At 40.4% G+C, this 116,401-nt stretch overlaps 3 protein-coding genes across 3 annotated transcripts; all 3 read left to right on the top strand.

Annotated features, from left to right (window-relative positions):
- The first annotated feature begins 26,301 nt into the window (after nucleotides 1-26,301).
- On the top strand, nucleotides 26,302-27,332 carry LOC134635415 (tumor necrosis factor receptor superfamily member 6B-like). Its single transcript, XM_063484795.1, is given in 5 exon segments — nucleotides 26,302-26,368; nucleotides 26,461-26,656; nucleotides 26,659-26,844; nucleotides 26,985-27,164; nucleotides 27,247-27,332. Coding segments are annotated over 5 exon segments (666 nt in total). The 5' UTR covers nucleotides 26,302-26,350.
- Nucleotides 27,333-29,654: 2,322 nt separating this feature from the next.
- Nucleotides 29,655-101,660, top strand: LOC134637915 (F-actin-uncapping protein LRRC16A-like). Its single transcript, XM_063488477.1, has 38 exons — nucleotides 29,655-30,150; nucleotides 33,854-33,951; nucleotides 57,095-57,145; nucleotides 62,362-62,421; nucleotides 63,526-63,647; nucleotides 64,727-64,824; nucleotides 67,106-67,176; nucleotides 67,442-67,515; nucleotides 67,680-67,755; nucleotides 71,091-71,179; nucleotides 72,152-72,246; nucleotides 73,116-73,202; nucleotides 74,507-74,610; nucleotides 75,938-76,015; nucleotides 76,484-76,560; nucleotides 78,256-78,360; nucleotides 78,660-78,729; nucleotides 80,076-80,157; nucleotides 80,251-80,350; nucleotides 80,700-80,754; nucleotides 82,617-82,789; nucleotides 83,786-83,854; nucleotides 85,631-85,724; nucleotides 85,900-85,998; nucleotides 86,226-86,354; nucleotides 88,025-88,156; nucleotides 88,300-88,475; nucleotides 88,557-88,644; nucleotides 88,875-89,015; nucleotides 90,607-90,673; nucleotides 91,256-91,482; nucleotides 91,640-91,749; nucleotides 91,892-92,140; nucleotides 92,237-92,447; nucleotides 94,396-94,432; nucleotides 94,561-94,824; nucleotides 94,984-95,112; nucleotides 98,429-101,660. The coding sequence occupies exons 1-38, from the start codon at nucleotides 30,111-30,113 to the stop codon at nucleotides 98,599-98,601; spliced, it is 4,200 nt and encodes a 1,399-aa protein (XP_063344547.1). The 5' UTR covers nucleotides 29,655-30,110; the 3' UTR covers nucleotides 98,602-101,660.
- Nucleotides 101,661-101,822: 162 nt separating this feature from the next.
- LOC134637922 (secretagogin-like) lies at nucleotides 101,823-115,844 on the top strand. The gene is made up of 11 exons (XM_063488487.1): nucleotides 101,823-101,987; nucleotides 102,409-102,479; nucleotides 105,757-105,849; nucleotides 109,373-109,462; nucleotides 111,175-111,231; nucleotides 111,577-111,654; nucleotides 112,223-112,278; nucleotides 112,479-112,524; nucleotides 112,657-112,716; nucleotides 114,389-114,457; nucleotides 115,269-115,844. Exons 1-11 carry the CDS (start codon nucleotides 101,918-101,920, stop codon nucleotides 115,395-115,397), a joined length of 819 nt encoding a protein of 272 aa, XP_063344557.1. The 5' UTR covers nucleotides 101,823-101,917; the 3' UTR covers nucleotides 115,398-115,844.
- Nucleotides 115,845-116,401: the final 557 nt, after the last annotated feature.

The following is a 116,401-nucleotide window of genomic DNA, read 5'->3' as shown; positions in this document are numbered from 1 at the left end:
AAAAAAACTGAAGTATGAAAATATTTTGAACATGACATTGTGATGTTATTTAAAGTTTTAAATAAAAGGATTTTTATAAGATTGTGTGAATGTCATTCAAACTGAAATATTTTACCTGCCAAGTGTAAAAACCAAACAAAGTATCGCGCACGCTGTAACCTAAAGTCACAACCTCCTGTATCGCCTCCTCCCTTATGACCTTCCTATGAATGAACTAATCATTTCAAACAAGTAAAAATGTCGCCCGTCTTTCTTGTTATCATTATCCTGGATTAAAACACGTACTTTGTAATTGTATTACAAAGTACTACAGTTAGAGGGAGGAAGTGTTAGAGATCCCATAAGTATGAAGGACCAGGAGTCGTGGATATAACAATAGGACAATTTCATGAATTAATAATTGCATAAACACATTAGTAAACTCATTGTAATTATAACTGTATTAATTATTTGATCATTTACTTGACAATAAAATGAAGAATTGGTAGCGATTTCAGCCTAATGTCAAGAGAACTTAGAATGCACTGCTCATCAAAGTTTTGTTAAAGTATAATACTGTACTGTTTTAAAGGATCCTTTTAAACTTACAAAAATACAGTATTGTTTGAGTATTCGCCCCCTAACTGATTTCTATTCTTTTGCATTTTTGTCACAGTAATATTAGACAAAGATAACCTGAGTAAATTCAAAGTGCAGTATTCCAATGATCATTTCATTCACTAAGGGAGAAAAGCTATCCACACCTACCTGCACCACTGTGAAAAAGTAATTTCCCTCTAAAACTGCTTGTGCCACCCTTTGCAGCAAGTAGTGCAATCAAGCGTTTGTGATAATTGGCAGATGTGGGAGGTGTGTAGTCATAAACCCTGCAACTGTCCATCAAAACAAAGAGGCAGAAAACAAGAGTTCGTTCAGTGCTTGACTGCAGGATTTGTGCTGCAGCCCTGACCTGTAAGAGGGTTTACGTTCCTCCTTAGCGTTCTGCGCCATCTAATGGCAACTTTGAGTAAACACCTGATATAGTAACAAGTGGAGGCGGCAAAAGTAGAGACATTATGTCCTTCTGAATCAGAATCAGAATACTTTATTAATCCCTAAGGAAATGATGCTGTAAGTAAGTAGGTGTACTGATACCCTGTTTGTATTTCCGCCACCCAAAGCTTATTTCTTAATCAAGAGAAGGAAACAATGGCCACTTTGGACAAAATAACTCATCTCAGCTTAGGGACATCTGGTGTGTCAAATGCTCATTAGAAATTCATACAAGCCTTTCCATAAAGATATCTATTTATGTGCCCTTTATTAAACTGTAATCAAAGTAAATAAAGACTAATTTCTACTAAACATAAACTTTCCTCTAAACTTTACCGCATTTTCTCACAATAGACAGTAACTTTACAAGAAAAAAGGGAAGCTTCCACATTCAAACTGCACCTAGTCTTCACAGGAACAGTGTTGAGCTGTACGACCAACCCTTCCAGAGAACTGGCTCGTAGCCTGTTACTGCCAGTCTACTCACTTCTTGATAACTAAAAACCTTTTCCATGTTTCCAGGTGTCCTTCCACTTTTATTTTTTATAATTATATTCATTTGCATACATATGTCACTGTTGATGCGAGATGGTAAAGAGCACCACTAGGGCTGAGTGATTTGAGGAAAATCTAATATCGCAATATTTTTTGGCTATATCACGATACACAGTATATATCACGATATGTTTAAATAACCTCCCAAACTATATAGTACTTCAAATTGCACTGGTATACTCATTCAAATTGACCATTCAATATTTTTTTTCTACTTGGAATTCAAAAATCTGAATGAACTGAAATGTTTTGTTTGTTTGTTTTTTTATATAAGTTGCACACAGAGGTTTTTCCACAAATGATAACACTGTCACAGTAAGTCTCTTTCTGTGGTCAGTAGTAGACCTTTATCAAACAAAAGATCATAGCAACAAAAAAATCCATCAACAATTATCCATGAGACAAAAACAAACAAACAAACAAACAAACAAGCAACCAAGTGAAAGTAAAAATGTGCTTTTAACCCTTTAAAGTCCACACCAAGAAAAAAAGCAATGGAAAAATGTTTTGCTTGCATTTCTTATTGACTTGGGTAAGTAATAACAACAACCAATCTTTTATTTTTCCAATAGACCCTATAGGTTTTAAAATATTGATCTCTACTTCTTCCTCCCATATGCTAATTATATACAGGGATGAGTGATGGGCATGGAATGGTGATCTTTGCATTGGACTCTTTGCTCCACCATTTGACCGATGAAAGAGGCATGAACCCACAGGCATTGTTTAGAAGGTTGACACATTTGTTGTCAAACCATTTTACTGCAATCAGACCTTCATCAGACCTGTAATCACAGCTCCATGGCCCTTCTTCATCAGGTCTTTCTCTGCCATTATGGGAGCTCCACCAGTGCAGTTTGATCACACAGTACCAATGCACCTGAAACAAAGGAGGTGTGCAAGTTCTGGACCAAGCTGAAACTTGTGAAGAGCTGATGTTCTTTTATGCTTTTATTTCAAAAGTGTTTTTCACAACTTTGGCCTAGAGGTAGCTTCTGTTCCTTTTCACTGAGGGGAGCACTGAAGAATGTAGATCTCCGCTGATACAGCAGCAAGTCGTGGATGATGCCAGATGAACTTGGTTGGCAGAACAATTTAAAGCCCACTCATCTGGTTTGTTGGCAATATACTGGTGGAGAGTTCCAGCTCTGTTGGCTTCATATGAAACCATGACCTCAAACACACTGTGGTTGAAGGTGGATGGTATCATGAGACACCAGTCACAAATCTGCCACAGGACCATGTGATATTTAGCCATATAGTACTTGTTAAACATGAAATTATAATTTTGACAACTTAGTAATATTAATTTACCAGCTACTGTAAATTGGTTAAAAGGTTGTGATATTAATGATTTCCACACGTTACTCTTGATTACATGTTACTCAGAAAGTTACAAAAATTATTTACTGAGGAAATTATTTCAGCATATTCTTGCTGTGCTAACACTTAATGTGATTTACAGCAATTGATCACATACAAGTCACATACATCTGTTTAGTAAGTCCTTTAACACTATCATATATCAAAAAAATTATACCTTCCTACCTTAGTTTCATCAAAAACACTCAAAATATGTTGGATGGTTTTTTGTTTCTGACTTCCTGGTTGGGAGAGGGATAAGAAGAACCAACCGTTTGCATTCACAGTGCCTTCTGGTGGATTTTTTTTGGCATTACAGATGTAAACCAGTTGGTAGAAAAGACTAAATAAGTTAGGTCAATTTCAGTGAAAGCCTCAGTTAGACATAGGGCCTGAAAGTATACTCTACCAATTGGTTGAGCAGAACGCTAAAGGGTTAAAAAATATATATATATATAAAATTGTAAAATTTAAAAAATGTGATGAGCTTAAATTACAGAAGCAAAAGTCTAGATAGTGACTATAAAAACAACTGACCAAGAACAGTCACAGGTGTCACAGTTGGTTTATTCAACGTTTTCTGTGGGGAGGCGTTTAAAACATCCCTAATTTTGCAGCGGAATAAATTTGTTTGTTGCAATTTTTGCAAATGACCACATTTTATTCGACATCCTCTTTGTGAAATCCAAATGAGTACGTGTCTCATTACCTTGCTCGTCTGTTGCCATATTATTCCCTATCTGGTAGTATATAAACATGCTCAGCGCAGTGCGCCGGGTAGACAATTTTTTAGAATTGTCTACCCGGCGCACTACTGATGCACTTGTAGGGTGTAGGAGAAAAAAAAAAAAACCTCAGTTAATTTCATACAGACAGTTTAGTACTTCCATGGCAATTACTCGATGTATACTCGAATGTTACGATAAAGCCTTCTTAACCATCGTATGTGGAAAAACTTGCATTACATCAAGTATATTCAGCATATCGCAGACCCCTAAGCACCACTCAAGTTAAGTAACCCAACAAGTGTATATTTATTTTTCCTTATGTTAGTGTGGGTTCAATTTTCTATTTTCAAATGTAAGATCTTTACTCAAATAAAAGCGAAAAAGTACAGGCTCTGAAATGTACTTCGAAAAGTAATAAAGTAAAAACTAGCTCCTTGAAGAACCTTCTAACACCTATTTTTTTTTTCCAAACCTTACTGAACCTTGTGCTACATTAATGCAATAATAAAATAATCACTGTAGGAATACAAACTTTACTTCAGTCTAAATTTCAATTCTAACAAAGGAACTCAACTTGAACCAGGTAAGTAGAACATGAGCAGAGAAAAAGAAGGAAAATAAAAACTCTGTTTACATTATAGAGGGTGTTACGGGTTCGAAATTGGTGGAGAGTACAAAACCAAGACAGTCCAGAAGGTCTGAGTCAAAGCAATCTTTATTGAAGTTCACGCGCGGGAAGACAGTCACTGCATACATCAGCAAGGGTCTTCACCAAAATTATACTTCAGATTGCTTTTATAGCATCAGAGTATTATGACGCCCCCTCTTGCGTTTACAATCACATAATTTGCATGTACAGAACATTTATGTATTTTAAGAATTAACTGCAGACACAGAAGTTCCTCTTTTGGCATCTTCTTCCAAAGAAGGCAATAAACTCAGGCCTCTGTGGTCTCCAGGGGCTGGTCCTCTCCACTCGTCACCTGTTGTCAAGACAGAAGCTCCAGTGCAGTATGTTAACTGAGTGCCTTCAGGCCTCTACTTAAATCTGTTTCTAGGTTATATGTAATGTATATATGTGTTTTGTAAGCATGTGTGCAATCTTCCTTAAGCTCCCAGCTTTCTTACCTATGGATCACCCAGACATAGCGCTGAATGAAGCTTGTGACCTTTAATTACCTGGGAAAGCTTCAACTCTTTTAAGGCCATAGAGCTGCAATATGTGTGTAAAGATATAACAATATAAAAATGGTTATGACTGCACCTGTAATAAACATGTTAATATTTGATTATGATAACCCTTATAATATAACTTATAACATAATGCCAGCAGCTTCAATAAACACTTTGATGAAATGATAATTAATGTAATGTTAAGGATGATGGTTATATACAGTTCAGCAGTGACCTAATTTCTTTAAATATTACAATTCCCTCTCTTGATGTCTCTCCAGAGACATCACCACACCATTTCCTTGGGTCACTCCTCGACCCACTCTGTCACCTCTACATCCATTAATGGCATCATGGGCCCCGAAACCACCATTCCCAGGTCCACTGCCTTCGCTCTGACCCTCTCTAGGCGTCCTCTGACTCAGCAAATCAGAAAACCACCTCATGTCCTCTAGGTGGTCCAGTAATAAAACACCAGCTCCCACTTGAAAACACTTCATGCTTAAGTGGTCTCTGCTCCTTTTCTGGGTCCCTCTCTAGTGGAAATCTTCTCCTGTAAGGGATAAAAAACAAACAGCCTCTCTCTGCTACACCTTACTAACCTACTGTGTTCATCTAAGGTTCCTGTCATCATTCAAAGTTGGTTCACAACATCATGTTCTGGGCTCTATCCATTATATTAACTTTACCTAATCTCAATACTCTTTATGTGTGTGAGCAACGCTTTTAGTTCTATTTAAAAACACCCCGGGTAAAATATACACCATCCCTATGTCAGCCTAAATGTCCGCTAGAAAACACACTTCAAAATTTTCTATCATCATTTACGCCTCTTTTTGCTTCAAGCATATACATAACATGCAAAAGTTACTGTTCATACCAGTTAGACAAGTTTCTATTATCTACAACATTTTGTTTCACCCGACTCAGTAGTTGCTAAGCAGAAACAAAGCACCATGTATTCCACCTTTACCCTGTAAAACAAATCCATTTCATGATTGTGTCTGTAAGCATGTTTTACATTCATTCATTACACTCCACGCCATTCCTGCAAGTTAGGAGCTGTAAATTTAAAAGCTACATAAAGTCCAGGCCTTCGGCCTGGCCTATATTTAAATCATGTGTGTTTGTAAGCGTGCATGCAATTAACCTGCTATGTTCTCATCTTCCCTCAACATGTATCACCTGGACACTCTCACCCGTGAAGCTTAAAACCCTTTGGACGGAACATCAACTCTAAACAAGCACAGTTATGCATTGTGTCTTAACTCAACCTGCAAATAGAGACATCACTGTTATCACAAACATATTCAATACTATTAAAATTATACTGTACAACCTGTTATTAATGCAGTCATCATAAGGCACATTATATAGTAGCAATAAAAATCTCTAAATCCCCAATCCCAACAGGTCCTGTTTTTAAATCTTCCCTGACTTTCCCTTCAAGTTCTGCTTTCTTAGTACAATAATTAGGTCCTCCTAATCCCATTACATCTGCCATATTGATTCCTTCATGTGTAAGTGTCAGATTTCGAGCATCTAAAACTTTACTCAGTCTCTGTTGTGCTAATGATGCCATAATTAAAACCTGCAAATTCACATAAGCCACCACACTATGTTAGTCAGAACTTTTAGTGAGTGTTCTCTCCCTACATGTGCTGTTTCCTATATTATTTTGGCCACCCTTGCTGCATGCTGTGCACATTTGGGGTGCCTTGCTTCTGTTGGACTCCACCTTATGTTAACCTACATAAGTACCTGTCTTAAAAGCGACCTCTGCACAGCTCAGACGCCAGTTGCAAGAGCTCTCTAACATTAGAATCATCAGCTGTGACTTATATAGTGTTATTTCGGTACTTTATACTTCACTCATTTGAATGTTGTTTATATGGGGAGTTCCTCTTTTTGTGTCTATATTTATTAATATGCCTTGTGCACTAAAACTTCCTGTTTTTCAGTCTGGCTGAGCACTTGTTTGTGAGTAAAAGGTGGCCTTGCTCTACAAGCCAGCCTTCATTATTAAAGTACATAAAACAAGATAATGAGGAGATTCATATTAAAAATATAGCTTTTGTTCCTAACACCAGTCCCCGTTTTTTCATTTCTCCCCTGAGAAATGAACTAATTCCTAGTTTATAACATTTAAGTTTACTTCAATACATTCCCATTTAATTTTATTTATATAGCGCCAAATCACAACAAAAATTGCCTCAAGGTGCTTCATATATACAGAGAAAAACCCACCAATCTTGTGACCCCCTATTGAGCCAGCACTTTGGCAACAGTGTGAAGGAAAAACTCCCTTTTAACAGGAAGAAACCTCCGGCAGAACCATGCTCAGGTACGGGCAGCCATCTGCTGCGACCACTTGGCGTCAGCTAACAGAGACTTTTGAAGAGAAATACTTAATATTTAATAATCCACATTTCACTATTTTATTCTTCGGTTAAAATTTTTATTCTGTATTGTTCTTTATTTGTTATTATTTATGTTTAGATTGTTTATTGCTAGTCTTGGTTTGTTGTTGTCTGTTTGGGAGCTGACATAGTCTCTATGGATAAGCGTCTTTTGGTGGGGTAGCATCAGGAGAGAAGCTCCAGAGAGGCATCTTCCATGTTAAACACTAAAATATAACAAAAGAGATCTTCTCAACGTGTTGTATATTTTTAATGTTTCCTTATTATTTTGTCATAAAATAAATCAACCAAATAACTTAAGCTGTGCGACAGCACCGTGCGTTTACGCCAGGCTGTGAGCTGCCCTGAAGCTACACCCCCTTTTACCCCATTTAATTTCTCAATCTTACTTTAAACTATTCCTGACCTTCTCCTTCTCTCATCTGACCATCTCAAGTACGTCCTGTACCAAATTTGCTTCCTCTTTTCAAGTCCCACATTTAATTACAAGCTCTAATACACTCAGAGCTGAGGTTCCCCTTTCCTAAGTCTGTATGTTCTACAAGAGAGCAAGTCGGTAAACAAGTTTATCATCACAAAGGTTATTAGGTAAAGGTCACGTAGACATTTGCTTAGTAACCCTAAAAGAGCACATTTCATGTAGCTAATCACATATATACGACCCCCCTTTTTGTGACACATCTCATGTGTTACAAACTCAAAATCCTTCACTCAGGTTAGGGAATTAAAAGAAAAGGTTAATCATATCATATTAGGTATAGATGCTCCGGGCCTTCAAACCTGTGTTTAAGGAATGAAATCAAATTAATCATCATGTCAAAATCCCTTCTTGGCTCCATCCACAGCCTGCATCCTTGAAACGTCCTATAAACAAAAACCTGTGTGTTAACCAGAACATCACCTTTTATACTCACTTTCTCCACTTATGATCCAACCTGTGTTATAAAACAAAACTTAAAACATAACAATTATCAGTCATGTGTCCAACCTTAGTCCAGTCTTTCGTCAGTGTCCAGTCAGTCCAACCTATGGTCTGCCTGGTCGTCCATCCACCTGTCCATTCCCACACATTCACTCACACGCATTAACATCGGGTGTTGGTAGACTTCCACACAAATAATCAGATTTACCACCTTCATCAAACTCAGTTTATTTATATAATCATTTATTTTCTTTTTACTCGTTTCTTAAGAAGATAGTTCTTTATACTTTTAGACTGGATTGGCTCGCTGCAATCCTCTTAGACAGTAACCCACAATCTGACCCATTGTAATTCGGAAAAAGTCACCTTACTTTTTTTTTTTTTTTTCCTGAGACTATTGTCGGCGCCGTTATTCATTGTTTTCTTTTGCAGGCCTGCTTAGAACAAAAATGAGAAAAAAGAGAGCTGAGTATTAGCTCATCAAAGTACAAAACAAAATCACCTGACAGGTTTTTTCTTTATAAGTGCACTGTTACAAAACCCCTTAAACATGTCCATGTTTATTAAAACTCCCTCTTTAAAAAATAAAACAACAACCTCAAAAATCTTCAACAATCTTAAATTTCACCCATAGAACACACCCAAAACGTAAAAAGCTACACCGTTTTGTACACAATATCCCCCTTTAAGCACTTTACCAAACTCACATTCAACCTAACATATAAGCACGTTCTCACAATATGTCAACACTAATTTATAAACCTCTTGATCAAATTTGCACCTCTGAACTCTGTACTTCTCCTTAAAGGCCTTAATCACACACACACAGCAAGCTCCTCTGTCATCACTCACATTAGTTCTCCAACTAATTTTCATACTCAGTCACAAAATAAATACATGTTTAAACCTTATCACATTATTCAATTATTTTCATTTTCTTTCTATACTAATCCCTTGCTTTTATCAATCATTGCAACAGCACTCCTAAGTCACCCTTCTTAAACTACTTTAATCACTTCTCTTTTGTTTTTGTTTTTTCCATAACTCACTCCCTTGTCATACAGCTTCGTTTGAGTTATTCCACAACTCTATTTTATCCAAGTGTGTTTTAAGTGTATTTTCTTCAACATTCACACTAGTTTAACACTCATGAAATTAGCAAGCTCATTTAATTACATATGTTTGTGTTCTTAGGCAGGTTTTAATCACTATCTATCCATTACTCTTCATGAGCTTATCTCTGTAGGGTTAGTGCATTTTCTGTTAGTATGTGTAATTTTTATAAATGTTTATTCGTAATCTTTGTGATCTTGTAAATATTTCTTTTGCAGTGTTTCATACTCCTTTTGACAGGGTGTGTTTTCTCTCTCTGGCTCATCACTGGTCATTGTTAGTGGCATTTCCCCTTCGCCTGTACCCAGCGGCTTTACCCGTTGAAGTCCCGTCTCCTCCAGTGACTCCAAGGTCACTCCGGGACTTAGGTACAAGCAATCGTGACTGCGCCTTGCCTTAGGTCGTCCCAGGGTTTCGAGGTGGGATCTTACCCGTCATGGGCTGTCCAGCCTTCCATGCTCGCCTGATACAGGGGCCAACTGGGCAAGGGTGTTATCAGGTCTGGGGGACACACTGGTTCTGGAAATTAAAGGAGTGTAAACTGCTTTCTTTATTTCATGTGTGTATTAAACTTTCCAACAATAATTTCACATGTAACAGTTTGTGTACGTGCGTTTTCACTTCATTAATGTAATTGTTAGTTCATGTATTTATTTCTCTCGGTCTGTCTCTTTTCTAAAACCTGTAATTAATATAATTTTATTACTTTATTACTTTTCTTAAAACATGCATTCGCTTAATCTTCTTAGAATTTAAGGTCTGTCTATTTCTCTGGGTGCTCCCCTCACATCATCAATCACTCACACACCTTCCTCTCACACACACAGCAGCACAGTATTTCCTGTTTCTACAGCTTCTGCAGAGACTTCCTTTTAATTTCACAGTCTACAAATAATCAGTAATTCTACTAAATCTTTATCTAAAAACAATATGCCTTCATTTCACTCACACACATTTTCATAGCGCTCTTTCACAAATCAGGACAACTAACACTTCTCCACACACATCACCATTCTTTATGTCCGTTTTGTAGCATCAGTCACACAATGATTTCTTGAGTGGGTGTACTAAGTCCATATACTTATGTGTTTTTAAACAGAAAAATAAACTCAACCTCTCATAACATCACTCAAAGTCAAATATCTTCATAGACCCAAAAGTAAGCATATTATTTCCCTAGTCAAAAGTCAAACCGTTACTCACAGTAATTTTTTAATCTCACAGCCTTTATGTTTTGAGTCATGGTCAGTGGCCCCTATTTCACAGCAAACACGCACCTCTGTGTCCACCCACCATGTTTGACCGTCCGTCATTGGAGTCAACACAAGGCTGAAAGTAAATCCAGTCATATCTCTACTATATGGGCCCAAAACTGTATGTTGTATTTCATCCATTAAATATACATATGATCATCAATATGTGCAATACAATAGCCCACAAGCAGAAATGCAATGCAATCTATTCTGTCCACTTAAAGTCAATATCAAAATCCGGAAAGGCACAAACACAAAAGCCCGGAAAGGCACGAGGCCTATCAACTTCAACAGTTAGCACGTATTTCCGAGATGTGTAAAACAATAACCTTACTTCTAAATTACGTTTTTCATGTACTGAACATCTTAATCAACAACAATAATGCAAATATAATATAGACAAACACATTTCTTCCCTTAAAACACAGACGTAAGTCATCCAGAACCCAGTCCCTGCAGTCAGTCATTAGCCACTCATTAGTAAACAGGAAATGTCACTCTAAATAAGTCACAGGCATGTCATTTACATAGACACAGACACACACTCTCAAAATAACCAGCTTGCTGCAGTGCCCGTGGCAGACAGAAAATATGCACAAACATAAAGATTCTAACAGCAAATTATAACACAGAGACGTCTTATAAGATATACAAATATGTACAAGGCCTTAAAGCGAACAACCTACCGAATTTAGACAAATTTAACCTTAACGGTCCAACCGATAAACTCCCTGAGTTTTTTGTAATCAATTATAACCAGTCTCGGCCCCGGGCCGTGGTCAAATAACTAATACTCTAAGACAATTTAAAAGCGGCAACCAACTATACTTCCCCGAAGTTATAATTGTAGCGTTACACGCCCGAAACCCGGTTTCTATCGACCAAAAAAGTGCAAAGTACCGTCCCGGACGGTAAAGTGGTCCAACCACTAGCTATTTTGGAGGTTCCCAAGTTCTCCACGATCGCTAATCGGACTATCCCTTCCAAAGGAAAATCCCAAGCGTCCCCAGGAAATTTGGAGCGTCACCTCCGAGAAATGCACTTCTTAGAACTCCCAGAGTTCCGTTCTACAGAAATTTAATTACTTTTGAAGACACCCCACAAAACCACAAAACCAACCAAATCGGTGTCCAAGCCCGGCTTTATAATCAATGGAGACATTAATGTCACAAAATTCACTAATTCCCTGTCCTACTATATTCACTTACCACTGTAATTCCTTAACCTTATTTCAATTCACTTTTCCATACACTTATTACTTCTTCATATAATCCTTGTAAAATCCTTTAATTCTCTTTTCTGTTTTACTCAGTTCTATTCTATATAGAAACTTCTGAAATGATCACAACACAAACATTTACCAGTAATGAAATGAGTAGACATCAATTTCAATCATCCAATTCGGCACACTTCGGAATATTTCAACAGGTAGTGCCTACCTTTTGAGATGGGCTGCCCTTTGTCCACTCAGATCGATCACTGCTTCCTGATTGTGCGACCCCCTTGGACGTCCACAACGCCACTCTCTCCTTAACCAACACCGGCCAATGCACCAAATGTTACGGGTTCGAAATTGGTGGAGAGTACAAAACCAAGACAGTCCAGAAGGTCTGAGTCAAAGCAATCTTTATTGAAGTTCACGCGCGGGAAGACAGTCACTGCATACATCAGCAAGGGTCTTCACCAAAATTATACTTCAGATTGCTTTTATAGCATCAGAGTATTATGACGCCCCCTCTTGCGTTTACAATCACATAATTTGCATGTACAGAACATTTATGTATTTTAAGAATTAACTGCAGACACAGAAGTTCCTCTTTTGGCATCTTCTTCCAAAGAAGGCAATAAACTCAGGCCTCTGTGGTCTCCAGGGGCTGGTCCTCTCCACTCGTCACCTGTTGTCAAGACAGAAGCTCCAGTGCAGTATGTTAACTGAGTGCCTTCAGGCCTCTACTTAAATCTGTTTCTAGGTTATATGTAATGTATATATGTGTTTTGTAAGCATGTGTGCAATCTTCCTTAAGCTCCCAGCTTTCTTACCTATGGATCACCCAGACATAGCGCTGAATGAAGCTTGTGACCTTTAATTACCTGGGAAAGCTTCAACTCTTTTAAGGCCATAGAGCTGCAATATGTGTGTAAAGATATAACAATATAAAAATGGTTATGACTGCACCTGTAATAAACATGTTAATATTTGATTATGATAACCCTTATAATATAACTTATAACATAATGCCAGCAGCTTCAATAAACACTTTGATGAAATGATAATTAATGTAATGTTAAGGATGATGGTTATATACAGTTCAGCAGTGACCTAATTTCTTTAAATATTACAAGGGTTTCTTTGCCTCCAAACAGCAAAATAAGTAGGGAAGCAGTTAAGTTGTGCACCAGTCCAACACACTGCTCTTTAGTTTAAACTCATCACAGTAGTGCAAATTAACCTGTTTATCCTGCACTAACCTGCAGAGGAGTTCATGCAGCTTTTAAATAGGAGCTAGCCTACCTCAGCCCTTTTCACAATATGGCAAAAAATAATGTCACATGACTACCTTATTGTAAGCTAAGGGTTGGACTCATCAACAAGGAGAAGACCAAAATCCTTAAGATAAAGTCCAATAATAACAACAACCCAATCATCCTTAGTGGGAGTCCTCTGGAGGAAGAACACTCTTTTACCTACCTAGGCAGCATCATCGACCAGCAAGGTGGAAACGATGCAGATGTCAAGGCAAGGATTGGCAAACAAGCGTTGCCTTCATCCAGCTCAAGAGCATCCAGAGAGTTGACCCTGACTACCAAGATCCGACTGTTTAACTCCAACTTGAAGTCAGTACTGCTGTACGGGGCTGAAACCTGGAAGAGAAACAAAACCTCAAATCCAGACATTTTTCAACAGCTGTCTCAGAAGGATTCTCCACATTTGCTGGTCAGACACAATCAGTAACATCAAACTATGGGAAAGAACCTGTCAACTCCCAGTAGAGGAAGAAATCAGGAAGAGAAGATGGTGCTGGGTAGGGCACACTTTACGCAAACCAAGAACCAACATCACCAGGCAGGGTCTCAGGTGGAATCCCCAAGGCAAGCAAAAGGGAGGCCACGCAAGAAACACCTGGCGACAAGACCTCAAGGCAGAAGCAAAAATGATGGGCTACAACTGGACCCACCTAGAAAGAATGGCTCAGGACAGAAATCTCTGGAGATCTACCTTTGGCAGCCAATACCCTGGGAGGGGTGACAGGCAGTAGTAGTAGTAGTTACTGTAAGCTTTAAAGGACAGCGTCACTTCTTAAACGATGCCGGGGCCGGTGTGTCAGGCTGAAGAACCGATCCAGGCTGCCCCCCCCACTCGGCCAGCCTGGATCGGAGAGCGGAGGTGAAGGGTGTTGAGCAGGAAATCTGCCACAATCGGAAAAAGATTGTCCAACACCCAGGGAAAACAAGTCAGTGTTTCCTGCAACCGCTTCTCCACAGCGCAACGCAAATCCTCCGCGTGCGCTTCCAGCCACAGGTCACACAGACGATTGACTTTGTCTGTCACCTCCCTCCTGAACCTCTCCGAAAAGTCCGCTGGGTCCATCTGGCAGGATCGTTCTGTCACGGTCTGTGTGGCAGACCGTGGGGATGAGGGGAATGAGGACCCAAGATGCAGGACTTAGTGCAATGAACAGTGTGTTTATTTACAGTGAGGAAAAGTACACCACACAATAAATCTCCGGTGTGCTCCCTTAACTCCTGTGTTGTGCCTTCTCCAAAGTGCTGGTATTCCGTGCTCTCTGCTCTCGTCCCTACGCACACCCCGTGCGTCCTGCTGTCCTGTGTTCCGCTCTCCTCCTGAGGAAAAACCACAGACGCAGCCGTTACGGCACCAACTCCAGCAGGCATACACTTAACAGCACTTGAGACACTGACATGGAGTCTAACTCAACGATTCTGCGCCGGAGGAAGCTCCATCGTTCTGTTAAGAAGCTCCCCCGTCGAGCCTGATCAGTAGCAGGTGTGTGAGAAACTAGGCGTGACCAGCAGCTGGCAGGGCCACACCCACCAGACCTGGGAGTGTCACTGCTGCACTCACACACACATACACACACCAGCATGGAACACAAGAGCACAGTGCAGCAAACATACATCCAATACTACAATAATAATAATAATAATAATAATAATAATAACAATAAAGGTCCACACTGCTCACGGACCCCGAGTCCCAGGAACCGGGTCCGTGACACAAAACACTCACAAAAATAGAATACAAATACGCCAAGTCCAAAAACCAAAACCCAGGAGCAAAAGTCCAAGAACATGGTGAAAACAGTTCTGAAGGCTGGCCGTGATCTACGGAAACGGAGTCCAAAACAAAACCGTTCAGGTGGCTGGCCAAGTGACCAATGGAAGAGATGGAGCAGGTATGGAGGCCGACCGCGGGGCCAGCGGTGACGACAGAGCAGGTCTGGATGCTGACCACGGGGGTCCATAGTAAGTAGTGTATTTCAAATTATACCTTCCTAATGAATAGGAATAGGACTTTCCTAATGAAAAGTCACCAGACTAATTGTTGTTATTGTTTAATTATGAAGAATTATCTTATCTTATTATTTTCAAAACTTGAAAAGTCAATACCGAAATTTTAAAATATTCAATTAACAATCACTAATTAGTATGACTGAAAATATTATAGCTGAGAAACATTTTATAATTGCAAATTATTATCTATCTGTATTGTGTATGAAATGTTTTTCAGTTTTACATTTAATTTTTAAAGCCTGAAACTGCTGCTTTACAGCAAGTACATTGCATATTTTAATGATACCTAGCCTACATAATCAACTTCAAATGCTCAACTAACCTTGCCTGAATAAATCTAGGCACACATCTTTTTTAAAAAAAATTAAAAAATACTGTCACGTCAATTATTTGTAGCCTATAGCACATTTAACCAACAGATTGCAGGTCTGTAAAAAACAAAAAGAAAACAAAAAAAACAACAAGACAGAATCGATATATAGGAAAGCTGTATCAACTAATTATTATGGGTACTTAAAATTACAACAGTGTTGTGTTGGTGTTCATTAAAATGTGTTCAGAATTTGGCAAATGCCTGATGACTCAGCTCATAAATCATGACACACTCTCTTTATAGGTTCGGTGAAGTGTACTGTATACTGCTCTTAATTTACCTGGTATTGGATCATAGCAAAATTTGCCATATGGCACAGCCTTTAGTGAGCACATGTGAGGTGTGATGTATTTATACAGCGGTGTTTCGCATATAACTATGACAGGCGGAAGAAGAAGTAGTTCCTAGCAATCGACACAGTGGTCCTGTTAATCATAAATTACAAATGCAAATTTACCCTAAATTGATAAAATAAAGATATTTTAATATGAATATCAATTCCAGAGGATAAATATTTGTTATTGGAGGAATTCATATGTCAGTATCGATCCGCACACCACTACTGTTTTTCAACCACTTGTAGTCACGACATCAACTTTTGAAAAAGCAATTGCGCATCTACAGCGTTATGTACGGTTTAATATGCTGTCGCTATTCATGGTGCCTTTAAGTGCACCTCGTAAGTTCATCAATCTGTACACCCAAAGACATAAAGTTGTTTAATAGGCTGTTTTGGATTATTTTTCCTTTGTTTGGATAAACATACCTTTAATGACTTTGTTACTCTTTTTGATGCCGTGTTGCATATAATTTAAAACTTCTTAAAGTTTTATTTCAAAACAAGTCTATTTTTTAATTCAACAAATCCTATAATATTTTTTTATTTAACACATTACCAAGACCCCTGTGATAGTTTTCATGTTTCACTTTTAGAAGCTACCTTATTGTTACGATTTCAGCACTGAGTTATATAAAACGCGGCATCAAGAACAACAAAGTTATTAAAGACATGTGTTTATCCCAACAACGGAAAAATTGACCAGAAACAGCCTTTTAAACAGCCTTATGTCCTTGGGAGTGGAGATGGCTAAATTTACGAGGTGCACCTAAAGGCGAAATGCATAGTGACCGCATATCAAACGAATAGTTATGTCTATAACTTCTGTTCCCTGAAGGAGAGGAACGAGGTACAACACATAAGTATGGGATATCACGCCCTCGCGTGTCCTGGCTGAAGAAACCTTTATTCACGCCTTTAAGGCAGATGACGTGTGATGACACGCGCACGGCCCCGCCTGCACATATAGCCGCTATCATCACAGTCATCCCTCAGTTCGATAGCCGCTCTTCACCGAGCCAAACTGCTCAGTGGGGCCACCTTGTGTTGTACCTCGTTCCTCTCCTTCAGGGAACAGAAGTTATAGACATAACTATTCGTTCCCTTTCAGTCGATTCACTCGGTACAACACATAAGTATGGGACATATATACACGCACTGCAGAGCAGCCACCGAACCGGAATCGGGCCACTACTTCCTTAGTGAGTGGTAGACCCAGCAGAAAGGACAGTATGAGCCACCGAAGGGGCTGTAACGTCCAACCGATAAAACTGCACAAAAGTGTGCGGTGATGCCCAACTAGCTGCCGCACAAATATCAGCTACAGGCACCCCTTTAAAAAGAGCCCATGAGGTTGCCATCCCCCTGGTGGAATGAGCCCTCACCCCGTGGGGCAAAGCAAGACCTCTGATGCTGTATGCCAGTGAGATAGCTTCTATAATCCAGTGGGACAGCCTCTGTTTGGACAGAGATCTACCTCTATTTGGATTGGCGAAGCAGACAAACAGCTGGTCACATAAACGCACATTCTGAGTGCGCTCAATGTAGGTACGTAGCACACGCACTGGACAAAGAGAATGCATCCTCCTCTGCTCCTCAGATGCAAAAGGAGGGGAGCAAAAGCTCAGCAACTCAAACTCCATTGAGCTATAAGATGCAGGCATGATCTTGGGAAAATAGGCAGCATTTGGACGCAATACGACCTTGTGGCCATCAGGAGAAAACTGTGTGCAGGCGGGATGCACAGACAGCGCATGAAGGTCACCCACTTGCTTTGCCGAAGCCAAAGCGAGAAGTAATGCAGTCTTATATGAAAGAAATTTCATATCCACAGACTCAATAGGTTCAAACGGGGGGCTACAAAGGGCCTCCAGCACCAAAGACAAGTCCCAAGCAGGGACACTGGACTTAAGCACGGGTCTCAGCCGGCGAACTCCTTTCAGAAAACGTATGGCGAGGGGATGTGCACCTGGTGTCACCCCGTCAAAGCCAATATGACAAGCAGATATAGCTGCTAAATAAACCTTAATTGTCAAAAATGAAAGGCCCTTATCCAGCAGCTCCTGCAGGAATGACAAAACATCCACAATAGAGCACTGAAATGGGAGAGTGTGGCGGTCCTGGCACCATTGCTCGAAGGCTCGCCATTTGTAAGTGTACAAGCCTCTAGTAGATGAGGCCCTAGCGCTTTGAATTGTCGCTATCACACTAGGTGGCAAACCCTTAGCAATCAAGTTTAGCCTCTCAGCAGGTAAGCATGAAGGCGCCACAGATCTGGGCGCGGATGAAACACTTCTCCTCCCGCCTGAGAGAGGAGATCCCTGCGGAGAGGAAGCTGCCAAGAACTCGCTGCTAGCAGGCTGATTATTAAAGGGTGTAACCTCCATTCTCTCACCAGAGGACCCCCCCCCTGGAGAGAAGGTCCGGCCCCAGGTTCAGGTGGCCCGGGACATGGGTGGCTCTCAGAGACAGAAAATGAACACTGCACCATAACAGCAGAGAGCGAGACAGCCTCAACAGGGGAAGAGAGCGTGTTCCTCCCTGCCTGTTTATGTAAGACACCACTGTTGAATTGTCCGTCCTGACTAAGACATGCTGGCCCTCCAGGACTGGACGGAAATGCTTTAGAGCTAAGAACACTGCTAACAGCTCTAAGTGGTTGATGTGCAGCTGGCGCTGAGCTGCGGACCAGATCCCTCTCACTGATGCACCCTTGCACAGCGCTCCCCACCCTCTTAGGGAAGCATCTGTGGACACCACCTTGCGAAACAACACCCTCCCAATCCGAGAGCCCTGATGCAGCAGCCTGGGCTCCCTCCAAGGACGGAGAGCTAGCATGCAAGACGCGGTTAGCGGCAGCCTCCTCCGGGGATGACGCGATGCACACAGGCGGTGAGAGAGAGTCCAGCGTTGAAACGCTCTCATTTTTAACAGTCCAAGTGGCACTACGGCGATCATAGATGCCATCATGCCCAACAAGTGTAATATCGTCTGGAAACGCAGTACGGCGATCATAGATGCCATCATGCCCAACAAGTGTAATATCGTCTGGAAACGCAGTCTGCGTCCCAGCTGAAACTGAGCGAGGCAGCGATGAAACGCGGCCACTCTGTGATCCGACAAACTTGCGCGGCTGGAAAGCGAGCATATTTCCAAACCGAGGAAAGAAATCTGCTGACTCGGGATTAGCGAGCTCTTTTGAAAGTTCACAGAGAACCCCAGTGTCTGAAAGTGTGACAGAACCAGTGACAGCTGTGTCTCCGCCTGCTCTCTGGAACAAGCTGCGAGAGCCCAGTCGTCTAGATAGGCTAAGATGCAGATGCCTCTCTCTCTGAGGGGCGCTAGCGCTGCCTCGGCACATGTCGTAAAGGTGCGAGGAGCGAGCGACAGCCCGAACGGCAGCACTAGGTATTCGTAGGCTACGCCCTCGAATGCAAACCTCAGAAACTGCCTGTGTTTCGGGTGTATAGCCACATGAAAATAAGCATCTGTTAGATCGATTGTCGCAAACCAATCTCCCGGGCCGACTGCATTCAAGAGCTGTCTGAGTGTTAGCATCTTTAACCTGTACGTACGTAGATACGTGTTCAAGACTCGCAGGTCGAGGATGGGACGAAGCCCTCCCCCTCTTTTCGGAACAACAAAATAACGGCTGTACCAACCTTTGTTTGTCTCCGAAGTGGGGACCACTCGTATTGCTCTTTTCTGCAATAGCGCCTTTATTTCCTCTCTGAGTATCATGGCCGCCTTGGTGTTGACAGTCGTGTTTACGACTCCTTGGAAACGAGGCGGCTTGACCCAGAACTGCAACCGGTAACCCATGGCAACGGTTCGCAGCACCCACGGAGAGGGGGCGCAAGCGCGCCACTGAGGGAAGTGAGCAGCCAGCCGGATGACCTGCAGCACCGTAGACGGGGCGTTGTCGCCCCCCAGTGTGTCTGCAGGGGACTGCATCACCTGCCTGACCTGGCTCATTCTGCCTGCAGGCTGAGCATTTGTGACTGTTTGAGAATAAACAACGCTCTTTATTGATTGTAACATGGAAACATGTACATTCATACATTTTGTTGGAGGCACCTTTTCTGAAGCACAACAATGAAAAACAGCGGGAACACTCGATGTGGTCACCTGAACATTTAACACACCTGAACAGGGCGTTACCTGAGGCATTTTGTGTGCAGGGGTTTTGTGCTTGGGAGACAGTGTTAGGAAAGTGCAGCGCCTTCTGGGGCTGACAACCTGAACAGAACTTAAGCGGCACCTCTTGTGCAGCAACAGAGGGGTAAAAGCAGCGTCTCCCTGCTGCTGGACCCCTTCTCCACTCGAAACCACAGCTAGGAGGGCTGAGGCTTCTTCCTCCTGGGCGTCGGGTCCCGCCGGGGGCCCGAGGGTGGGCCTTTGCTCCAGGCCGACTGGCGTGGAGCTCGGGCCGGAGGATGTGCTCTCGCTGGCGGCACACCCACTTCAGCAGTGGGCGCCGATCTCTTGCCAGTCGGCAGAGGAGCGGCGTGCCTGTGAGAGCTAGCTGCGGGCTTAGGCTGACGTCTGGAGATGATGTCGCGCAGAGCTTCTGTCTGCTTCTTTCTCAGATCGAATCTAGCCTGAATGGCTTCAAGTGAACGTCCGAATAACCCAGCCGCAGACACTGGTGCGTCCAGATATACAGCTCTGTCCCTATCCGGGACGTCAGAGAGGGTCAGCCACACGTGCCTCTGCGCCACTACTGTCGAAGCCATCCCTCTGCCCAGGGAGAGCGCTGCACAGCGAGACGCACAGAGGATGTGATCTGTGGCGACTCTGACCTTGTTAAGAAGAGGTGCCAGCGGGCTGTCATCAGGAACCAGCGATCCGAGCTCCGCCAGGCACATTGCCTGGTACGTCTGGAGCATGGTGACGGAGCTCATGGCACGAGCAGTGCCGGCCTGAGCCCGATAAATCTTCTCCAGCTGCGAAGCAGAGAATCTGCAGTGCTTGGACGGCAGAGTTGCGGGACCGCCGACACCATGGTTATGGGACGGGGCCAGATAAGCAGCCAGAGACGGCTCCATAGGGGGTGGGTTAGCTAAGCCAGCCCCCTCGGCGCCGTCCAACTCCATGTACTGTCCATAGCCGGGCACAGTGACGCGGGTAGACAGAGGTTTGTCCCATGATGCTGTTAGCTCGCAGACAAAGTCTGGGAACATGGGATGGCAGTTTTTGGCCGTTGCGGGCTCCGGTGGGAGGAAAAAACCCGCGAACCGCGACGGCTTCTGAGCTGGCGGAGGAGAGGGCCAGTCCACCTGCAGCTTCTCAGCAGCACGGCGAAACAGGGAGAAAAGAGAGGTGTCATTGTGGCCGACCGGCGCAGCAGCGGCGGCACATTGGGCCGACAATGAGCTCTCCTGCTCATCCTCCGACAAACCATGGATGTCCAGGCCGATGTCCAGCACGTCATCGTCTTCCTGGCGGGATCTGGGTTGAAGCCCGCCAGCGCTCCTGCAAGGTTCTGGCTCGTCATCGGCTAACCCGTCAACATATTCCATGTGGTCAGCCCAGCTAATTGCGGGGACATCGACCGGAAAATCCTCGTCTTCGGACTCGGACGAAGCCGGGGCTCCAGACTCGGAAAGGAGAGGGTCATGCTGTGCGACAGCCGAGCATCCCAGCACTTTTTCCACAAACGTCACCCGTCTTTCCAGGGTCGAGCGCCGGAGCTGGCGGCAAAACACACAGGCTTCGGGCTCCGTCAACGCTCTCCTAGCGTGGACGATCCCCAGGCAGACAGGGCAGGCATCGTGCTGGTCGCTGTCGTGCAAAGAGAAACCGCATCCCTGAGGACAGGGGCGAACAGAAGATTTCTGTCAAGGCTCTGTGTGCGGGCAGGCGGAGAGGAGGATCCAAACGCAGGACTCTGACACTGAATTGTAACTTAAAACCTCAGCTTTATTGCTGGCACGAAAACAAAACATGAAGTGAACACTGAACATGGAGAACCAAAACACACAGGCATAAACTGATGGTACGACGCGACACCGGGTTGAGGAAAACACAGGGCTTAAATACACAGGGCAGTAATGAGGGAATGGGCAACAGAAGGGAGACACAGCTGGGAGAGATCAGGGCTAACGAGGACGGGGGAGCGAAGCTAGACACACTAACATAAGACAAAGACTTTCACAATAAAACAGGAAACAAGAAACACAACTCAAAGACACGGACTCAACACAGAGAGGCGGACAGAAAGTAATACATGAACCCCAAACAATAAGTGAGACCACAATTCCTAAAAACAATGATAAACAGAAACATGAAACTCTAATACTAGACATCATCATAATCATCAACACCAGCACAACAAGAAAACAATCCATCATTCAAATATAAACCCAAACATACTAAACTCAAAATACTGGGTCCAACGGACCCAGAACCGTGACAGTACCCCCCCTCTAAGGGCTGGCTCCCGACAGCCATAAACAAAAAAAAAAAGAAAAAAAAACCAGAACGAAACATGAGCACCAAACCAGGGCGGGCGGAGGGGGTCCAGGAAGGAGGGACAGAAACCAAACAAAAAACAAGGAGCACAAGAGTCCAAACAACACAGGAAAACACATCAAAACCAAAAACCAAACAAGAGCTCAACAAGAGTCCACAAACAGTTCAGGGGGTCGACCCGGAGGTCGGCCATACAGGAACCAAAACAGGTCAGGGGGTCGGCCATGCACACGGCAACGGGCAAACCGTTCAGGGGGCCGACCGTGCACACGGCAACGGCGGCGACGGGCAAACAGTTCTGGTGGCCGACCGTGCACACGGCAACGGCGGCGACGGGCAAACAGTTCTGGTGGCCGACCGTGCACACGGCAACGGCGGCGACGGGCAAACAGTTCTGGTGGCCGACCGTGCACACGGCAACGGCGGCGACGGGCAAACAGTTCTGGGGGCCGGCCACGTGGAAGGCAGTGGCGGCCACTGAGCAGATCCGGAGGTCGGCTGCGATGCCAGCAGCGGCGACGATCCCTCCCAGGAGGCCGACCACGATGGCCATGACGCCCAATTAGAGGCCTGGAAAGCGGCCAGCAGAGGCGAAGCGGAACAGGACGGACCGGGTCCCATGACGGTGCGGCAACCGCAGGGCCAGACGATGGCAGAGCAGAGGCCGGGCCAGGCGTGGACGAAGACACAGAGGCCGGGCCAGGCGTGGACGAAGACACAGAGGCCGGGCCAGGCGTGGACGAAGACACAGAGGCCGGGCCAGGCGTGGACGAAGACACAGAGGCCGGGCCAGGCGTGGACGAAGACACAGAGGCCGGGCCAGGCGTAGCAGAAGCAGAGGCTGAAGCTGGACCAGGCGTGGATGAAGCTGCGGCTGCTGCAGGCGTGGATGAAGCTGCGGCTGCTGCAGGCGTGGATGAAGCTGCGGCTGCTGCAGGCGTGGATGAAGCTGCGGCTGCTGCAGGCGTGGATGAAGCTGCGGCTGCTGCAGGCGTGGATGAAGCTGCGGCTGCTGCAGGCGTGGATGAAGCTGCGGCTGCTGCAGGCGTGGATGAAGCTGCGGCTGCTGCAGGCGGAGATGATGATGATGCTGCAGGCGGCGATGATGATGATGTGGGTGACGGCTGAACAGCCCTCCCCAGACCGCCAGCAGACGGGAGGATGTGCTGTCTGGGTCCTCCAGGACCCTCAGCTAAAGAGGTGTGGTGCTGGGTGGGCTCCTCGGACCCACCAGCAGATGTGGCATAAGGCTGGACGGGCGACTCCGGCCCTCCAGCTGACGACATTTGAGGCTGGCTGGGTTCTCCCGAACCCCCAGCTGACAACACTTGAGGCTGGCTGGGCTCCTCAGGCCCTCCAGCCGACGACACTTGAGGCCGGCTGGGTTCTCCCGAACCCCCAGCTGACAACACTTGAGGCTGGCTGGGTTCACCTGAACCCCCAGCTGACGACACTTGAGGCTGGCTGGGTTCTCCTGAACCCCCAGCTGACGACACTTGAGGCTGGACGGGCTCCTCGGACCCTCCAGCTAACGACACTTGAGGCTGGCTGGGTTCACCTGAACCCCCAGCTGACGACACTTGAAGCTGGACGGGCGACTCGGGCCCTCCAGCCGACGAGGCAGGATGCTGTCTGGGTTCACCTGAACCCCCAGCTAACGAAACTTCAGGCTGCACGGGCTCCTCGGGCCCTCCAGCTGGAGTAGACGCAGGGCCAGAGGCAATTGGGACCCCTGACTGAGGGTGAAGATGAGTGGCTGACTGAGCAGAAGACAAAGCTAACGATTCCTTTACTAACTGCGCTACTGACTGGGTTATGGACTGTAACAAAGTTTGTAGTAAGTCTGATTGTGGAAATGACTGAGCTATGGGTAACCGAGCTACGGGTGACTGAATTTGAGATGAAAACATTGGTGGAGGTGGAGACCGAGCAACCGGTGGCTGCTGAGCAGGGAACACTGGACACTGAGCTACGGGTGGCTGCTGAGCAGGGAACACTGGACACTGAGCTACGGGTGGCTGCTGAGCAGGGAACACTGGACACTGAGCTACGGGTGGCTGCTGAGCAGGGAACACTGGACACTGAGCTACGGGTGGCTGCAGTGAAGGTTGTAGTGATGGTGGTTGAGATGGTGACTGAGCTAATCCTCCTGAGCCTTCAGAACACGAGAAAAACGGCTGGAAGCGCTCACCTGAGCCTCCAGCTGACACAGAAATGGGTGCTGGCACCAGCTGAACACCAACCCCTCCCACCTGAGGAACTGAAACGGGTGGAGGGGAATGCTGGGCTCGAGCTACCCTAGGAGCAGGAACAAGAGGAGGGAGAAGCTCAGGAACGGTCTCAAAATGCCCAATATCACAAACTGGATCTCGGCATTTAGTCTTTGCAGAGTGGGCAACCTCAGAAACATGCAACTGGGACACAGAACAGTCCTTGGGGGAAACAGTCTGTTTATCCCTAGGCACGAAAGGTGACTGAAGGGAGACTCCGTCACTCACCCTAGGCGGTTGTTTGAGATGAATCCCAGGCTCCTGCTGGAGCTGTGAGTGCTGGCGGCGCGTTCGCGGCCTCCCTGTTGAAGAGGGAGTGGCGCTGGCGGAATGTGACGAGGAAAGACTCTGCTGTGGTTGCTCCTTCGGTGATGTGGAAACGCTGGGTGAGTCGGGTGGCACGATAATAATTCCTAACATTTTGTAGAACGCCTGTGCAGGCGTAAGCTGGTTGTTTGCAGGCTCGTAGTAATCCTCCCGGGACCGGCTGGAGCGTTTTCTGCGCGACCGGGGCGTCCGAGGGGAGGAAGCAGATGAGTGGGCCGAAGGGTAGGCTGCTAGTGAGGAACGGCAGCACGGAGGCCCTCCAAGCGCTAGCCGGGTCCCGTCAAAACGGGAGCTGCGCTTCCACAGTGAGTCCGCTGGATCCATTACTGGTCGCGTCGTTCTGTCAAGGCTCTGTGTGCGGGCAGGCGGAGAGGAGGATCCAAACGCAGGACTCTGACACTGAATTGTAACTTAAAACCTCAGCTTTATTGCTGGCACGAAAACAAAACATGAAGTGAACACTGAACATGGAGAACCAAAACACACAGGCATAAACTGATGGTACGACGCGACACCGGGTTGAGGAAAACACAGGGCTTAAATACACAGGGCAGTAATGAGGGAATGGGCAACAGAAGGGAGACACAGCTGGGAGAGATCAGGGCTAACGAGGACGGGGGAGCGAAGCTAGACACACTAACATAAGACAAAGACTTTCACAATAAAACAGGAAACAAGAAACACAACTCAAAGACACGGACTCAACACAGAGAGGCGGACAGAAAGTAATACATGAACCCCAAACAATAAGTGAGACCACAATTCCTAAAAACAATGATAAACAGAAACATGAAACTCTAATACTAGACATCATCATAATCATCAACACCAGCACAACAAGAAAACAATCCATCATTCAAATATAAACCCAAACATACTAAACTCAAAATACTGGGTCCAACGGACCCAGAACCATGACAATTTCTGCTTTGCTCGCTTCGGTTTGGAGTCCATTCCAAAACGCAAAGCGAAACGCTGCACAGGAAAACTTGAAATTAGCGCTCCGCGGGCAGCCTACACACCAACAGCGCGGTGGAGGCTAACACCAACAGGGGCAGTTAAGCTAAGTTCAAGTCGGCAGACAACGGAGCTAACTAGCAGCAGCTAGCTAGCCCAACTCAGCAGAGGTGTTCTCAGCGAGGTGAAGCGCGTAAGAACTGAGGGATGACGGTGATGACAGCGGCTATATGTGCAGGCGGGGCCGTGCGCGTGTCATCACACGTCATCTGCCTTAAAGGCGTGAATAAAGGTTTCTTCAGCCAGGACACGCGAGGGCGTGATATCCCATACTTATGTGTTGTACCAAGTGAATCGACTGAAAGGGAACCGTACCTTACGCCTGTACGTGCGCAAATGTTTTCCAAGCGTGGACAGCGTCATCGCCGTAAGAATGTGGGGAATTCCCGTGATTTAAACATCAACACATAAACCTAAGACTAGACATCAAGACCTCAAGACAACGCGGGTTCATCGTCGACATGTTTGTTGGGAACTCAGTATGTCTTATCTCTGGTGTAATATCGGGAGCGCACTTTTTTGTTGTTTTTTTTATTTTTCGCATAATGACACGTGTCATTTCTCTTCACAGCTTATCGCGCCAGCGCTGTTCCTGCTCTCTGGTTCACTCTGTGGTGCCTCAGTGGTGGATCCTGTTCCCACCTTTGACCACCGAGACCTGGTAACCGGAGAAATCCTCAAATGTCCCAAGTGTCCACCAGGCACGTTCATGTCTGCTTATTGCACTGCCACCACACCAACACAGTGTCTGCCGTGCAAAGATGGCCACTTCTGTGGAACTACCTGCCCAGGTGTCTGTACTGCAGCAACATTTGCACAGGTAACCAGGAGGTGGAAACAGAGTGCTCCCCAACAACCAACAGGATCTGTCGGTGCAAAGAAGGCTTTTACTTGGCTGATGACTTCTGTATCCGGCACACAGAGTGTGGCCCCAGATACGGGGTTCAAACTAAAGGTACAGTATTCATTTATTAAATATGAACTACTAAACCATCCATCCATCTTCTTCTGTTTATCCAAAACATCAGTATGTATAACTCATTTTACACTTCCACTGAATGTAGTGACCTGAAGTCCTCTGTTGTCCCGTCTTAGGTACACAGCAGACAAACACCGTTTGTGAAAAGTGTCCAGAGGGATATTTTTCCAGCTCATCTTCTGCTGTGGATTTGTGTGTAAAACATCAGGAGTGCACCAGCGGGCAGAGCGTACTCCTCACTGGCTCAGCCTATTCTGACACTGTGTGTGGCACCTGTGAGAGTCTTGCAAACGGAGGTATGTTATTAATGTTTTCTGCCAAAAACAAAATATTTTTTTAATGCAACCAAATTTACAAAGTTATTTCAAACTTTCTCAGGTGAGACTCTCAGGACATTCTTCTCAGGATTCTTCCATACACACAGGATGCGTGTAGGAAAAATCAGGAAATTTGTTTCCAAGTGAGCACACTCTTTGTCTGTTTGATTATTCTCCAGCACTCCTTCACCTCTAAATTCAAAAAAGATGCCCATTACACCAATGTCTCCCTGCAACAGATACATCATTACCTCGTCGGAACAGAGGCACAGTCTCCCCAAACAGAGAGAGCCTCTCATGGATCACATCATAGACTGGCTGGCAAAGGCTCCAGAGGAAAAGCTGAGGAAGATTCCCGACATGCTAAGAGCTTCAGATCTTAACTCCATGGCAGAAAAACTAAAGGCCTATCTCCCCCCACCATTTCCCCTGCCGGTGGCAGACGCCCTCAGACATCGATGCGTTGGTGGTTCTTTGTGTCCGGGGGTGGGCGTCCGGGTACACACCGGCTCACTCCTTGGTGGCTGCTTATCCGGGCCTGGAACCTGGGGCTCGCTCGGGCCACTTCGGGGGTGGGGTGCCCTCGGCCTCTCGGCCTGGGGCTCGGTCACTCAGGCACAGCTGGCTGCCGGCGGAGCTCACGGGCACGTCACTGCAACCCCCCTGGCTTCTGCTCCGCGGCTGCTGAGTGATCCCTCATCTGGGACTCTCCTCAGCTCTTTCTGGGACAGTGGCGCGGCTGCCCCTCTGTTGGTCTTCCTTGGTCTCTTGTGTTCTGGGGGCCTCTGGATGTCTGGAGTTTTGATCTCCTCCATACCTGCTTCATGCCCTGGAGGATGGGACTGTGGCCCCCCACACCCTCTAGCAGATCATTACATTAAGGAACCTTTTAAATACAAGCGCGCTCATGCTCACAGGTGTACACACAGGTGATCACACACACAAACTACACCCTTTTTGGCTCCTACCTCAAAGCACACTGTGCGCTGTCGATCTTACGTGCTGCACAATAATGTTTAATATTAAGTATTTAGTGTTATATTCCCATATATCATTGTGATGTTGTTTATTCTATTACTCTCGTTTTCTTCTGCTTGTTTTCTTCTTTCTTTCTCAACAGGTGATCCAGGTGATCGATATATGTATTTTTTGTCTGCTTATTTTGTTGGTTTTTGTTTTTTGCCCTTTATCCCCGTCCCTCTTCTCCGCTGTTTTTTTTTTGTTTTGTTTTGTTTTGTTTTTTCCCCCCTCTTTCTTTCTCCCTTTTCTTTTCCCCTGTCCCGTATCTAGCAAGTAAAAAAAAATAAAATAAAATAAAATAAACAATAAAAGGTAAATCAAATGGACAATTACGGCAAGGCTGGGATGGTCCATTTGGTAAAGTAAATCCGTTGGGCATCTTTCTTCGCCTTTAGACAATAATTCTGATGGCAAAAGAACCAAACGGGACAGGTTTAAAAAAAAAGAAAAAAAAGAAAAAAAGAAAAGAAAAAAAAGATATCGATTCTCCCGTGAGGGTATTATTTTCTTTCTCTCTCTCTCTCTCTCTCTCTCTCTCTCTCTCTCTCTCTCTCTCTCTCTCTCTCTCTCTCTCTCTATATATATATATATATATATATATATGTATATATATATGTATATATATATGTATATATATATGTATATATGTATATATATATGTATATATATATGTATATATATATGTATATATATATGTATATATATATGTATATATATATATATATATGTATATATATATGTATATATATATGTATATATATATGTATATATGTATATATATATGTATATATATATGTGTATATATATATATATGTATATATATATATATATGTATATATATATGTATATATATATGTATATATATGTGTATATATATATATGTATATATATATATGTATATATATGTATATGTATATATATATATATATATATGTATATATATATACACACACACACACACACACATATATATATACATATATATATATATATATATAAAAGAATCCAACATGGTGCAACCGCAACAACAACCTGTACTGTCAACGAGCTACCACATGGTGTCGCCCCCTCTCCGTTTATATCAGTGTTGGAAAAACCACTTCCTACAAATTAAGTCTTTATTTCAAACAATAAAATGTAGCCTGCCACTCTTGTCGTATGCTGTTGCTGTTTTTCCTCAAAAGACTCTAACAACTATCAAAAGCTTTAATATATTTTAATGTATTTCCAATCGATATATATACATAATCTTTAAAGCTAATGAAGCTGCGCGCTTTAGCTACTTCTGCATCGGGAGTCTTGTGTGTCAGGTGTTAAACATGGGGATTGGCACCGCTAGAGGTCCCAGCTTCCCAGGAGCTGGTGCTGTAGTCTGCTCATTAATATCGGTCTGACACCACCAGCGCCGCCGCCCCCTCCTGCCACGCCATGCCGGCTCGGCATCGCATCGGCTCCCAGGCTGTCGCATCACCGACCGGGGAGGGGCCCCGTTTCCCACCATTGGCTAGTAGCCTACTGTAGCCCATTACCGACAGCTTTACGGTAGAGTGTGTGTGTGAGAGCGTGTAAGCGGTGGTCTTTTTTATCTCGACCAGGCGCTCAGGCTGCCGGGTTTCAGCATGATTTTAAAAGGACTCTAGCTGATTTTCCCTCCCTAGCATCAGCCTTTGAAGCTCACCACTCTCCAAACTGAAAAGGGATGCGCCTAAACAGAAGCGGATACATTGTCCGGACACTGCGAGAGAAGAGGAGCATGTAACCGGGAGAATCCCAGCAGCAGCAGCGGCGCGGGGGAACCACCTGACTCTTTCCTCTTTTTCCGCTCACGATTTCCCCTCATAATTTAAGGCTTCTCGATGCGCTGAGCCAGTTCTTATCGTTGTTTTGGATATTATCTTCAGCAAAATGAGCGAGGAAGTGTCGGAGGTCCCAAAAGAGCTTCTGGGTAAGATACAAAAGCGGATTTGTGGCTGTGTGTCCAGGCTGGAACAATCACCGATACCCTCTCTATCATCTTCCTAACTCACAGCGTGCATGTGCTCCGTATGGTAACAAGTTTTAGTGATAGTATTGTAACCATAAAATCTATTGTGTTTATAATGCAGCCACACTTGGAGTGCAGTGCTAAGGCACAAATATCCAACCACAGTATAAAAATATGTATACAGGGTTATTATTATTTTTCTTTTAAATTCATTCATTTTAATATCATAGCAATACTAAACAGATCTCTCCCTAAAGCAGACTGCTATTAGTAAGAGACTGCAAATTCTTGAGCTCCAGTTAAGCTTGGAGATGTTTATACGTGGAGCACTGCCACAAGGTGCTTGTTCTGTTAATGTTTACATGGGAGAAGAGCCAGATAGTTGAGATGTGTGTGGTCAGCCTGTCAGTCCTCTGCACATAATTTTAACTCGCAGTCATCCTGGTCCACTTTAGCATCTCTAGCCTTCTTGGTAGCTGCTCTACTCTAACCCTTGTTTTCATGATCCTCTTTCCTCATTTGTGTTGAGTCTGGAAACCCCTTGGCTCAGGATCTCTGTTTAAGAAAGTAGTTCAGGTTTTGACACCCAGGTGTAATGTTGGATGAACACAAGCTTCATCTCCTTCATCTCAAGCAGGGTTCATTTTCTCATTGCCAGACACATGAGTAGTGGAGAATGTCAAGGAGGCTTTTAGGAAAATGCTGTCAGGTCATGTGTTAGCCGTGTATCATTTATACTATAGCTCCCTAACACAGCTTTTACATGTTATTTTCTGTGTACCCTGGCCTCCAGTTAGGACAGAAGCCAGAAAGAGTGTAATTTTACATTGCAGGAATTTCAGTGGAACTCTTGCATACTTGGATTTTTAACTAATTTGTGCCATTTTGTTTACATTTTCCCCGAACTTTTAAACATATATGTCTTTAACAGAGACTGGGAACCACTTGAATACTTTTAAATACAGTTTTTGCAGGTTTTTACAGTGTTTGGGTTTGTTATAGACGGTATTTTTCCTCCTCTTCCTAATGGGAAATTTCCCTGATGTTTGCTGACTAATTCACCCAACTCTGCACACTAAATATAAGGAATCTGTCTGCGTCTGGGTATAACCAGCCATTGTTTGTTGGTGGTGATGATTCAGTATCATGCAGCATTACTCTTGGCATCCTGCAAGGAGTTTCAGCATGATGCTGCAGATGGAAAAGTGTTGCATGAACTCAGACTGTTCTCTGCTGAGTAACAGGACATGTCATGTGCTTGTGCTCATGTTTTCCGTTTAACTTACTTGGTAGCGAGCAGATTAGGTCAGGACCGGGAAAACACTTTGAGTTTCAGCCTTTTGAGGATGGAATATTGAAGTGGACATATTCAGAATAAGCGAGCTCGTGCTCAAAATGTATTTTACTGAAACATGCTCAGACACATTCAAAGTTAGGGCAACATTTACTTCTCTGATTACACACCTAAAGTAACCAGACAGGCAAGGCTGCGTCAGCAAGGAGAGTTAGGAAACGGAAGGAGAAAGCTTACAGCGCAATGCTGATGCTGGTAGTAAACTTGACCTTCATCTCTATGATCTTTTTGGAGAGTGAGTTAAATATTTAAAATGCCCTTTCTTTCCATAAAATTGCTTTATGTTACTATTTTCTCACACACAGAAGTTTAAACATTTAGAAGAGAGGAAAAACAATTTTGCTCACTTTTGAAGCAAACTGGCTCTAAAATGACTTAAATGATTATTTGTCTCTATATTGATATATGATGTCTTCTTAATTCTTTATAGATGAAACAGTACAGTGCAGTAAAGGAGGGATTTTTGCCCACTCCTCTTCACAGAAACTTTAAGTCCTTTAGGTTTCTTGGCTGCTTCTTGTTAACTCCAAGCTTCAGCTCTCTTCAAAGATTTTCTATAGGACTGAGATCTGGAGACTGGCCAGGCCACTCGAGTATCTTAGTATTTATCTTCTTTAGCCACTCCTTTGTTTCTTTAGTGATATGTTTTGGGTCATTGTCATGCTGGAACACCCATCTGTTACCCCTCTTCAGTGTTTTGGCTAAGGGAAGGAGGACCTCGTTCAAGATTTTACAGTTCACGGCCCTGTCCATTGGCCCCTCAATGCTGTGAAGTCGTTGTGCACCCTTAGCAGAAAAGCAGCCTGAAAGCATGTTTTCACCTCCAGGCTAGACTGTGGGGATGATGTTCTTTGAGCCATACACAAAGAATCTGCCTGTACACATGCCTTCTTGAGATGAGGGACCTTGTAGGCTCTGAAAAATTTCAATCCATTACTTTTTTGTGTGTTACTAATGGTGTTCTTGGTAACTACAGCCCCACCTGCAGTCAGCTCCTCCCATGTAGTTTTGGTCCGATTCACCACCAGCATTCGATCAAATAATTATTTCCCCTACTGTGTCATGAGTGTATTTATTAGTGGCTTTGTGAAGCAACAAATCAGGTTTGACACTAAGTTAATAAATTAGCCAACTAATTTATGGAGCTCTCAGTAGTTTGTTTACGCTTTTGCAATGACATAGTTGTGTCATTTCCCCACCACCTCCAATTTAAACTGGTGTGACCTATAGCACACATGCTCTACCTACCAAATGCAAACACAGTTGCCTTGTAAAATAAGCAATCCTGTCACAGCTACATTAAATTGGCAGAAAAAAAAATTACATCCGAGTCCGACACGAGTGATTTGAGACCAAAATCTGCCCAGACCCATTAAAACATACAAGGCTTACCTTTGTGGCCTTTTGAGAGTCGCAGAGATTTTTCTGTGACTCTCAGATCTCTGCATTGAGGTTGCAAAAGTGCTGCAGCAGGAAATGGTGCACACTTGCAGTGAAGTTTATTTAGGAAGCTCAAGGCTGGCAGATGAACCGTTTTGCACCGTACCTAATTATTACTTTTCCTTTGATCTGATGATGGTGTGAGGAAGCCCGTAGGCGAGGATATGCGCAGCACAGATGTACATGCAGAATCCCCGTCTGTGTCAGACGCATGTGCGCAGACTGCGTTTGTGACTGTGTGTTAGGTGAATTAACGTGGAGAGGGGGCTGACCCAGTTCTCCTGTTTGAGCCTGTTCGCTGGTTGTTGACACTTCTGCTGGGTGTGAATAATCAGTCTGTAACGGGAAACATATACTCGGCATTAAGCCTCTGTGGGCCTGTGTTCAAACAGGTATGGATATACTCACATGCATAATTGAAATAATTAAAATTATTATATTATAAATTATGTTTTTTCTTTTCTTTTCTTTTCTTTTTAGAAAGAACATGTTAGAAAGTAGGCGTTAAACGTCTCAGTCGTCAGAAGAGGGATTCATGATCTGATAATTAAATGAAAACTAGAAGAAAGTCAATATTCTGTTATATTAAAATGGAACTTAAATATTTCATCTTTTTTTTTTTTCTAATCAGTAGATGTGATGGATTTTTCCCCTGTGGCAGATGTACACTGATCTTTCTCTGCTGCGTAAGCAAAGTTGGAAAGAGACTACAAATTAAAAAAAATATACATTAAAAGCCGCCTCTTCTCTTCTCTTCTCTTGTTGTAGGGACGGCATTTAACGGCATTTTCCCAAATTTCTCACTTTAGTCTGTGTCACTCTTTATTTATTTGACTCCTTATTTGACATCTTCTCTCCTCTTCTGTGTAGAGAGCGTGAGGGATGCGGTGGGAAGAAAAGTGAAGCTGTCACTGCGGAAGAGAGTCAAACTGGAGATCAAAGGAGACAAGATGGAGAACAGAGTATTGGTGAGTCAACTCCTGATGCTGCCAAACCATGCTGTTTCATTAAGGCTTGCATTTATCGAAATGTACTGATTTCTCCTAAGAATGTCAAAAATCTTCCTGCTTTTCCCACACTTGTCTTTAGCTGCACAGTTTGTCTTTTCAAGGTTCACTACTTTGATTTTTAGGCTGATTGCACAGCAGCCCTGAACTTTTCTAGACATGAAGGAGCGCTTCATTAAGAGTTCATGTGTAAAAACGGCTTGAGTGTGTGATCTGATTAGAAGGGGCAGTGGAGTGTGTGTGTAAAGCATCCAGCTGATAACATTTATCAGGTTTTATTAATAATTGCCAGTGCAGTGTCTGGCATTAACCCAATATGTGGGCTGTGTGATCTTCTCGGCAGGGTTTTGTAAAGGTTGCACAAGAGCTGAATTAATCAGACTTGGGGAGTTGCACTGTGATTGCTTTTCTTTTTTTTGGTAAGGATTTATTTACATTTTGGCTGAATTTCTGTTATTAAAAATATGCTGAGCTGAATGTTAGCAGTTCATATTGGCAGTGCCCTGCTGGCCCTTTTAGTAGGATTACTTTTATAATGAAGAAACATGTCACGATTGTCTGCCAAAAGGAAACACCTTTTTCCCTATAATTTCTAAGGATGTGTATTCCTGTTGCGTGTTGGCGATAAGGATATCCTCACAATGAATCTCCCATGCTGACTCTTAGCTTGTAAGTTTGGATACAGTTTGAGGGAGTCGAGCAATGGAGGTTTTAAAAGACGATTTTCAAGTTGCCTTATCTGTGTAGCTCCAAAGTGGCTGCTACTTTGCTGATAGTGTTGATCAGTGGCTCAATCTACAGCAACTAGCTTCCTTTGCTACTGGTCCGATACGTCATTCATTCATTCTTTCATTTATTCACTTATTTATCCATCCAGTGGTATCTCTGACTTTACACACCAGCCCTCAGTGTGTGCAGAAATCAAGTGGAAATAGCAGCTCAGACCATTAACTTTTGGCCGCAGATCAGTAAATCCACTAGCAGCTAAATAATTAATACCTGGTAGATCATTAAAAATGCACTTGGCTCTTTCTGTAATGAACAGGGACAAAAAGCTGATATAGTTAAGACAGAACAGTTGCCTTTGTAAATCAGCATCTAAGCAGGGCTCATACAGTTGGATAGTACTTTGTGAAAATGGCAGGAGTCTTTTAGTAACTCAGCTCTCAGTGGAACGTGGAGCTTTTTGTAATTCAGCTTTGTGTGGGGGAAAAAATGGTATATTTTAAAAGCTTTGTGAATAGGCCTGCACAAGATTTCTCACATTTCTTCCATCTATATGCTTGTGGTAATGCTAGCACTGCTAGTACTGTACAAGTCTCCTAGGGACACAAGCAGAAAGAGGTAAGAGACAAAAGTGATGAGCATCTCTTTAACATCTTCTGTACTTGCTAAATGGTCTGGGAGCACACTGTGGGGGGAGAAAGTAGGCCTTCCTCTACTAAATGAGATGAATTAGTACTGCTGGTTTCTGGAGCCATCAGAGTCAGCACAGTTGATGTGGAAGAGGTACAGATGTGTTATTTAAAGACTTCTGTTATTTGCTAGTGTTTTACTTGCTGCATAAAAGGACATTTCTGGTTTCATCCCTAATGTTAGCTGTAATTTTAATAAATCAACCTTTAATAACCCACAGTACTGCGCAAAAGCATCGAGCCATGTCTTATTTCTGTATATTTTGAATCCAAGGAAGCAGAATTTCTTGTAATGGGAGTGGTCTTAAGCAAGAGTTCTCCGGGCTTTCTGAAGGTATTTCAAAGTTTTTCTTTGGACGTTGGCTGCTTTTTAACTCATTTTCAGTCCAGTGCAATACCAAATGATCTTAAGAGTAATGACTTGAGTAATGAGGAAACTTCACAATTGGCAAGCCCAAAAAAGCCCTAAACAAAATCTGCAGCAGACGAACAGTATTGGAAGTCATGTCTTGTCAAAGTCATGTGCTTAAGAAATAGGAAAAGGGTCCAGCATAAACCTGACATAGAACGTGAGAGATGCATCTGGCCCTTCAGGTGATCCATTGACTATTCACTGAAGCCTCATCAGAAATGGTGTCAGTGGAAGGTTGACTGTCAAAAAGCTTGACAGTCACTTGAAACGTTTAAGGAAGGGAAACGGGGAGAAAAAGCTGAGGTATGCCAAATTACACAAAAACTTGATTGAAAATCAGTGGCAACAGGTCTTATGGAGAAGAGATTTATTGCAGAAGTAAAGTAGCCTCTTGTATAAGAATAATAAGATGAATACAGAGGGATGCACCTCCTGGGAACTTGGCTCTTTCACTTTAAGAACCTTGAGAATTGTTCACACACTGGTCTGCCTAAAATGGGTAAAAATGTGCTCTTGACAGTCCACCGTTAGCGTCCACAGGAATCATCTAATCTATTAATACAACATGGTCTCTGCAGAAGACCATACACGTGCAGACAGACATACACACACATCACATACACAATTGTAACTATCGCCCTGTCTCCTTGATGTCCACCAATTGCAATTTTCTCTATGTAACAAAGTATTTTATTCTATTTGTATAGTATTTATTCTGTTGTATATAGTATTCTTTCTACTTTGTATAGTATGTTTTTCAGTTTATCTCATTCTATTCTATTGTTTTTCCCTTTTTTAAACTTTTCATTAACACTCAAATGTAATTTAGTCCATTCTAGTGCTCGACTTGACGTGGCTATGACAACAATGTCGCTATGTAGGAGCTGGACACAGAGGCTATAGTAGTGCTCATACGCACATACGCACTAAACAAAAGAAAGAAGTGGGAGTCAGTACTGGGAAGTGAGGAATTCCAGTGGAGTGGCTCTAGTATTTCTTCCAGACGCGGAGCGTGACGTCGTATCGGCGCTCTGCTCGACTGAACAGAACAAGTACAGCGCTGTTTGTTGTTCTGCAGAAAAGCAGAGTTTGACAGACTGATTATGGAGGAAGTGGCTCAGAGGGAAAATAAACATGTCATGAAGTGTAACCTGTGAGTGTTATCTAGTGTTTGGCATGATGAAAGAACAATCTATTTATAGATTGCTTGGAGATTAAATGTTACTATCAAATATGAGCTTCAAGTGTTTTGGAAAAGTACAAACAGGAAGTAGAAACAGGATGAAGAAAAAGGGGTCGTTCAGCTAGTTTAAATGGAGGGTATAGCCAGTATATTATGGAAGTGTAGCATTCGCTGTTCAGTTTTTAAGGACCAAAAAAGGTGTAAAGTTTTCGAGTCCTTAAAGCTTGCATTATTATAGAATAGGTTAGCCATCAATACAAACTTAAGTCAGTTTAATACTATTGCAGTTTAGTACAGTTGGAAAAATTAACTTTATTAGGATTTGATTATGCAGTAAATGGAAAGTGTGAGGCTGAAATCTGTTCAAGTAACCTTGATGAGTAATGTGTTCTTACTGACACTGAGTAGAACTTACATCAGTGTTCTCCTCCTCCCAACGTTGTTAGGTGTTCAAATCATGGCAAGCAGCTCTCCTTTCTTTTTGTGGTTGTTTACTCTAATCTTGGTGGACAGCAGACACTAGGAAGTTTTTACATGATGTGATTTTTAAGTGACACCTTGCAGTTTTGCTGTTGGCTCTCTTTTACTTAAAAAGTACCCTATATCTATTTTCACAACAGTTTATCTGTTCTTTGCAAGTATTACTCAAAAACGTATGGATGCATGGAAAAGCTATCTAGAGGTGGAGCTTGGCTAAACTTTGAAATTGTGAACTTTAGAAGTTGATCTAGACCTGTATCTGAATTTAGGTAATTTCGGAAGCATGGATTGCCATTGTGGTTTAAGGGACAGTGGATCTTTCACATCATATGCATGTCACACATTATCTTCTTCCTAAGAAAGTTCAGACCAAGATGTCCTTCTTGATCCAAGGACATAATTCATGCATGGTATGGAAGGAATGTTTAGCCTTGGTGGAGATGCAGTCTCACAGTGCTCTTGTTCAGCTGTTTGCTCGTGTACTCATTCAAAGAGGGGTAAACACTCCCTTTCTTTACTTTTGAAATACTGAACCTTAGCCCTGTAACATTACAAATAAACTCCAACCTATATAGGATTTTTTTTTGTTGTTGTTGTTTTGTTTTTAGACAGATACCTGTCCTGATTTGTTGATTTACAAATCTGATATTCGAATGTGTCATGGAATATTTTTTCCTTGAGAAATGCAAAACATAAACAGGTCTCCTTAACATTTGTTTTTTGTGGTCATTTATTTACTTCTCTCGGTTTGCCGGACTCTGCTTGTATCAGCTAGTTGTCATGTTTGTGGCTTTCTAAGCACGTTGCTATAAAGGAAGTTGCAGAGAGTCCCTTGTGAACAAACCATGCAATGTCAACATTTTCAGTTATCGGCCATTATAATATGCTGAGGCCGATAGATCAGCAAAGAGCTAACACCAGCCTAACCCTAGTCTTATTTCCTTTTTAAAAAGAATCATCACTTCTTCTTTTTATTTTTAAAAAAAATAAAGTTTAAAATGAAGATCTTTATATTTAAAAATACACATTATTGTTTTGATATTTGATATACTGTCTCTGTATTATTTGTAATTTTCAGTGGGTTAAATGATCTGCAGATTGGTAAGTTTTATTGTTATGTACAGAAGACACAGACTTATAACCTTTTTGGTTATATCAAACAGGCACCCTCATGGGGTACATAGTAGAATAAGTGGAAACATTTTAAATGTAATACAATGAATATACTGTATAATGAACACTGTGCTTCGCTATTGCAGTTAATGCAATCTCTTCTTTGAAATGATACCTACATCAGTAGCGTAGTATTTTCAGAAGCCATCCGGCTGATGTTTTGTTTGATACATTTCTTTTACCTGACTACAGATGCCACATAAACTCGTAAACTTAATTTGCTTTAGAACATGCTCTCTCTCCACTGTGGCGTGTACAGATAATGAAGGGAGCAGTATTGTTATTTCCACTATCAATTAGGCTGTCTATTAAATACACACACTCCCAGCCTCGCTCAGGCTGGGAGTGTGCCTGAGGCATCTGTTAAGCGCACGAAGGCTTGATACATACAGCCAGCTCCCTGCTTTGAAGACGGGGATGAAGGGGATACAGATAATAACATCAGTCCATCAAACACACCCTGGAGTAGAAGCGAAGGGAGAGGGGAAGAGTAAAATGTAGTGTACAGGGCAGAGTGCATGGAGAATAATCAGTGGAGAAAAACCATCATAGCAAAGACCAAAGCTTCAAATCTTGTCCAACCTGTCACTGTTCTCTTTTCTTTAACCTCGAGGTCTGTCTTTATGGGAATTATGAAAATGGAAGTGACCCAGTTGTCTACTCCCAGATGATCACCTGTAATGTTCCCAAGTGGGAACCAGGAGTCCTCTAGTCTTTCTTTGACAGAAAAAGTACCCTCCACATTTTAAATTCTCTTTTTTTATGAGTGTTTTATTATTATTTTTTAATAGTGTGTCTACTTCCTATTAAGAAGTGTTTAAAAATGTCATAATCTAAAGTTATTATTGCATTTTAGGTGTCGCCATGACTGCTTTGTGAATTAGTGAACTAGTTTTTAAAGACGCACAGTTCAAAGGGAGAGCCCATCATCTCTATTGTGTCACAGTGTTACATGTGTTCAGGGCTGCCATTGGTCACTGAGCAATAATTTTGTGATATCCGGCAACTTCGTGAATCGTGACACAGCGGGATGTTCTCACTGGGAACTGGAGTGGGAGTTTAGGATGTGTGGTTAAAGCAGTCTGACAAAAACCACAGCGATCTTACAGGATCTTTCCTGTCCAAATACATCTATTTTTAGTTTGGTTATCATTCCTGTGGTTGGGAATCATTTTGGAACTTTGCATGGCTGTGTGCAAACGATTACTTTTTTTTTTCTCGCCTTCCCCTCTTTAACTTGAGATTCAGAGTTCAAACCGTTTTAATGATGTGAAGCACATCATGGCTGTGTGTATTAACTGCTTAATGCTCCTTCAAGTACCTCTGTGTTTTATCTCATTAGGATGTGATGATTATTAACATAATTAGGATGACATTTGGAGTTAACCAGGCAGAAAAAATGTGTCAAACAGGTCACAGGTTCCCTGCTGAGTATACTCTGAAGTTACTATAATACATTGTAGTGTTTAATCTACTATTTCAGATTTGCTCTTGGCTAGTACATGGGCTAAAAGCAAGAGACATATATGGTCCATACCAAAAAAGTGATTGTTTTAAAATTATGTTTTTTGAGTAACCTATGCATTAAACAGGTAATAAGTATATTATTTTCATAAGAAATAAATTGTTACATTTTATATTTTCTCTCTAAACTGTAGTAACTTATAGGATCAACTCTCAATGAAATAACTTTATTTCAAATAGCTACTGGCTGCTGGAAAAACATACAGATAATTGATGAAACTGAAACTGAGTTGCTGTAAACTGAGTTGCTTTTTCTCTTTTTCAGTTGTCTCCTTCATTTTCCTTGAATAGTTTTGATCCTTTGCTCATACCAAGGCTAGCTTGCTGTTGCTTATGAGCTCCGGCTAGCTTTAGCTTTAGCTATTTTGCCGTTGTTAGTGTCATTAAAATGTCAATGTTCAGCCAACTGAGGGTGATTTAAATGTCTGATTAGGTTTGTCATTAAATGTTATGCTGGCCCCCGTTTTACTTCAGGACATTGCTGAGCTTTAACTCTAACAGCATGTTAGCATGTGGCTGTAAGTGCAAGTGTGCGCTAGCAACTATTTTCCTGTCTTGCTGTTGCACATTCATGAAATGGACTGGTTTGTAATTAAACATATTGGTCTGGCTGGTCACTTGTCCAAGTCAAGAACTCTGAAGACTAATATTTTTCCAGTACTTAGAATTTTTATGTTTGTTTGTTTTTTAGCTTCCTGCTTTTATTTTTCCAAACACAAACACGGCTTTAGGCAATGTAAAATTTCAGGTTCATCTCCCTAACAGTGTGGTCAAGGATACACAGCAAAATGTTATCTCATTATTCATTTAAGTCAGTCAGAAAGGTCTCGACTGAATGCAGGATCTAGTTTAGTTTTGTCAGGGAGTCTAATTTTAGCACACCATGCATCCACACCATGCTATCAGAAACCTTTTTTTTCCCCAACCTCTTTCCAAGCAGTTTGGTTTCTGTAAAGTACTGGACCAGATTTAGCTGAATGAGCAGGGTTAATTAGGAGTCATTATGCATGGAGTTGGTTCTGTGTGTATGTGTGTGCGTGTGTGTGTGTGTGTGTGTGTGTGTGTGTGTGTGTGTGTGTGTGTGTTTTTGTGCATGAGAGAGAGTGTGGGTAATAGTATGGTGGGTCTAACTGTGTTATGATATAGCGATCAAAGACCCAGACAGTCTTTCATCTAATCAGCGCAGAGCAAATTGTAAAAAAACAAAGCATTAACATGGTCACTTTTGTATAATCGACTTTGATATTACAAGATAAATAAATGTTCACAAAGTACATCAATAAATCTCCACAGTAACAAAAATAGTCTCTAGAGTACACTTCAGCATTGCCTCAGTAGCTGAACACATATGCATGTTTAAAACAAATTAGTTTCATATATAGAAAAAAAAACCAAAAGAAGCCAAAGAGAAGCTAAAGAGGAAGTGTGGCTAACATGTATTTTTGGGGTTGTTTAAAAAGTGCTAAACTTCAGGTTAGTACCCAAAACATTATCCCACAGGGGTATGTTGTATCTACTAACACTAACAGCACATGGAAAAGCAGGCTATATGACACCAGAAGGTGTATGTGTATGTGTGAGAGAGTATTACCAGTATCACCATACTGCCTTTTCCATGAATAAGTTGGAAGGTTGCAGTTTTTTCCCTGTCATGCTTTAGTGGCTCAGTGTCTGTCACTCTGTGTTGTATTACCCATCACCAAGCTGAATAGTGATTGTGTTACAGCATTATCGAGCCCATTATGCCCTACAAAACCTCCCCGGAGAGACATTAACCTGTCACGTAGCGTGGCTCAATGCAAGTCCCGCCCACAGTCATTCATCTTTATTACTTCATAGGTCATGGGCATTGTCACTCGGAGTGTCTGAGTAATATAATTGACCCTGCCTAAGGTCGCTGATTTGATAGGTTTGGGTCATATAATTTCACACTATTGACTTCCAGTATGTCTGATTTCAACCTCACCTTTAATAGTCCTATCTTTTTTTTTCAAAATCTTCATAATGTGGTTCAATTGCTCTTGTCTGTGGTTTGGTGCTGATCTGCAGTGGCCTAGTATGGACAGCATCAGCTGGCTTTTATTGCGTGTAATTGAATGAGGTTTGTAGGTCACAGCAGCAGTCAGCATTGATTGGACAACAATGACATTTGTACACCATGTCATAGTAAACGGCCACAAAACAATGAAGGCTAATCAATGTAAGGTTTTGTGTCAAAAAAATGAACCCAGCGATCAAGTAAAGACAATCCTCTTATTGTTTCATTCCCAGACTGGCCTAATTCATGTTTTTTGCCTGTATGAATCCATATTTTAGGCTTGAAATTTAGATGTTGAGGCTTAAACCAACAACACAAGTCAGAACAGGATGGAAGCCCCAAACAGGCCACAAACATATTGGACACTTTGCTCTGTCACAGAGATTTTCACACATGCAAAATGACTGCAGTGACTTCTGAAAGCTTTTGCTGCATCAGGGCTCTAGAGTGCGACCAATTTGGTCGCAAATGCGACCAAATTTTTCAGTGGTGCGACTAAAAAAAATATTTGGTCGCACCGGTGCGACCAAATATTTTCGGGTAACAAAAAAAAAAAATCTCTGCAACTCTCCGTGTGGTCAACAACAGACACACATTATGCCCTATCGTGGACTAAATCAATCAGAGATGGTCAGGGGCGGGACCTCTCTGATTGGCCGTGGTTCAGTTGGAAGTGCAGGTAGAAGAGAGAGGTGAGTAGCTTGAATAAGGCGATATCAATTCATTAACGGATTCCACACAAAGACGTAAACACAGAGCGGACCCGACGCATCAGAATCAGCTTTGTCTTTCTCGGCTTTCTCACCCGACGGCCCGTAGACGGACACGCTGTCGGAGCTCACGGAGCCCACCGTCCGCGCTGTGTCATGCTGTGTTTTTGCGCTGATTCTGAGCTGCAGGTTTTGTCTCTCTCCAACCAAAATTCGCCGAGCCAGCAGCCAAAGAAGCAGCAAACTACGCTTCACATTTGATCAATGTCGTCATGAATTCCCTCTTACTTTTGCTGTTTTGCTTCCATCACGATAAAAATCACGCTTCATGCACAGCTCTCTCTCTCTCTCTCTCTCTCTCCCCCTCTCTCTGTACTTCAAGAACAGTTTCCCGTCTCAAATCTCTGTTTTCTGCATTATCCACTCGCTTATTACCCACCAGTCTACCGTTGTTTACAGCGCTGTCGGCCGCTGTCTTTTTCTTTTTTTCACTTAAATGACCTCGGACAAGAAAGCCTAGTTTCTGCTGTTCAATACTGAAGAAATGTAAACTTTTTTAAATTGTGCAAAATTACAGAATATTGCAGAATATTTTTAAGGTCATCTGCTATAAAAAGCCAGGCCAGAAAAATCTCCTTCATGTTTTTCTGTGTTTTATTCTCAGTTACTTTCACACAAAGGTATCTGCTGTGATGTTCACAATTCTGATGAAGTCTCACATGTATCAGTACTGATAAATGATCAGAATTATAATATTTCTGACTGTCTGAGGCTAAATTGAATCGAATCAGGACTTTGAGAACCGGAATCGAATGGATTATAGAAATCAGTGATGATACCCAGCCCTAGTGATCAGCCTAGGCCTGACAGAAGTTGATGTAGCTGTGGGTAATAAGAAAAGATGAAAAAAACTATTGATAACTTTTGTGTTAAGTTAAGGCCTGATCCGTCTGAAATTCATAGCCAGTGCTCTGACACAAAGCCATCAATCTTTGAATGCTGAAAAAGCACAGTGTATCCAGAAAACACATTATATGCTGTGATAAATGCACTGCCCAAGTGTCCCTTCTCCCCACTGCCTTTCAGCAGCATGCAACAGCAAACAGGTCGTCAGAGGAGGCCAAGATGATGATTAAGTTTAACATTTTCTACAATATTGACAAAGCACTTTAAGCACAAGTTTGTTAGTTAATAATTTAGAAATGAATATTGTCTGTATGGACATGTAAAACTGCGGTGTTAAGCGATGCAGTTGAAAAATTTGAGTGCGCCTAACTTTTGTGCCGGTACGCCTAAATTTTTAAAGTTAGGCGCACCGGTGCGCCCATGTCAAAATGTTAGTCTAGAGCCCTGTGCATGGTTGGTTTTTATAGTCTCGTTGCAGTTCCAGCTACATTATTATTTTTATTGTGGCCTTCTATAGACTAAATGCAGTTCTAGTGATTATTACTTTTTTTTTTTTTTTAAATACAGAATTAATGTTGGGCTCAAATCCCATATAGGAGACAATTGCACCCCTTTTATTAAGTGAGTTTTGGTCCTTGTATGAAGTCACATGTATCCATTTGTGTTAATGCTTAACTCCCAGTGTATTCCAGAGTTGGAAGCCAATTACCGCAGGACAAAGATGGGAATCAAGAACAAGCTGTATAATTAATGAGCTTTCAAGGCGCTGATAAACAGATTTTATTACCATTGAACAGCGTCAGGCTCAAGTCTTTATGCTAAACTAAGCTCAATAGCTGTTGGCTGTTTTCATGAATGTTAAAAATATGTTTTGTTTCGTTTTTTTTTTTATTTCACTTCCTATCAAGCATTTCACAAAATGTCTAAAAAATCTAAAATTGGAAGTCCTGCTGAAGGCTGTTGGTGTCCCAACATGATATGACCAATTTCCATTTTCCTTTAAAGGCACGGTCCCATTAAGGTACTATTGCTGTCACTGTAATGGTAGCTATGGATGTGAGGGATTTTTGTATGAAACAATAAATCTTTGCTGCCCTCACTGGTAGGCACCTATCACTACAAGGACTTGCATTCAATGCATTTATGTGGATGTTAAACTACAAGGAAAGAAGGCTGCTGGTAACAGCTAGCATTGCTAATGTTGGTCATGATGAGTGTTTTTGTTAATTTTAGATTAGTTGATTAGTATAATTTGTAAGGCATGATTAAAGCCACTAGATACTGTTTCAGTTAGGAAATTAGTGGCTAGGAATAATCCTCCAGTCTTTGACCTTTGGAGTACTCGACCCTCACACATTAGTGGTGCCTTCTTAATCGCATTTTACGGTCCCTCAAATGTGTCTGCCTGCGTATGTGTTTATGTTTGGACAGTGAACAGATGAGGGCTTTTATCCACCGCAAATGTCGGTCCAGTACATTCCTCCAGAATCCCGACTACATGTCGCTGAATGCAGATGACGCCGGTCGGATGCTGATTGGTTGGCAAGTGGGCTGGAAAAGGGAAGTGAACAACAGCAGAGTTCACAAGAAATGAGAGAAGCATGAAAAAATCAATAAATATACAATATGAAAATTACAGGCTGTGACTGCAGTGGACAATTCATTGTTTAACACTCAGTTTCACTTCAGCTCTTTGGATGTTAGAAGTTCGCTCTCCTGTGCCGCTGGCTGATGGCCCAGCAGCAGTACAAGCAAGAGTAACCCACAGACCGGTTGAACCACATATTTTATGCACTGGCTCAATCAACAACAAACACTCAGTTGGTTGGCTGACCTTTGTGAATGACAGTAACACTATTAAGACTTTGTTTAATGCTTGCAGTTGCCATGTTTCGCTGGTATGCACTTCCTTCTGATATTTTCGTGCAGTGCACAGCAATATGTGACCTCAATACATCACCTGTTTAATGGTTTCATAGAAAGAGCCACATCTGTTTTTCTTTCTTCCTTTTTTTGTATAATATATTTACTGATACTGTCTGGATTTCTAACCTGGCATCCCCTAATACTGTGATACAGCTTAAGCCTAGTGCCCAGCGCTGAGTTTGCGTGTGTTATTACTACCAGCTGATGTTATCTTGTCGCTCCAGAGGGAAACCACGGGTAATGCCAACCCCCTCCCTCCTCCCTTTGATTGCTCTGCCTTTGTCTGTGTCAGTCCTTACTGTATTACTGTTAGAGGTTTTCCACTCTGATTTTTTTTGTTACTTTGGTTGTAAAAATGGCACTCTCACCTCCTTTGCTGTCTCTTTCTTTTCATGTGATTCACTGTCTCACTCTTTAATCTCAGTGGTCTACAGTGATATCCGATTTGCCCACAAACTGGCTCACAGTCAAATAGCTACACACACGTTCACATGCACACATACACAAACACACACACCCCCACCCAACCTCCTCATTGTGTCTGGCTGGCATGCTGATGAATGAATGAGCCCCTGTGGTTCCTCCTTATCTCTGTAACCTAAACACGGACACAGCTCGTAGAGGATGGTGTGCAGGCTGTGGCACTGCTCTAAGGGGTGACCGGTGTTATTCCCATGTGTTAAGCTATAAAACCATGATACCTATCCTGGACCTGGAAATTAGAGTATAGTCCTAATCTGAAAGCACAGTCACTGGCCCTTTGAGTGCACAGATATTTTGTGTTAGGAGGTTAACAGCATTTTAAACTTGTTAGGGACAGAAGCAGCACGCAGAGATAATCTATGGTGCCTGATTCAATATGCAAAAATGTTTTTTGGGTTTAGTCTGGAGACTAATATGTCAACTGCTGCATGGATTTTTTTTTTTTTGCCTCTAAAGTGCTGTGATACATTTCCGTTGCTCAAGCTTACATTGTTTTCTATTCATTATTTAAGACCTTGTGCATATATGCTGACAGCTTCTATTCTGACTAAAAGAAGAAAAAAAAGCAGCAGTAACAATGAAAATAGAATAAAGCTTGAAATGTAACATAATCAGACACCACAGTTATTGATGCCTCGGCTCATTGCAGCTGTGGTCTGATGAGACCAGCCAATCAAATCTGTTCAGGGAAGTAGCACTGTCAGCCACCTTTGTTCCTCACTGCGCTCATCTCTCCAGCAGTAAAACGCAGAATGATGAACAGGCAGTGATAAAAGAAAATTGACGTCTCTCGTTCAGTTCTCTTCACGGCTGCTGGTGTAGTGTGGGAGGGATATGCACTGCAGGATGGTTTCATTCATAACTGGAACATGGTGCATTATTAGCCATTTGAGCTGTCTCCATTATTATTGTGCAGTGTTTGGCATGCTGGCATTTTTCTCAACTGGGGTTGCAGACAGAAGACTAAACTGTACATAATCATGTCTCCTATTTTATAACCCATGCTGTACTAGGAAAAGGTACTACATACTGGCGTTGTGCTGTGGTTTTGGCGTAGCGTGAGTCTGCAGACATTAGAGGAGCAGACCTCAGCTGCACCGTCAGCAGCTTATCTTAGCTGTGGAGAATCAATGTAAAATAAATGATTTCTCTGCCTGAATATAGAATGGTTAGGGGAGCCTTTTCTGGAGCCAATTTAGGTTCAACTCGACCTCTACGCAAATCCCACCGGTGATTACTTCTGTGTTAGTCCGACTGAGTCTTCCTACTCTATCAGTGGAGATAAGGGGTTATCTTTGGTACCAGAGACTTTTCCCACTGCAGGCATATGGCAGGAACACAGAAGAGCGCGTTTCCTCTGCAGACGAAAATTATGTGTTTGTTTTGTGGATGCTTTAAAATATATAAGTGAAGTGATTTATCAAAATGTGCAAACAAACATATAAATACAGTATTTAAGGCAAAAGCAGGTTGAAAGTCAACATTTAGTATAGCAACTTTTATACTTTAACACGACATGAGCTCTCTTAGACAACCTTTCTTTAACTCGTATTCAGGAATAGTTCTCCAGGATTTTATAAGGACATTCAAAGTTCTTCATTGGGTATTGGCTGCCTTTTCTTCCATTCTGCTTCCATAATGTTAAGTTCCAAGCTTTAGGGAGGTCAGTGCATGGCTTATGATGTTCTACTGAGTGGTAGTGTGTTTGAGATCATTGTCATGCTGACGAATGAAGCCATGCCAATCAGACACTTTCCAAATGGTATTGCATTCTTGAGCAAAGTCTAAAGGTACTCTAATGAGTTCCTAATGCCATCAAATTTTTGACAAGTTCCCCAACACTGCAGGTTGAAATGCAGCCCCAAGCCATGACAGAATTTCCACAATGGCTGTAGACACTAGTTGTTGTACCTCTCTCCTGACCTCCTCTTGTACATACTAACATCTAATTTTAACAAAAAATTTAAATTTTGGGTTCATCACTCCATCGGTCTTGTTGCCACTTATTTTTCAGTCCAGTTTTTGTGTAATTTGGTATACCTGCACCTTTTCTCCTTGTTTCCCTTCCTTAAGAATATCTTCTTGACAGCGATCTGTAATTAGTGTTATCCCAGTCTTGTTATGGAAGTCTTTCAGACCTAAAAAATTTGATCCATGTGGGATTACTTTTCTCTGAAACAAAAACTTTGCAAATAAGTGTAAATGCGAATTTTTTTTCTTTGTTAAATTTAATTTTAATTTTTTAAGCCAGCTGACAACCAACCAGCTGCTATCTCAGCACAGTTTTAGTATTTTAGTGCTGTAATGACCTTACATTAAAGTCATTTTAAAGAGAGAGCTGTTCTGAAGGAGATGTGGGATAATTACGCCTTTCCAAAAATGCAGACAGACTGAACAAACCCTAATAGAGAAAGAATCAATCAAGAAATTGTCATGGTTGAAGGAAGCACTATAGGAACATCCAAATGACGCACAGGAACAAGTCTGATGCATCAAGTCCCGATTCCTCAACCTACAGGACCAAAATTGGTCCTCTGTCAGCATCACTAGGCAGGTGGCTCTTCTGTTGTGGCTCACAAGTGTAATAATATTGGATCCATGAGCCACAATATTGCATTACTTTTTTTTTAAGGCAGTAAATAAAAACAAATTGAATTCAAGGAGCAGTTGGATAAGCGACCATAATAATAATTGACTATATTATTATTATTATTATTTTGTCTTTTTCATTAACAGTAAAAAGGGTGGCACACCATGCTATTGAGTAGGGCTGCACGATTTAGCAAAAAATGAGAATCACGATTTTTTTGCTTAGAATTGAGATCACGATTCTCTCACGATTTTCTTTTCCAATATAAATATTTATAGCACTTATTAACTGCACATCAACTTCGTAACAGTTGAAACTGAACATAAAAACAATAAATAAACATAAAAACAATAAATGCCTCACATTTTGTTGTTGCCGCAAAATGTTGTACTGCTTGAAATTCCGTCTCCACCGTTGCTCGACACTGCGTGTACAGAGCAGGTAGTGCAACAATAGAAAAATAGTTGCGGGACGGCACTGTGTAGCGTTTGTCTAGGGCAGGGAGCAGCAACCTTTAACACCCAAAGAGCCATTTGGACGCGATTTCCACACAAAAGAAAACTCTGGGAGCCGCAAATACTTTTTGACATCTAAAATGAACATAACACTGTATATATTGTTTTTTTTTTTTTACCTTTATGCTTTGTGTGAACAACTAAGGTGTGTTGCTTAAATGCATGAAGTGCTACAGAGAAAATTACATTTTAATTTTGTAATTAACACATTTTGAACTTGTTTACAATGGGACTTCCGCTCCTGAACCTCTGCGCACAGCGTCTGCTGTACGATCGGGGCTGTACGAAGTCACTTTCATCTATACGCACGACTGTAAGCTGCCGTCTGTGAGGGGTGAACGTGTTTGTTTTTGGAGAACAGCTGCTGACATAATGTGGATCCGAAGATCCATAATTGGCCTGCCTGGGGTTGAAAGTCTCGCACGGCGTTTCGGCGGCTATATCGGCTTCCGTAGGTGTCACGCTTATTTTGATCGATCAAAACCTAATAGAATATAATTTTATATTTATATTTCAATATCACAATAATCTTCCAATTTAGAACTACGAGTTAAAAAAAGAACTAATATAAATAAAATAGACTTTAGCTAATTACTTACAAAAAATTATTTATTTCCCCAAACCACGCGGAGCCGTAGAAGGACTAAAGATCCGCATGCGGCTCCGGAGCCGCAGGTTGCCGACCCCTGGTCTAGGGTGTTGATCATTTTCCTAAATCCCTCGTTTTGCACAGTGTTGATGGGAGCCATATCTTTGGTCAGGTGATAGGTAATAGCCTCCATAATTTCTTTGTGCCTGCGGGAGTTCGACGTGTATAGGGAAGCGCTGTATAAGGTTCCCGTTATTGATGTTTGGGTGGTTGACCGGGACAGATTTTCTCCTGTCACTTTCTCGTCATCCCTGACGTGTTCTCTGTTGTTTCTTTCCTGCCAATTTGAGCATCACGGCACAGCTTCTGTATCACGTGGTATAAGGCTCCGCCCTTGTCATTTGTTGAGCAGGAAGAGTGAGCGCTTGTTTTCATGCAGGTTATGTCCCGGATCAAAATGCGGTACAATCGTCGTCTTTTTTTTTTTTTTTTTTTTTTTTTTTTTTTAAATCATTGTCATTTGGAAATGAGATCGCACGTAAGTATGAATCGAGATCGCGATTTTCTAACGATTAATCGTGCAGCCCTACTATTGAGTATTCACTGATCTATTTAAATCCACTTCTATACTATTGACGCATTGAATCCAAAAACCCTGGCGACCCAACCCGCTCGGATTACGTATGAAGTAGACGTGGCACAGATTATATTGTAGTATTTTCCTTTTTATAATAGCTGCTCCAGTCCAGTGATCATCAGCCCTCTCTTACACTGAGTTACACCATCCCTGATCGCTCCAAGATATGAGCAGACAGTGGTTTGAGTCTCTTGGTATGCCTTCTCTTTACATACTCGCCACACATATACGTGCACACACACACTAGCATGAGCAATTATATGTGCTGTGCATGCAAGAGAGTTTTTCTGTTTATATTTCTTTATGATGGCATTCAGTTTGAGATAAAGGCTGAACAAGAAGGAAAAATAACCTGAGCATTCTCCTTCTTCCACAGCATGGGTTTTTCTGTGCCATGATTATTTTTTTTCTTTTTTAATATTCATACATTCCACGGCATAAAGACGAGCATACAAATCTCACATTTGTGCATAGTATTTAAAATACAGTGAGGCACAATGAGCCCACAGAAGAATGGGCACATTAAGAGATTATGGAATAAAAGAGAGGAAATGAGAGAAATTCACTACATTGGATCCACGGAGAGCTGACGGATTTCAGTGTAGTAACAGCAGAGAAGGTCATCACAGCAGCATTTGTTTTGACAGAGATAAAACAGCTTTGCAACACTTCCCTTCATTAAATGTCTTCCCGTGTGATTGGATTTACATCACGGCTTCTTATCAGCAAAATAGCACTTAAGCTCTATTAAGTTATTTCACTGGGTTTGGTCTACCACCGCCCTCGCTCGCCTTCACCCACAGTCTCCCTCTCTGTCTCAATGCCACTCTTTCTCTCTCTCTAGCTCTCTCCTCTTTACTTTTTGTGGTGCATAGCCTTAAAAAATACTCTTTTATTGTGCTGTGTTGACAGTTTCAGCCAGCACATCATGACTCGTTAATGTTAGACATAGTGAAGGACATGTCTGGCATTAGTTATGCAATAAAGAGTCTGTGTCAGCAGTGGATTGAGGGGATGTTGTGCTGGCTCTGTGCTATCCACTGACTGAAGATGTTTTGGCTTCAGCATAAAATGATTGAAACAATTAGTTAAACACTTTACCTCCCTGCTGCCAAAATTTCTGGTGAGTCATAGTTTGTCCAAGAAAAAAATGATAGGCTTACTTTTGGCTTTGGAGGGTAGAGTTTCAAGCTAATACCAGTGTGCTTGGTCAGAAGGTGTACCCACAGGCTCTATGAGTCCATTACATGGACATAAATACCTGCTAATTAGTACTAAGGCCTCAGAGCAGACTTCTTGGATGGTCTGTTAGTACAACCAGCCATACAGCAAGCCATATTATCTGGCAGATAGCTGCACTGAAAATGCTAGAGGAGGCAGCACACACAGTCTAACCTTATGACTCCATTTAGCACAAGTGAACCCTAACAGACAACCGCTGGCTACTCACATGACCTCTTATCCCCACACTGGTTTTGTTACTACAACCTCATGATAATGATGTTCATCCAGGATCAGCATTGCAGTTGACTACTGTCTGAGTATTCAGTTAGCATTAGCCAAGAAGTAAGCTAAACACGAGTAAACAAAATTTGGCTAACGACCAAACCCTAGCTTGATGGTATATTTGCTGGATAAGGAAAACATTTTAAAATGCCTACTATTTGTTCCAGAAGAGAGGTTTATATAAACAAAGGCATTTTATATATCTATAGATAGATTATTATGATGATGCAGGAACAACACCGGGACATCAGATACACCACCAGTGTATCAACCTGTGAGTCAAAGTAGCCATGCTCTTATCTTTAGGCCCTTTTGAAGTGTAAAAGGGTGAGGGTAAACCAAAATAAATAAATTTGCTTAAATAAATTTTAAGAGGTAAATTAGCTGAAGTAACTCATTCTGTTTTTAGCTTAGGGGTCTTATTCTTACGTGGAATGACTCTCTCCCGGAGCAAGCCTCAAGTCACCACTTCAGTTCTTGGCACTGCTACTCTGGGTTGATTTCTTTGCTCTGGGACACATAAGTATCTTTGACAGTGCCACAAATGTTGTTGCTTTTTTTTATTTTGTTTTTAGTTTTAATTTTGGACATTTCTCTCACCCACAACAAACCAAATGAAAAGGAATACATTTGAAACCGTGTGATTGATGGCTATAACTGAGTGTGAATGCACCCCAAGACATGATGGATGAATAAAGCATTTTTTGGTGGGGGGAAGATTTCCTGTGGTTGAGTGCTGCCACAGCTGAATGGCCGCAGATGAAACGCTGCTCTGTGCGGCTCCGGTTCCTACAGAGATTCAGACTAACTGTAGGCCAAAGTGAGAGTTGTTTTAAGGGTGTGAAAACTCATTGACATTCTCAGGCAAGACTTGGCACTGCAGTGTACGGCTTTCATGTGCGAGCGTCTTTTAGTGTATTCACAAATGTGTGTTTGCAGTATGGGGCAGCAGTTGCCATAGCAACGCAAAGTGTGTTTGTGTGGATAAATGGGTTGGCGGGCGGGAGATGGGAGGGGCGGGTGTTGACAATTTGACAGCCAAAAAATAATCTAGAAATGATAAAAGTATGAATGGACTACACAACAGAGACAAGACACACACACACACACACACACACACACACACACACACACACACACACACACTTTTACACTTTTCAGATCTGTGGATTTATTGCTAATCCTAAAAGTGGTTCGGTCTTCTTGGCCTGTACTTCTTTGTGTTTTAACTGCAAGTTTTTTTGGTTTGTTTTTGTGGGTTCTTTTACATGTGCACAAAGCAAAAATGATTTGTATCTAAAGCTCTGTGTCAGATGTTTGTGTATATGTGTGCGTATGTGTGTCTGTCTGCCGGTGGTATGTGTTTCAGGCCAAGAAGACAAATGGTGCTTTAGAGCTTGTGGCAGTTATCTTGCATGTGAGCCACCAGGATGTGTGTGAATGCTAGTGTGTCTCTGTGTGTATTACAGTGAGAGAGAGAGAGAAAGAGGGTGTGTGTAATAGCAGATGCTCTCTCTGGTCTTGCAGACATGCTTCAATGGTGCTGCCATCTGGTTGGCTGAGTGGAGCTGAACGTACGATGGTGGTCGCTGTGAAATCACTGGCTGATGGGAAGGCTCAAGGCTTAAATCCACTTAAGACAGATAGCAAAGACAGAGAGAGGTAGAGGGGACGTTGTAGAGGGGGGGTCATGGGTCGTTGTGCCTTTGTCCACTCTAAAGTGCAGATGGAGAAAGCGGTGCACTGAGAGAGTGCCGAGGGGCGATCATGCGTTGACAGGAGGAGGATGGCAGTAAGGAAAGCTAAAGGAAAAATTAAAGAGGCTGTGGCAGCTTAAAGTTTGTGAAACTCTTTGAATTTGTTATAAGGGGTGCTGAATTTATTTTGGCAGGAAGTAAACGTATCCTTTTCAAAGTATGTGACTGATCTGCATTACTTTAATTGATTTAATTTAAGTACTGGATTATTTACAGTTCTTTAAATTTGCAATTTACAAAGACTGGACATGTAAGACAAAACCTCAGTCACCTCAGCTATTTGTAATTACCATTTGCAAGAAGAAACTGCTTATAATAATATAACTGTATAAGGAATTGAGATCAAAATACAGCTTTTATTCCAGTAACTCAATGAAGAAATTGATTAAGTAAATAATAATCAAATATAGATATGTTGACCTTTAATCAGAATCAGGATACTAATCTCCCAGGGGGAAACTGCTTTAGCCACTATATTGGGACTAAAAAATAATTGTATTGACGTCAACAAGTATATATTTTTTTAACTTTGGAAACTTCCTCCAGAGCCACAGAAGATATTTTAGAGCAGTTTCCACTAGTTGAATACTGCCCCTTGTGATGACTAATCTCAACTGTGTAAAGCAGCTGGAGAGCCCCTTTAACAGTTCCCAAGGTTAAACAAACTCGTTGCAATATAAACTGTAAAGTTATTGCCCAAATTATGGATTATGTATATCCATCTCAGTTGCATCAGTTACAGTCTCTACACTTTCCTCAGATATTAAACTAAAGTGATCTTTAAATAAAATTTGTATCTTTATTTACCCCTTAAGGAGAAATGAAATGTATTCCATCACTAGTACACCTGCAGACACATTGTATCTAAATGAGTGCTACAGTGCAGAAATGATACTGAGACAATGAGAGGAGATTTGAGAGTAGCAGCAGTGACTGGTGCTCTTTAGAAGAGGTTATCTTTGGCCATACAGGCCTGCCTGTCTGTCTCCATCACATCAAACCATGCAAACCCTGCCAGTGAAGCTGAGCCACAGAGGGCTGGGAAGCACTGTCATTCCTTTAAACCGTGTCTTTCATCCCTCTGTTTCTCTTTTCACGTCTATAAAAAAAGATTTTGACAGTCTCTAGACTTGCTTCAGTGTTTTCTCTCTTCCTGTCCTGACCTTCAAATCAGTCATTGTTTCAAGAAACCTGTTATTCTCTCCTCCTTATGTTTTGTTTGTATTCTTTCACTTTGCTTTTCTGCTTCTAAACCTTCTGATCAGTTTTCTCTAACTTCTGTTCTCTTTTTTTCTGCTACCTCTTTTTTTTTGTAGTGTGCCAAGCTTAGCAGATGTAAGCTGTCTTTCTCTGTAGCCTGCATGTTAAGATTGAGAATGTTTTTGAGTTAATTCAATACTTGCGGCATTTGTGGCAGTTTTCCCCCCAAAATCTGATTGGCTTTACCAAAATTATTTAAACTGTAAGTATGACACAGATAAACAGTTTGGGCTATTTCAGCTCTGACAGAAGGAAGTTGATTAACCAACAACAAATATACTTTTTTTTTAAAGTAAACTGAGTGTATTAGGATTTCAGACTCTTCGTCAGACACATTAAATGGAGAACATGTTTGTTTGTTTTTTTTGGGCCCTATGCCTGTTAGATTTCATATTTTGGGTAAATAGAGCAGGGGAATGACATTCAGCAAAGGTCGGTGGCCAGAGGTTGATTTGGGGTTTTGGCTATTAAGGCATTTTAGTCCATGTGGTGTGAGCCCTGACTGCAGAAATCGTGAAATTTTAGAGGCTAGCCAATTTAACAGATCATCAAGAACGTAAAATGCCGATAAATGATTAGTGTAAAACAAATATCTCTTCCTGGTGTGTATCTTTGCTGACCAAGCAGGGTGTTTCCTTTGAAAAGGGTGGCAGTGTCCCTCTAACGGTTTAAAGGTCAATCTTTGCTGTGCTGTGATACTTTTTGGCAGGAGAAAAAGCAGTGTTATGATCCATGCCTTTGTCTTTAAAATGTTACATTATGTCTTTTTGATGTTAATCTTTTGTTACTTCTTAAAGGTTGAAACCTTTGTTCTCCTGTTCTTCTCGATTATTTTGTGGTGCCCGTATGATAAAGTTTGTTCACTTTACGCATCCAACTTCCTCCCTGAATTGATTTAGTGGAAAATGGATATGGACGGATAGCCTGCCTTCAGACGCAATATGTCTGCAAGTCGCTTTGCAACCCACATCAACCCTATTTTAGGGGTTGTCTGTTCTTTGGGTGTTATACTTTTGACATCTGTACGTATGTACAAATTAAAGCAGGGGAGGTCCCACAACATGACTGCAGATAAATAGCTTTTTTTGACTGTAGTAATCCTGACTGAAATTACATCGTTTTCACTGTTAATATTACGAGGAACATCTCCAAAACAACATTATACTCCTTGTGAGGCATCAAACCAGTTCAGCCAAATGACCTTTCAAAGCTGCTTGTCTGCTTGTGTTTGTGCATTAGAGATATGCCTGGTTGAGCCTTTCACAGACCAGCAACATAAGTAAGCTCTGCCCTCGCTGTGTTCCATCATAAACACACATGATAAAGACAGTTTATTCAGCAGGGAGATGCAACACAAACACAAAGTCATGAAAAACACGCTGACCTATTATGGCCTCACAATGAGAAGCTGTGCTGCCTGCCTAAACCATCTTTTAAACGTGAATTCTGGACATTGTTGGGCGACTTGAGGTGGGACATCATGCGAAAGTTGCCCTTTCTTATATGCAGACATCTTCTTACTGCTTTGGTTTAAGTAAGGGAGCTACCTCAGTAGAGTTTGCAGGAAACTGGATACATGAATACCACTTGCTCCTTGCAGATTCACTGGACCATTACCACCACTGTTCTTACATGGGTGCATTCAGGCCTCAAAAGGACTTTGTATTAGAGAGCTGGCAGATTAAAGACCATTTAATGTGTGCGTAAGCTCTGCTGGGTAGTGTCTAAAGAATGTTAGTGCAGCAGAGCATGTGTATCTTTAGTGAGCTGAGCTGATAAAGAGACTTTAACAAATGTTTCAATGTTATTAGTTCTATGTTTCAAGTGTCAATGAATCTTTCTCTTACACTCTTTTCACAGAGATGCTTCACAGTCACAAGTCTTTTCATCCTGATGAGTCACCAGAGCAGCTCTTTGTGTTCTTTGTCATTTCCTGGTTCTTGTTGTTCACAGTGTATATTTACAGCAACATACTCATTATTGTCTCCGTTCTCCCCTAGGCTCTCGCATCTTACCGAGCCTACCTCTTGACGGCACGCATTCCTACCAAGGTAAGCGCAGTTGAGAATAGTATACTTTACTAAATGAAGAGTGTAGTATTGTGTTAGAAAAGTACTTTTAGGGTTCATTTTTCCATTTAAATAAATCATATTAAACTGTTGAAATCACTTCAGAAGTTTTGGAACTTCTTGGAAAGTTTTCTGGAAACGGTTTCTGGGATTTTCCTTGCCAACTTGCTTCATTCTCCTCTTTCACTACTTGTTTGTTGTGAGAGAAAAACACAAACTTAAAAAATGTATATTAACATTTTTGTGTTTAATTTCAGAATATGAAGACTGAACCAAAAGGTTCATGACCATAAAACCAAAACAACAAGCTGCTTGTTGTCTGAATAATGATCAGTGTGTTGCAACTCTTTTATTACACACAGTAGCACTGTTTTCTCTTCATTATTAATGTTGTAATGCTTGTTGCAAGCAGCAGTGTGTGATATTTCCTTACAGCAGAGTTAGCGATTCATCATTTGTTCTCACTGGTGATACAGGGAGCAGTTTTGGATGTAAATAGTTACTTTTAAGTTTGTGTACCTGAAGCAGCTCTAAAGCTTGCTGGCAAATTCTGTTATACAGTGGTGCGATAATGCAGTGCAGATGGTAACTGTCACCAGCACTGAAATATCCCTCATCATCTTTACAAGCAAAGTCACCACTACCACATAAAAACCAGCAGTGCAGTAACACAACACAGATGTTCATGCAAAACTACTGTTACCATCACTACATGTATTATCAAGGTTAACAGCAGACTTGTGCTGCTGTTTTTGCACAATAAAAGTTGTTTAAAATAGTTTTGTCCAATCCTGCATCTGTAATATTCTGCTAAAGAAAAAAAATAAGCAGAATGTATTACAGGAGTGTGAAGTGGATGAGCCAGTGGCCAAGGGTTTACTGGCTTTTCTGGCCATCTTTGAGCTCATTTTTTTTAAAGCTTGATCTTCTATTTATACTTGTCAAGGTACACATGACACACACAGACCCACAAGGTGGATACAGTACCATCCATGCTGTTGCGGCTGCTAATGCTAATGAAACAAAAAAAAGTGATTAAGCACGTTTTCAGTGTCAGCAGTTTTCAGCAGTAGTAGTGACTCATTGTCAAAAATAGCCTCTAGCCTGACCACATGCATAACCAAAGCTTAGAGTCATAAACCTAAACAGGGATGTGGCTGTATATCGAAAACACCTACAAAATCTGGACTCGCCTGACAGGACAGGAAAGCTTTAACAGTCGCAATATTGCATGCCACCTTATTTTAAAAGAAAAAGCTGCCTGCTCTCCAGTGAATAAGGTGCCCTGGAGACAGTGCAGTTGGTTGATTGACTGAACACAGAAAATATCATAGTTCACTCTTTCACATAACATAATTTTCCACTTTGGAAAAGTTTCCAGTGTTATGAGCCACAAATTTAAAGTCTGTTTATTTAGCTGGTTCTGCATCTGTTTTTTATCTGTCTGCTGTCTTTTGACCAGAGGGATTAGACACCTGCTTTATAAAGAACTGCCCCCTCTTGGTAGCCCCCATATCTCATCCTGCATTCGGATCTTTTTCCACCTTTTTTTCTTTTCTTGGCTTAAACACCTCTTCTGTTGGGAGACAGTTCTTTCTCTTGTAGTGAAACCTCTGTCTTTCTTTGGTTAGCCAGATCACAGCCACAGATCACCTTTCCTCTCCTATTTCTTTTCTCACTCTTATCCTGCCAATCTTTTTCAATAATCCATTAGTTTATCCGTTTCTCTTACTCTGACACCTCCGTTTCCATCCCCCACTCACTACAATGCCAAAGGTCAATGGGATAACTAGTATCTTGTCTTCAGTGGATTGACTTTGTTTTAAATGAATTTATATTACATTAAGCTGACAGGCAGAAAATCTATTTTTTCGAACCAGAAGCTGGAATTTTTTTCTTTTTTTTGAGGAAAAATTACAGTTTTGCGATTCATTTTGTGATTGACTAATTTTTGCATCAACAAAAAGGTTTCAAATCCAAATTTGTTGTAGTTGGCAAATCTTTTTCCTCTAGTCTTTTTCCTTTTTTCATATAAAACTCATTAAAGATCCTTTATTATTGTTGTTGTTGTTATTATTATTATTATTATTATTATTATTATTAGTAGTAGTAGTAGTAGTAGTAGTAGTAGTAGTAGTATTCATTCACTAGTGCCAACTAATGCACTAATGTTATGGGTGGTTTCTTGGTGCCTGTTATTAAAAAATAAAACTAGAAAAAGTAAAAGATTGTTACCATATTTCTCTTAAATTTACTTTTCTAATGTAAAGTCTATTTCACAGCCAAGATCAATCAATCCTAAATAAAGTTTAGCTTCTCCTCACTCTGGATCCTCAGTACTCACCTTCTGTTGAAAGCTGTTTGTTTTTTTTTTAATAATACAACAGATGATTTTGTATTATTTTATGGTAAAAGGTAAATGCACAGATTCTTGTATAGTGTTTTTCTACTTGAGCACTCATCTATTATGCATAAAAAGTGGTAATACTTTAAAACCCTATAGGAGCACAAACTATAGGATGGGGATTTCATCCGTATTTTTTTCCTGAAGGCAGCTCAAGGCCTTAATGTTGAAGTGTTTTTAGTGTATAAAAGTAAAACCTCAGTTAAACATTAGACATTATATTTCTCCTCTTAGTTATAGCTGAAATCCCCCTCTAACTCTCTCATGTGCTTGTCAGTGGGTTTCTGTGTGTGTGCGCTGCTTCGATTGATGCTTTGGCTCCTCTTGAGAAGCTCCAGGGCCTCGCTGTCTGCCAGTGTCTTCCTAAAAGCATGCACACATGCTCACACACACATTCATTCAGATCTTCCTTCTTGCCTTTTGTCTCTGTTTATTTTTGTAGCCTCACCTGTGTGCTCTTCAGCTCGGTTGTCTTTTGTTTGATGTCAGAATAAATGGAGTTTATGTAATAAAAGATCACACTGAGCATACCTTTGATATACAAAACATAGTCAGTGTCCATTATCTCATTAAAAACTGAAATACAAATGGTCAGCAGCATCCTCAATATTAACAGTTATAATAAATATCTTTCAGATAAACTTAGGTATAGTGTGACCCGTTAGACTGACAGACGGGCAGTGAACGAATGAGTGAATGATGCAATTACTCAGGCATTTGGTTCCATACACCTCCCAGCATGGAGCTGGCCATCGCCAATGGCTGAAGCCCAGATTTCATCACCACACTGATTTAAGTCCTTTCAGATTAGAGCCACACCTTTTTACAGGCTGAAATAAATAAACTGATTGACCTATTTTGCATTATGGATACATATTGCAGCAAACAACACTTTGCAGTAACAAATGAGCATCAAAATCTTTAATAACTATTGATGTGGAATAGTTCAACACCTGTATATTCCTCTTTAAGATTAATTTAGTGTCTTACAGTTGGTAGCCTTCTACCCTGTTAAAACTTACCAAACCTCCCTATATAACAATAACAGCTAATGGAGTCTGTTGCTTTGTTTTATTTGAGAAACATGTCATTAACTGAGCTGATTTCTTCTGCTGTATTCACATTAGTTATGCTAATTTCTTCTTTAAAAGTCAGTTCACATTAAAGTAAGCGCTGAATATAAATTGGGGGGCGGGGTGTTTTTACACAGCACCTTGAATGAGAGAGTTGCTATTGTGTGTTTATTGTGGATTTAGTAACCACAAGCACTACGAAACCAAATGCACGCACACGCACGCACACACACACACACACACACACACACACACACACACACACACACACACACACACACACACACACACACACACACACACACAATGCATACTGTAGTCAGACAGTAGACAGACAGTCTGCTTATCCTCTCCCTCCTCTCATCTCTGAGCCAAGCCTCAGGAACACAGCGCCCACCTGGAATAGTCTGGCCCTGCTCTCTGGCCTACCCTCAGGCACTGTATGTGTTTGTGGGAGAGCAAGTAGCAGAGGAAAACTGCACTCGGTATAAAGCAGAAGGCATTTGTATGCACAGGTTTCCAATCTCATTTAAAAGAATCTCAGTTTCTGTCCTTTTAAGGTCTGTAAGGGCAAGTTGCTGCTTTTCTTTGTCTCCTCAGTCCTGCGTTGCTCTCTTGAAGCAGAAATAAAACATTCAGATGCAAGACTGCTTTAGGTTTCTCTAGCCTCATGTTTTGATAGACTGTCTTTTGAATGATGATTCAGTATATTTTGTGTTCTGTTTAAGCTGTAAGAGAGCCATACTCAGTTCAAACAGTTTAAAAAGTACATTTGAAATGGTGCAAAGGAGGGGAAAGCCACAAGAAGTTGAACAGCTTGCGTCATATGTAGTTGTTTTATTTTATTTCCACTGGACTTGACTAAAAACTGAGATGCAAGTATTTGTGATGGAAAAACAGCCAATTAGATGTAACACCAAATATGACTTTAAAACAAGTTTGTCTGTGTGAGTCGGTGTTGGAAGATTAAATTACTGCAACCTGACTTATTAACTGTGACACAGACACTTTTAAGCAGGACTCATTAGATAGAGAGTTAGTGCACTACACCAATTTATTCCTAATATTCTTCTTCTCTCTTTTCTTTTTCGGTTGTTATAATTGTTCTTCTTAATATCAACCAGCATATTCTTAAACAGTATGGTAGCACTAGAATGTAATAACTTGTAGTTCAGCGCGATCTGCACTAAAGCTAAACCAATGGATTTCAGAGCCCGATATTGCCCGATATCAGGTTGGTATATGGTAATCCATTGGTATCTGTATTTGTAACAGATGATAAATAAAAATTTATAAAGTGAAATAGGGAATGGCAAAACAAGCTTGACGATGTTTGAGTGTTAAAGTTGCATAGTTTATCCAGTGAAGGGTGTCTTGCAAATCCCTTTTTGGCAGCACACATATTTGGAAATCCACAAGTCCAACACCCAGCTGATCTGAGCAGCGTCAGACAGGGTGTGGGTTTAAAAAAACAACTATCTTAGCGAATTTTAGAGAAATCTGTTTATGCTTGTGTGTCTGGAAGAAAAAATATATTGGCTGATATATAGGATTATCCTCTATTTAAATAAAATATCTGTATTGTTTAAGAACGATGCCGATACAGATATTTAAAAATCCTGTATCTGCAGTATCTGTGTCGCTGTCACTTATCCTCAGTACAAGGTCGTGCCATTGGATGATATTAAAATTTTAATGGGACATCTGTTCTCTTCTTTTAGGTGGAACACTCCTTTAATTATCTGGAGATCCAGGGAATTGCTTGCAACAAGCCAACGCAGGTACAGAAAAATATTAAAGAAAAAAGCTTCACACTACAGTCCTTCATTCTCATGTTAAGAGTAAGAACAAAGTTGAAGCTGTCCAGCTATTCCTTTAAATTGTTCTTCCATTTTTACAAAAATTCATCTTTTGTTGTTAAAGTGCATCATCTGTGTTATAGCTGTAACCTGTCTAGATGCTGTTTAAAGCATTACGATTAAAAAATGAAGCATTAGATAGTCAGTGAGACAATAGGCACATAAACACACATGCCTAAACTTTTATATGTCAGGTTTTAATATTGTTTTGTTTCTGTGAGTGCTCATGATGTGTTAATCATCAGCATATATTGTACTAAAACACTAAATCTGGTGAAAAGTCTTTTTATCCTATTCAGGGACACTTCAGCAGGATGAAAAAATAAAATGGACAAATCTAAAACTATGTCAGGAAAACGTCTTAAATGCTGGTATGATCTGTAGAAACTCATTAATTCACGGCTAACCAGAACAGAACATCTGTGCCAAGCTGCCAGTCAGCAGGATTTATCCATAAAATATGATAATCCAACACTAACCACCCTGATCCTGGAGCTGAACCTCTGTCCCACTCGTCTGAGAGATGTCAGTCCTCTTAATATCTTGACCGATGGTCTCCCATGTATCAGCAAAGATTATGTAAATTTTGGCCGGTAGAAGAGGCTCTGATCTGCATTTGCATAATTGTAGTGAATGCTGAAATGGTCAGCCAGTCTTGGTTAATACTATTAAATCATTACATGCAGAGATGTGGGATAGAACTGTTGTTAAGTAGATAGATGGATTTTTACATTTTTTTTCACTTTAATTATTTTCAATAGATTCCAGAGAGGTGTTAAAAAAAAAAAAGTCAAATATGGATTAAAATGAACAGAATAAGACACATGCATGCAAAAACACACAATATATCAATGTTGAATCCTAACATTAACTGATCATCAGTCAGTTATATCTGATTAAACCAGACTGAAGGAGAAAATAAAAATGTGTTGCTCTCTTAACTAAATGGGTGCACTTGTGATTGACTTGCAGTGAAGGTGGAATCATTAATTGTTGTGATAACTAATTAAAATTATGTCCGTTAAGCTGTCCATAGAATATGAGCGCGGCTCATTTTCGTTGAAGTTGCCCTCCACAGACGAGGTAAATGAGGTGGTGGCTCACATAGGAAACTGTATGCAGAGGATATGTCCAGGTCTGCCCCCTAGGTGAGTTTGTCGCGTGTGTGTGTGTGTGTGTGTGTGTGTGTGTTCCGGTTCTTCCTGTCTTTGTGGTGACCAAAATGTGACATTTACTATACTTGTGGGGACCAACAGCCCTTGTGGGGACCAAAATCCTGGTCCCCACAAGTTTGAAGGCATTTTTCAGACTCAAAATGTGGTTTTAGTGTCAGTGTTACAATTGGGTTATGGTTAGGTTTAGGGTAAGGGTTAGGTTTAGGGTAAGGGTTAGGTTTAGGCATTCATTTTTGATGGTTAGGGTAAGGGGCTAGGGAAAGCATTATGTCAATGAGATGGCCCCACTAAGATAGCAACGTCCGGTGTGTGTGTGTGTGTGTGTGTGTGTGTGTGTGTGTGTGTGTGTGTGTGTGTGTGTGTGTGTGTGTGTGTGTGTGTAAAATGTATTCACCTGTCTCGTCACAGACTCCTTCCTAATAGGTACTGAGGTAATAGATTTCGGTTGTTATTTCAGTATAGGTATGTATTGCAGTGCAGATGTGAGTGTTTTTCAAAGATTTGTTGAACAGGAAGCAAGAATAGAAATGCAGAAATGAATATGAATGTAAAACCATAAACTTTTATAACCTTGTCCTATGATCAGTACAGTGTTTGAGCTCATCGAGAGGCTGACCATCATTAAATGTGATTGTATTTTATTTAACCGTTTAAAGCCTGAACTGTTGGCAGAAAATTCTATTTTTTTAGAAAATTGAGTAAGTTTGCATATGAGTTTTAATTTGTATCAATTCTGCTACAACTGTGTGTGTGTGTATCAAATAAAATACAACAGGCATTAAGGGGTTAATTTTGCCTTTTGTTATATTTTAAGCAATTAAATGTTAGTTGTTTTTTTTAATTTAAGCTAATATAGTTCATTTTTAAATTCCTGCAGTACCATGTAGTACATAACAGCTGCCTCATCGCTTGCTTGCAAAATGTCTGTAGAAAAGTAAGACTTTTCAAAAGCAGTTCAGTATTGCTTGTTTCAAAAAGAATGAAACTGTTAGTTTGAAACTCTCACTAGCTGCTTTTTTCATAATATATTTTCATCTGACTTCTTTTCTCAGTAAAGTGATGAAGAAGCTTTGCATGGAGCCTCCAGACAGGCTCTCTTCTCTGCAGACTCTGTGGGAGAACAATAAACCTGCTGAACCTGGACCCTGTGGTATGAACCTGTGACTACTGCGTGCATCTGCATACAGTACTGTGCAAAAATCTTGAGCCACCCGTAGAGCTGGGCGATATAAGATTTTTTTCATATCACGATATGTTTTTTTCATTTCAGGCGATAACGATATACATCACGATATAAGCCAAATAACTATATTTGTAAGATTTAAATGTGCCGTTGCTCACAAGTAAAATGTGAAATAATCAGCAGCTTGTTTTGATTTAAATATTTATTTCCCATAATAAGTTCAACAGGGTAGATGTACTTAAGGAACATGAGACTTTTTCAGATAAATAGGCAAATATTGCAAACTACACAAAAGGCAGCCGCTAAAGCGTTTAAGTTTCAAAATAGAACAAACAAAACAGACTACTAAATTGTCAATTCCACTTAAAAACACAATTTTAATTCTAAAAATAAATCTTAGTTTGTTTTACAGAAGAACAGACAAAATTGACTAACTTTTGTCAATATCAAATAAACTGAGAACTAAAAGGAAATTCTCAATCTCTCCTTGTTGTATAGCTTAGCCTTTCAAACAGTTTTAAAATAAAGATGCTAACAGAACATTCTTCAAATCCTAGGTGCAACTATATATTGCCGCCATTGCGTGCAATAGGTCGGCAGCCTTAACATGAAATTTCCCCTTGTGGGACTAATAAAGGTATATCAATCAAAATGTATATATATATATAAAATTTAGTCTGACAAAAGCCGAATGACGAATTAGCGCTTTCAGTCAGAGATTGAGCATGCACCGGTTTATTGTATTTCCAGACTTGCTTTCGGCACAATTTACAGTGCGCTCTACTCTGTTTTTTGTCAGACTTGAAATAGCCGAAATACCTTCACACTACGGAACTTCTATGGCCCTTCCGTTCGACAATCTCTCCGGCATTGGAACCATCATCTCTTTTCTATTCGGTAACCTTCGGTCACGCTCTCGGTTGATTTTTCTCTAGTCGGCAAACTCATTTCCTCCATTACCCGGGCGGCACGGCTGCTGGCTGCTTCCCAAACAAATACACATGTGCGGGTTGGCACTTGTGCTGTACGTAACAAGTCACGTGACGTGACGCTGCGGCTGTGATTGGTTAGGCTCTGCGCTACTTAATTTGGATTGGCTGTCCTTCTTTTTATTTTTAAGAGAGCAAGAGAGATGAGGTCTATCGCAATAGTTTAATTTTTCTATCGAGAAAAAGTTATTTCGCAATACATATCGTTATCGTTCTATCGCCCAGCTCTAGCCACCCGTTATTTCTTTATATTTTACTTCCGCTGAGCCAGACTTGCAGCCTGTCGCAGAAACCCACGTCTCTCCAGTTTTTTTATTAAATCTATGAAAAATGCCGAAGAGAACAATTTTACAGTCATAAAATAGCATTTCTTGACCAACAAGGTGATTCTTAAAGAGCTAACTTGGTGTATGTCAGTAATGTGAGCTCTAACAGTGTGCAGTGTGTCCTTAAAAACTGAGTAAACTGGAAAAGTGGAGGATAAAAGAAGTAGCAACGTAATTTCCTTAAGAAAAAAGGAAGATATCCCCCCCAAAAAACTTAACACAGGATTTGACAGATTTACCTGGCTCTTTAGATGATCTATCTACTGTTCACTGAAGCCTCACCAGCTCTTAGTGGAAGGTTGGATATCAAGGAGCCATTTTTAAGGAAGGAAAACTGTGAGAAAAAGCTGAGCTATGCCAAATTGCACAAGAACTGGACTAAAAATCAGTGGCAACAGGTCTGTTTGAGTGATTAATCCATATTTGACCATTTAGGGTTAAATCATCCTCAGTGTGTACAGAGTAGGTCAGGAGAGAGGTACAACAGTGTGTGTCTACAGGAATCTGTAAAACACGTTATGTTTTAATGTTTTGGGGATGCATTTCAACCAGTGGTGTTGGAGATCTGGTCAAAAATTGTTGGAATCATGAACACAGAAATGTGTCAACCGATTTTTATCCATCATGTAATGCTATCTGGAAAGCATCTAAATGCCTTATATACTGTATTTCCATGAATGTTTTCACAGGTTTCACTAAATCAATATCAATATAGCTACATTACATTTTGTTAACAAAAATAGGACACAAAGAATGGTTTAAGACTTTTCCAAATGGCTCTCTCTATATATTGTAAATGATGTGTTGCTGCTGTAGTAAGTTTATATGGTCTGAGCAATGTTGCAAATAATCATGTTTCCAAAATCCTCCTTTCACATGTCTACTTTGTTCTGTTTTCTCTTTTCGTATTTGATGGTCTCCGTCTCTGTGTAGGTGGGTTTTCTCAGATGTACCGATGTGTTTGTGACTGGTTGGGGATGCCTTACAGAGAAGAGGTGCAGTGGGTAAGCATTGTTTATATTCTTTTGTGCAGTTGCACAGATCACATTGACAGATTCTTCTTCATCTAAGCCTCACCGCTGTAGGCTGGATCCATAAACATGCAACAACTTTTGATAAGGCCCAACAGCATTGACACATATATAGAGCCTTATTTCTTGACGCCTTTGTGCTCTTGCTCTTTTTCTCCTAAATGAAACAAATCTTTTACTCTCCCAGTGCAATTGTTTTGTTTCTAGAGTCAAGTTTAATTACTCGTTTCCTTTCCAGGATGTAGACACTATATATTTAACGCAAGACACCAGAGAACTTAATTTGCAGGACTTCAGTCATCTGGAGAACAGGTGAGTGCCGGCAAAGATATTTAAATATTACCACCAGTGCAATTTAAAAACTACCATCAAAGTCACCACTGAGTCTGAGATGGTATTGAGGAGAGAGAGAAAAAAAGATTTCATGGCTGCTCTGACTTTTTCTCTTCTGCATTTGTCCTCCTCCTCCTCCTCAGGGATCTGGTAGCTATAATAGCAGTCCTGGAGTTTAACCAGTGGTTCACCAAGGTCTCTACTAAGGATTACAAGCTGGTTAGTACTTCTCATATTTGAAAATCTGACTACCACTATGCAAGCTAAAGTCTGAGCATGCCAAAGAAATTTTAATACTCAGTTCTTTGTTAACACTGTTTTAAGAGCTCTATGGTCATGTCAGAGGATGTAGTTTGCTGAGAGAGTGCTGCTCATCACCAAGCATATTAACAAAGGTAGATCTTATAGCAGCACTAGTTTCTTCCATTCTCATTTCTTTAGTTTGTATATGAATGTAGCTTATATCTTCATTGTGCTGGATAAAAGGTATGCGCTGTTAGTGTTTTCCCACAGAACAGCCAGATTTAATCCTATCCCAGGTGTAAGTAGGTAAGAAAGCCACCCTGCTCTATTTCTTTGGTTGGGTAAACCTGCTTCTCACCGCCTCGCCTCATTGCTGCAACTGCGGTACGTTAGTTTCTGCTTTGTATGAGACGGTATTTGTTGGTAAGGGCTTAGAGTTTGCCTCCATTTGTGATTTATGTCTCAAGTGATAACAGAAAGCGGCTAATTAGAGCAAAAGATGGAGATTTATTCTGTTTTATTGTGGGTCTAAAACTGTGTTGAGAGCGTTATCATGCCACATTTGGCATATTTTAAGTTATGCTAAAGAGCAGAGCTGATTTTCCTTACCATTTTGTGAAAGTTTAAAAAGAAGTGCCACCTAACACTGTTGTTGCATCACATAGATTTCAGTTGTGTAATGTCTGTCTCTTTCTATATTGCATATTTCGATTTTTCCTTCTCTTTGTAAATTTACTCTAATGTAAGCAGCTTTTCCTCTACCTTTTGCTTATGGTATATAGGGGTGTATGCACAGAATATTTTCCCCTTTGTTTCCTCCATCTCCCCCACCACTCTGTTGACTGACGATCAGTCCAATGTTTTCGTGTGATAAGACTCCTAATCCGTACTAGACAAAGGGGCTCAATGTCTTAGGCTGTTGCCCCCCTGCAGCACTCCATTACCAACTCTGCGTCTCGAGGCTTCGCTCAGTCTCACCAATTACCACACGCAGCTTCCTCAGTCCGAGCAATTATCTCACGCTTCCGTCATGGACAATTTCGTTCGTGCTGAATTTTAAAATCCAGTCCCTTGTGATGCCGTGTTTAAACTTGGGCACAAATGTTCACGCAGGTACATGTGCTGTCTAATGTTTGCCCTTCTATTTGAGATTAGTGTGTGGTTATGATGATACGTAAGGCTTTTGTCTTAGTGCTGTTCGATTGTGTGTGCTGCTTGAGTGTTGTTGTTTTTTTTGACAGTGTTTGAATTGTATTCTGTGGCTTTACAACCCAGTCCTCTGAGTGCTTTAAGGGAAAAAAATCCTCTTTTCCCAATGTGTGCATATTTGTATAGAGATACTGGGGAAGCTGGAGAAACAAGAGCTGCAAGGATGTGATCTGGAGCGTGATTATTTCTGAATCCCGTTCCAATGGAAATAATAGGAAGTCTGACAGAACAATAAGAGAGGAAGAGAGTGTGAGAGAAGGTGATGACAGCCAGCAGAGCAGTGGGACAGAAACATGAAGGTCGGGGGGGAAAGGTCAGTGGACAAAGTGAAAGTGAGAAATGCCAGATGAATAAGGAAATGAGGCAGAAAGCATCACAAGGAGTAATCGTGTTTAACAATTACACCAGAAAAGGGGAACTAAACATTTTAACTTGTGAAAGTAGACAGAATGGGGCCAGTTGATACACAAAAAGTTCAACTAGAGGTTGACACTCAAACTGGTCTGCTTTGTGTTTAACGTTGAGCCGTAGCGTTACTTTAAGAAATATCCTGTGGATCACCAGGAACAAAAACAGTTGATAAGGAGATGTAAAACATTAAATCCACGTGCCTCAGGCCTTAAACTTCAGTCTTGCATCTCTATCGTATAGATAAGGATAAGCAATATCAGTGCAGCAGACTGAGTAATAAAACAAATACAGGCACAAACACTCACAGGCAGCATCCTATCACAGTGAGGGATTTCGCTGCTCATCCTCAGTTCATTCAGGCTGTTTGTCTAGTGGTCTAATCAAGATGCTGAGCCCAGAAATGAGAGAGGAGAAGAGGAGAGGATGGCAGAAGGATAACCCTTTAATGAAGCCATGATAGCGCGGTGTGCATGCGTGCGCGCACATGTGTGAAAGCGTGGGATAATTTAGCAGAGTGTAGGGTGAGAACACCACAGCGTGACAAGGTTGTTATTTAATGAGTGGTAAATGGTACAATACACATGCTAACAGTGTCGCCCTGCTGTCCCCAACAGTGTTATTGTGGCTGCTGTGGAAAAGACAAGACTTCTTTGTGTGCCCTCTGCCTCTCTGCTCGCTCCCCTGTTTTTCTCCATTTCATCCATCACTACCCTGGTATTGCTCTTTTTTTTAAAAATATATCATGTGTCATCCCTCGGTGGCCTCCATTCTTCTTATTCTTTTCTTTAACACTCATAGTTTCGATGAGTAAACATGTGAACAACAGTCCCTTTCTTCCGAGTTTTCCTGATACTGTCTCCTTCTCTTTCCATCATCACTCTCTCCTTTCTCTCCTCCACACTCTAGAGACCCATGTTGGACAATACAGGCACTGTTTTGGCCACACTGAGGTTGCTGGCTAGCAGAAACAGCCCCTCACTGAAGAAATGTCAACTACTGTGATTAATAACAACATACTGGCCCTGCTATCGTAACAAAAGTTTTTGAGTTTTTCAGTGCAGATTATTGGAAGATATATCTGTAGCAATGCTAACTGAATATGTCTGGTGCATGATTTCTGTGTGTATGTATGACGCAGCACACAGTGAAGTGGGTCAGTGAGCATCTAGGTAGGGCATGGACATTCAGCTGTTGAATCTTTAATTTTGTCTAAATATGAGTGCTTTTCGTCCTTCTGCTATGTCTCCTGTGGTGTTCAGACCACAGAAGCGAGAACTATTTTTCTCCCTCTTAAGGTGTCCAGAGTCTGAACTCCCCAGTCTGTCCCTTGTCATGCCTAAATGGTCTTTAAGTAGAAGAATTCACTTGCATACTGTTGGGTTTTAATTAGCATAAATAGACTGCTTTCTGGAGAGAGCAGTTAAGAACAAGAACAGTTGGGGAAATAAATGCAAAAGTACATTTCTTTGTTTTTCCTGTGACCTTCAGTATCAAAGTTTTGCTGTTCCAGATAAATCATGTCCTAAACCTTGGAGCTTGTTCAGTTTATTAGTATATTTTTTATGCCGTGAATAAAAAGAGATGATGATTTGAACCAAAAATGTACTAACACTTGAAAATATAATGAAATGTGAGGCTCAAGACTTTTGCACAGCTGTTAAAGAAATATTCTGACGTATGTTTGTCTTCAGTCTGCAGATGTTTGCGAGCAGATCCTTCGGGTGGTGTCTCGATCCAGTCGACTGGAGGAGTTGGTCCTGGACAATGCAGGACTCAAAACGTAAGAAAATACGAAATATTAAAGGTGCACTCAAGAATTTTTTTTAAATGTCAAAGACAATTAAAGGGTAGCTAGGACAGTACACATATGTAATCATTAGTACAATTTCAAATCTCAGAACTCCAAGGTCGCTTAATAACAGATTAAAATGAGTTTAATTAATTGAAAATATATGGAGAATTATGATGTGACTCTCTGATTGAGAAACCTTTTTTTTGTGCTATTGAAACAACAAATTTTGAGGAAAACTATTTATTTTGAAAATCCAAGGTTTGCATCCAGAATGGGTACAGCTAAAAATGCTACCTTACCTTATGGTAGGTGATTTACCCTTTTCAACCTACCCTTTTAATCTCTTAGTCAAAAGCATCTGTGCTATATGGAAGTGCAATATTAAATCTCTGGAGTGACCTTTTATATAGACAGGTCGGACATTACTTGGGTCAGGTTTATGATTTAGTGTAATTTAGTTTTATACCTGCTTGATATAATAGTAATAAAGCCCATTTTTAATGAGTTTCACAGCAAGAGAAAACTGTGAATGTGTTTGAAACCAAAGTCACTGTCATACACAGACTCAGTATTTTCAGGTTCAAACCTATGGGAAGACCGAGACCTGCATACGGAAAACTGCAGCAACATTGCAGAGGGCTCGGGATGTTAATTTGATTTAGCTTTCATCAGATCTGTGAAGGAAATGGCTGTGCATCACATTACTGGATCCAGTTTTGTTAATCTGTTTAGTGTTGAAATGGGAGCTTTGCCGTGCTGTTCCAGTGTATTCGCTTCTTTAAAAATATTGGATAGCTTTTTTCGCAGTCCCAATCTAATATTTCAGTTCACTTTCTGTAAGCTTTTCTTTCCTGAAACTGTTAAAGCAACATCAAAGACGCTGAAGCATTCTGAAGGTCTTTGTTTGGTGCTTACATTGTTTATAGACCTGTAATGAATACATCCTTTCACAATCTACAGCGATTTTGCCCAGAAGCTAGCTGCTGCTCTGGCCCACAACCCCAGCTCAGGACTCACCACTATTAATCTTGCCAACAACCCACTGGAGGACAGAGGTATAGATGCTCAGATCTAGTTTAATGTATTTCTCTCTGATCTCCTTTTTTTCTCTTCTCCTTTCTCCTCTCTAAAGGCTGTGTTTCACCTCTGCTCTGTAATATTAAAATACAATTTTTACAGGTTACAAATGGTTACAGCATTCTTTTAAATATAGTAATATATCACGTAATTGCATTGGCTCTGGCATTGGAATCAGGAGGCGGGGAAGCTGTACAGTTAGAATTGAGAAGACTAGAAATGGCAAACAAATCCAAACTGATAGAAAAGGCCACAAATAAAATGGCATGCAGGTAGAGTGAAAGGACAGCTCTATAGTACAAACACCACAGCCTGACACAGCTAGAGTAAGTGATGATACAGACGGTTTATGTTCCATTGTGATTGTGCAGTTAGTGCAGCATTTTAATATTTCATCAGCTCTGTCCTAAGGCCTCTCAGTTTATCCAGGACACATGAATTAAAGATGCATTCCACCAAATATTCATACAGACGCATGTAAACATGCAACAGATGTCTGGGGCTCACCAGTCTCTAGTTTAATTGTCATCATGTAAAATTTATTACAAATATTTGGTGAATATGCCCTTCATAGACATATATATGTATATAAATTTATCATTTCATACATTTACTGTGTATGACATTAACTACAATGCCTGAGTATTAGTTACTGTGACTGATTTTTCCCGTACTATACCTTAAAATGAATAGTTTATATAGTTTATATTGTCATATAAACTAAGCAGTTGTTTTTTTTTTTTTATTGCGATGTGGTGTAATGCTTTCTTTTTCAGGTAACAAATACCCAAACATTCACAGACAGTTAAGATAGACCTGTGTTGAATAAATTCTTCTCTCGTTGCAGGTGTTTCCTCCCTGGGTGCTCAGTTTGCCAAACTCCGTTTGGGGCTCAAGCATTTAAACTTTTCCAAAACCTCACTCTCACCCAAAGGTATGTGCTGTTTTCCCTTGGTGTTTGCATCTGTAGAGTTGTTGAAATGTTAAAGTGATCCGTGGATCCACTTGCAAGATTGTAGCAAAAGTAACAGATTGGTTAAGAAGGACATATGATACAAATATCGTGCTGTAATCACTTGTTCTTTTTTCTGTAGGGGTGCATGCATTTACATGCACCCCTACAGAAAGATGCGCTTAATTTCCTCCACTAATGTGATCACACCCACTGTTGTGATGCTAATGACACTTAATTATCACACTATTAACACTATTATAGAGAGATGCATGGAAAGGGAAGAAATTGGAAACAGTGTTCATGTTTTCATTTGCATAAATGCTACTCTCTAAACCACTTTCCTTCAGTCTGTAGACCAAAGTCCTTCCTTTAATAAATAATGCCAAGAGGCTGACTGTATTTAAGGCTATTCTATCTAGACTGAAATTTCTCTGTCAGCAGTTACTTGCAGGCTATTTTTTTCTTGGTTATCATCCAAAATAAACTATTCAGCACCGTGCTGGTCTATAGGAATTCATTGTAAACCTGCTTTTTTCAGGCAATCAATAAAAAGCTATCATCTTCCACATGCTGAGTTAGTAAGGCTGCTTAAACTGAGCTCTGCCTTGCTGAAGGTTCAATCCATAATTTGTGACTCCATGCCAAGAGCAAAAGCTGCGGATTGGGGACATTTACTCTTTTTTTTGTTTGTTTGGGTTTTTTAAAACGGCTTTCTTTTTCATCTCTTCATCAAAGCATTTATTTGACAGTCACGACTTGATTTACAGGCTGACACAGTCAGTCAGGACTTCATAGTATTAAAGTGTCAGAGTACCATGTCAGCCATGCGATGTGATGTGACACAGGTCAGTGGTTGCGTGCACAGTGTGTCAATAATAAGCTGTGGAAATGCATGCAGGCGTGCATAGACATGCATGCAACCTGCATTTTAAATCTTTCAAACACACACTGGTTGCATAAAGATTTGTTTTCCTGGAGCTTTTTCAGTATATTTATTGCAAGATATCTTTTTCAATATATTTATTAAGTCGGTAATATCGCCGTTACTGTGTTTATTTTGATAGGTTTTTATTGGAATTGTGGATTGCATTTACAGAACTGTGTGGAGGCCTAATCGTTTCGTTTTCCATGCACTCACTCGACTTTCTGAGCCCGTTCTTTCCGGTCTTCTCCCACTGCTCATTTCCTGCCATTTCCTTCAATATACTGTCAAAACATCAAGTGGAGATTTGAGGGCTGTGATAATGCTGACAGTGCTTGTTTTGTGTGTGTTTGTGTTATAGGGGTGAATAGCCTTTGCCAGTCACTGAGTGCCAACCCGTCCATCCCCAGCAGCCTAGTCCATCTGGACCTCTCAGGGAACATGCTCCGAGGAGACGACATGCAGGTACTGAACATGAACTCTGGCCGTATGGGGGAAAAAATTGTCAGTTTTGTGTAAATCATTTATCTTTGATTTTTCAAATGAGCCACAAATGGAAACCTGTTTTGTTTTTTTTTCATGCATGAAATAAATATTAATAGTATATTAGAAATTAAAAGAAAATTTCATTAGTGTCTGAAGGGGCATTAATTTGCTTAATTTAGCCGTCATTAACCAGAGTAGAACAGTCTTCATCAGTTTGTATCCCTAACCCAACTTGTCTGCAAACACCTGCAAACTCCTCTACAAACCAGAAAGGAAACCATTTACCTTCAAAGTAAAAGCTGTGCACTTTTGAAATGCGTTTGTTGCACAACAAGGCACAGGTTTTACTTTACTTCCAGTTTGTGTAGCAGTGTTTCAAATGTCTGTGCAGCTTGGGAGGTAAATGATGAGTATTTGCAGACAAGTTGGCAGCTTCCATGAACCAAAGCAATCACAGTGAGGTTCTCGATTGAATTCAGTTTGCGACAGCCAGCCACCTTAAGCAACCACTTGCTAACCGATCAGGAAATGCACACTTTTCCATAACGACGGTGGTTATCAGGGGGTCACTGACCAGCCTCTAGGTATGTGTGACTGAGTTCTTAGTAAAAAGTAAAGACATGCACATACGCATTATTTAAATGTGTTGCAGCACTGACAGATGAGAAAGGAATAGTTTGGTATTTCTTGCATTCTTGCTTGGATTTGATTACAAACGTAGCTTAAAAATCAGTGATTAAATATCTGGTGCTAATAAAATTCACAATTCCTGGACTGTTCATGTCAGTGTTAATGTGTTAAGTTGCAGTGTTGTTACAGTTATTGCCTCTGGTCAATGTTCCTGTGTGCTCGTGGGTGTCAGTGCTAAAGCTGGGGTCGGGCGGTGTACAGAGCAAAGGCATTGCAAATAGAAAATGAGTTTTCTGTCTCACAACTCTTTCTTCCACATGGGTTTGCAATATTAGGGTCAGAAGTGGGATTGATGCTTAGCCTGAAAATTGGATAGAGCGAGATCCAGATTCTCAAACGAGCCATAGAGCAGAACTTTTGGCATCTGGAAAACCTGGCACTAAAGCAAGTAGAGCGGGCCAGTGATGCGAATTTTCCATCCCACCCTGTTGGCTGCAGTGCACTGCGGCTCATCACTTAGTGATTGAGAGGACAAGTGAAACTCTGCCACATTCCTTCAAATCCAACAAAAATGGGTTGAAATCAGATTTATGAATGCTCTGCATCCACCAGCAGACACATAAATACGGTGACACTCTGTTCCCACACTAGGTTGTTCTTATGCTTTATTTTTTAGCACTTCTACCACTTCCTCGGCCAGCCAAACAGCCTGGCAACCCTTGACCTCTCCAACACTGATTGCTTATTGGACCAGGTGAGTGAGTCAAAATGAAACTGGACAAAGGAGCTAAATAGATAAATGGTTAAAGAGATGTCTGCTTCATTATCATATCGTAGTGATTCGCATTTTTGGTAAACAGACCACACAAACTTGCAGAGTTACTTTCTGCAAACGAGCAACGTTTAATTAGAGTGAAATACTTGCTATTAATGTCTGTGTTTCAGGCAGTGTAACCCACTCAATCTGTGTTGCTGTTGAGTATATGTAAAGTGGTGTAAAACTGTATGTGAAGTATTGATGTGGGTCTAAGAGCCAAACAAAGTTTATTGATTAGTTTGAGGTGTAGCCAGCTGTCATCCAAAGAAATTATTGATTCTCTTGCAAGTCATATTTTTTTCTCTCTCGTGTACCAATAAATCATTCATGCATCTCAAAAACAGAGTTGGAAGCTGCAATGAAAACTATTGCAACTGATTGATCTTTTTATTATGTGTGTTCCAGGTTTGCTCAGCACTGCTGCGGGGCTCAGTTGAACACCTCTCCGTTCTCAACGTGTCAAAGAGCGTCTTCCCTCACAGGTAAAAATAAAAAAAATACAAATCTGGGTTTTACTAACTCAGACCTCATTCCATTTCATTTATTCATTTATAAAGCACATTTAATAACAACAGGGCGTTGACCAAAGTGCTGTACAACATAACAATTAAACCTGATGATGTGCATAATTTTACGAAAGTACTGCACATGCTACAACTGAAGGTGTATAAACAAATGCCCAATAGACCAAAACTTCAATATTCTTTAGTTTCATTTTTAATGATGGTTTTTAATCACAGCTTTAGAGCATCAGCACCATTGTTATCCCTAACCCGTAAAAGGCTGATGGGACATTGCTGTAACCCTGTGGGCAGACAACATGGACAGCCAAGTTTGTGAATGCAAGAACTCGAGAACAAGGCAACGTAGGATTTTGAAATTCATAACTTAGAGGTGCATCTATTAAAACTCTTGGAAAAGTTCAGGTCAAGTTTCCTCTGAAGAGCTTGTGAATGTGATAACTCAAGAAGGAGGTAACCTAGGGTTTTGAGATTGATGAAATTGGTGCAACTACCAGGAGGCTGAGGATAACACTCAGTTGTTTTTTTTTGTTGTTTTGTTATTACTAACAATCAATATTATTGATTGTATTGATTTTGGGGTTAAGTTTGTGTGTCATGGTTAGCTCTGTTTCCTCATACAAGAAGCCTTCTGGTTGGATGTAGCTGCTTCTGTGTGGAGTTGTTGTTCTTCCTCTGGATCCACGTTTCTGCCTCTTCCTGCTGTCAGTGTTTGTTAGCCCTGGGACTGCTTCTTATTCAATATAAACCCCCCTATGACTGTCTGTGCATGGATATGCAGTGGATGGATGGACTAAATTATGTTTTGTTCCAGTTGAAACTGGTGGCATGTGTGTAGTTTTTTAACAGCTGCATCTTTTTGTGAAATAACAATGAGGTAATCATGATTAACTTGCTTGGATAGAAAATATACAGGAGGATAGCAATTTTTGTCTTCCTTGATGTGATAGTGGAAGATGGGCTTTGACCTAGAAGAGTCTCTCATTGCTGTTAATACAGCACCCACTGAGGCTAATGTTTGATTCTCCTTTCTGTCTTTATGTATAGACATACTGGCTGAATCAGTCTTTTATTTATAAGGGTCTGTATGTTGATGTGTGACACCTGCTGGTAGTCAAGTGTAATCACATCTATGTGAGTTCAAATTCTGTGAATTTGCACCTGATTGTTGAGATTTTGTGACTGGCAGATGGGTGAGGGGTGGAGCTTTTTTCCCAGTGTGTCTCAGAGGAGTTGAGGACTTTATCAAAAGAAGAGGTGGAGGGTGGAGGGGAGTGAGGATTGGGTAAGCAGAGTAAGGTAAGAGAAAAGAGGACCTGACTATAGTATGTGGAAGAAGATGGAGGCTAGTGAAGTGTAAGGAAGAGCTGAGCAACTAAGCACTTCCAACTAAGAGTTACAGTATATGTGGGACCCATCTGTGCTGCTTGATTGGTAGAACTTCAACTCCTTATCTGAAACAGCAGATAAAGTGGGTCATGAGATTTTAGAGTAGTAAAATCTTAATGTTGTCATGAATGTCTTCTGCATTACTGATCCTTTTGATGGTACCACAAAAAAGCGAGGAAACAAGCGTGTAAACTTAGTGAAATTCTATCCGATGTTGACTCTATGTAGTGTCATTATTTCATTCTTATTCTCTTTTTGTTTCTGTAGGAAAGGCAAAGACGTGCCCCCGTCCTTCAAGCATTTCTTCAGTAGTGCTGCATCTCTCACCTCCATCAACGTGTCAGGAACCAAGCTGCCACCAGAGGCTGTGAAGTGAGACGGCGATTCATTCACTTTTAATGTGTCTGAGGGCCTCCTTCCAAATTCTCAGTGCCCATTTCGAAGCATAGATACCACCATTTAAATGCCGCTTGTGTCGTCAGCCTACAATGGCTAACTCTGAGTTTATTGTTTTCACTGAAAGTAGTATTACATAAGTTATATATAAAAAATATAGAATTTGAATGAAGGCCTTCTGGTCTTACTTTCTCCTTACTTTTAAAATTATCTCATTTTTCATGTTTTGAATATTAAATATGTATTTTTAACTGGAAATAATGTCATTACTGTAGAGCGCTCCTACTTGGTCTGGCCAGTAACCCAAGTGTGAAGGATGTCTCTCTAGACCTCAGCTGCTGTGAGGTAAGACAGAGAGTGCAGTGTGTGCAGGGCAAGTATGGAACTGGGAACTTTCATGGCACATTTGCAAAAATAATATATTTATTATTTAAATAACCATTTATTTACTAACCAATGAGACGAGCCATATTTAGCTGTAGTTTTGTTTCTGTAAGTGTGCTTGCAAGCTAACGTTTAAGAGTGCTTTTTTTAATACTACTAAAAAACGCGCAATAAGATGATACTCGTCCAATGCAATCGGCTTTTTAGGATCCACTCAAAAACCATTTGACAGGCCAGTGATGCTGCAAAGAGGCTGCATAATGGAATACTTGGCGGACAACAGGGAGGGATAAAAGGCGGAGAGAGGAACAGTGAGTGGGAAGGGTGAAGTTTGAGTTGGGGATTTGGGATGTGGGGTCAGTTTCCAGCTGTAGTTGTTCTGCCTTAACTCTCAAACACACACATCAGCCTTCACCTTCCCCTGCTCAAAAAAGAGAAAAGACAGCTCTCTGCAGATTTATCCTGATCGCTAAAGATAACTCATAACAAATTACCGAGAAAATCCGAATCCAGATCCCCACAGAAACCTTCCCAAACCAAAGCTTTTTTGGGGGGAAATGACGTAAGCATCCCTTTTCGATGCCTTAATGAACCGTGTGGTGGGGGCGGACAGAATCTGTTGTCTGAGTGCGATCGCAGCATGCAAAATAAGGACTCCCCGCTGAGTGTGTTGCATGTGCAAATGCGTGTCTTTGATAAGTGAGTGTGTGGCCAGAAGAATGCTCATTAAGCATCTGTGTGTTTTGTTGTTGGTAATTGCTGGCTTGCTTTTGACATGCTGTTCTCTCCCTCTAATGCTTCTGTAAGCTTGGCCATTGTGTAAGTACTAATGTGCTCCCTCTTAATAATTAACACGTCATTCTTCCTTTTTTTATGTGCACGTTTTGCTTTTTTTTCTCCTGCTGATCTTATGCTTAGTGGAGCTTTTTTCCCCTCAACATTTTTGCATTAATTAAAAGCTACAGTTGCTCTGAGAGATCTGTGCAGCTATTTTAAAGAATGTGCAATTTTATCATTAAGTCATAGTAAATTGGATGTGTGTTACTTGAAATAATCCTATGCAGATGTTTTGCATTTTGTAATAAAGGAAATTTTAGGAGGTGCACAGAAGGTTACATTTTTATTGTGTACTTGAATATATAGTTGAATTTTTTATGAAGCATTCAATCCTTTGTGGAAGTACTGTGACCTTTTGTGTTCATATTTTCCAGTCACAGTGCAGGATTTGTTTGTGAAATTTCTAATTTCAGCAGATGCTTGGCAGTAAAATGAACATATTACCACAGTTTGTTTTCCTGTGCTTTCAGCTGCGGTCTGGAGGATCTCAGATCCTTGAAGGTTGTATTGCTGAGATCCCAAACATCTCCAGCCTGGATATCTCTGACAACGGTGAGATGCTGGTGATCATGCTTATTGTAATCTATATTTACTAATCTCAAAGCAGAGGTGTATTACAGTACAACATATACCTTTTATTTTCAGGATTAGACTCAGAGTTGTCCACTCTGCTTGTTTGGTTGGCCAAGAACCGGTCTATCAGACACCTCTCTCTGGGCAAGAACTTCAACAACATCAAATCCAAGTAAGGATGCAACAAAGGAGGAGATGGTGTTGAGCTGTTGTGCACAACTTGGAGCTTGCGCTGAAGTTAAAGGGAAGGCCGGGATTGAATTTTGCTCTATATCCTGACTTGATTCTGGGAATAAAACATTACAAGCAATCAAGAAATTAGGCAAGCATTGAGTTTAAAAGCTCCAGTACAAATCATTGAAGTCTGGCTTTTCCTCTTAGCGACTGTTTGTCTACTACTTATTAGTATTCTGTGAAGGTGAACAACCAGATATGTAAAAGGTTTGACACAATGTCACTAGCATGAAAAAAATCATTTTAAATAATTTTTTGTTTGTATACGTTTTCTTCCTTCTATTTAGAAATCTCGCTCCAGTGTTGGACAGCTTGGTTCACCTGATTCAGGAGGAGGAGTCGGTGAGTTTTTCCATTTTTCTCTCTGTGTGGTCAGCAACCATGTGACAACAGAGAACATCTTAAATACAGATATCACAGAAAGGAAGCCAAGTCACTGAATCTCCACCAGCTGCGCTCCAGCTGACCACTGGCCTCACCAGTGGAGGGTTATGTTGATAGTTTTGCTACACTGATCAATCAAGACACAGTTCAGCATGGAAATTATGCAAGTTGGTCTTAAATTTCTCAGAATTTCAGAGTCTCTGTTGCATTTTGTCATCACAGTACTAACCCTTGTTATTGCACACTGCAGATTTTCAACTGGTTATGCAAGCCTAGTATAAATATGTCATTAAAAGAATTTATATGGTAAATATCCAACAACTGCCTAGCTTAACTTGGCATTATGGGTACAAAATTGGGGAAATCTCTATTGTTTTAATCAACATAGTTCACCAATTTATTGATGAACTATTGCTATGAAGCCACTATTTGCATCTCTTCTTCAATCTCCCAGTCTTTTTTCCCTTTTTGTTTTTTCAAGCGTAGAAAGGGATGCCACTAGTAATTACTTTTGTAAGCACAGCATACTGATACTATCATTATATACTTCCCTTTGCCTGCACTTATTGGTGTACTTGCATCTTAATTGTGCCCTGCTTTCTTTTGTGAGCAGAGAACATGTTTAAGCCAGTTTTTATTTGCGGAAACGCAGAGATTTCAATCTTGTTTCGTATTTACAGAAGTTAAGCAAGAATTTTCTTCCGTGGCTATTCCAGTATAAACTTCTCTATTTATATTTTTTGTTTTTATTAAATGTTTTTAGTGAAACACGAGCGCATGAAGGCTGTAATTAATTCTCTGTGCTTCCCCAGAGAAGCTCTAATCAAGTAATCCTCTGCTTGAATAACCATGTTGACATTGGCCTTTCACACGGTCATCACCACGCACACTGCAATTTATAGTCATTATCTCTAAATTTATCCCATGAATATGCCTTCTGAGTTTCATTAAAAGGAAATCCTTCATGTCAGAACAAACAGCTTTAGCTGTGCCGCTTTGTGAGCGCATTAACTGTTAGTTTGCTCTGTTTAAAGCTCTCTATATTTAGAGCTCGTTCCAAACACAGGAAACCATGAGACATGTTAATTTCATTGCCAAGATCAGTTATTAAAAGAAATAATGAAACCCTTCTCATCCAACAATAGGTCTCTTGTATTTGTGTTGCAGCTCGTGGAATGAGCATGCGTACAGGACCTTGACGTGACTACAGCTGGATATTTATTTATAAACTCAATAAAATTGAATTCAAAGAAAGGGTATCCAGTACACTTCTTAGTTACTATTTTTACAGGATATGCGCTCTACATTTACTATTTTGAAACTTAAGATAAGCTGAAACTGTAGGGATTAAATGAAGTTTGCAGTATTCAAATCTATTTTGTTTTTTTTTTTATTTAGTTTTTCTTGTTTATAAAAAAAAATGAGAGTTTTGTAAAGTTCCTATCATGTCCAGCTTCATTATCACATTTTCTTTGTGGCAAAGGTCATAGGGTGGGCCGATGGAAACATTATTAATTTAACTGTAATAAAGGGATGCGAATTATTTATTGTAACCGTGACTAAGCTCTGGAATGCTTTAACTGGAAAACAGGTCGAAATCGCCAAAATCAAAGGAGCTCCTTTTGAATGCTTTCCAGCAGTGCCAAAATATATCAAATACTACTTGAGGGCCACACATGTTGACATGTTTACTGTCCTGTATTAGTAATTTTGAATGCATTTCTCCCTTTACATTCATAATATGTACCCACTCTAATCACCTTTACCCTCTCTTGTCCCCACACACACCTTTTGTCCCTGTTAAATCTTGCCCTTCCCAGCCCCTCACCTCTCTGTCTCTAGCAGACTCCAGGCTCAAGAGTGATCTCACCATCGTTCTCAATGCTTTGGGCAGCAACTCCACGCTCACAAGGCTTGACATCAGTGGGAATGCAATGGGTGACATGGGGGCCAAAATGCTGGCTAAGGCGTTACAGATCAACTCCAAACTCAGGTAGCTGTGCATGGGTCAAAGCTGCGTCACATGGTTGTAACTTTTTAAAACTGCTTGTTTCATACAGCTGAGGGGCTTCTAAGAGTTCCAGTATAAAAGCAAACAAACTGTGATTTATGCAAAACCTGTCTAGTAGCATCTAATAATAAAGATATGGAGCTGGACATAGATCCACATTAACCCTAGAAAACTAATGTGCAGTTTTGTAACACCATCAGTAACATGATATACCCGATGAAACATATGTACTTTTCTCTTATTTCTCCTTATTCAGCATCTCATAAAATAAATAAAGGTATCATGGGGGTACCCTATAAAAAGGCTCTAAATTTAGTGTAAAATTAGGGAATTGTTAACAATAAAATTCCTTAAAAAACTGAAAAGGACAATGGAATTGGGAATGTCCTCACTTCTAGGGCCACCCATTCCTGGCACATGTAAAACTTGGAGGCACGATCTCCCTGCATCAATGACATTTTGTGATGGGGGAAAAATGACCAAATGACTATAATTTATTATTTATTTATTTTTTGACTACATGAATTCCCCTGGAAATAACCACAAAGTGGTATTTATTCATCGCATGGGTGAAAATCACCTGACGTTGGTGTTCTAGGGTTAATAAACCTGTGTAATTACTGCTGTATTGATAATGCAATAACTAAAAAAGGCCACAATATTTACAATGTACTATATATGAATTATTGTACAGTTATTTGTATTCAACAGTCTATATCTTATACTACTGTGTATTGTTTTGACACAGATTTTGCCACTGTGCGGTTAAATACTCAAACCACTATTGTTTGAACTTACACTGCATATTTATTTTATAGCCCTTTTCCTTTTCCCCCCCCTTTTTTCTTTATAAAATACCCACAAATGTTCTTTAATGCCTATGGGTACTCAGAAGATAGCAAGTAAAATCTTGTAAATCATCTTTGAGAATTAATGGCTTCCTCTGTTCGCGTCATACTGTGTGCTTGTTTTGAGCAGGACTGTGATCTGGGATAAGAACAACACCAGCCCTCAGGGTCTGCAGGATGTAGCAGCCGCTCTGGAAAAGTAAGTAATGCTGTCCATGCTTGTATATGTGAGTGCGTGGTTTAGCGTTGTCTATTCAAAATGAAATCTTTAAATGTATAGTGTTTATATAATGCCCTTTTTTCTTTCTTTTTTTACACCGTGCATGCCTTTGTGTATATCATTAAAATTGCTGAAGGAACGGATGTGTAGTTAGCTTTTGCAGCCCAGATGGGTTTTTTTTTTTGTGCAGAGCAGAAGGAAAGTCTGAGGTTTGTTTAGACAGGAAGGACGATAAGAGGAAGGAAGGCGCAGAGAGGAGAGAGTGACACACGCAGGGAATACTACAGAGACACAATGACATGAAAGTGTGCTGAGGGAAAGAAAGCATGATACATTAAGACACAAAAAAGTAGAAGTCAAAGCTAGACAAATCAGATTTTGTTTACCGTACCTTCCGATTGTGGATCTGGATGTTTGTGCATGTGAATAAATTTGCTTCCAGGATGTGTAGGTTCATCCACCTCTTTCCTCTTTTTCATCTCCTCTCTCTTTGTCATATTCTCCCAGCAGCACATATCTTCATTTCCCCTCCGAGTCTCTGTGTTGTATTATTGAAAAAACAATTTCTTGTTTCTGATCTCCCTTCGGTTCAGCAGTGCAGCATCGCGTGTCTTTGTTTCCTTTGCTCAATTTCCCCATTTTCCTCCTGTGTACCATGCATTCTTTAAAGTTTTTTTTCTCCAGATATTCAATACTGCAATATAACAGACAGTTGGAGTATTCAAAGTCTCCCACAATCCCCAGCATATAAAAGCTATCCACGGGTCTCAGTGATTTATAGAAATTGTTCAGAGTAGATCTTTCTGGTCAAGACGTGAGGAAGGAGAGCACACATAACAATCTGAATGAATAACAATCATTCATTCAGCCTTTGAGGTTAAAAAGTATTCTAATCCCTTTGCTTTACCTTCACATCGCAACAGGTTTATACACTACCAGTCAAAAGTTTGGCCACACCTTCTCATTTAATGGTTTTCCTTTATTTTCATGACTATTTACATTGTAGATTCTCATTGAAGGCATGAAAACAATGAATTAACACATATAGAATTATGTAGTAAACAAAAAACTGAGAAATAACTCAAAACGTGTTATATTTTAGATTCTTCAAAATATCCACCCTTTGCTTTGTTTACTGCTTGGTACACTCTTGGCATTTTCTCGATGAGCTTCATGAGGTCGTCACCTGAAATGGTCCTGAAGCAGTTCCCAGAGATGCTGAGCACTTGTTTGCCCTTTTGCCTTTACTGCAGTCCTTCTCACCCCAAGCCATCTCGATTGGGTTTAAGTCAGGTGACTGTGGAGGCCAGGCCATGAACCCTGACACCACTTAGAGAAGGCCAAGGGTTTGCAGCACTGTCAACAAAGCAAAGGGTGGCTACTTTGAGGAATCTAAAATATAAGACATATTTAGAGTTATTTATTCATTTTTTCTTTGCTACATAATTCCATATATCTTGCTTTATATATTTCTTGTCTTCAGTTTGTATCTACAATGTAGAATTGTAGTACTCTAATATGTGCTTTTTTGTCTTTGTTTTTCTGCCTTACCTGTCTATCCCTTCATCTCTCCAATCTTATTGTGAATGTAAATAATGTGTGTGATTCTCACTTAGAGATCAGTGACCTACCCAGGAGTACCAGTTTTAATCCAATAATGTTTCACTGCTGCAATGCACAATGTGTCTCTAAATGCATCACTTTGCTTCTTCTTCATTTTGTTTTTCGTTTGTTTGTTTTTTTAATATCCATTAGGAACTTCACCATTCGTTTCATGCCCCTCCCCATCATTGATGCCTCCCAGGCTCTAAAGGCGAGCCCTGAGAAAACTGAGGATGCCTTACTAAAGGTACATGAAGAACTCCCTCTGGTTCCTGTCATTTAGAGACTTTTAGTCTTTAAAACATGCAGAATGCAATGGCATCAGTGAAGAAAAACATAATGAATAAACTCAAACTGATTTGAATTTTAATCTTTTATTTTAAGTTTACTGTCATGACATCAGCTTTGTTTTCGCTCCATAGATTGAAACGTATTTGTACAGGAACCACGAAACAAGAAAATATCTTCAGGAACAGGCTTATCGGCTTCAGCAGGGCATCGTAACCACAACCACACAGCAGGTAAGTGAGTGAATGGAGACGGCGATTATTGCGACCCCAAGAAACTTAAACTCTTCCACTCTGAACTCGAGTTACTATTTAATATTAAGTATGTTGGTGCAGTGATATAACACTGAGTGTCTTTGCCCCAAGTTATACTAAATTGAGTCTGGAAGCTCCTCTGCTGAGCATTTTACATGTTGTATGACACACAAAAACAGTCATCGTTTCTTGTTTTTGTTTTCCAGATGATTGACAGGATTTGTGTTAAAGTCCAGGACCACCTGAACTCTCTGAGGAACTCGGAGATGGACGCCATCTTGGAGGATGTCAGGTCAGCGGAGAGCCTCATCAAAGATGCCAGGAATTCAAAAACGGTGAGGAGACAGCTGAAGGGGTCAAGGATTCTTTATTATCACCAAAGGGACAATTTGTTGTACAGTCAGCAGAAAACACACAAACATCAAGCAGTAAATAGTCAGTAGATATACAAAATCGCTACATTATGTAAAATTACAATTAGAAAGATATTCAAAAGATCAACGGCAGCTGGGACAAAGGAGTTCTTGAGTCTATTTGTCCTTCACATACAGTTTCTGAAACCAGACGGAAGCAACTGGATGTCCTTTGATAAGAGAAGGCTAAGATCAGCCAAGATAAACTGGGCCTTCTTCAATATCCTAAACTTGTGCGTAGTCACACCTGCACTTTTGCTGCATTCTGTAACTGTACACTGAAGTCTCTAAGAACAGATTTGATAAAAACTGGAATCAGATATTCTAATAAAAGTGCTTTCGACATTAAAACCACAAAGCTTGAGACAAAATATTAATAAAACATTCAGTTAATCTTTACATGCTGTGACCATTCAGTTAAAAAAATGAAAAGTGGGACAAAAAGTGGGCTGCCAAAGATGCTGCCAAAAGTGTTACTGTTTCAAAAAGCACAAAAGCATCAAGAGGAGAAGCATTATTTGTACTGTAAACACTGGATTGTCGATGGATATACGAGTCATGGTTTGTACCAGTAAATCTGCGATGCTTACTTTCAGTGTGCAGAAGTCCAGACCACAGTGAAGCCTGTCAGAATCATATATATTCTTTTATGCAATAGATTTACATTTTCTTCCTACATTTGTTCTAAATCATTGTATTAATTCTACTTTTTTTGTTTGTTTTTTTCTTACTGGAAAACAAAAAATTATGTAGGGTGTGTTTGTCTTAAATAATGTACAAAAGAAGTATTCAACACAAACCCACATTTTCAAATTCACCAAGTATCCTGCATCATAAAAGATTTTAAGGTGTATTTGTCAGCTATAGAAACATACCAGGCATAACATTATGACCACCTGCTAAGTATTGTGCTGGTCCCCCTTTTGCATTCAACGTGTCCCCAATCTGAGCTACAGTAGCTCGTCTGTTGGTTTAAACCACGCGATCCGTCCTTTTCTGTGAAGAGCACTTTTGTGCATGAGTGAGCCTTGGATGCCCACTGCTGTTCCCTCCTTGGACCACTTTTGATAATAAGTGACCACTGCAGCCTGAGAATAGCCCACAGGAGCTCTGACGCAGTCGTCTAGCCATCACAGTTTGGCCCTCATCCAACTTGCTCAAATCTTTAAGCTTGCCCATTTTTTTCTGTTCCTAATACATGAACTTTAAAGGGACAAAATGTCCACCTTCACACTAATATAGCCCACCCACCAACAGGTGCCATGACGAAGTGATAATGAGTGTTATCCACTTCACGTCATCAGCGGTTATGCCCGATCGGTGCACATGCATTAGGAAACATGGCTGTCCTGTACTAATATATTGATGCACATACGCAAACTCTATCTTACTGTCAGTGTTTTATTGTGTTCTATATGTTCCATTTGAATTTAGACTTCTATAATGAATTTAGTAATACAGTGTGGATAGTTTATATTGTTCCAGTGATATAGAGATGTTTCTTTTTAAAAATTTAGTGCAAAAATTGAATCAGCCATATTGAAATGCCCATGTTTATCCTCTCCTTGTGTGCCTTCTTGTCATGTTTTTAGCTGCTTCCCAACCTCTACCACCTCGGATCAGCTTCCAGAGAGGAGGTGAACAGTACTTCAGTAGGTCCAATTCAGGAGAAACTGGAGTCTATGGCCGGGGAGGTGACTGCTGTCATGGACCAACAGCTGCAGGTTGGGCCTTAACGTTCATAGATTAGTAAAGTCTGTGAAATTGCATTTTAAATCCAGGATCATGAGATCAGTATGACAGCCTGTCATCCAGGGATTTAATCAGATCCATCATTACATCCTTTTCCTCCCTGCTGTCTCTTTAGATGCTATTGGAGACCATGATGGATGCAGCAGAGTCTCTGTGTCCTCATGTGATGAAGAAGAGTAATCTTCGAGTAGAGTTGATGAAGGCCAGCTCAGCTAGGATGGTTGTACCTAAAAGCTTCGTTAGCAAAACCCTCCTGGAGCAGTCTGGGGTAGATATCATCAACAAGATCAGGTGTGTTTGGAGGCTTCATAGTTTAAGCATTTAGGTCTGTTGTGACCTTACAGCTCCCCTCACCTTCTCTCTCTATGGCAGTGAGGTGAAGCTGAGTCTAGCGTCCTTTCTGTCCGATCGCATCGTCGATGAGATTTTGGAGGCTCTTTCCACGTCACAGCACGTGCTGGTAAGATTAGAATCGACTGTTTTGTATTCATTAATTAACAATGGCTTAGAGGGGGAAAAGTAAATGTTGATTTAAAATTATTTAGTATTTTCTCCCCTATTGATCTTGTCTCATCCTGACTCTTCACCCCTTCTGTTTGCTTGCCTTTCAACAACTTTCCTTCTTCTCTTTACATCTTTTGTCTCTCTTGCACGCTATCTCATTGTTTTTCTTGTCACCGGTCGTCTCAGGCGGATCATCTGGTACGTCGAGGTCGCCCCTTGGTGCAGCAGGAGTCGGTGGACCTGGATGTGCCGGAGGAAAAGATTCCAAAAAGGGCATCGGCCGAGATACTGGAGGCTGAGAGGCTTGAGGATTTGGAAACATGTATGGTAGGTTATGGTGGGCAGCAGGTGAGGGTGTGTGTATTTAATTAGAATTAACAGCTGACCTACCTAAGCAATGGGAGGCAGTGGTTCTTGCTTACAGTTAGCTGTAGCTCACAAATACACCTGCCTTAAATTTAACCTCTACCTAAAAAATTAGTTCTCGTCATCTTTACATTGACCGTCATTAATTCTAGCACAGACTGAAAAACTTTTGCCAAAATGCTAACAGCACTCTCGGCTGTTATTGGCTTATTTTTAATGCAGGTGAGTAAATAGTGGCTACAAAACTAGGCTGGAGCTTACTACCAGCAGTGCAATATATATTGTTTCTCCCAGTCAAACTGGAACAGAAGCAAGTGAAAACAGTCTTTTATAGGCCTCGAGTTAAGAGGTGAAATATTTAGCAGTGGCCGTTTTTTCCTTTGGCAAAACAAAGATGATAACTGTAATCATCTGGCAGAAAAGTGTTGGTGCAGTCTGCTGTGGGGAAAAAGCAGCAAGTTCTCCTGTCCTCTGTGTCTTCCTCTGGTTCCATAGTTATCTCCACGTTTTTTTCTTCTTCTTCTTCTTCTTCTTCTTCTTCTGAAATCTTTCCCCTGCCTCCCTCTCCTTCCTCCTCTGCTTTCTTTCATTTTCCTCGGTTGTTCTTCGTTAGGCCTTACTCTGTTTTGTCTCCCTTTCTCTTCAATCTTTTCCTCTTTTCCTTCTTCTCTTTTCCTCCTTTGCTCCATGGAGATTCTGTGCTGCACCAGTGTAAGTAATAGTGGACTACCTCGCTCGATTCTCGTTTCTGTCCACTTTTCTTTGCTCTCACTGTTCTTTTCCTTGTCCCTCACTCTCCCCTGTGCATGCCTGCTATACAGTCCTCACTGGGTTCTTTTACAATTTGGTGTATGAAGAGTGTTTCCTTAAAAAGAAGCAGTAGAGCTTCCCTCATCCTGCCACTGTGTTTAAGGATAAATAATAAAGATAACGTTTCAAACCCCTTTAAAATTCTAGAGATTTGGCAGATTAACCAGTTGATACTTTGGTTTGTTAACTAAGAGTATGAGCTCCAAGTGTGAAGAAAACTGAGCTACATTATTGTTATTTTCTTTAAAATATGTTCTAAATTAAATATACATTTAGTTATTGGAGGTCTGATATCATCTTGTGGCACTGAGATACGAGTAAATAAAAGCAGCAGTCAAGACTTCGGAGAAGGGGTGGACAACAAATTTATTAAAGGGCCACATAAGACTCTGGGATTGTTGTGGAGGGCTGCAGCAATAAGCTGAACTCAGTTCTGCCCAATATTAATTTTTATCTCTTCATAAGCTTGACGGTTAAATACAGGAAGCTATAATATCTGTTATTGAGTTTCAACGTTAAGGAATTAGAAATATAAGATGTGGAAAACATTATGTTAACGGCTCAGTTGTGTCGCGTTATGACAGATATGCTGTTTGTTCTTTTGTTCACTCTTTTTGTACTTGCACACAGTTGTTGCTTACGTGGTTTTAAAATCTTCAGCACTCATCCACTCGTCACTTATAGAAAATAAAGTTTTCATTTTAGTTCACAGTTGCTACAAGTGTAACTTTTCCTCCTGCAGATGACTCCGAAATCCAAAAGGAAGAGCATCCACAGCAGGATGCTGCGACCAGTGTCTCGTGCCTTTGGTTAGTACTTCATATTTCTGAGTTTACATGTTATAACACCACGTTCTCTTAAAATGAAATTATCATGCCGTCTTGCTGCTTTAGGCTATACAAGGCAGAATAATTCTAGTTTTGTAGTTGGATTAATTTTTTTGTTGACCTTTTGTGATTTTTATTTCCAGAGCTTGTTTAGTTTTTATTGGTTGAAAATCTTTAGTTTTAGTTAAATTTGTGTTAGTTTTAGTGTTTAGTTATAGAGGACACATGCCAGAGGCAAAATTAAGGAAAATATTTAGAAAAATAGACGCAAAGTTTCAAATATGTCCAATAAACCTTCATCAGCTAAGTCATGTTAAGTTTCTTTGTTTCTTCCTTTTTTTTAAAGACAATTTTCCAAGTTCCCAAAATCATTTCATGTTGTTAACGTTTCATAAAAGTCTAGTTTTTATTTTTTTATTATAGTTTAAATCTTTTTTCATATCTAGTTTGAGTTTTTCAGTTTGTAGTTTTAATTAACTGTAATAACTTTGATAAGAAGTTGACTTGATGGGATTTTATTTTTTATTTCTCTGTATTTGTTCCTTTAAAATTACAAATCTACAGAGATGGAGTTTGACCTGGACAAAGCCCTAGAAGATGTCCCGATCCATGTGGAGGACACTTCAACTTCATCTCACACTCCATCCACTCCATCTGTGGTGCTGCCCAAACTGGAGCCATGTCCCACAGGTGTGATGGTGGAGCTTCCATCTGAGGAGGAAAAAAAGCTTCAGCACTTCACCAAACTCCGACCTCGGAGGAACAAAAAGACACATTCCAGCAAAGTACCAGTGAGTGATCAAGATGGGTTTCTCAAGTTTACTTCAAGGCATTAGTGAGCTTACATTTGTGTCAAAATAAAATAAACATATAAGACCTCTTTAGATATAGTCCAGCGCAGTTGATCTGCTTTTTGTCAGATGGTCCAGAAAATCTTTTTTCTTTCAGCAAATCAGCAGCACTCCATCTCAAGATGGGGAACAGAACGGCCTCATGGGAAGGGTGGATGAGGGTGTAGATGAGTTCTTCTCTAAAAAAGTCACCAAGATGGATTCCAAGTAAGGACTGTACTCTTGTCTCTTTATTTTTTTATCCACTGAGTACATAAATTGAAATGGGCTTCATCTTGTCATTTCTAATACTCCTCTCTTATTAAGTCTTTCTCTCATGTGTCCCTTTGTCCGTCGCGTCTTTTCTCAGGCGTTCCCTGAAGAGTTCAGAATCTCAAGATGGCGAGAAGAAAAAGAAAGGAGGATTTCTAAATCTCATCAAACGATCCTCTAAATCGGATAAATCGGATAAATCAGACAAACTGGATAAGTCTGAGAAAATCCAGGCCACTTTAACATCCTCAGGTCCATCACCCTCTGCACAGGCATCCGTCATCCCAGAGGAGCCTTCCTCACCGAAGGTTGCAGTTAAGAGCCTGGCACCTGAGCCGAAGTCGAGGTGAAGATGAAGACTAAAGCAGAATTATATTTTTTTTATATATTCCTCTGTAACCACTTCCAGCTTTTTTTGACAATATTTCCGTCTACACCACAGAGACGCCTCCAGTCGCTCACAGCCCACAGACTACAGCAGCAGCTCAGACCGCTCAGAGGAGCTGAGGACCCCAGACTCCATGGACGAACCCTGGGAGGGTTCAGATGGCAGGGGGAGTCCTCAGGGAGGCAAGCGGTATCCTGGCGTGCAGATGATGGGCAGCGGCCTCCTAGCAGAGATGAAAGCCAAGCATGAAAGGAGAGCATACAAGGTAAAGTGATGCCGTTTAAACCAAAAACAAAGAAACCACACAAAGTAAATGAAAATGGGGCACAGCAATATGTATGATGGGTCTATTTCAAAGATGAAGACAAAGACTTGAGACAAATCCAAAAAGACTTAAACTCTGCAGTTCTGTCGCACATAAACAAGTTAATTTAGTAGTAAAAAGTCTTTGAGTTAAGAATGTATTATAGAGCAGTCACACACATAAACATGCCGAACTAATCCTGCAAACATCCTGCCAGTGGAACCAAATAGCTACTGGTCTGCTTATTTCTTTGATTGGTGATATAATGAAGAGGTTTAAAGTTGATTCATATGTTTGGGCTTTTAAATGGGTAGAAAGCACACAGGGATCAAAATGCATTAAAATATATTTACACATTCCAGGAATTAAAGTCACTGTCTATGCTAATTGTTTGTCTATAAATGTATACACACATGCACACACGTTTTATTTTATTTTTTCTGTATTTGGATTAGAAAGGCCTTCGATTCAGATGCCCTTCCTCCTCCTCCTCTTCCCCCTTCACCTCCTTCTCACCCTCACCCCTGACACTCGCCTCCATTCACTCCACCCTGGGTTCAAGCCCAGTCTCTGAAGTTGAGCTAAAGATACTGCCTTAATAAGCGACGCAATAAAAGAAGATGATTTTTTTTTTTAAAATGGGACTTTCCTGCCCTGTCACACTTCATTTAGTGGATTTTCTATTTGTCTCGCCTGGGCCGTTTTCACAGCTTTATTTTTTCTCCTTCCTCTTGGTATACCCTCATTTCTTGTCAAAGCACAGCCTACTTTTTTTTCTTCTTTCATATTCGAGCAGTGAGAATTTTTTTTACTTGTTTTTGTTTTTGAATGTAAAGCAATTCGTCCTTGTGGCTAATTATTGCTCTGTAGTTGGGTGGGGCCCTTACATGGCATCAGTTTTGGTATTAGATGCAAGTGGGTTGTTCTTAGCTTGTGAAAATAATACAGCAGTTTATTTGTTCTAATATTGTGTTATTTAAGTTTATTTAAAACAAGTCTTATTTAGCAGATAAATGGAAAAATAAGATACCCATAAACTGTAGTTTTAATAAGTTCAGGGGTTCCTGATCAGTCAATCAACGATATCCCAGTACACCCTTGCTGGTGGTGCTTTTTTAAAAAGAGCATATTTGGAGTCAAAGCACTCTAGGGTATGAGCTTCCACTTGTCAAAGCTCCTTTATTCCACAGTCACTGAGTGTGACTTCCCCGCTGGGAGGATGTGTAAAATAAGAAGCATCGAAAATCACAGGCATGCAAGGACCCCGATGACCTCAGGCTGCTCACAGCACCTGACAACATGTTGACATAAAATCACAAACAAGCCTCTCACTGCTAGAGGGCAAGGTGAGAGTAGCAGAAATGGAAACAAGTGCAAATTTGAAGTGATGGAAGCATAAAATCAAGCAAAATGACAAAATGAAGACAAAAAAGAAGGCTGATTTTATTTTTTTCTGTCATGACTCACAGCATGACATAAGTGCTGTGAATATTCTACCTACATAGATTTCCCAGCCATACAAGTGCTCTCATTTCCCGCACGTCCGTCTGCTTTCTCCACTCTGACATATTTATTTCCCCTGGTGTGTATTAAAAATAGAAAAGGAAAAAAGAGAAAATGGAAAAAAAAAGTATTTTGATTCAAAGGGGGAAGAATTAGTGTGGCAACACCAGGGATTAAACTAAAAGTTTGTGGTATTTGCAGCATTCGGAGGTTTCTGGGTCTTGTACCTTGTATCAGTAGCACTAAAGCTTCTCCTGCTGTACACCGCTTCTGGTTGGCTTCCTGGTGTGTGTATGGTTGAAACTGAAAAACTACAATTGCATCTGTGCACTTGAGCATGATCTGAAACGATTCAGCTGTTTTGTTTAGTGATCCAGTGTTTATTTGTTTTTTTCGTCTGCTCTAGTCTTCCAGCCCTGACAGACCTGACAGCAATACAACAGGTGAGCTTTTTTCTTCTTGATATACCTGAAATTTTAGAGGAGAAAATTTAAGAATCTCTTTGATGTTTCCAGTACAATAAAACAATAAAATCAGATTTTTCTTTTTCATTGTTACACGTGCAAAACAGCCAAGCCTCAACCCACCACTCCAGAAAGCAGGTCTCCCGGTGGTTCCGTTAACAAGCCCGACCCTGCTTCTCCAGAGAAGACCTCACCACGCGGTGAGACTAAGCCCGAGCCAGTTCCTCGCCTCAGAGCTACGTCTTCCTCGAGTTCCCCAGGGGGACCAGTAAGTCCCAAACCACCAGTGCCACAGGGAGCAAAGCCTGCTCTGGCTGCTCGACCTACAATCCCGCAGAAGCCGAGGACCACGAATAGCAGCAGGAGCATAGGTACTGTCAAACTCTGGGTTTGAGTAGGTGATTTCTGTTACAGTGATTTTTTTTTTCTTTCCGAACAAAATGTGCGATGCATGTTTTATTTTGTTAGGTATGTATCCATACTTAATGCTTAAAGATTGTTTTCTCTTGTTTTGTTTTTTCTTCACATAGATGAGAGCTCAGATTCCACCAGCAGTGGCAGTGTGTCTCATAAAGCCACAGTTCTTCCTCCAACACTGAAGAGGGTGCTATCGGAAAAAGGCAAGGACGGAGTCTCCACCAACAAAACCACTCAGGAAGGTACGTTTCTCCTATTTTGTTAATGTTAACACATTAAAGAAAATAGATTTTGAGCCTCACTGAAAATGCAGTGAACTGTCAGTCATCCCCTTATAAATACATCAGCTGTTACTTTTTTGTCTCCTCGTGAAGTTCGACAGACTGGTGGATGTTTGATCTCGCTGTCAGGATCTGACACAGTGTTTGCGTCCCCTGCGGTCTCGTATTTGTTATCGTGCCGTGGAGGCCGCTGCTGTATTTTCTACGAAATGACAGATTTGACACTGACAGATTCAGGTCACAGCTCTCACAAGGCTCTCACTGCCTTTGATCTACTATCTATTATGTAACACTTATACATAATTATTAATTTGAGAGTTTGTATTTGAAACCCTGGTCCAGTGGCCAATCTTCAAGTGACCTTTGACAAATGTTTTCGTTTCAAACATGAATATTGGTTAGATCCCAACATTTAAAACTTAAAGCACTGCCTTTATATTCCTTATGATGATTGTAAATTCAACTTTATATGAAAAAAGTAAATGAAATGCAATATCACAGAACGAAATAACTCAGAAAGGTTCCAGAGTTACCTAAAGGAGGAGCTCAGTTAAATAGTCACATAAAAAAGTCATTAATTTGAATTTAAATATGATACAAGAAGGAGCTGAAATGTAGTCCCTGTTGTTATTTGGTTGTTATCTGTTCCTGGTGGAGGAATCCACACAGTGTGTTAATTCAAACTACATTTAAAAAGCAATGTTAACTTCTGCTCAGATTAAAGTCCCAGTTCACCAGAAGCCTGAAGCCACTGTGGTCCAGTAAGCGTGAGTGGGGCAGCATCTCATGTCACCACATCAGACTACAAACCGTCTTCCCCCTGGTCTCAGTCATCTCACTGAGCTTGCCCATATTACTGTCCAAACACCTCACGTTCCACTCAACACTCAACAGCTCCGCCTCTGAAACTCTGCACTTTCCTCCGGATCTCATCTGGGATCCCAGGCCTCGCTCCAGGCACTACAGTTGTCAGCGTGATCCGCTGGTGAATGTAGTGCAAAGTAAAACCACTAGTAAACTTTAAAAAAAATGTGATTTTGCAAGATTTCAAAAGTTGAAAGTTGCCCTTTTGACTCAACATAATGATCACAATAAGCAAGAAAAATTAACTTCATGCAGGCTGCCACTCAGAAAAAGTGGTGTGAGTTTGGAGTGAGATTCTTTTTGAAAGTAGATAAAAAGTACAGCTCCTGAAATATGCTGAAACTACAAAGACGGGATCAAAGCCAATATTCAAACTGTGGAAAGCATTAATCTTAATCCCTAAAGTGAGTTTATGTATTATTAACTGAGTGTAGGGCTGCCGTTGAGAATATTTAAAATATTGCAATTTTCTCTCCTTTTTTATGGAACATATGGAACGCCACTTCTTTCATTCCCGTGGGACCACAGAGCTAAAAAAAACAACAAAAAACAAAAACTGAAAAAATTCATTGCTTGTGCCCTCATTTATGTTTTATTTTGGGTTTTTTTTTCTATAAAATAACTGAAAGAAGTTGACAACAGTCATATGACCTCTCATCCAATCATATGCCATAGTACCGAATCTTACTATTCAAAATGCAGTCACAATGGTCTGTTGCCAGTTTAGAAATATGGTTAAAGAAGCTAACTATGCTTCTGCTTGAGCCTCTGGGCTAAAAGGTCCAAACATAAATAGCTAAAATGTTACAAGTTCTATTGATTTAATTTTATTTTTGCTTTCCTTTCATAGTCTTATAACTTAATAATATCATTATTACAGCAGCAAACATGGTTATTTTTTCCATTATCCAACTGTTCAAAAATAATAATAACATAGAAAGGGAACTGGACTGGAAATTAAGCATCAGACATATGCACGGGTAGCAGCATCAGAGAGAGGGGAGCCACCCGAGCAAGAGCTACGCTCCTTGGAAGAGCAGGTAATGGCCTTTTTCAAAAGCAAGGATATGGAAATGGACAGTAAAGATATTGAGGGATTCCATCCTCTTCCAAGGAAGAACAAAAATCAAATACCTGCCGTTATCATACGTTTTGTTAATAGAAAACAGAAAAAAGAACTGCTCAAGCAAGGAAGAAAGCTGAAAGGAACAAATGTTTATTTAAACGAACATCTAATCAAGAAAAATGCAGACATTGCAAGAATACTAAGAAAACAGAAGAAAATACAGTCAACTTGGACATCAGATTGTAAAATATTCATTAAGTTAAATGGAACACCAGAACAGGCAAAAGTTCTAGTCATAAGAGACATGACGGAACTAGAAAAATATAACTGATAAATCAGAATGCAAAGTAGTGCTAAATATGATGGTACTTGTCTAAGTTGCACAACCAACTCGGATGCCTGACAGTTTTCAAGTAAATAGATATTAGAGTAAGTAATACACAAACAATAACTATAATACAGAAAAGGGCCATCAGATTAATAAATAATGCAGGGTACAGGGATCATACAAATGGACTGTTTTTCAAAATGCAAGCTATTAAATTCCAAGACTTGGTGGAGTTTAAAACAGGGGAAATAATATATAAAGCAAGAAATAAAATGCTTCCAAAAGAAATCTGCAAATTGTTCATAGAAAGAGAAGGTGGGTATAACTTAAGAGGGAAATGGAATTTAAAAATACAAAGTGTTAGAACAACTTTAAAAAGTATGTCTATCTCTATAGCAGGAGTTAAATTATGGAACAGTCTAACAGAAGAAATGAAAGAAAGTAACAACATAAACCAGTTTAAAATGAAATATAAAAAACACATTTTTAACAAATATAAGAATGAAGAAAACAGGGTTAACCCAGGGTGGTAATGTTGTTCGTAATAGTGTTTTCGTTTGTTTATCTTATAATTTGTGAATCTGCAAACATTCCCACTCAGTCCTTATTTAAATGAAAGTAGCTATATTGTGGTGGGGCTTGTTTATTTGTTTTGTTTATTTGTTTGTTTGTTTGTTTAGTCTTTGCTTTACTGTTACTTTATATGTTGTTTTTTTAATTTAAGGCTAAAAGAAAATTAAATCAATGAGAGGTAAAATTTGAGGGGGTAGGGACTAATAAGTGTATACTTCTGCCTACTCCTTTTCAAACAAAAGAATGGAATGATATTTTGTAATGATTGTGAATGCACATGTTTGAAATAAAAATGAACTGAACTGAACCAAGGTGAAAATAAGCAGCCATCAGTCCTTGTGGGTTAGTCACTAAACAATAAACAGCTAAAATTGTTATTCTTATTATTGTTTTAAGTGTTCTTCTCTTTCTTGCTTCATTATTTCTTCTCCTTTTATCTCCACCAGTGAGATCTATGTTGGACTCTGTTCAGCGATCCAGCCCTCTCAGCACCAACTCTGAACATCACGGCTCCTCCAAGACCAAGGACCAAAGTACAAACTCAGACAAGGACAAAGCAGCAGGCAAGAAGTCCTCAGACTCTGGGGAGGAGGCAGACAAAGACTTTATTTTGATATAAGTAAAACAAATTGAGATAAAACGCCTGTTGACAAGCTTCAAATTTACATTTAACGAAGGAAGCCCCACAGGGCAGCAAACCTAACTGTTGTTTCTTTTGTGTTAGAGCTTGTACCTGTAGGTCCTGTCTGACTGCACAGTACAACAATCATATTTGGTTTGTAGGAAAACCTGCAGTAGTTTATAAAAAGAAAACCTCTTAATTTAATTATGTTTAGTGATGGGTTTTAACTCCTTGGTTATCTAACCTAACCCAAATACTTTACTATGTCGCAAAAGAGCTTCCTTCTCACAGACAGCCTTCTCTCTCCTCTCTAGATCACACTATTGATCCCTGCTTTCAGGTAAAAATCTCATGTCTGGAACCTAAATAGAAATCTTAAGTTTTCAAACCACTAAAAATGATGCATGACATTTATACAAAAAAGCAGAGAGACTGTGAAAGTGTGTGTACGTGTAAAATCTTTAACTTGAGTCTTTCTACTGTCTGTTGCCATAGCTCGTCTCCGAAGGACCAAACACACAATACCACTTACGTCACGATTACTGTACTTTACCCATACAACCAGACCAGGAATCAATGGCGTTTGTTTTTTTCAATATATTTTTACAGATTTTGGTATATACTAATCTTCAGCATGTGCAAAGGACTTTTTGGGGACTTCAAAGGTGCCTGAATCCATTATGCAATTCGTGTTTTTTTACAGGAAAATACAGGTTTCAGCTGAGACTCTAAGCAAAGACAGAACTCAGATATATTTGATGTACTTTGACTTACTCAGAGGGGACTAGCCAGACCACACTGCAGGACTGAGGGATAGCTGTAAATCAGTGTAAAGCAAACACACCACCTGGACTCAAGTTATACTCACTGCAAGAGCTGGAGTGACAGTGTGATGTGTTTAACTTTAACTTTATTGATAATCAGTATGGCTTCAGCACTGTTAAATAATACTGTTCTCTGTACGTAAACACTGTGGAAAAATATCTTATTTGCTGTTTTTAGGGGAGGATACCACTAAAGTGCAATACAGAGTTTGATTGTATACATTTTGGCCAAATTTCTGTGTTTATAACAAAATTAAATTCTTAGTTTTCCTGAAAACAAATTGCAGCCTTTAGTCGAAATGTTGAGACTCTGTATTGCTCTTAAAGATAAAGAGGGCTCCTTCCTTCCAAAAACAGATTAATTTTATTCATTGAGTAATATTGACATTCCTCCAAAAGAAAAGCCCAGGCTTTGAAAATAACCTCATCAGTTTGTCCTTTGTGTAAAAGCAGGATACAGGAAGGAAATCCGGCCTTCAGACACTCTTCTTCCTCATCATCTTCCAAATTTAGTTCACTTTTACTTTCCACACAGGACGGGAAAAAAAACTCAAGCCATTAGGTGGCGATCATAATGCTTAAATTGAAAAAGCAAGCAGTGGCTAAAGTGAAAGTGAACTGAAGGTAGCAGTATTTTGACCACGTGGACCTTCGGGCTATTTTGTACATACAATTTTCAGGATCTGACTGAGTCACATTAACTCGGGTCTCAGGCCAAATTCTTCTGATTTCTCTCTTCTAAGAACAAGCAGTGACCTTTTCACACTGATACAGTTTGCAAACTTTCTCAAATATATGGTGCTTTTGGACTCAATAATCTTCAGAATTGGAAAAAAAGTAAAGAAAACAGTGAACGGGGCAAAGGATTTGTGGGCAGCTCATCTCTCCATCTGCATGTGATGCTGGTTTTTGTGATACTGGACCGTGCAATTTCACAGACATTGGATAAATGGTTTGATATCCCACTCATGCCACGTCGGTTTTTAGTGGCCGATATGCTTCAGTCAACCCACTCTTCCTGGGTGTGTTGCCATTTCAGTCTTAAACAGATGCCTCTGTTTTTATTTCGAGCTCTGCAGTCACTCGGTCTGACACAATGTCAGCATCACACTCTATAAACACCGGTATGTAAAATCCAACCTTTTATATCGCATTAACTACTTATTCTGCAGGTCGAGCTGTGCTCTATTGTCATTTCAAAATGTGCGCTCAAGATTGGGTCTTCATGAACAGTGTGAAAGGGCCATGGCTTGTATTTATGTTACTGTGCAAGAGCCTAATTCAAGTCAGGGCCAAAGGTCTTACTGGTTCACCTTTTCCATATATTATGGTGTCTTCTGATGTCTTTTTTCTAGGGTTAGGTTTTGCTTATTTGTCACTAATCATGGACTTGAAATAACAACGTCTCTGCTGTATATAGTCTTGTCCCTAAGAGCTGCTTTGATTTTCAACACTCAAACTTCACTTTTTGTCTCAAAGGTGTTCACGCCTATCTAAAACAAACAAAAACAAAAAAAGCACTACTTTGCAATATGCTGCAAGGAAAGGATCCGGACATCTGTGGTATCGCGTGAAAGATAGTTTCCAGTTTCCTTCCAAACTTGAGTGTCCACATCGTTTCTGTTGGTGGGAGAAACATGAAAATAACTCGTAGCATTTAAGTTTAGACCTCGGTGTCTACGTGTGTGACTGCATGATGTGACTGTGAGTTGTACTGTATGTATATATGTGCTTTCATACATGTAGGTGTGTGTATATATGTATGTGTAACATATGCACGTGTAATATACTTACATATGATATAGCCACACACCTATGTGACCACAGCGAATCCTATATTGTTTTGGTACTAAGTACACTTCTATACTAGGGATTTGTTTGTAAGTTATTTGGAATAATAAAAAAAAATTAAAAGGCAAACAGTGGCCGGTGATGTCTTGATCATTTGTTGGTTTTCCTCTCACTTGTTTATAAATGTAGAAATGATTTCTTTGTACGTAATTATTTATTAAACGTAATCACTTTAGGTTTACTTTGATTGTTAATGCACTGCAATGTGTTTTTGTTGTTTGGTTCTTTCCTTCTGTCATTAATACATCTCTTGTTCTGTTTGGACATGGTTAAATATGTTCCACTAAGTCTGATGATGGGCATTTCTTCATGCAATTAATACTGATTAAAATAATTTTACAGGCTATAACATTTGTCATGTTGTGTTTATCTGCTGTTCCAGTTGAAGATCTGCTTTGCAGTGTAGCTAAACAACCACCAGATGGCAAATACAGTAGTCCTGTTCCTTCTGTGTGTGAACTGTGTGTTTCTCTCTCTCCCCCTACACACACATACACAGAGGAAGAAGGAGTGGTTTTTTGCTTAGTCACAAAAAGCATATGTCAACCAAGCAGGCTACAGTGTAAAAACAGTTTGTCACCTCAGACGTCGTTCTTTCTGTATGTGTAAAGTTCACAGCCTGCTTTTCTTTAATAAACATGGACTCTGCCTTTGAGGACCTGGACGCAGCTGGTTTCCTGGAGATATGGCAACACTTTGATGCAGATGGTAAGGACATTCACTCATGTCTTCTTATTGTTCTTATAATAAAGATACATAAAACACAGTGGAGTACCTAGAATTAATTTTTTTTTGTCATTGCTAGACATTTAAGAAAGGTGACCTCTCATGAAGTTGAAATATTAGTATGCTGCATATAATCACATAAAAAAAAAAGAAGAGAATGAGTGAGTTGCTCATTTCCTGTAGGAACTTTGTATTAATCACATCTGAAAAGATTAGATAAAACAAAGAGGGTGTTGAATACTAAGCAGTAGTGCAAAGTTGCACAAGACACCTAAAAATATGAACTCAACTTGTTTATGGTAGAGCTACTTCTCCACTAGGTATTTATTTATTTATTTGAAAGAAAATCCAACTTTGTTTAATTGTTAATGACATCGGGATTTTCTTTTTTATAATTGGACAGATAATGGCTACATTGAGGGCAAAGAGCTTGATGACTTTTTCCGTCACATGATGAAAAGACTGCGTCCACAGGTAAGTCGCCTCTGGATGAATTATTGCGATGACAGCTGTTAAATACAGTCAAGGGCAGCTGATCAAGCACAATGCTGAAAATTATAGCATCGTAACATCTGATCCTGACACTCTGTGTGCATGTAGTATGATTTTATCTCTATATAGTATCAGTAGAACTAGTGGTGTAGAAATTTGCATGAAGGCCTGCATTTTAGAGATTATTTAGTCTAATGCTTTTCTATTTCTGTTGCCACAAAATTTACAAATTGCTGCACAGTAGGAGGTATTTTCTACTTTTTAGTCTCATGAATTCACTGGAGGCAGTTTATGAAAAGAAAAGCGTGAATTGGCTAATCCCAATTTTAATTCAGACACAAAATTCACAGCATTTTCTGCCGTGTGGACAGCTGAACATCTATGGAGCTATCTAAAATGGGTGTGGTCACTTAAGGATGTTAGGCACAACTCAATTAAAGAGCTCTGGGCACTGTCAGGAAAAGCACTTGACGTGATTAGAAACTGGCCATTTCTGTGTGTTTTGTGCAAGGGTTTGCACTATTGACACATCGTGTTTACTGAGGAAAGTTATAGTACTGTTGTCCTGAAAAAAAGACGGAGCCAGCTCTTTCCTAGTGGACACTCAGACGAGCACACATCTATTAGCACACGTTCGTGTTTGCATGTGTGTTTATCTGTGGAACTCCCTTGGATACTAATTGCGTAGTACTAGGACAAACAGACCACCAACCACATGTCCCTTTGTCTTTCTGATGTTTGCTTTCCATCCATAATGCCCCCCCAAGGTGATATAGTGTTTGGTGTGTTTGTTTTTGTGCTACAAAAGCACTTGACAGTCATTCTATTTTTTTCTATTCATTGCTTTTGAACTATTGGGTAGCAGCAGCCACACAGTGCTCTTTTGTTTGTTCTTTTGTTTCCTGGAGTGCATCATGCCACATAATTATGCATGTGCTGCAAAATATTGTACAAGAATTTCTCACAAGTTGCATACTCAGGTTTCATGTGATACATTGCATTTCTAATGTGGCAGTAAAATCTAAACAATGCTCAAGTTGGTATTGTGCTAGTCTAGAAAAACATGTTTTTCAAATTAAGTTGTTTGCTTTAAAATTTTTACTTAGCAACAGAGTGAGTGATACAAGGCTAATGCTCAAGAGCAATACTCTTTCTGCAATGAGCAGGGCTGGCACCTTGTAGTCTGCAGACTGTGTACACTGCATTGGATGAAGCAGAGAGTCAGACTTCAGCCCCTTAGATCCACAGGTTTCTATAGTTACAGTTACAGAGTGGTTCATGGTTAAAAAAGAACTGAAAGATGAGCTGCTAAATATACTTTAAAAGAACTTCAGTGGCTCAAAATTATCACCTTCAGTTGATTCACACTTATCTGACATCTGGCAGAGAAAGAAACTGGTCTGCAGAGGAAATGAAAGACGCTGAGATAAGCATGCAACAAACTAAGTCTGCACCTCTTTTTCTTTCTTGGTCTATTTAATTTTGTCTGTTAGAAAGTGTTTTCTTTATTCTTGAATGCAACTCTAGTACAGTGTTGTGCATCAAATAGCAAGTTAAGAATCCATCAGATAAAAGTACATAATTGAAATGGTAATGGAAAATAAAAAGACCCAGCACAGTCTGTCCACTGGGAATCTCAATGGACCAGTGTTGTTCTATTCTAGGTGAGGACTCAAAGCACTTTACACAATATGCCTCATTCACACCCATTCATACTAGTACTTTTTTCTATCTAAGTGCTTTCTATCTAACAATTAGATATTCCAATGAATACATCGAAGAGTAATTTGTGGGTTGAGTATCTTGGCCAAGAATACTTTGGCGACCAGCCAGGGATCGAACCACCAACCTTCCACTGAGTAGAAGACCTACTCACCTAATGAGCTCCAGTCACTCCAGTCACAAGCCTCTGGATTGTTGTTAGGGTACTATATAAACCGAATGACTGATAAACGAAATGAAAAAGATCTCATTTTGTCCTAAAAGTTATCAGCTCTCTCAGGACTGCTCTTTGACTTGAGTTAACAGGTTGGTCTGGCAGTAATTACAACGAGCTCGCACAGGTCCCGAGGATGGTTTCCAGTGGATGGATCAGTCGGCTCTGAGCCCCTTTTTGTTGGCATGGTGATAGACAGGCTGGCAGTGGAGAACAAAGCAGTAGTCTTAGAAAGCGATGATGTTCCCAGACAACATTGTGACCTGTAGTTCGAATACGGAGCATGTAGAAAGGGCCTGCAGAGGTGGAGGTATGCCCTGGATAATAGAGGAATGGAATTTGAAGTAAGACAGAATATGCGAATGAGAGAGAGGTGTGGAAAAGTGAAGCTGCAAGGAGTTGAGGTATTCAAGGTAGAAAAATTTAAATACACTTGAGAGAAGTAAAGAAACGAGTGCAGGTAGGGTGGAGTGAGTGGAGAGGAGTGTCAGGGATGATTTGCAACAGAAGGAGCAGCAAGAGATCAAGGGAAGGTTTACAAGATAGTAGTGAAACCTGCTGTGATGTATGGTTGGGAGATGCTAGCACTAACAAAGAGAGAGGAGGCTGAGCTGGAGGTGGCAGAGTTGAAGAAGATGAGATTTTCACTAGGAAAGACCAGGACAGGATTAGAAATGAAAACATCAGATAGACAGCTCAGGTTCTACATTTTGGAGACAAAGTTAGAGAAGCAAGTTCGAGCTGTATTTAGCATGTGCAGAGGAGGGATAGTTGATATATTCGACAGAGGGTGTTTGAGATGGAGCTGCTAGGCAGGTGGGAAAGAGGAAGACCTCAGAGGAGGTTCATAGATGTTGTGAAGGGGGACATGCAGAGGGTTAGTGTGACAGAGGAGGATGGAGGCAGGTGATCTCCTGTAGTGATAATGTAGTGAGTAGTGAGAATGGGAATGTGAAAAGGAAGGCCAATTAAGTGAGCTGTGGGATAAGCTGTGGATCAGTTAGCCTGGGGTAGAGAAAGCAGACCTTGAGAGAAAAAAGAGATTAAATAAGTATCCATGGTGACACTGCTTAAAATAAGTGTGACTCAGCCATTGAAGTATTATGTTCAATATCTTTGATTCTTAAGATTCTCAAATATATAGTAAGCAGCCTGCATGTAATAGCATAACTTTATTTATCTTATATATTATTTTTTATTACTGTGTACATTTAGAACCGTTGTTTATTCCACACTGTAGCTACCTTTTAGTTAAACAGTGTACTGGTTTTGTAATGGTTGAGTTTGGATAGAGAATCAATGTTTTTGTTTTAATCTGTACAGGACAAAGTCACTGAAGAAGATGTCCAGAATTTGAAGAAAAGGTTTATGTCTGCCTATGATGTCACTGCTGACGGGAAACTACAGATTCAGGAGGTACAGCAAGTTATTAGAAACGAGCTTTACTGGTCACATACACAATCATACAGAGTACAACATGCAGTGAAATGTCTCATAACACACCTTAATTCTCCTTTTTTCTTTAATACCAAAAATGTGAAAATTTAAGCTGTACAGTTCTAGACTTTGGTGTGCACAAACATCCAGCATGACACTACAAAGTCACTCTCTGAAAACTTGTTTAGCTTCTTGGGCTAACTTCCTGTTTTCTATACACTTTGTCTCTGAATTATCTATTCAAGTCCTCCTATCACTTGTGAAATTTTGTGAAATATTTATTTCGGTCAACAACAACAACAACAACAACAGATTATCATATTACATAAAAGTACTCAATCAAACAGTAACTGAAAAAGGAATAGGCTGAAGCCTTGTGGCTTATCCTATCCTTTACCCCCATAGGAATAATCAAATCCTTAACCAAGAAAATAAATAGCATTGATAAATAAGTTATATAACAGTTTGAAAAGAAATCAATGATAAATCAAGAAATTAAATCATCACAAAGTTATTCGTCAAACCAAATTTCTATACCCTTGTATGATACTTCTTTAGCTGCATGTCCTTTTCTTCTTTTATTTACCTCGTGTATCTATGACAGTAGCTCAGTCTGTAGGTAATCTAAGAAGAACTGAAGTTATTCGGACTAATGGGGATCATCCAAAATTATCCTTGCAGTGAAAAGACAGCCAGAGGAGAATAGGACAAAAACCTAAATTAAAGAGTAACAGTCCATATAACGAATATCAGTTTACTCTATATACAAAGTATAAACTGTACTCTTTTGTTCTTTTGATGCTTACATTATGCAGTGTAAACAATATACTGGCATTGCGAAAGGCCCACTGATTTATTTAAATTTTTCAAACATCTACATCATTTTTTTTTTAACCAGGGTTAATTCTTAAAGTACTTTCTGATTTATTCCATTTATTTCCTTAAATCAAATGTGACTGACGAGTTAACATGCAGCAGCTGTTCCCCAGAATTTTACAGACGTATTTTGATGCCTCTGCTTTCCCGAGCTCCACTCTGGGTAATTGATGCAGCTCCCAGCAAAGCAGTAGCCACAGTGCTTCATCAGAGCAATGAAATGAATTATTTTTCCTTCTAACACAGAAACTTTCAGCCATTCATTAGACCATTCCCATGTGTGCAGCAACCACAGACACAAAAGCTTAGGCATTTACTCATAAAGCTGAAAATAAAAATCAATACATATCTTCCCTAAGTGCCCCGTTGAAGATTTACTGTGACCGAGGCACGGACAGAGTGTTCTTTGTAGCTTCATGTTCTGCCCATCCGACACAGTTTCAAAACCTTAACTCAGGTTTTGTGTCAGTAATTGCTTATACAAATTTCCAGTCTGGTAACAATCATCCTTTTGTGCCAACTCTGTTTGTGTGGATGCCACTATAATCATTTTTATATAAGCTATTAGGATTGTTGTGCTAATTTAGCAGGTGATTCAAGCTCTTATCCAAACAAATGGAAAGGCAATCGTAGTTTCAGTTGGCCGCTTCATTAAGTACACCTGTTTAATCAAGCAAATATCTAATTAGCTAGTCCTGTGGTAGCAATCTAATTCAACAAGGTCAAGATGACCTGCTGAAGGTCAAACTGACCTTCAGAGCTGGGGAAGAACGGTGATTTAAATGAACATGGTGTGGTTTTTGGTGCCAGACGGGCAGCTCCGAGTATTTCAGAAACGGCTGATCTACTGGGATTTTCACACACAGCCTTCTCTAGAGTTTTCAAAGAATGTTCTGAATAAGAGAAAATATTCAGTGAGTGCCAGTACTATGGTGCTTTGCTGGCGTGAGAGGTCAGAGGAGAATGGCCAGAACTCTTGGAGCTGATAAGAAGGCAACAGTAAATCAAATAATCATTCATTACAAACAAATGCTGAATCTTGAAGTAGATAGGCAATAGCAGCAGAAGACCATACTAGGCTTCACTCCTGTCAGCTAAGAACAAAAATACTATATCTACAGTTTGCACAGGCGAAAGACTGGATGTTGGCTGATATGATGAGTCTACATATACATATGCATATACATGGTAGGCCAGAATTTGAGGTAAATGGCAAAGCATGCAACCATTCTGACTCATATATGGTATTACACCATTGTTGGCACAAGTTCGCACTAACTGAACACTACAGGCTACCTGAAGACTTTCCACCCACCAGTGTGTGCCCATCTTCTAATGGCTGCTTCCAGCAGGATAATGTGTACAATGCTCTGTGGTACTAGCTCAGAAACTGAACTAGTTCAGAGACAAGTTCAGTCTCTGAACTAGACTAGTCTCTGAACAGAGTATGTAGTAAACTAACACCTCTGTTCAAACACTTCAAACCTGTAATAGATAAGAGTCCTCCAGATGTGTGTGCAAGATTCAAGGTGACAGAGCTTTAGCTGCAATGCTCCACACACACATTCATAAAGACTTTCAGACATTCATTTTTAACAAAGTGTAGCTAATGTTTAGTCTCAAAACATAAAAATTCACTACATGTAAATGTGTGCTAGGACATACGTTGAGCATTTTATTTGCATCACAGTAGTATAAGTTGAAATACTTATTTAAATCATATCATTTATAGATGTAGCATCTTATCTGGGTTTGTACCAGGAATTGTTACACCCTTGAAGATAAATATGTATTTATCGACCACTTTTTGGGTCATGATGCCATCTCCCCACCCTGCACGCTTGAGACATCCACACAGACATTATTAGTAGGAAGTCAAAAACCCAGAAAGCCACAATATCCTGTCTCTGCTGCAGTTGCTGTTTCTAAATAGGTGATCTGTTTAAGTGCACTTAGCAAACAAACTGTTGTGTGCCAGATATACACCATGGCATGAATTCTTTGGGGTGTGCAACTGTTATGTAAGCGCACTTGCACTTGTGTGTTTTTGGGGTTTTTTTGTAATACTGAATGGAAAAATTGATTATCTACTAACAGCAACCACATGCCTCACTGGCAAAAGGAAAATTTACAGAGGTCTGGAGATTAAAACTGGTATCTGGATCAAGTTTTGCACCTGTGACATTTTTTTTCACAGCATTAAAGCGAGCTAAGAAAAAACATTAAGCAACACTTGTTTAAGCAACCAGCTCTTCAAAGCCACATATTTTGTGCAGTGAACAATTTTATTTACTATAGGTCTCATCAGGGTTTGTGTATTGCGCATATTCTGCCAGATTTGTGACCTGAATGCACCAGTATTATCTCGTATTTTAGTAGGAATGATGAGCGAAGTCGGTTTTATCTGCTAATGGAGGCCTGATGTTGGTTAGAAGGACAGACAAGAGTAAAGCATCATGAACTGGAGAGGAGCCAGGTTGGGCTAGTGCAGGACCACATCTAAATTAAATTATCCCCATGTGTTGTCTCCCAATATGGAAACTTTAGTCAAGAATTAAGATGAAAAGCTTCACGGAGCATCATCATTGTCTTTACTCAGATTTTTGTGACTGTTTTTATTTTCCAGCTGGCCCATATGATCCTGCCTGAGGATGAAAACTTCCTTTTAGTTTTCCGCAGAGAAAATCCTCTGGACAACACTGTTGAATTCATGACGGTAAGGTCAAAAATAACACACGAGAGCAGAGCATGGCATGCCCTAACCATCACCCATCAACAATTTTAACAATTAAAAGTAATGCCAGTAGTACTAAAACCTCTCAAACCCCAGTGGTAGCTTGATGGCCCAGGCTATGAGACCGTTAAAGATCTGATTAGTGGACTGTTTTTTATATCCTCAAATGACACATTATTTCACTGGACATCATTGTCCTTTTTTTGCACGTTGGAAGAGTATGAATGGGCTCAGGTGTTCTTTTATTCAATTAAGTTGACTAAAAAATCTTCATGGTAGGTCAGATTCAACAAGTCGCATGTGAGATTTCTGCATGAACACTTGCAGCTACTGATTGTTGTTTGAAATGCTTTACAGTGTGGTGATAGCCCATTGTGGTTCTTCAAACCTTCAACAGGTTTTTCTGAATATATTACCCAAACTGCTCACCCATCGAAATCACTGAGTTCAGGTGTTCCACTTCACTTCTGTGCTCAACAGGGGTAAAATTAACAAACAAAGAATGGGTCGCTCTTCCACAAAGGGAATTCCAGGATGGTACCATGATAGGATGCCAACTGTGCTACAAGTAAAATTTCCTCACACTTAAATTTTCCACTGTCAGCTGTTAGTGGTATTATAAAAAGGTGGAAGCGATTGGGAGCGTCAGCATTTCATCCACGGAGTAGTAGGCCATGTAAAATCAAAGTGCAGCAATTCAGTGGATGCTGGGGTGCATGTTCTGCAGAGGTCGCCAACTTTCTGCAGAGTCAGTTGCTACAGACCTCCAAACTTCATATGACCTTCAGATTAGTACAAGAACAAAGAGCAGAAAGAGCTTCATGGCATGGGTTTCCATAGCCAAGCACCTGCATCCACGCCTTACATCACCAAGTGCATGTAAAGTGTCAGCTGCAGTGGAGACGTGTTCTCTCATCCTCTTCTCCTCTGGCAATCCGATGGCGGATTCCAGGTTTTGATGGTTGCCAAGAGAACAGTACTTGTCTGCTGGACTGTGCCAAGTATAAAGTTTAGTGGAGGGGGGATTATGGTGTGGGGTTGTTTTTTGGGGAGTTGGACTCGGTCTCTTAGTTCCAGAACACTCAGTGCTTCAGCATACCAAGACATTTTGGAAAATGTCATGCTCCCAACTTTGTGGGAACAGTTTGGGGATGACCCCTTCCTGTTCCAACATGACTGCGCACCAGCGCACAAAGTAAGGTCCAGAAAGACAAGGAATGAGCACGTTTGGTGTGGGAGAACTTCACTGGCCTGCACAGAGTCCTGACCTCAACCGATTTGGGATGAATTAGAGCGGTCTGGTCCAACATCAGCGTCTGAACTCACATGTGTGTTTCTGGAAGAATCTTCACTAATTCACCTTGTGGGAAAGCCGTCCTAGAAGATTTGAAGCTGCTATAGCTGAAAAGGGTGGTTTGACATATTAAATCCTATGGATAAAGAATGAGATGTCACACAAATTTGTTTGCATGTGAAGGCAGACAAGTGAGTACTTTTGGCAATAAATCTATAGTAATCTACCTAAAATAAATCTGCACTGCAATTCCAGGGAATTTCACCAGCAAACTGCAATTCTCTTTAGTTAATATCCTGTAAAAACACAATGATATGAGTTTCCGTGATTTTACAGTATTCAGACAGTCTCAATAACCATGGGACATCACATATAATCCTTTGCTGATTTGCCTATTTAGATATGGAGGAAGTATGATGTTGACTGCAGTGGCTACATATCGGCTCAGGAGCTGAAGGTAACAAAAATAAACTCCTTGTGAAGCAGAAGCATTTAATGTGTCTTTTCCTCACTGGCATAGAATGACCGTTTCCTGTTCTTCCACATACCAAGATGCAATCTTTTTCTTCAGAATAGAGATTTGTTGTTTTTGGTGCGATCTAATAATGGCTGTGCTTGATTTGGAGATATACGGTGCTTTAAATGCATATCAATGAATCAATGAATGTCTTTACTTTTTTTCACAGTGTGCTAAAATAAAGTGCTATTTTTGTTTTTGTTTTGTTTGTTTTTTTGCAGAATTTGTAAACTAGAACTTCTAGAACTGACTGTTTTGCTGTTTGAATATTTGATAAACCGATAGGCTTTCCTGAAAGACTTGTTCGAGCTGCACCACAAGGAAGTGACACCGGACAAGCTGGAGGACTACACTGATGCAATGGTAGTAAATCCAACTCTTGAATTAAGTGCGATTAGTCCTTGCTGACAGTTTATGCTGTTGATTCAGTGTGAAGCTGGACTCATCAGCCCCTTCTTACTTAACTGTTAGCCGGATGGCCTGTTGCATTTCCTCTGTAAAGCTGGTAAAAGAGTTGTGAGTTTCCTGTATGTTGACTTGTATTGGTTGTCCCCAAAACACTACTTGTTTTTATTTTTTTTATTAGAGATTTTTGCGATTCTTGTGATGTTATTTTGTTGGTATTTTCTTTGCTTTTGCGGCTATCAAATGACAAAAGGATCAAAATCGAGCAATATCAAATACAAATTCTTCTTCCAGAGTTACTTTTCTACCAGCTTCAAGTGTCAGACAGCCTATTCCTTCTCCTTTATACTTTTCATTTTACAAGAGATTGATTCTCCCACAGAGTCAGACAGATTGATGAGTGGCTCTAGAGTCGCAGGTGGTTTTAAGAAAAAAGGCAGAAAAAGACAGCAAACAAAGAAATAAGACAGACGTTCACTGAGGGTTACGTTTTTCATGCTTCTTAACACATCCTGTTATCTTGCAGATGAAAATCTTTGACAAAAACAAGGACGGACGTTTGGATCTGAACGATCTGGCGAGGTACGGCTCAAAGATTCTTGCTCAGTAATAACAGCTCAAGACATTACATGTCTCAGAATGAATTCCACTGTCTCTTACTGGATACACAGAATGTCCGTTTGTTTAGTTATTCTGTAAGAATGAATGAAACTATTCATAAGATTATTTCAAAGCTGGTGATACAAACTATTTCCCTGTATTTTCCATGTTTTTCCCATAAGGATCTTAGCTTTAGAAGAAAATTTCCTTCTCCAGTTCCGAATGGATGTAAGTTTCTTCTTTATGCTGTTCTTTCATAAGTTTTGTAACTAGATCAACAACAGATTAAAATCTATGATTAAATCAAAATTCTTGTTTAACTTTTTTCCCTCCACCCGTCTCGTCCCTTGTTCATCCAAGGCCTGCAGTAAAGACGAGAGAAAGAGAGACTTTGAGAAGATCTTTAACCACTACGATGTTGTAAGTACAATAATACAGTGAGTGGATGAAAGACAATCATTTCCAGACATGTTTTCCACGTTGTTCATCAGCACATTCTGAAAGAAAATATGGGAATATTGTTGTAAGACATTGTGTGGAACAAGTGACACATGATCACTACATTTGTTGCACCTCTAAAATGTTGCATCTGCACTGTATTCCAACTTCTCAGTGTACTGTTAATTGTTACGGCAAGTCGTAGCATATAGTTGTGATGAATCACATGACTGATCTCAGTGGAAGACATAAGCAAGGAGGCGCAAAATACAGGAGATGAGGAAAAAATATTTAGTAGGAGTAAACCAAATTAGGTATTACTCTGCAGGTATTTTTACATGCCACACGATGTGCAGCTTACAGAACAGGTTTATTAACTGTCCATTTCTAACAAATATTTCTTTGGTTGCTTGTTCAACAAGCGAGAGACTAAAGGGAGAAAGGCTGCTGTCTGGCTCAGTGTTAAACTGACTGAATATTAAAATAAAATCTGCATCTATGTAGACAAACACTGTTTGACTTGCCAAATGCAAACCTAGGGGTCAAATAATATTGGATGTTTGGATTCAGATTTTCTTTGTTAAAACACAGCAGATATTTTTTGCTGTAGCAAGTACAAAAAAATAATAATAATTTCAGCAGAAATCATGGGCAAAGCACCCTGTGGTGATAAAGCTGCCGGCAGTGGACGGCTGTATAATGGCTATTATTTTCTGCGCTTGCAGTTGCCAGTTTCCATGTAGTATGTCGATCAGATTGTAACATAAAACGTGGATTCAGCCGTCTCTTTTCAACTTGTTATTGAATCTCTTATCGGTAGGACTGACCCTAAGGCAGATATCATCAGCACTATTGTCTTCCTGTGCCAATTAATAACACTCACAGATTTGCATACTGTGCTGCGGTGGGCTCGGTACATCTGTAATCTAGATGATGAAGTAAATTATCCATTATGTAGTCAAACTCACACTCTGGGATGATGAGTTAACGCTGTCATTCTGATTAATCAAACACCTACTGAAGCCTGAGAACCCTCCAACAAGCCCACATATTCCCTAAGGTAATCTGCATGCACTTGTCAAGTTATACCTGAGGTAATGATCTGAATGAACCCTTTTTTTTCTGTACTTGGATACATGATCAAATCAGCTTACTGACAATTGTTCTGCAGTTTTCAGGATATTAAAGAATAAAGTAGTTTAAGTACTTAACATATAATAGAGTAGAAAGATGGGAACAAGTTAGTTAGCTAATATTTTAACATAGGCAGAAGGTTAAAGAGCTAAGAGCTGGTCTCATGGTAAAACCCAGTTCTATTCTATAAACATTTAAGTATTTATATGACTAGTTTTTAGCACAGAATAAAAGACAGTGACGTGATTCCCTAAGATCTGATTTTCAAACTTTTTTCTATGAGTCATTTCACCATCGCCTGCAATTAATTTCATTCATCCTCTGATGAGTTTCCTTTTTCTTTGTACATAATAATTGTGGGACAAACCTCACCACTAACTAGCAAACAAAAGAAAGAAAGAAAAAAGGAAAAAGCTGACTGCCTGACTAATGTGAGTGGGAAGTAAGTTACAAAGGATAATAAGCGCCTTTGTTTTTGCCTCTCTACTTTCCTACAACTTCTTTTCTTTTTCTTGTTCAGAGTAAGACAGGAGCACTTGAGGGTCCTGAGGTTGATGGCTTTGTCAAGGATATGATGGGGCTGGTCAGGGTAAGAGTCTGTTCTTTGGTCCACTTAATGTTTGTAATGTTTGTGCCAGTCAGAGTAGTGCTTACCTGAAAATGCTGACATTAGCTTACAAAACATCGTCCTACTTAAGACTACGTATATCCCCCTCTGTTCTTCCACATCTCAGCGGTGGTCTATTGGATCAAGATCTGGTGACTGTGGAGGGCATTTGAGAGCAGTGAACTCATTTTCATGTTCAAGAAAGCAGTTTGAGATGATATAAAAGGATGGGCCAATTGAGCAGTGATGCTCAGTTGGTACTAAGGGGCCCAAAATGTGCCAAGAAAATTACACTATTACACCACCACCAACAGTGTGAACCATCTGCCTGATGGCTCCATGTTTTCAAGTCACCAGACGAGGCAGTGTTTTAAAACCTGTTTCATTTTGGCCAGCCTGTGCAAATTAAAGCAAATGAAACAGGTGTGCCTAACAAAGTGGCCAGAGAGTGCATCTGCTCAGTAATTGCTGGTGGCGAAATCATTCATCATCATATGTAAACAAGATTAATCATAAGTCATTGCTCTCCCTGTTGTATCACCTATGTAACTGTAGCTTACAAAAACTGATCATGCTCATGCAAACACACTGATGACACGTTGCTGTAAACAAAAACAAAACTGCTGTTTTCTACCCTTTTTAAGGGTGTTTTTCTTAAGTTACACAGATATTAATCTATAATATAAACAAATGCCTATATGGCTTTAATATTGCAGAAACTGAATACAAAGAAAGGAAAATCACCATATTAGTTAGAGATGAATTTGTTCTTTTCCCCCTCTCTTCTCTCCAGCCTAATATCACGGGTCCTGAGCTGGACAAGCTGCGAGCCGTTCTGCTGCGTCACTGTGATGTCAACAAGGATGGAAAAATCCAAAGGAACGAGTTAGCTCTGTGTCTGGGAGTCAAGCTGAAACATTAGAGATCTGTACTGTACTACTGGATTATGAAACAATGACGCTACGTGTGCTGTTTAATCGATAATAAAGGATAGCTAGTGGAATGCTGTGTTATGCTCTAAGTCAAGTTGCTAAGTTATTAAAGGTCAGTATTCATGGTGTATTGGATCCTGATATGCTAGCCATAATAAGATGCTCTGTGGCGAAATAAAATGACCTCTGATCTGAAATTACAGGTTATTTGTGCATGAAAACAATGAGGTTTGAATGTTATGTTGAAATGAACTTCAGTGCCATACGATTTGTGGTATATCAGTGTGCTGTTTCATGTGAAAATAAATCCTTTTTATTCTGATGTAATGTTTTCTTGGAGTACCTTATGCACTTGCATGTTTCTCTGCTTACAGAGAAGGCTTACTCACAGGATGTTGAGAGTATTTTTACTGTAATGGTCTGCAGAGGAAATAAACAATGGCATATTGATTTCTCGTGTCATGTAAAATCTTTAAAATGTAAAGCCGGTGCTGGTGTTTCCTGTAGAAAATAATAACATGAAAGCAGTAGCTGCACAGTCTTTGTAGATGAGACGCCTTTTCAGTTTCTTTTATCAGTTTTATCACATTGTTGATGATGGCTGGCCAAACACAAGGAAAGAATTATAATGTTTGGAGTGTGCAGAAGCAAATAAGGGGCTACAGAAGGTGTGTCAAATATAAGGCCCAGGGCCAGAATCGGCCTGGCAAAGACTCCAACCTGACCAGCTGAAATGCTTTGGTAAAAGTGAAGGAGGGCGTTGATTTTGTGACTTTTAACTGTGTTTTCATACGTTTAACTACTTTTCCTGCTGATAAAGATCTCAAAGTGAACAAGCAAAAAACAATTAAATGTTCCTGTTTTTGCTGTCTATAGATTTTTTTTTTTAATTAACAAAAACTTTGTTTTATAAATACGGAGCGGTCTGGGCAATGAACTACCAGCACCTTTTCTCTAATATTACACATCTGTCAAAAAGGAAGACCAAGACATG

Source organism: Pelmatolapia mariae, linkage group LG10_11, assembly GCF_036321145.2.
Source record: "Pelmatolapia mariae isolate MD_Pm_ZW linkage group LG10_11, Pm_UMD_F_2, whole genome shotgun sequence".
NCBI classification, from domain to species: Eukaryota; Metazoa; Chordata; class Actinopteri; order Cichliformes; family Cichlidae; genus Pelmatolapia; species Pelmatolapia mariae.
The sequence above is the reverse complement of the archived record's forward strand: the minus strand, read 5'-3'. Positions and strand labels throughout refer to the sequence as shown.

Coding starts and splice junctions, on each gene's coding strand:
- LOC134637915 (XM_063488477.1), top strand. CDS start 30,111: ATGAGCGAGGAAGTGTCGGAGGTCCCAAAAGAGCTTCTGG. Junction 80,158..80,250: donor CCTGGATATCTCTGACAACG/GTGAGATGCTGG, acceptor TTTTATTTTCAG/GATTAGACTCAGAGTTGTCC. Junction 85,999..86,225: donor TAACCACAACCACACAGCAG/GTAAGTGAGTGA, acceptor TTTGTTTTCCAG/ATGATTGACAGGATTTGTGT.
- LOC134637922 (XM_063488487.1), top strand. CDS start 101,918: ATGGACTCTGCCTTTGAGGACCTGGACGCAGCTGGTTTCCTGGAGATA. Junction 105,850..109,372: donor GGAAACTACAGATTCAGGAG/GTACAGCAAGTT, acceptor TTTATTTTCCAG/CTGGCCCATATGATCCTGCC. Junction 111,655..112,222: donor AGGACTACACTGATGCAATG/GTAGTAAATCCA, acceptor GTTATCTTGCAG/ATGAAAATCTTTGACAAAAA.